Source organism: Microtus pennsylvanicus, chromosome X (genome assembly GCF_037038515.1).
Source record: "Microtus pennsylvanicus isolate mMicPen1 chromosome X, mMicPen1.hap1, whole genome shotgun sequence".
Classification (NCBI taxonomy): Eukaryota; Metazoa; Chordata; class Mammalia; order Rodentia; family Cricetidae; genus Microtus; species Microtus pennsylvanicus.
In genome coordinates, this window is record NC_134601.1 from 69,425,438 (window position 1) to 69,569,616 (window position 144,179).

Sequence of the window (144,179 nt, forward strand, 5' to 3'; positions counted from 1 at the left end):
GGATGATGGAGCATTGTCATCAAACTGGATTCCCTGAACGTGGCTGACAAGGAGGGCTGACTGAGAAGCCAAGGACAATGTCACTGGGTTTTGATCCTACTGCATGTAACAACTTTGTGGGAGCCTAGTCTGTTTGGATGCTCACCTTCCTAGTCCTGGATGGAGGGGGGATGACCTTGGACTTCCCACAGGGCAGGGAACCCTGACTACTCTTTGGACTGGAGATGAAGAGGAAAGGGGATGGGAGGAGTGGGAGTGAAATGGGAGGAGTGGAGGAGGTGGAAATTATTAATTAAATAATAAAAATAAATTAAAAAAGAAGAATTTACCAGCCCTTTGAATTCTCCTGTATTTATTGTTAAGAAAAATCTGGAAAATGGAGAATGGTGACAGTTCTTATGGATATCAACAAGGCTATTCAACCTATGATCCCTCTGCAATCTGGAATTCCTTTGCCCTCTCTGTTACCAAAGGGGTTGCCTTTCGTAGTTACTGATTTAAAGGATTGTTTCTTCACTATACCTTTCCAATAAAAGGATAGAGAAAAGTTTGCCTTCACAGTGCCTACTTATAATAATTCTCAGCCTACGAGGAGGTACCCGTGGACTATCCTCCCACAAAGTATGCTAAATAGCCCCACCTTGTGTCAATATTTTGTAAGTCAACATTGGAAGTAATACACAAGCAATTTCCTAAGTGTATAATTTACCATTACATGAATGATATTTTGCTATCTGATCCAAACAGAAACCTTAGAAAGACTGTTTGAAGACGTAAAGATAATTTTACCTACATGGGGATTGTAGATTACTCCTGAAAAAATACAGAGAGGAGATTCTGTCAATTATCTAGGTTATAAAATAGGTTTACAAAAAAATAAGACACAAAGGCACAAATTAGAAGAGATCAGTTACAGACTCTTAATGACTTTCAAAGATTGTTAGGAGACATCTCCAGCCTATGACAGGATGTTGGGATAACACCTCATCTAATAATTCATTTAACAAAACCTTGGATTGTGATAAAGACTTGAACAGTCACAGAGGATTAACAGCTGAAGCAGAAAAGGAACTGAAAATGGTTGAAGAAAAAATTACAGGAGGCACATGTGGATAGGGTGAATCCAAAGCTTAGTTGTATTCTTGTCATATTGCCTTCCAGAATTTCTCCTACAGGAATCTTAATGCAGAGAGATGATATTATCTTAGAATGGATATTTTTACCACATAAAACAAGTAAACAATTAGAAACTTATGTGAAAAGGGTCTCTGAATTAATTATAAAAGGTAAATTGAGACTTTGTCAACTAGCAGGCATAGACCCAGCAGAAATTATAGTGCCTTTCACTACAGATGAGATAAAAAAAGTTATGGGAAGACAATGAACCATGGCAAAGAGCTTGTGCTAATCTTTGGGGGAGAAATTAATAGCAACTATCACAAAAGCTTAACTTTATAAAGAGAACTTTTTGGATTCTTCATCGAATCATTCATGATGCTTTGATAACTGGAGCCCAAACATTTTATACTGGTGCCAATAAATCAGGGAAGGCAGGTTACAAATCAGAAGAATTGAGTAAGGTGGAACTAAGCCCTTATGATTCTGTTCAAAAGGCAGAATTATATGCCATTCTTATGGTGCTAAGGGATTTTAAAGAACCTCTTAATATAGTTACTGACTTGCAATATGCAGAAAGAGTTATCATGCATATTGAAACCACTAAATTTATACCAGATGATAAAGAACTGACTTCATTGTTTATCCAGGTACAAGACATGATCAGGAACAGGCTTTGCCCTATGTACATAACATACACCCAATCCCATATGGGTCTGCCAGGTCCTGAAGCACACGGTAATGCAGAAATTGATCAATTGTCTATTGGAAGTGTGCTTCAGGCCTCTAAATTTCATAAAACACATCACATCAATAACAAAGGCTTGAATAAAGAGTTTTCTATTACATGGCAACGAGCTAAGGAGATTATAAAGAAATGCCCTACTTGCTCTTTCTATAACCAGACAGCACTGCCTGCAGGGACTAATCCAAAGGGTACTCAAAGGAATGAAATCTGGCAGATGGATGTGTTCCACTTTGCGGAATTTGGCAAATTAAAATATGTACACCACGCCATTGACACCTATTCAGGCTTTCAATAGGCAACTGCCTTAAGCTCATAAAAAGCTGATTCAGTAATCACTCATTTATGTGAAGTCATGGCCATCATGGGTATACCTGCACAAATAAATCTGGATAATGGTCCAGCTTATTTCTCTAGGAAAATGAAACTTTTTTTTTTGCTTATTACAAGATTAAGCATGTTACAGGTATACCATACAATCCTACAGGTCAAGCAGTCATAGAAAGATCAAATCGAACTATAAATGATATGTTAAACAAACAGAAAGTGGTGGAAAATACCCCCAGAAATAGGTTACATAATGCTTTATTAACCTTGAATTTTCTCAGCGCTAATGAGAAAGGGGCAACAGCTGCAGAAAGACATTTGGTAATGGAAAAGTCTGCTGAATTTAACCAACTATTTTATTTCAAGGATGTGCTGACCTCGCAATGGAAGCCTGGAGATGTGCTGCATTGGGGAAGGGGTTTTGCTCTTGTTTCCACAGGAGAAGAAAAATTGTGGATACCATCAAAATTAATAAAGGTTTGGTTTGAAGAGGAGGAACCTCTTGGAAAGGATAAATGACAATTCATCCACAATGATGATAATCATACAGGTGTTAAGAAAAACATATAGGATAGGGGCAGTGTTCTCCTCTTTTTTCTACAGGAAAACACTCACTTCAAAGAATTCAAAGGACCCTGGATGATTGAATACTGACAGATGGAAACTATCTACAACCCAATATGGATCAGCAAGAAAACTGAATAGGTTTAGTAAGTGAAATTATTATAAACATATTTTTAAATATGTATTAATGTGCATTTAATTATAAATATATAGAGCTCGTTTTGGAATTGGACTCTGGCTCAGTCCCTCTCCAATTCCAAGCCTATTGGTAAGAGATATCACAGAGTTTCTGTCTCATGTCAAGAGCCACCCCATGACAGCTGTTATATATTTCTTGTTTAATATTGTTTGTTGCTTATAATTTTATATTTGGTATCCGTTCCTATTGTATATAGTTGTATTGGGTTTGGTTCTATCTTGCTTAGACAATAGGGGGAGATAATGGGGAAGCTCAGCCAATCACATCTGGCTAGGGTGTGGCTGTCTGGGGCAGGGTAGAAAAACCTGGAGATCCCGGTGCACGTTCTCTGTGCGCAGTGGTCGCCCCGCTGGTTTGGACTCCTGACCTTCTCCCGGAGCGTGAGTTTTCCGGTTTTCAATTATTAAATTATATCTGTTGTTTTGAGTTGGTCTGTTTATTTAAGCATACTGGTTGAATATGCCTTCATGTAAACTGGAGTAGAAAGCTTCAATCATTCTACATAAATTCTTATCAGATTTCAGTAACACTATCATTTTATCATTTTTACAGATTTCCAATTTAATATATTTGGATTTTTATGATTCATTAATGAATTCTTCTTTCATAAAATAAATACAAAATTCAAGTCAGTCAAATTTTTAGATAAGTCTTTACATATGCCAGTTTCTAAAATTACCTTGTGTTAGACCAATGTTAAACATTTCAGGAACTGACAAACGCCCATGGATCATAAAGTGAGGAGCATTGCCATAGATATTTTAGTACAACTATGAGTTATATTGAGAAAAAGACATAATATAGAAATTTATAATTTGCAATATTAATGAATCTCTGTATTCATGATCCTTCAATATATGGGGAATGTTCTCTACAAAATGAGAGCTAAGGTACTGAAGTTTTCACTACCAATGAGGAAAAATAGTTACAATACTTGGTCTATTTCTCAAGATTTGTAAGGCTACATATTGTACATTTGGTAGGCTGTTCTTGCACATCTCTTGCTAACCTGTAAAGCTTCCAAATTTAATTTGATGACATGAAATGATGAACTTTGTACCAGCTCCAAGTAAAAGTACAAATGTACTTTATAAACTAAAGGTACTGAAATGATCAGATGTTTGTAGGGCAGAAAGAGGTATTTTCAACCTCTAGCAAACCTCAATGGGATCATAAGCCTATATTTTCATTGGCTGTGGCATATGGGTCTTATTCTTCTTTTCTCTTGACATGAAAATTGTTCCTGGTGAATGAATGAGTAATAGACAACAGTATTACTGATTATCAAATAGAATAGTTTTAAATAAATTTGCACAGTAACATTTAATTATAAAAAGAAGTTGCACATACCTGGCCTAAATAAATCTGTTGAGAATTATAAAAATTAAAGCAGATAATCCAGCAGTCACACTTCTTGGTATTTGGTATGATTGGTATATAAAGTCCACCACAAAACCCTGTGTTTTTGGTCTCTAGATGGTGTTGTTAAGGTTATTTTTGAAACTCTAGGAGTTGGTTTGACACTAACATAAAAAAGAAACTTGAGGTGCGTTCTTAAGAATACCTTCCTTTTCTTCAGTTTCCTCTCAGATTTTTGTCTGAAATGAAGTGCAAAAACTCCTCTGCCTGTGGTTTTGTTTAAGTACTTAAGGCCAAATGTTCTTGGAATGAATGGGAAACAAAATAAATCTGCCTTCCTTATGTTATATTATATTAATCCTTATATTAGATATCTTGGTCATAATAGCACAATCTTAATACTATATTAATCTCTTAGTAGCTGACATCTTTTCGTCATACAACACTTTGCACAATGATGTTATAGCAGCAGTAAATTATGCCATAATAAATAAAAGATGTTCTGAAAAAAGAAAGTCTATGAAGATAGTAAAGGAAATCAGAGATTTTCAGTATTTAAGGAGAGATGAAGAGATGGAACAAGGAATTTAAGGCAAGGAAAATGTACTATATAATGAAATTGTAGTAGATACAAATGATTATTCGTGTGTTCAAAACATACAGAATGTAAAATAACAGTAATTAACCAAATATAATCTATGGTATTTAAATAATAATAAGTCAATGTAGGATCATAAATTCAATAATATGTGCTGTTATCATACAGGATACTTATAGTGTGAAAAGATGCACATATTTAAGATAGAGTTATTTACAAGACATCTTTATGCTCTGCTTAATTTAGTGTGAGTATAAAACTGTTCTAAAATATTACCTATTAAAATTGATAAGTACACATTTTGGATGTTTATGGTATCTCATAGAACTTCTTCCTCAAAGTTACCTAGCACCTTTTAAAAATGAACCTTAAAATATTATGCTAATTGGATAGAGGAGATGGTTACCAGGTCTTCTCCTAGCTGGGAAGCTGCTGGCAGTTTAAAGCTGCTGAAGGAGGGAGAGTCAGTTTTCTTTGGGTGTGTGGCCACCATTAAGTTGCCCATGCTCCAAAGGATGGAACCATACCAATGTGTTTTTACTGGAGTTAGTGGGCAATTTTTAAAAATGAAGAAATGGAGTCAACAGGGGCCATGTTGTAGGAGGGGTCCATGAGGAGTTGTATGGAGGCATTAAGATATATATGATGAAAATAGATTGTATACATAGTTGAAATTTTCAAACACAAATAAATACTTTCAAATCAGTAGAAACATGCTAATTAAACAAAGCTATACCAAGAAGCCACTTATGTTATTATTTTACTTATATGAAATATTTAGACTAGGGAAAACCACACAGACAGAATGCACATCAGTTTTCCAAGGGCATGTAGAAACATTAGTGGTAGATACATGTCATGTAAGGGGAACGAAATTTAATTTAATTGCATGGATTTAGTCTTTTCCTCTCTCTCTCTCTCTCTCTCTCTCTCTCTCTCTCTCTCTCTCTCTTTCTGCATGTTTGTCTGTCTGTCTCTTTCTGCATGTGCATTTATTTAGAGCCTTCTTCTATGACCTGATCAACTACTTTTATTAGTATGAGGAAATCCCTAACAATAACCACCATCATTATAAGAGAGAGAAAAAAAGAAAGAAAAGAAAAATCATGTAGATTTGAGAGGGTAAAAATACATTCCATGTGAAATGATGGTGCAATAATAATGATGAAGAAAATAGAAAACAACAATGATATGCTGTGCATGGTAGACATAACTTTAATCACAGCACTTGGGAGGCAGAGCCAGGACAATCTCTGTGAGTTCAAGGACAGTTTGTTAAACATAATGTGTTCTAGGCTGGCAAGGGCTACAGAGTGAGACCTTGTCTTAAAAATAAAGAGAAGAGGATTATGATAATAACAAAAGGAGGAGAAAATAACAGCAAATGTTTGCTGTGGGCTGGGGACTGAATTAAATGCTTTAAATGTTATTCTTCTAAGAGTCTTTGACATAGCGACTATTATTTTTCTGATTTTGTTAATGAGAAAATTGAGTTACATACAAATGAACCAATTTGCTAGAGGTCATATAACAAGAAAACAGAGAACGAGGACTAAAATCTCATTATCTGAGAGCCAAGATCTTAGCATCTGGAATCTGCAAGGATTTAACATCTATAATTTAAGGATATGAGACAAATTGATGTATATGTCTGTGCTAGTAGTTTGTTTTGGTATATTTGACCCTAGCTGGTATAATCTGGGAAGGAGGAACCTCAATTATAAAACTACTTTCATCATTTGATTTGGGAGGGTCCAGACCATTGTTAGTGTTGCCATGCCTGGCAGGTAGTCATGGGTTGTGTAAAAAAGCAGGTTGGACAAGATATGAGAACAAGTCAGAAAGCACATTTCTTTAATGGTCTTTGACTCAGTTCCTACATTGAGCTCCAGTCTTGACTTTGCTAGATGGGAGATGGTCAGTGATGTTTATGTATAAGCAAAACAACCCCTTTCTCCCACATGTTACTTTTGCTGATGGCTTTCACCACAATAAGAGAACATGAATTAGAACAGTGCAAGAAAACAGTCAAGTAAATGAACTATCTAGTCCTCTTCAGTTATAAACTTGTTGTGGTGGAACTTGCCTGTCATTTTCCATTCTAAAGGCAAGATGATGAATATTTTAAAGTTATTCCTGGGCTATATGGTGAGTATTGAAGCCTTCCTGTGATATACAATTGTTGTAGGTGGGTCATCTGTCTATATGTTATTCTCATTGGTTAATAAAGAAACTGCCTTGGCATTTTGATAGGGCAGAAAATTAGGTGGGTGGAGTAGACAGAACAGAATTCTGGGAGAAAGAAAGCACCGTTGGTCAGATGCCAAGGAGCCAGCTGCCAGGTCAGACATGCTGAATCTTTCCTGACAAGCCACCACCTCGTGGTCCTACACAGATTACCAAATGTGGGTTAATGCAACATGTGAGTATTAGCCAATAAGAGGCTGAAACTAATGGGCCAGGCAGTGTTTAAATGAATACAATTTGTGTGTTGTTATTTTGGCTGTAAAGCTAACCATGTGGGAGCCGGGTGAGACAAAAAGCAGGCCTGCTCACCTCATCACTACAAAGCCTGCTTGCCTCATCATTACATACAATATTTTGCTTCATTTTTTTTAAAAAGAATAGCACATTTGATGTGGGAGAGTCTTTTGTTTTATGTTGATTTCATTGGTTAGATAAAAAAAACTGCCTTGGCCCTTTAATAGGACAGAAAATAAGGTAGGCGGAGTAGACAGAACAGAATGCTGGGAGAAAGAAGCCGAGTCAGGCAGTCGCCATGATTCTCCTCTCCAAGACAGATGCAGGTTAAGACCTTTCCTGGTAAGCTACCACCTCGTGGTGCTACACAGATATTAGAAATGGGTTAATCAAGATGTGAGAGTTAGCCAATAAGAGGCTGGAACTAATGGGCCAGGCAGTGTTTAAAAGAATACCTAAAAATGGTATTCTTCTTCATCAATTAGCAATGAGAATCTTAAAATAATTTTCCTTCTAAATTGATTTATGGAAATTTGTTTAGGCTATAATTAGAGAAATGAAATAGGAATTAAATCAACCTATTTCAGAGTCAGTAAGTTAAAATGAATTCAAATAAAATGAACATGTATTTTCAGTATGCCATATATGATCTCTTTTGGATTAATTATCCATCTGTAGAAATATCTGATGAAGGTAATTGAATTACTTTTATAAATGGTGAACAGATGTTGTAGAGTGTTTTGTTAGTATTCAAGTTAGGTTAGGTGGTGATACAAATAGAAAGGACTCAAGATCTAAGTAACTGAACACATAATTTATTTATTACTCTCAAAAAGTCCATTGCAAGTTCATCAGTTTTCTAGGACAAAATCCTTCTAAAGTGTGACATAAAGGTACAGCTTGAATCCTTCTTGGAAGTTGGCCTTTACTTTCAGTTATGGTGGAAGTTCTAGAAACAGCTGAAATATTATGTTAGAATTCTTTCTGCTCAAGGATGGAATTAACACATCACTTCTGTTCTCAATTCCTCTATTGTAAGCAGTCAGATGGGATCTCCTAACTACAGAGACCTGGGAAGTGAATGCGAGCACAGAGCTATAGGATAAACTATAAATATTTTTGCCATATTCCACAAATAATATAACTTTAAAAACATTTACTGAATACTCTTGAAAAAACTATATATGGATACAAAATACACTTTAAATGCAATAATTTTATAAGCAATATACATATAGATATATTTTAAGAAACAGTGGTATTTATGAAACTCCAAGATGATTTAACATGGCATTACTACACAATACTCCAAGAAGAAATTGAAAGAGTCCAATATTACCACTGCAACATTCTGCAGAGGTGACAAATCATTTATTTACTAGATGTTTTCTACAATGTTTCTTTTGATTCAAAGAATCTGAGATTCAGTCACCTATTTGAAATAAAAAAATACTGAGCCTCTCTCATCATGCCAAAATACTTGTACCATGACATTATTAGTGTAACTTCTGTAATAAGTGTTGTTGAAACATAAACTTATAATTTACACTACTGTGATATATAATGTAAAGTAAATATATTTTAACACATTTTTAACATTAGTGGTGAACATGACTCAACAACAGTCACAAGGCACCAGATCCTTAGTAATATATAGACACAAAAAAATAAATGATATCATCATTACATAAATTTAACTTCTATTACACTTCAGTACTAATGCTTAGGATAAGAAACATTTAATGAACATACATACAAATATTTTGGCAGTTGTTTCTGTAACACAACACACAGCATACTAGAAATCTGGCCCTCAACTTGCTTATAGCAAACCAGCTTCAATATGAAGGCATTACAATTTCTTAAAAACCTTCTTTTTACATACTAAATATTTTGGCACATGTGCAATTTAAGCAGACCAATGAGATAAAAGTAATATCCAAAATTTAAGAAATGAAAAGTTTGAACTTTATATCATAACCATGAATTATATTTAAAAAGATCACCACTTGTCACAAAGAATATCACTGAATAATTATAATGGCAGAATGAAGTATGTAAAACATCATAATGTTTATTAATAAAAACAAAGAAACAAAACCAAAGACAGTTTGCAATTATCCTCCTTCAAAAAAATAACAGTTAATTCAAATCATTTAGTATTCTAATGTGAAATAGCATTTAGTACTAAAGAATGAATAATGCTAAAGCGGAGGTAAATGTCATAGCTTTGGGGACTTTATGCTGTAAACTGCTTTCTTGTTCTCTTGATACAGTACACAACAACATTCAGTGTGTAAGAAATAAATGGCTGTTGCACTGGCAAAAATAGGATGTGTAAGGATTAAAGGCACACTTTTCAGCTAGCTAGAGTAGCAAACAAACCCCCTCCCACTCCCTGACATGAGCCCTTCCCCAATGTAAACAAAAACTTCTTGGAAAAAAAAAATAAACATCAACCAAACATATCTATAAAATTAAATTTTGAACAACAATGCTGTCTTATCTTTAAAATGTCCACTCTAATTGTCAGGATGTTTCTGTACTTTAAAGATAGGCAAAAATTACATACATCTGAAAAAATACATATATTTGACTATACATTAAAGATATGCAAAAATTCCATATGTTTAACACTAGATATGTTTTTGGTTAAAATTATTCATTATTGAAAATATATTAAATGAACTCCAAACATTTTAATACTAGTAAGACAACTGAGTTTTGGTTCCCAGAGGAGTAACTATTAGACATAAAGAGAGACATTAAACAAACAAAACCCTATATAGAAGCTGCAAGCAACAAATACCTTTTCTGGCACAGTGGCATTTCACTGGCAATTTAAAGTCCAGAATAACTTTATTAACACAGGAAATCTCATGCATTTTGGTAAATATGACCTAGATTTTCACAGTTGAAGTTTCTTTAGATTTTGTTTCATTTTAAATACGGAAAGCCTATTTGGTTTTCCTTTATGTTACACTGATTTGTGACTTGAACTAGACTTCTTCTTCTTCCTCTTCTTACTGTGTTTCTTGTGATGTTTCTTCTTTTTTTTCTTCTTTATCTTTTCCATTTTTCTTTCTTGCTCATCGTGTTTTCTTTTCTTTTTTGCCTGCATCTCCTCTTCATAATCTGATTCGAATGAAGATTCTGAAGAGGATGGCTCTTCTTCAGGACAAGCCTTCTTTCTTTTTTTGCTGTAGCTTTTGGTACATTTTTCTTTTTCAGTTTCATCCTTTGTCTTTTTCTTCTTTAGGGGAAGTTCCTTGCTTGGCGATTCTGATTCAGAAGTGGAGCTTTCTGATGATTTGTGGGAATGGTTCTTCTTTCTCTTTCTCTTTTTCCCTTGTTTCTTTGGCTCATCCTCAGAATCTGAAGAACTGCTTGATGAATCGGAGCTTGATGAAGAGGATGTATACCGACAAGATTTCTTCTTTTTCTTTTTCTTTCTTTCTTTTCTTTTGGATGAACTGACATTTCCACCTAATACTTTCTCTCTGCTTTTCTCAAGTTCTTTCTTCCAATTTTGATTCATTTTTTCTTCAAATTCAGCCAATGCCTTGGAGACTTTCTTTTTATTCTCTAATTGTTTCTTTACTTCTTCCCAGGTGGGTCTTGGTCGATTCAGATAATCTTGTATAGTTGGGCCTACAGATTGACTTGTGCCCCTCCATCTGGCCATTGCTATAGGATTCATATATGCCACTCGATTATCACGTTTCCCCATGGCACCAGGTGGTTCTCAGAGCAGACTACCAGTTGGCAAAGAGAAGAATGTTAGGCCCACTTCTCACGATCTTCATCTGCTACTTTACCGAGGAGTCTCCATTCTGTTATAGAAGCAGATCAAACCATTATGGAACACCTTTAAGACATAATGATATATAAGAATAACTGTTACTTTAATAGTCATCATGGAAGAGGAGGGGAAATTGCATAAATATATGGAAGAGCAGGAACACGATGCAGGTTGCCCCTCTGTATTCTGTGAATATGTTTTGTTACCACTGGTTAATACAGAAGCTGCTTCAGCATGTGGCAGGGCAGAATATAGCCAGGTGGTAAAACTAAAGTAAATGCAGGGAGAAAGAATGAGGAATTATGCAGATACCATGTAGTTTTCCAAGAAGCAAGATGTGAAATAACAAAACACAGCCTCATGGTAAAATATAAAATAATAGAAAAGGGTTAATTTAAGATGTAAGAGCTAGATAGGAATATGTATAAACCATTGGTCAAACAGTGTTATAATTAATATAGTTTTTGTATGATTATTTAGGTCTGGGTGACCAGGAAAAACAAGCACAGTCTCTGTTTATAAGAACAGAGCAAAACAGTGCTTTATGAATTTTCTAAAACTGCTACACTAATGAACTCATAGTAGCTGTGGTTGCCTGGAAAAGATCAAGTATTCAATATTTTTCCATAGAGCTGGGACAAGCTCCAATTCTACATCTAACATAGGAGAAATAAACAGTAGATGGATTCTGGAATGAGAAAGCCATCTTTTAAGAATGTGACTCCTGGTAGGTTGACCATGCTTTAGTGGATTACTCCATACCCATGAGCACATGAGCAACACGAATTAAGAGTCAGAGGATTATTTTTTATTTATTTATTTATTTATTAAAGATTTCTGCCTCCTCCCTGCCACCTCCTCCCATTTCCCTCCCCCTCCCCCAGTCAAGTCCCCCTCCCTCATCAGCCCAAAGAGCTAACAGGGTTCCCTGCCCTGTGGGAAGTCCAAGGACCACCCACCTCCATCCAGGTCTAGTAAGGTGAGCAACCAAAGAGGATTATTTTAAAAAGAAAACTCTAAGTTTGTGGGTGGGGGATGGAATGGTTGATCTAGGAGATATTAAAGGGTAAGAAGGGATAACTATGATCAAATTACATTTTCTCATTTATAAACACAGGAATCGATACATGGATTGGCTATGTGAAAGGAACATTCAGAACGAGGTTCCCAGAGACAGTCCTTTTTATTTTGGTACAGTATCTCATTATGATGCCCTTGGTAGCCTGGAAATCCTACCTCAAATGGGTTTGCCTGAAATTCACAGAAATTTGCCTGTCACTGCCTCCAAAGTGCTGGAATAAAAGGTATGTGCCACCATGCTCAATAAGAGTTAGTCATTTATGTACAGAAATCTGTAGAATAAAAACAGTTATTTTGGATGAAGTAATAAAGGACATGTCAAGAAAGGGAAACTGTATGTGAAAAATTACTGGGATTACAAAGCTTACCATAAAATTACTGATGACATAGGCAAAGAGATGTTGATATGAGTGAGAGATATGGTTTCCCAAGCAGTCAGAAGCTTGGGAAGTCCTTCTGACTCTTAAAAATCTTTGTTCTAACTCAAGTGGTGTTGATTCATGCTTTTAATCCCAGCATTCAGGGAGGTAGATCTCTGTTCTAGCCTGGTCTACAGAGTGAGTTCTAGGACAGCCAGAGATATAAAGAGAAACCCAGTCTCAAAAAAAAAATCTTTGTTCTATAATTGAAAAAGAACACTCAAACCCTTTTAAGCAGAAGATAAAGATTATCAGACACATAATAAGTTTTTCCATTACTCACTTTCTTCACTTCTGATCTATTAAACAATCTATACCTACCCAACACAATATGGACTGTATAGACTTAAAGCATTCAACTGCTTTTCTAATTCACAGCCCCAAAGTCCATATACCTTCAAACCAAAAACATGGTCTGGTCTATCACAGGAATACCCAAGTCCCTAGTACCAACTTCTGGTTTAGTCAGGGTTTCTATTATTGTAAAGAGACACTGAAATGGCTATAATTCTTATAAATTAAAACAATTAATTGGGGTGGCTCACTTACAGTTCGAAAGATTAGTCCATTATCATTATGAAGGGAAGCAAGGCAACATGGAGAAAGACATGATGCTAGAGTTGAGAGTCCTTACTTCTTGGTGCAAAAGCAAGAAGGAGTGAACTGTCTTATTGGGCATGGCTTGGACATACATGGGACATCAAAGCTCACCTCCACAGTGACACACTTTCTCTAACAAAACCATACCTACTCCAACAAGGCAGCCTTCCCTAATGGTGTCACTCCCTTTGGGGATCAGTTTTTAAAACCACTATAGTAAGTAACACATAAAAAAAGAAATAATTTCACTTAGAACATCAATTCTCATTACTGTGTAATATTTAGCTTCAGTGATAAGCAAGTACTCTTTACCTTTAAATATTCAAAGAATTTTAAAGAATCTTAAACAAGAATATTAAGTGCAAGAGATGATCAAGGAAATTTACATATAAAAGTATATACTTAACTCTTCTTTTACGATACGAGGATCAACCTCTAATGAAATTCTATTATTAAAAAATAATATAGTTAAGTTCATTTACATGTTTGTGTCCTTTTAATGTCAGTGAATTAATTGATCATGTTTATGATTTTATTTTTAAATTCTGTGTCCTGGAGTTCTTCTAGTTAATTGTCAATGGTGAATATTTCTATGGAACTAGTAATTTTGAAGGTGACATAGTTTCTTGATTTTTTTTTTGTAACATGTGAAGGGACCTGGGAATGTGGACTTCTTTTGTTGGTTATGGGTCTGATATGATTCTAGTCTGCCTTTATTAACTGAAAGTTTGTTTCTGTCAAAGCTTGGTTGATTTTATACTTGACCTGAGGTCCTTTGAATATTTCATGTTTTATTTAACTTGAAAAAATGGGTAACCAAGAAAACATGTGAGTCTGACGATTAACTAGATCCCTCTGGGCTGGACACTTGAGCATATTTACAGGATGTTTAGAACAAAGCTTCTTTAGAGAGTAGCACAAATGATTGTTGGATCACAAAATACCTGACAACACTTAAACATTTCTGAGGATGCAGCAAATAAATTTTAATTTGAAATCAAATGTAATAAAACCATGGTGTTTCTAGACATCCTTGTCTGTGTTATACTTTGTGATTTTACTACAATCTTGGTTTGTAACATACAATATATCTATTTTCTGTTCCACATACCAGCATGCCATGCCAACAAATACTCCCTAGAACACCTCAGATCAGATAAGAGAAAATTATATACACTGTGCGTAGTGGTTACTACTGTACAGCCAAAATTGCCCAAGTTTATAGAAGCATAATGAGTCAACTATCTTAAACATAAACTTCTAATATTTTCATACTATGATTTCTCAACATACATCCAGTCAAAGTTTAAACTGTATTGCTTTTGAATGATCAGGCTTTTTTTTTTGGAGGGGGAAGAGGTTCAAGAGAGAATTTCTCTGTGTGTAGCATCAGCTGTTCTCAAATTCACTCTGTAGAGCAAGCAGGCTTGAACTCATAGAGGTCTGTGTATCCCTGCCTCCCAAATGCTTGGATTAAAGGAATGTGCCACCAAGACCAGGTTAGAATGATTAATTTTAAAAATTGTTGCTTGAGTTGCTCATTTGGGTTACATAAAACAATTATGCAGTGAATTTTTGTCTGGTGATTAAGAGAAATTTTCCAATATTTTAAAAAATGACTCAAAATATATTTCTACTGTGGAATCCATTTTCTGCATTGATAAATATAATATCACAATACCAATGAACACTGAAAAATGTCAATTACATTCTATGTCCTAATATTAAGCAGTCAGATAATATACTGCATTTCCTGCAAAAATAAACATACATATCTCATTAATAAATAGATTTCCTTTCAACTGAATAGATAAAAAATATATACATATAAAAGCTTTTAAAGTATAATTTCCTTATGAATCATGGTTGGTAAAAGTTTCCTTTATATATCTACTTTATACAGCTATATCAGGTCATGTAAAAACAACTGTAAATGCAAAAAAAGGATCACAAGTGGAAAAGTTTTGAAAAAACATAATTTAGAGAAAAGGAAACATAATTAGCTTTATAAAAGTAGGTAAGATAGGGGATAACATTGGAAAAACAAAAAAATACAGAAAAGCAACAGACATGGTACACACCTATAATTCTAGTATATGAGAGGTGGAGACGGGACAATTTAAGAGTTTAAGAGAAGCCTGCGTTATACTGGGAGTTCAAGGCCATGCTGGTATTTCATGAGAACTTGTCACAAAAAGGAAAATATAAATACTTGATTTCATGGTAAGAGAACACTCCCTGAAGGTTTATAAAGGAGGGAAGCAATAAACAGTTCTTCCTACCCAACTATGATACCAAAAGTGGCATTGCATAATAACATTAAAGTTATAGTAATGGCACACATACCTTCTGGGTAGTCTACAGTTCTCTAATTGGAATGTAAAAGTGCTCAAAAAGAGGGAAATTATGTTCAGTACTGGAAACCTAGCCAATTACCCAGGACTATTGGTCATTGATCCTGGAGAAGAACCTAACACTGTCACTTTGTGAAATCAGCATAATCTGAAATATGTTCTAAATATGTTTCATTTTACTCACATATAAGTGCAGAAAACCACAACCAACCAAAATATATAGTTGTAAATCCCAGTGCCAACTATATATCTACAACACAGTTCCTATACATAGGCTCCAGTATCATTGTTGAAGAGACGACAGAAAAATTATAGGAGCCAAAGAATCAGTAAATAGTCTGTGAGTCTATGTCTCCTAGGAATGCCATAAGCTATGGCCATAAATTCTCACTAACATGACTTCCTAAACATAAGTTGAAGAAGGACAATAATAATAGATATTTTAAAGTAAGTTGGAGCAATCCCATGAGGCCCCAAAACAAAACAAGGGACTGCAAGCAATTAAGGAATGCTGAGAAGTAAAGAAATAGTCTTTCCCTGTGAAGAGCTCACCAACTAATTATTCAATATCAAAGGGTAAGTCCTGAAAATATATACATATGAGAGGTAATATTCATAATGAGAATGTTGTGTTTATACATTTAGGAATATATATATATGTGTCTGTGTGTATTACATCATGCTATATTATATAATTATATAACCCTAAATGTATATATAATATGTTATGTGTGTATGTGTAATAATAGTTAAAAAATAAGAAACCATGAATTTATTTATTTATTTATTTATTCATTTATTCATTCATTCATTTATTTATTTATTTATTTTGGTTTTTCGAGACATGGTTTTTCTGTAGCTGTGGTGCCTGGTGCCTGTCCTGGAACTAGCTCTTGTAGACGAGGCTGGCCTCGAACTCCCAGAGATCCGCCTGCCTCTGCCTCCCAAGTGCTGAGATTAAAGGCGTGCACCACCACCGTGAATTTGAGAGAGAGTAAGGGGGAGTGCATGGGAAGGTTTCAAGGAAGGAGAGGGAAGAGGGGATTGATGTAATTACATTATAATGCTCAAATAATTATTAAAATATTTTTTAAAAAAATAAATGGAATCAATCCCACAATTTCTTGTAAGAACTGAGGTGAAAAACATAATATAATGGGGATTGATGGAAGACAAATATATTCTACATATTATATGTATATAAACATTGACCATTGCAACTTGGTTGTGGTGGAACACACCTTTCATCCCAGCAATGGGGGTACAGAGGCAGGCAGATTTCTGTGACTTTGAGGTCACCTTGTTCTACAAAATCTAGTTCCAGGACAGGTACCAAAACTACAGAGAAAACCTGTCTCATAAAAAAGAAACACAAACAAAAACATTGGCCTTTGTTTTTGCTCAATGATATATGTGTTAATTTTGTTTGTTAAGAGAAGGCATCATAGGAATTTTTGGGCCTGCTGATAAAAATTTGAAATAAATACAAAGAAAAATGGAAGGGGCACTGAAATCAAGCAAATATGTAAAATATTTAAGAGATATTTGAACCTACACAATAAATAATCATTTTCTAAATGATAATATACAATTAATAAGGAAAAGTCACACTAACAGTCTCCTGTTCATGTATGACAAGATGTATCATTTTCTTACTAAGGTAAGTTTATTTTTAAACAAATCTAATTATTCCTTGCCTTTCCATACTATTATTCCCTTCTATTCATTTCTCAGATTCACAAACTTTGTATTTGTTCTGAGAACCATGTAGTTTAACCGTGATCACCATTGTTACTACTGCAATATCCATTGTAGCCTGGTAGGGAGTCACCAATGGATGCACAACCAAGGACAAGGACTCCCTTCTTCCATGAGTCTATCAATAGGAAGTAGTTAAATAGTGAGGAATAGGGAAATTGCAGTCCCTCCATCCTTGCCTGACTATTCATGGGAACATTCTAATGTAGAGCTAGTACAATTAAGCAACGCTTAGTTTCTAAAATGTTGGTAAGGTAGTGGCTGTCTAATGCTCAGAGGTGGAAATTTGCAGCCATTTCTATTATCTTCTGGGTATTATGGTCTGTCATCTCCCGTTTCCTCAGTATTCCCTGGGCCTTTGAAAGAATAGTGTAGATGTCCTTTTTAGTTTTGAGCACTCAACAATTAGTTATTGTCTGCACTTTATGTAGGAATAAATCTCTGTCTTTATTACACTCTACCGGAAAAAGCAGGTTCTTTGTGTAAGAATGGTAATTGTGTTCGAGTATAAACATGTTTAGAAGGGAGCCACAACATTTAAACAATGTTCTATAGTTAGATTTGCTATTTCTAATTATGAGATACATAATAGTATTTGTTTGTTGTTTCTTAAGTTTCTTATAATTCTATTGTGATTATCTATTGTGTGATAGAGACTATTTTATATGCCACAAAGAATATACTCTAATAAAATTGTGAAATCACAGATATTAATCAAATGAAAGTATAAATTATAATTATTGTTAGAAATATAAAAGAAATATAAAGGATGTTGAGATAGATACAACGAGCGTCTCAATCCAGAAGAAAAGGTGAAATATGAGAGATATTGGAATATAATGTAAAACCTAACTTGCTACGGGAGGTCCTCCCACTCCTCCAGCCTATCACCACTGAGATACCAGCCCATTGGGGCGTGGTCTCTCTCCCTTTAAAAAAGCGGCCACTTCCCTCTCCTCTCTCTCTTCACTTCCTGCTCCACTGGCGACTAGACTTCCTTCCTGGTTGCGCAGAGGGCTGACAGTGATCTGTAAGTTTTTTCCCCTTTAAATAAATACCACCCTATTAATCATAATTCCAAACTGGTGTGGCATTGTTTATGACTTACGTCTTCACTGTTTAGCCTGAGCTAGGCAGATGAATAAAGGGGCCATAACTATCTGAATAATTAATCTGAAATAATACACATGGTAAGAACCCTCAGGTAAAACAGAAAAGTTGACTAAAGTGCAAACTATTTGTATTATTATAACAAACTAATCATCCCCAGTTCTTCATTTTTGAAAGTGATTGTATGTATGTCATTTGTCAGTGAACATGCTTAGGTAAAACGAGATAAATGCCAGTTAACTAAAAGTGTATATTAATATTTCAAAATATAGCCCCTACTCTACTAAAGATAGTTGTTTTATAGATTTCTAGTTTACAAATTATTATCATGAATTTTCAGTGGTATTTATTACTTGTTCATGAAGTCTCACAAATAAAGTTACTTGAGTCAGCAGCATTTTTTAAAATGGTTGTCAATTGCTCTGAGACTTAGCCTAAAGCATTCATTCTTTTGAAAAGATTTGGCCAATAAAAAATGCTTAATATAATTTTGCTCATTATAGCTCATATAAGTTTAAGTACCCTGCTACTAAACCCTTTTGGAAAACTACTTGAAGGATTTCAGATATCATTGATTCTACTAAACTATAAAATGACAATCATTTAATCATGTATAATAGCAATGTTTCAACATACTCTCTTTTACCATTTCCCATTAGTGGATAAGAGAGAAAAGACAAGATACAATCTAATGTATGGGCCAAATAAGAGATAATGAGGTTTTATTGGCAAATTTAATGATACTTTGAAATTCTTGGGAATCCTTAGCTCTAGAAAGTATGATACATTTTTTACAAAATAAAACTCTAGGATAATCACATCGTATATTGGTTATGTACATGACTGTTCTGAAGGAAGACTTGCTGCTCTTATCTTGAGTCAGATCAGCATATTCAAAAAGCACTATGTTAAATCAATGTTTCTCCAGTGAATTCCCTGTAGTATAGCTCTGCCACTGAATATTAACAGGGGAAACCATACAAAATTGAAAATGCTACTTCTAATTTCTTACCTCTTCCATTATTGTCAAATGTCAAGAGATCTATTTCTGCAGTTGTAAAGGTGGTACAGATTATAGTAGCAATGAAGGATTGCAGGTGGAAGAGATAAAAATATAAAACAATGGCTGAGGAAGGAGTCTGGACATCATTTAGACAGCTGTTAGATAAATGAGTAAAATAACCCTCTGATATTTTTTAGCAAAGGAATACATGGTAAATTTAATAATTGGAAGATAAACCACAGTATACTGTTCAAATGTTTAGATTTTATGTTAACAAAACAATGCCATTTAAAACAGTTAATAAAAATGGCAAATTTTGCTCAAACACAATAGAATATGCCTTCTCAGTACTACATAGGACCTTCTCTAAAATTGACCACATTCTTGGTAACAAAGCAAACCTCAACAGAAACAAAAAAAAAATTGGAATAACCTCCTGTATCTCATTGGATCATCATGATTTAATGTTAGAATTCAACAACTCTAATTGCAAAAAACCTACAAACACATGGAAATTGAACAGTGATCAATTAAATCACCCCTGGGTCAAGGAAGAAATAAAGAAAGAAATTAAAGACTTCCTATAATCCTTTAAAAATGAAAGCACATTTATCCAAACCTATGGGACACTATGAAACCAGTGCTTAGAGGAACATTCATAGTACTAAGTGCCTGCATAAAGAAGTGGAGAATCTCACACTAGCGACTTAACAGCACACTTGAAAGCTCTAGAACAAAAAGAAGCGGACTCAACATGAGGATTAGACAATATGAAATAATCAAATTGAGGGCCAAAATCAATAAAGTAGAACAAAGAAAACAATGCAAAGATTCAATGAAACAAAGAGCTGGTTCTTTGAGAAAATCAACAAGATAGAGGTCAGGTAGGACAATTGTGCAAGCACAAGAAAGTGCATGCAATCTCACAATAAGAAAAAAAATGGCCAAGAAAACCTGTCAGCAGACCAGAAGCATGGTAACTAATGACACATGCTTCTAGCCAATAACAACATGCCAGCAGTGACCACCAGTTTCAAAAGGACCAACCAGAAATGTTTCTGCAGCAGCTCAATTTCCCTAACCCCATAAAACCCTCAACCCGCTTCTGTATTGGAATCTCCCAGAGCCTATGCCATTGCCTCCATGTCATCTCACTTCCTGCCTCTCCTCCCCACCCCTGACCAGGGAAATGAAGATGTTACAAGAGGCAGCAGCAGCAACAAGTCTGCAAAAAGTACAACTGGTGCCCAATGTGGATGTAACTTTTCCTTTGCTCACTTTTTCGGTCCTTCTTACTGTATTTTGGGCACTTTTCTTTTCTGCTTGCTGCCCCAGCTGTTGTTTCTGTCCCAACTCTCCACCAGTGTCTTGAGTCAACCCTTTAGAGTGTTTTCAGTGAGCTGACCCCTAGTTTTGTTTCTAAGCTCTCGGTTAGTTGGGGCTTTTATTTTTTTCTGTCCCTACATTTTCTTTTGCTCCCGTTTATCTTCCTGATTAGGAACTCTGCATTGTGACTTTGTTCATCATGGTAATCCTACATAAGGGCTGACCACCCAGGAGGTATAACCAATAAAGTAGCTTCTGAACAGGTCCTTTACACCTGCAGACACTGTCTGAGCATATGTCTGTGGCCCAACAAACTGCAGAAATCCCTCACTATAACCAACACACTTAGTCTGAGAACATTACTCTCCCCTTCTCTTCTGTGATCGTCCTTATATGGGCTCCCTCAAAGCCTGAGAACAGCTGATGATTTTTGCCTGGGTACTCTCTCTGGGATTTTCTGAAGGCTCTCTTGCTTTAAGGGTAGTCCCAACTGGTATGGGAGGTCCTTCTGTATATGTACTGCTTTTATTGGTTAATGAATAAAGAAATTGCCTTGGCCTGTTGATAGGGCAGAACTTAGGTAGGTGGGGAAAACTAAACTGAATGCTGGGAAAAAGAAGGGCAAAGTCAGAGAGAAGCCATGAAGCTGCTGCCAGAGACAGACACACTGAATCTTTTCTGGTAGGCCACGACCTCATGGTGACACAAAGATTAATGGAGATGGGTTAATTAAGATATAGATTTAGCCAATAAGAAGTTAGAGCTAATGGGCCAAGCAGTGATTTTAATTTCATAGTTTCTATGTGATTATTTTGGTTCTGGGTGGCTGGGATGAACAAGCAGTCCTCCTCCAATGGCCAAGCACTCCTCAGAGTATACACTGTTGGACTTCCTCTCCTAGTCTCTATTCTCAAGTGATCCAGTTACATGACCACCTATTAAAGAACCATTAGGACAGTGACTGGTCTCTTGATTCACAGAAGGACTTTGGCAGTTTGACTGTGATTGAATCCCCATTCCCTTTTGGGATCTGAACATTCAAATGACTACTTCCACTAGCTTGAATCTGGATCTGAGTGTAGGGACCGAGATGCAGTTGTTGCCACTCACCCTGTGTCTTCTGGCCTCTTTCATCTTTGCTGCCCCTCCTCACAAGCTACTCCTGTGGCCCATTATGAATGGTGCCCCTTCCTGAGAGGGGAAGCTTTAACCTGATTTACCCTTGCCCAGTTGTAAACATTTAACTAGAAATTGCACCACATGTACCCCATTGACCCTGTTGGAATTTTTGAATAAGGCAACTGTAAAGCATAGAAGATTGGTTCCCAATGTGATGTAGGTGGGTTTTCTTTCTATGTGTTATTTTATTGGTTAATAAAGAAACTGCCTTGGCCCTTTGATAGGACAGAAAATTTGGTAGGCAGAGTAAACAGAACAGGATGCTGAGTAGAAGGAAGTGAGGTCAGATGCAATGGAGCCAACCGCCAGGTCAGACATGCTGAATCTTTCCCGGTAAGCCATCACCTCGTGGTGCTACACAGATTACTAAATATGGGTTAAAGCAATATGTGAGAATTAGCCAATAAGAAACTGAAACTAATCGGCCAGGCAGTGTTTAAAATAATGCAATTTGTGTGTAGTTATTTTGGGGGCTAAGCTAACCAGGCAGCCGGAAGCCGGGTGGCAGGAACGCAGCCCACTGCTCCTTCTACACCAATGCACTTTGGCAGATAGATGTCACTCATTATGCCCCCATTTGACAAGCTTAAATATAACATGTAATTATTGACACCCATTCCTCTTTTCTTTATGCTTTGGCCCAAATAGAGGAGAAGGCTATACAAGCTATCAAGGCACCAAAGAAAGCCATGTTGGTTGTGGGAGTACCCTGGGCAATAAAAACTGACAATGGTTCAGTTTATACCTCTCAAAGATTTATGGACTTCTTACAGAACTTCAAAATCAAACAATCAACAGGTATTACATATAATCCCAAAGGTCAGGCTATATGGAAAGAATAAAGACCTCCTTAAAGGGATAAATGGACAAAATCTCCTCAAAAAATAAAAAAAAGGATCCTCACCAAGCCTTGGTGGAGGCTGTCTTCAAAAGCAAAATTTCTTGGCCTCTGATGAGAAGGGCCTTAACCCTGTTTATAAACACTGGGCTTCCCTCCCTAGGGAAACTCCACTCCCACTTGTAAGATGGAGGGATCCCTTACCCACCCACCCCTATAGAAATCCTGCTCAGGTCAATAAGCCCATGTTTGGCAATTGGTCGCTCTGTGGAAATGATGCGTGCATAGATTTAAACACCTCCTATTTTTTTGAGGAGGCAATTATCATAATGGAACCATTAAGGGCAATAAATCATTTGAGGACTCAATCCAAACAATACCAAAAACAAATTTTACTTTCAACAGATGCCCATCTATGTCAAGAACCCCTTCTTCCTTTTACCAACCAATGCTAGTACAGCAAATGTAAACTGCACAAGCCTCTGCATGCTGGATGCCCATTGGAATCCTAAAGAAGCTTCTCATGCAGTCTTGGTATGTATTCCTTGCATTCTTATGGATGCCTATTGCCAAAGTTATCTGTTATTATAAGACAGAGCTTATGAGTCCCACTAGAATAAATAGAGACTTTGAAATAACTACAGAAAACACTGCAGCGATCTTGCTTGCAGTAGCTACGACCTCTCTTATTCAAACAGGAACCATGGTCAATGCCTTAAATATGGCCATAGAACAATCAGTTGAAGTGTGCAGCACGAAACAGTTAATTGATGCTCACTTTCATATGGACATTATAAATTTACAGCAGCAAATTAAATTAGATAAAAATATAATACTATTGCATAAGGGCCAATGGTGATCCTCTATTTCAATCCGTTTGCTTAACTCCATATAGAGTTTCTAAGATGTTCTTGGCCTGACAGCAACTAAGATATAACTTATTACTTTTCAGTTTTGGCTGGTTCTCTTTTCATGATCACAATACATATAATCAAAGACCTTTATGGCTCACAGCAAACAATCTATGCCAAAAATTTCAACTAAATAGTCTTTCATCAATATTTCAGATATACCACATTCTTTCTATCCTGGGCCTTTGCACATAGTGTTTCCTTCCACAATCATGACTTTAGAGAAGTCTTTTTATAACCCTGAAAACTGTCAGGCCTCATATATATACTTTGATAGAATTTTATACATTTTATTTTATTGGTTTTTTTTTTTTCATTTTCGAGACAGGGTTTCTCTGTAGCTTTTTTTGGTTCCTGTTCTGGAACTAGCTCTTCTAGACCAGGCTGGCCTCGAACTCACAGAGATCTGCCTGCCTCTTCCTCCCAAGTGTTGGGATTAAAGGGGTGCCCAACCACCGCCCGGCTATACATTTTATTTTAATAGTCACAACATTTAACATTGAGAAGTAGTGTAAACATTCTTACTTTCCTTAACCAGATTATGTTTTCTTTTGTTGTTGAATTTCATTTACATGTTAGTTTATTCATTTATTCCTGTTTTTACATCCTTACTTCTGTTTCCCCTCCCTGCCTTCCTCCAAGTCTCTTTCCTATCACCTCTCTGCTCCCAGCCCTCAATATACTCCTCATTTTTTTATGTTTAGGAAACGGAAGGTTTCTGATGAGCATCAACAAAAAATGGCATATCAATTTGGAGTAAAACTAAGTACCTACCTGATTTTCAAGGCTGCACAAGGCAACCCAGTATGAGGAGCAACTTCAGTTGTTCATTTTAGCAATGACTTGATCACTATTATTCTTCTTTGCTTCATTATCAGCACCAAATAAAAGCACATCATTCCCTCTTATTCAATTACTTACCTAATTTGGAATCTGGATTGTTCACACTTCTTTCACCTCTCCAGATTACTCCTTTTAAATTCTTTTTCAGGTTCTTTCCCATTTAACATACATGAAAGAAATAGGATAGTTTGTTAAAATCCTTCTGGTAATTTGTTAATAAGATCTAAGTTATAGAATGAAAACTTAAAATAACAAAAATTGCAACTAAAATTAATGAAGGGAAAAAGAAACATTCTTTTATTCAGCTAAAACCGCTGAATAAAGTGGATAAGTGTTTTCTCAGTATTAGTCATTTATTCAATTGTGTATGTTCTATGAGAAAAGCAATAGAAATTACTTCCCACTTTCATGTTTTTTACCCATACTTGTTTAGCTATTATATTTCTTCCCCTTGCCTCATGAAATTCCATCATCAATCACATAATTGTGTATATTAAATTTTTAGTGTTTTAAAATTAAGAAACTAATAAAATATTATAGCTATTAAAATATTTTTAATTAACATAAAATAATTATGCATAATAATGGTTTTCATTCTTATATTTTCATGAAATAATTTTATGTATTTTGATTATGAATACAATCAAAATTCATATTCCATTGCACACTCTTGCCCCCTTCTACTCTCTCTTTTTTCCTTCCATTTCTCAAATACTTCCCTTCTATATTCAAGCCATTTTGGTTTTGTTACCCAGACAGTTTATTAAGGGATATTTAAAGGAGTGTGGTTTAAGGGTCATTTATAGAATGGATAACTTACCATGATATACACTACTACAGAAAAATTTTCATTTTCTCCTAGCAACTGTTAACTTCCTACAAGTTCTCAGGGGATGGGGCCTCTTGAGCCCCTCCCCTTCTGGATGGAATGTCAAAAGGCCCAAACTTTTTCTTCTCATGTATAGTCAACTGCTGAGAATTTGAGAATGTCCTGCCATATCATGAGTAGAATGCAGTGGTCCACACTAACACTACCTCCAGAATATTTATTCTGTCTCTCTTTTCTATTGAGTATTTGAGTAGTTGATATAAATTTTAATTTATGGAGTAAATTAACTTTCTATTTTCCATATTGTTCCTAAGTTTTAATGTACATATAATTTATTAACATAAAGATTTCTAGTAATAGTAACACATCTAAGAATGAACCTCAAAATGTGGTTGAAGTATATATGTATCTTTAAGATTCTTTTCTGCCTAAAATATACCTTACAAAAAACTAAATGTAGAAGGGCATATAAAAAGTATTAAGTTGTGCATTAAAAAATTGAAAACATAAAGTCCTATTTTCTTGGCACTATTTTCATTTGAAAAATATGATATTTAAAGAAAATTATAACTAGGTAGCATATAAAAGTATTGTGATTACTATTTTCAAGCATTTAAAATGTATTTTAGTTTTAAAGCCACAAATTCCAATTGCAATGATATATATGACAAACTATTTACAATATAAAATGATGCCCCTTAGGGGTCTCAGTAACTTGTCAGTAATGGAAAAAAAGCCTAATACCGAACAGATTAAAAACAATGGCTTTGAAAATAAATCTACTTTTCAAATAATGTTCACTGAACACCTGTTGTAGAGTCCTGTGGGACACTATAGATCTTAGAGTTCTGCATGATAACAGAAATCTGTAATCCAAGAACACAGTGTGGACACAGGAAGATTACCCACTTGATGGCAGCTTCATTCCCATAACTAGTTCTCTGCCCACCTATGTTATACTGAGAGTTCCAGACAGCAAGGACACTATGTTGAAATCATATTTTAAAAAAAACTAAAACAAAACAAAGTATACATAATGAAACAGACTCTGCATGCTTATAAGCCTGAACGTTATAGTTCCCTCTTCTATTTTCCCCAATCCTGGACTGTCTTTCACATATATACTCAATATAGAAATATATATTTATTTAAGGAAGCTCAACATGATTTATTTATACCACATAAGCTTTAGAGACTGTAATAGAGACCTTGGGAAAAGCTGATTTTTATGTTATTCTTTTCCTGTAGTCTTAGCCACCAAGGAAGCTGAACCAGGAGGAATGTTTAACTTGTGAGGTGGAAACACAAGGAGACCCTGTTAGTAACAAACAGACAAAGAACGTTTCTTTTCAGTTTTAGTGGCAGTAGTAAGACTTGGTAATTTCATAAGAGGTATATCATATCATTTTATCGGATATCATAAAAGAGTAGAAGGTGGGGTGGAGCAGTGTGGACCAAAATTCCACATACTGGAGAAATTCAAGTGTTTAAAGAGCTCAGATACCCAAGGATAATAGAGATACCCATGGTGAGGTGAAGAGTTACAAGAGTAGAAGGAATGCTCCCTATGTGGGGGCAGGGATTTCAGAATCATGTGTGCTACAAAATGTATGACCTAAAGGATTGAGCAGAAGGTTCTTCCCAGAAGTACAGGTTTATAAGGTGTTTGTGTGACATTCTGGAGGACAGATATCTAGGAGAGCAAATATTTCTTGAGATAGAAAATTAATAATATGAGGAGATACCCAGGGGTTAGAGGAAGAGGAAATTTTGAGAGGAGGAATTTCCACAGGAGGGTGTTTAGGGTATTCTGGAGGCAGTGTGATCAAGGATTTCTAGCAGGATGTTTTAAGGGGTCCAGTGCTTCAAAAGTGGAGGTAACAGTATTATGCAAGTGGATGAAACCATTTTCAAGTAGGTAGGTAGGGGAGATAGTGAAGCAGGAGCTGTACATTGTTAAGGATGTGAGGAGGGGAGCATAGGGTTTCAAGAAGTAGGTGATTAAAGAGGTGTTGTATGTCAGAGAGTAATGAAAAAAGCAGGAATCCAAAGGTTACATGGTCAGGTGTTTGTAAAGTGAAATTGGAAAGGTTGGAGTTGCCAGTGATGGATTTTTCTTAGAGAGGTATTAGAAGTCATTAATTGAGTTCCCAGAGATGGTAGACTTTGAGAGTTGAAGAGGTAGTAGTTTTCCCCTAGCAGATCCTTGGCACCATCAATTCTTACTCACTTCTGCCAATAAGTAGGGAAGGTCTGCACATGCACAGCATCTTGGAAGAATTCCATCTAGGATACTATTATCATAGTGTAATTTTTGTTAAAATTTTAAAGAAAACAGAAAATAATATTCTCTCACATCAAATAGTCATTTTATTGATAACAAACAGCCAGGTGTTGCCACATGCATGATCATTCATGTAGACATACTGTGTGCTTCCTTCCATGGAGACACTTAACTACAATCCTATCAATATGTCAGTAGTAACCAGGATTATGAAGGTTAGTTCATGATAGTTAGCATGCTAAACTATGGTAGTATCAGCTTATAAGTAAAAAAAATAGTATAATACTGATGGAATCCTACTATTTTGAACGCCAAAGCATTTGCATTATACTCAAGGTTACCATGAGCTACGTAATGAATTTCAACTCATCATTGGCTGTATGTATAGGTATATGTATGTTTGCATTTGTATACATGAAGAAATAGAGAGGGGAAGAGGTGGGGAGAGGAGAGGAAATGAGAAGAGAGGAAAGGAGGGCAGAGGAGAGAAGAGAGAAGATTCTGGACAGTACCAAAGACAATGAATTAACATGAATAATTCAGCATAATCCACAGTTATTCATTTGATTTTTGTTTTTCATTTCTCTAGTTTTTTTTTGAATGCTTTTTTTTTTAACCAGTATCTTCTTATGCAGGTAGGCCAGCTGTGAACTTGTGAGGAGCCTCCTCTGTCAGCACTTCAAGGTTGGGATTATAGAACTGTCACCAAGTCTGCTCACTGTGATAATTTATTCATCACATTATAGTCAGAAAAATCAACTAAATATGAATACTGTGAATCATGATAAGTTGAAACCATAGATCTTCTACATCTTGTTAACATCATATTAACACTGCTTTTCAGTCTAAGTATTTGTTTTCACTTCCTTTTCCTTCTCATGAGCAAGTTCCATGAAGATCATTAATAAAACAGTCATTTCTTATGGAAGCTCAAAAATCTCATGTATCAGTGAACTTTCAGGGGCATCAATATAGGTCATAAGAAAAGGACGTTTACTTCTACATTCTGTTATTTAAATACTATGTGCATGGTGTTTCTATTACTGAATAGTATATTATAATCATTTTTTAGGTTTAAAAACCTTCATCACTGTTGATCACTGATTAGTGTTCAATTTGTAGATAGACCATTTTATTTAATTGGACTATTAGTGTTACCAAAATTTTTAAATTTGAAAATGTTGTCTTTCTCCTTTGCATTAAACCTAATTTTATAGCTCTATCATTGAAAATTATTTTCATTCCATATGTTCTACCATAATGTTTCTTTTTATTTTCTTTCATCCTTTTTATTTTATCCTTAGATCTCCAAATACCTAGTCAGCTGTACCTAACATTTATCTATTTAAGCCTTGATTTTTATATCTTATGTCAATAGCAATGATGTATCAAGTTTACACATGATAGTGTTAACCTATTTTTATAATAGCTTTTTTGTTTCTCATGTTCTTTTTAAATATTTTTTTAAAATTATGTTCAAAGCTATTCCTAAAGCAACTTTCATGTTTGTTTTATTTCTGTGCCTTCAAAGCAACCACTAAATTGGTAAATATATATGTTATCATTATATTAGTGTTAAGTGTTTATTTAAATGAATGATTTTCATTATTGTATTCAGTATCATGAATGCATGCCTTTTTATGAGCTTAACATTAGAGTAGGTGGTATAAAGGAAGAAATGAATAAATAATAGCTGATCATATCTGTTACGCTTACAAGTCTAGCTATGAAAATTAAAACACATGAGTAAGGTTAAAAAAGACTGCCATTCAAAAATATAATCTATGATTAAGAAAGAATCATAGATTCTAGAATGAAGAAAAAGCTAGTCAGTGACTTAAGTCTTGAATAAAAAGGTGTATGTACTCTTGAATATTAAAATATATCTTGAGCCATTTTAAATAAAAGAAATATACTGAATTACAAGGAATGATATGAGAATTTGGATTTATTCATAAGATTTGAGAGAAAGTTAAACTTACAAATGCTGAGGCCAAAAAATAAATCAGTATGAAAGTCAAATAAAGGAGTCTATACTTCTTAATATAACCAATTACTAAGCACTTATGTGAACTGTGATTTTCATTCATGGTTGATGTATACTTTTTGATAGATTGCTTGACATTAATCTATCTCATTGTATATATTTTCTTATGACAAGAGTCCAGTGGGATCATGACCAGAGGCTTACTTCACTGTAGCAAAATTCCAAGTAATTAAGTTGACAATAAATGACGTTCCAGTTTATTTCAGATTTGACATCATGATTGTTTTATTTATTACAAATTGATGAAGTCCTCTACACAATTGTTTTAGGCATAATATTGACTTCCTTCAATTGAGACACTATCTACCATCTTATTAGTATACTAGGAGAAACTGGTTTATAAAGTCTAATTCACACTAGTTAGCCTGATAAACTATGATAGCATACATTTGACTCTCTATTGTTCAGCTTATAATTTGAGCTAGCACAGATAAAGTAACTATCAAATGGATAAGTAGTGTTTTCATTTTGTATCTCATAATATACATGCAAAATCTTAACCAAAGTCGTGTTGTTTATAATTAAGAAATCCTTATAATTATGGAATATTTTCCACATTTCATTGATAAGGAGATATCATAAGGTTAATTGAGTAGATTTCTAAGACCACACATGTAGCAAGTGTTACATATGAGTATTCTTTACTCTGGAATTTTTTCTGAAAACTTATTTTACTCTGGAATCTTAAGTTCCAAAATTTTACTTACTATGGACTGTGTGGCATGGACAAGATTTAAAATCTAAATCTTCATCCTGTTCTTTATTCTTCAATTTGTTATTGTTCACTGAAAACTCAGTAAAGATTTTCCAGGATCAAACGTATAACACAAAGACAATAATATTTTGGAAAGATTATTGTAGTATTATATAGTTAGGAAGTGAAGAAAGGTAGCTATATGTAACTGGATCAATTAGAAAGAAGAGGTGAATAATAAGGATGGGATGTGACATATCTGGATAATGAAATGGAGGTTGGAACCCATGAGCAACAGATACAGAAATGTTTGGTCATTTGCCATAGCTATCTCTCCAAAATGTGCATCCCGTTAATGGCTTTTCATGGTATTTTATAATATCTTTGCTCTAGGGATTTCAAATTTCAGTCTAGTAAGCACTAATGTTACAGAATTAAACAATATCTCTTAGTAAGCACATTATAAACCTATATGCAAGTGCACATAATTTTCAGCTAAATTAGGAGTATATCAGTTGCAGAAAATTTCTTCAGAACATCATAGAAACCATAAGAAAAAAAAGGATTTCACAAAATTTAGACAGATATTTGTAGATATCAACTGACATATTTCTTACCAGAGTAAAGGAAAACTATTTAGATAAATGGTTATACCATTAATAATCATCATTTTCCAGGCAACAAATGATCTAGAAACAATTTTACATAATAATAATAGCTGTCCAAGGACTATTGAGTTGCCTTAGAGAGTAAGGACATCTATTGCCAAGTTTGACAACCTGAATTTGATCTTCAGAAGCCACATAGTGGAAGGATAGATCTGACTCCTGCAAGTTGTCATCTGACTTTCACACATACACCATGGAAAAAATACACACACACACACACACACACACACACACACACACACACACGCCCAAACTACACACACGTGTGGGTGAGAAGGCAGAAAAAAAAATGGAAAATTAAAAAAAAAGCAGTCCAAGATTCTAGAAAATTGGTGCAGATTTTAAACTCAAGGAATAAGAAATGGAATACTGCCTTTGATAACTTTGTAACTATTTAATGAAATAGTGTGTTACAAAAAAAGTTACAAAGCTTTCAACTAACAATAAGAATAAAGCATGGATTCATTAACAAAAGGTAGCTTTTGTGTGAAACTATTTCAGAAAAGTAGTAACTGGACACTTGTTCAGTTCTTTTTATAAAATGTGACTAAACAAAAACAAAAAAATGTTCAACATTATTCAGTAATGGCTTAACATTTTTCTTAAATACAAATATAATAAAAAAGTTTAAAATTCAAGAAATGTCTCACAACAATAAAGGTTCATGATTTTTCTAATTGTACTAAATTTTATGGATTTAAATACAAAAGCAAATCACTTATATTCCTAATACAGATTATATATATATGAGAACATATTTACAAATTTTATTGCATGCCTTTTTCATATGAAACACTATTTTGTACATCTTTAGTCACTATTAAGAATCACTCTTGCTTATAAGTTAACAAAAAATTTCTTTAGGTCTTTGTTGCATTTTCATCATGACCAAAATTCTTAATTTCTTTTGTACTAAAATGCATTAAATTCCTCCAAAAGTATCTTTTAAAATATCAAGAAATTTGTAGGCACTATTTTCAATAATTCATGAAAATGGAGATTGAAATATAGATGATGTCTCACTTGCAAAGGTTATAACAAAAATTCAAAATTCATTTCAACTAATTTATTTCTAATTATTTCAAATTTTTATAAAATTCTATATTATTGGAAACTATAAATACATAATTTCTCACTTTTATAAGCTCCCAATGACTGTTGTCATGAACTCCCCTGCTCTGTCTCTATTAAATTCATGTTATCAATTTCTTCATTTGCCTTTCATTATGTATATTTTCAATATTCATATATCTCTAATACATATATATTAATAAACATGCAAATATAACATAAATAATCTACATAATGTTATCTTAATGCATATGATATAATCTGAGGGCTGACTACTTGGTCTTAGATAAGAAGAAATACCTTAAATATCTACTCCATTTAAAATAACTTCACACAACTATTCTCTAAAATAGCTAGATTAAAAGAACTAACAAAACTGAATACTTACATAAGGGACTTTCTTAACAATATTAGATATTGAAACATATTAGAGAATTTTTCTTTGAAATTATCTTATGGCTATACAGCAATTAACAAACTGAATGAGGTATTAATATTTAGAAATTGGTTGTTAAAAAACTCTATAAACCTGACAAATCTAGTGCACTAATGTGATTTTTTTGTGTGCCAGTAATACAATTTTAAATTTGGCAAGTTAAGTGGACAATTTATATATAAATTGTGATGTGATTAAATGATAAAATAGTTTATTAGTAATATTTACGTTCTTTTGAAAATAAACTGTGTGTGAGAATAAAGACTAATACATGAGGCAATGGCTTGTTCTTTTTCTGGGGTAGTTGAAATGTATTAGAAAATAACATAGGTGAGTAGATATGAAAAGTTACCTATGTGGTTCTGTTATAGTATTTACAATACATACACATACATACATACATACACACACACACACATACAAATTTAATATGCTCTTAGAGTAAAATATCTAAAGGAAAGGAATACTGAGCAATTATTACTATAATAATACAAAGTTAGAAAGGACTGATTGAAAGCTCTCAGTGTTTTAAGAGTTTAGTATGTATTTTATCAATCCCATCCCAATATGACTACAGAGAATTGGATACTATTAAAATTACGCTATCAAAAATGTGAAACTTTGGCATAAGATATTGTAAACATAGTGAAGTATAAAATTAGATGGGGCTTCAGGCATGGCTAAACGGATAAGAGCAAATGGCTTTTCTTACAGAATATGTGGGCTAAATTTCAAATGCTCACATGTTATAACTCCAGTTACAATTTTCTGTTCCAGCCTCTGCAGGCACTATACACATGTGGTGCACACATATACATGCAAAGTAAACATTTATACACATAAAACAAATATTGTTTAGAAGAACACATAGAATTAGAGAATATATGAGATGTAGTTTTAGCTTCATTAACCAGAGTGCTCAACCATTTAAACTGTTGTGTAATTTTCTCCATAGCTAATTTTTACTCCAATTTAAATAGAAAATAGGGACACTCTCATAATTTCAGATAATGAAATAGTAATAATTAAACTTTCTGGCTGCTTGAAATTAAAGAACACTTCATAAACATATATTAGTTATACAAGAAGCATATTCAATATAATGATTAAAAATTGTTTATCACTATCTTAAGACATTCATTTAAGAAGTAGATTTAGAGAGCTTTATTACTGTTTCATGTTTCTTTTTCAACACTCAATATTTTTTTTTATGAGACCTGAATCAGTTACTGCTTTTTGAGACAACTGTCTTATTTGGTACTTGTATTCAATCATGGTGTCCTTACTCTTCTTCCTTCATTACTGAGATAGAAAACAGTAAAGTATAAAGTATCTTCACATTGAGTGCATTAATACTGTTTTACTGAAGCATTGCTATTCTTTACATGCAAGAATATAATTTAAGAGAAAAATGCCTACCAGAGGACATAATGAGTGATCCAAAGATACCCACTGTCATCTAATAAAAGTATAATTTTCAGATAGAAGGAAAGTTTTACGTATTCCTTAATTTGAAAGAGGTGGCACATTTGTACAACATATCAAATACAGATCAATTAATTCCATTAGCCTTAATGCTGGATCATGCATATTTAACTGAGATGGGAATCTCTAAATATACCTGCAAAAGGCATAATAGACAACACTTACTGGTTTTTAACTTACATAAACTACCAACATTTTTAATTAATTTATTTTATGTGTATTTTATTTATCCCTAACCCTAAACTCCATGTATTTCTATGTACCACATGTATGCCTGATGCCCACAGAAGTCACAAGAGAGTATAAGATACCTTGGAACTGGAGTTACAGTTGTTGTGAAGCACCATTGTTCTGACAATGGAACTCAGGTTCTCTGATAAAGCAACAAGTGTTTTTAACCATTGAGCCATTTCTCCAGACTTCATCATTATTTTCTTTTTTATATAGTTACCACATGGTACAATGTATGTATGTATATATATACATATATATATGTATGTATGTATATATAATGAATAAGAAAATAAATTTACTGAGAAATGTGACTTATCCATGGCCATAAAAGCAATAATGTGGTAAGAATTAAATTCTGTTACTTTGTCTGTACAGCTGTGCTAATGAGACACTCACAGGGATATGGATCATATATAATTCATCTTTCTAAATAAAAATGTGCACAGGAAGAAGAAATTTAATTTCATATAGCAACTAGTATCAACAAATTGTAGATACTAGATTATATTTAACTGTGTGAATCTCAAAATGGTTTCACACATTTTATAGGTAATTTCAATTACTCAAAGTAAAGGATCCTTCTGTTCCGACTGATAATTATGTTGAAAAGTTTCTGGGGTATTTTTCACTTAATTTTGAATAAAGTACTTTGGCATCAACTTTGGATATAATTAGAATTAAAGAATCCCATCTTTTTCTCAAGGTAACTTGGCTTTTATATTCCTTGTTAGTTCACTATAAAACTTTTGTGTAAATCAGAGAAACTTGAGGACTGGGATTCCTAAAGCTGATGATTCTATAAGAATATAAAAGGTAAGAATGAAATACAAGAGTCGCCATGACTAACCTAAATTTTAGTTGTAGTTCTAGAAGTACATTTTTGTTCATTAAATGTAATGCTTTAATACAACATATAATGTCAGATTGTCTGTTTTTATATCTAGGTTCTTTTAATAATAAAAATGTATGACTTTGAGAAGTTAGAATATAAAGGACCTGCTTATTGTGTTAACTAAAATGTTACAGTTCAAGAAATACATTCAATCAAACACTACAGTAAAAATGATTAAGTTGCATATTATTATTCATTCACAGCTATGACCATTTTCTACATAATGCTGAGGATAAGTATTCACTATTAGAGCACATGAAAGTGGTATTTATTCTGTGATCTACTTCTAAACAAAAATCCTAGTAACACTTATCTATTGTATACATAATAACAAACATAAGTACAGTAACCCTCAAATTTTGTAGTGACGAATACCCAGAAACATCTATAATGCACATTAAAAGTATATCTAGTAAATATAAGATTCAATTCTTTATCTCTCAAATACTTTTCACTTCCAAGGAGAACAACTGAGAACTAATTAACTGAGAAGTTATTAACAGAAAAATAAATGAAACCAAATATATTGGCTGAATATTTAAGCTTACTTCACACACACACACACACACACACACACACACACACACACACACACTTCATTGAATTTTACACTGCTGGATGTGGTAGCACATGCCTTTAATCCCAAAACTTGGGAGCCAAAGGGAGGTGGATCTCTTTAAGGTTGAGGCCAGCTTGGTCTATGTAGAGAGTTTCAGGACAGCCAGAGCTATATAGACAGCTTTGGCTGTCCTGCAACTCTTTTAGACACCTTGTTGAAAAGAGAGAGACAGAGACAGAGAGAGAGACAGAGAGAGGGAGGGAGGGAGGACGGAAAAAAGGAGAGAGAGACCGAAAGGAAGGAAGGAAGGAAGGAAGGAAGGAAGGAAGGAAGGAAGGAAGGAAGGAAGGAAGGAAGGAAGGAAGGAAGAAAGGAAAAAAGAAAGAAAAAAGGCAAACAGAGCACATAGCATACAGACAAATTTTAAAAGAGAGGTTATGAATATCAAAAACAGGGTGATAGAGAGATGATTCAGGGCTTAAGAACTGTGCCTGCTCTTCCAGAGGTCCTGAGTTCAATTCCCAGCAAACACATAGTTGCTTGCAACCATCTATAATGAGATCTGGTGCCCTTTTCTGACCTGCAAAGATATATGCAGGCAGAACATAGCACACATAATAAATAAATAAACCTTTACAAAATTAAATAACTAAATAAACAAATATCAAGAACAGAAGCTATTGTTTCACAATTTTAGTGCTATTGTAATTTATATGTAATTGCAAATAAACTTAATGTTACATATTTATAATGGAATAAAAATATACAGAGCCATGAGATAAAGTAAATTTGTCTTAGATAAGACAAAATGTGTAGCTTAGGAGCCAGAAATTCTTCATGATGAATGGGGACAGATTATAATGTTCAAAATTAAATTAATATTTTATTATTATTTTATTTGCATGTGTATGGGTTTTTTTTGCTTCCATGTATGTCTGTACACCATATGTGTGCTTGGTGTCTGCGGAGATTAGAAGAGAACACAGACCCTGAGGACTGCTGTTGCAGACTGTTGTGAGCATTTATGTGGTGTTGGGAATCAACCTTGGGTCCTCTAGAAGAACAGTCAGTGCACTTAAACTCTAAACCATCTCTTCATCATTAGATATTTCATTGAACATGTGATTTGAGGTGGGTGTTGAAATGAAAGAGGACATTCTACAGGTAAATATTAGACAGGCTAACTGTTTAATGACCTTATAACTATCTGGATCAAATAATGTTATAAATAACAAGAGGTTACCCAACATACATTGTGTTTTGACCCTCAGGCAAATTACAGTTTGAAAGGTTTTGTCTATATATAGATTTCTGGATTAGAAATTAGACAACAATTAGAACATATACAGAAGAAATTGATAGCGGTGTTTGAAATCATAACAAGAAAGGTTCTGTCTACAAATTAATGATAACAAAATACAAAGCAGCAAGGACTATTCAATCTCTATGTAATGATCCATAGGTAGTCCTCTTTTAAAGATTAAGAAGAGATGCAGGAAAGTGAACCGAACTGCCCAGTATCTAGAAGAGTTAGTAATGTAAGAGAACAGAAGCAAAGTCTGGGATTTAATTGACTTCAGAGTCTACCTATGAAAAATGACTTTAAGAAAAGAAAATATTATTATTATTACAAATCTCTCCATTTTAACTCAAAGAAAAGACTGTGTTCTCTCTCTCTCTCTCTCTCTCTCTCTCTCTCTCTCTCTCTCTCTCTCTCTGTGTGTGTGTGTGTGTGTATATATATATATATATATATATATATATATATGAAAATGAACAATTTTGAACAGTAAATGAATATGAATTTATTTCAATCTGCAAGGATATCTGTACAACCATGAGACTATTTTTCCCTTAACATAGTAATATAATGAAATTAAGTGTTTCTTTTTTTTTTTTTTTTTTTTGGTTTTTCGAGACAGGGTTTTCCTATGGCTTTGGAGCCTGTCCTGGAACTAGCTCTGTAGACCATGCTGGTCTTGAACTCACAGAGATCCACCTGCCTCTGCCTCCCGAGTGCTGGGATTAAAGGTGTGTATCCCTTTTATGATTTTACATTATTTTTATTATCACATTTATTTTTTAACAAGAAAACAAACTATATTTTTTCATTATACATACCGATCGAAGTTCTCACTCCCTCCCCTCCTCCTATTCCCTTCAAATACCCTGCCACCCCACCCCCACCCAGTCCTCAAGAGGATAATACACATTGTCCTATGGAAGGTCCAAGGCTCTCCCTACTATATCTAGGCTGAGCAAGGTATCCATGCAAAGAATGTAGCTTCCAAAAACTCCAGGACAAGCAGTAGGGATAAATGCTTGTGCAACTGCCAGTGGATGGAGAACAAAGGGTAACCTTTAACAATGTTAAAGTGAGTAAATTAATAAGCCATTACAGAAATGAGTATGTTCAAGAAATGAAATCAGTATGTTAGGAAAACAGCTGGTGTCTGTATTCACTATATCATTATTTGAAATAGGCAAGGTAGAATATTAATCTAAGTGACCATAAACTTGAGGAAAGAAAATTTGGAATGCATAAAAAGTTAAGTCTATTTAGCATTAAAAAATAATAGAAATCTTGTAATTTGTGACAACAAAGATGAGCATGTAGGACATTATCTTTAGTGAAGTTAACAGAAACATACACAGAAACCCGGCCCAGAAATGTGTACAGATGATCTAGCAGTTTATGATCTAGCTAGTGTAAAATGCATATGTAAAAATATATACATACATATGTATCATCTTACCTGCTACATATATATAATTGTACTTTAAAATTCTTTTAAATTATCATTATATCAATAATCTTGATATTGATATATAAAAACCTGTCTATACACCACATTCACTTCATTTGTATACTTTATAAAGAAATAAGAATGAAGTACAATATTATAATGAAAATTATTTTGTGAAATAGCAAACTATAATTTTACTATTAGTTTTCAATCATAGATTATATTATCTTAAATTTATTTGCATTTCAATTGTAGTAAACAAAGGCCTCTGGATTAAGAAAGCAAAGGTATTATTTACACTGCTGAAAACCGCAAAATACTATTTCTATAGTTATGCTGTATATATGTATCCACTGGCAACTCCATAAACCAACCTGTCTTTCATGTTTATTTGTTCTCTAGGTTTACGATATTGCTGTCTGTTTCTGTCTCTCAAACATTTGAAGAACAAATGAAAGGTCAATTATGAAATTTTGCAGTTTAATTCTCTCCATTGTAATGAAATTCTGTTATCCCACACTGGCTCTTATTCTCTCCTGAATGTATCTAATAAATGTATGCCTATCAATTGGGGGATTAACACCAGTAGAAACCATAACACAATGGTTCATCATAGAAGCACATATATTCAGACAAATAATGTTTGACAATTGTGCACATTCATATAAATGGAGAAAGGAAAGTTTCCTGAATTTGAACCAGTTATGTATATCTTTATGAAAAATATTAAAATGATTTCAATCCATATATTTTTGTCACACATCAAAACATCAGCCTTAGTATCACGCTTAAAAGCATTAAATTTATAGAAAAAAATGATAAAGAATAGTATCTGTGACTTTGGATGACACATGGTGTTTGGAAGAAATATTACCTGGACTTCATTTTAATTGTAAAAAGTGCTTCTCCTTTCTGAAAACTATTAAAGGCATTGTTGAGAGAAGATAAAATAAGGTCACACTGTATTTGCTAACCTTTTAGTTGATGAAGGACTCACGTAGACATTATAGAAGATCACTCAAAGAATAATAGCAATGTAAGTAACACTTATTTTTAAATAGGGAAAATATGAGTACACACTTCACAGAACATATGTGATTGGCAAATCAGCATATGAAAAGATGCCCAACATCAGTAGTCATTAGCAAAATGCAAATAAGAACCACAAGACTATGCTACCACATACCTATCAAGATGTTATATTTAAAAACCTTGAACACAGAAAATAATTTTACTGTTGGTAGAGTTGAAAATAACCTATTTGAGAAATATATTTCTTATGAAGGCAAAAATATACCTACCATTTGATCCAGCCATTCCAATCCTAGGAATATTTTCTAAAAGAAACAAAAATATATATCCTTGTTCATATAGATACTTGTTCACAAAGGAATCATAGCAACTTTATTCACTCACTTAAACTTACACAGATGAATAAGAATAAATTAGTGTTCTTACACAAAATATATCACTACTCAGTAAAAAAATAGAAAAAGCACTCTTGATACATACAAAGTGGATACATTTTGAAATATTTGTGCTAGAGAATAAATAAGGCAAAAAGAGATGAATTTTCAATGATAATGTTGATTTACAATAGCAAAAAAATGAAAATTAGTGTATAGGACCCTAAAATATATTAATTGTTATAAAACAACAGAGGGAGGAATCATAGATATGTACATGTGTGAGAAAAATTTTAGTATGACAAAAAAAATCTACTATCTGAGTGTCAGAGATGATGTCAATTGTATATAGATTTATTAAAGTTTGTTGTGTACATTGTATTTTAATAGTTTTTTAAAATAGGGAATGGGATACTAGTTTAGTCAGCTAACACTGTCAGGATGATTTTTCATCCCAAAATGACACAATAATAAAAAAAAAATAAACTGGTCTCTGTAGCAAGGCTCAGTGTGTAAAAATGTTTGCCATGCTAACCTGGACACATGATAGAATGAGAGAACCAACTCCTCAAATTTGTCTTCTAACTTTCATATGCACTTCCAGGTAGTACACACACACACACACACACACACACACACACACACACACACACACACACACTAATACACACATGTGTACACGTTCACACACATACAATTTACACAATTTTAATTTAAAAGCTTAAAAGTAATAAGCTGCTTATGCATTGTCTTATAGATATTTGTAATTGAACAAACACTGACACACTTGCCATTGTGTGTGTGTGTGTGTGTGTGTGTGTGTGTGTGTGTGAGAGAGAGAGAGAGAGAGAGAGAGAGAGAGAGAGAGAACAATACAAGGGTCTATGCATATATTCTTATCAGGAAAGTTATAAACAGTTCTCAAAGAGTTATGTACAACCTGTGTAACTAACAATTTCTGTGATAAACATTATCTACTCTAAAGAATGTAATTTAGTATTAGATAAACAATAACAAGATAAAAGAACAGACAGAGCACTCATTGTGTAAGCAGTTTATACATTATCTTCTGATGAAAATTAGGCACATAATGTTTTGGAACTAAAGCATGTATATATAGTAGAAAATATATGGTGTATTTAAACTGCTTACATGAATTACATGAAGAAATGTGTGTATGAATTTAATTATATCAAATAAATAATACATCAAAATGTTATATAATACCTAAGGAAGAAAGTACATGAAAGAGTACTATGATTAGAAACTGTCATCTAATTTCAAAACTCAAAGATTATAGAAAAAAATCATAAAATCATAAAATTCATAAATATTATTTTGTATGACTTTTTATATGTTTCTTTCCCATCAAAGAATTTACAAAATATGTATGTGAATAGGAATTCATAATTTAAAATTATAAAAATCTTCTAAATACATACTTTATACTTAACCCTATAAAAGAGATTTATATGGCATTTATAGCAATGATATTTTCTAAAATATTCATGGTTTCATTAGTTTAATGCCCAAGTCACTTTACCTTTTAGGTTCAACATGGATTAATTTTTTTTAACTCAGTTGGGAAGAAGCAGATATTAAATTATTGCTAAATGAAAAATAAACTATGAAAAGATATTCAATCTTACTACTAATCTAAGAAATGATGTTTATAGCATTGAAAAATCATTACAAAATATTACTTGAATGAGAATAGTAGTAATCTCTGGAAATACCTTGAGTTACATCTGATTTATTATTTGTATTTAATATACCAACTTATTTCAATCAACATGTAATTTCAAAAAATACAAATTGACCTTAAAAGTCCCATAGCATTGAAACAAATCTGGGATACACAGAAAATTTGAGGCCATCATGGGATTCATAGTGTGACGAGATAAAAACAACAACAAAAATTTGCCCTCTTGCATTATTTTCTGAAAATTGTGTTCAATAAAAAAAGAACAGAATGTAGAAATTGATCCAATTGACTCAGCTTACATGGTACATAAACATATTCAATAGGTACAGATGAAAAGATTACTAAATAAGTATTTCAAAAAGTAATAGGTAGCTACCAATATAAAAATTTAAATATCTATGGTTATATTTACAAGTCAGTGATAAAGTGCCCTAGCATGTGTGATTCTCGTATTCCAGACCCACTTCAGGAAAATAAACCAATCTAGATCTTAACTCAAAACTGACTCAGAAATATTAATCTCTGATGGTACAGAAGTTAACATGTAAATCACACTATTAAATTACTATAAAATATTAAAATATAAGTATCTTTATTTTAGAAATGTCTATTACTGTAACTATAGATAAATGGAAGTACAATATTTATCATGCAGGCCATTGTATTGAATTATTATTTACATGGTGTGTGTTATCAATAAAATTACAAAACAAAAAGTAAAAGGTAAGCATTCATTACTAATATACCTGTCACAGGAAAGACACAGGTATAATTGGTTGAATACTAAAATGGATGAACTCTAATACCTTTTATATTTTAATAATCTTCATGGACATTTGCAACTGGTACAAAATGATTAAATAACCATAAGAATTAGTTCATATTCCAATATCTAGGAATACATACTATGTTAATGTTCTGAAGTATATACTAATTCATACTACAGATACTCAGGATATATACATATATTGTACCCACAAAATGACTCTGATTAAATAGTTCAAGACAATTATAGTGAAATATAGATCTATTTAAAAATAAATAATTGATTATTTCCTATGAAAATATAGCCATAAATCAGCAAATTACTAACCATCATATGATGTCACACAGATAAAAGAATATACATAAAGAAACTAGTGTATACAAGCATAAGAAAACTTCTGGAAGGAAATGCATCAACATATTAAAATGGTTATCATTTGGTTGTTATAATTAAAGGTTCACTATCATCATAATATTCTATACTGAATATTAATCTTTAAAATGCACATATAATTTGACAGCTACAGATAAATACAAGTTTATTTTCAAACCAATTTCTTAACTTAAAAATAAGTGACTAAATGAAAAACACAAACTCTGTAATGAAAAGTACGGCACAAAAACTTGTCACCATTTGAAATTAATAATGGAGTATATTTTTTATTTTAACATAACACTTATAGACTACGATCAAGTTTGGAGAGCACATTTTGTTAAGTAGGTTATTTTCTTATACGTATGCCAAGCCAGCTCTGTGAAATTTTATTTAAGATGTGCAATTCTGATCATTCATAAAAAAGGGTGCTAATACGTCCTTACCTTTCAACGGAAAGTGAACACTGGTCTTTTTGGTTGTAGCAGAACTGAATCCTGTAAATAAAAATAGCAAATATCTGTTTTTAAACTGCATTTAGCAAAAGTTTGTTTACATATTGCTGGACTTGTAAATCATCCTTTTAATATGGATACAATTCCAAATTAGAAGGAAATTGGTGCCAGATGACTTCTTAAACGCTTACAGATGATGCACTTACGTTATAACAACCCCCACCTCCCATCCTGCTGTTCGTGGAATTGAAACCTGCTGCACAAAAGTCTGAAACAAATCCTCTGCTTTAAAAAAAATACCACCTTACATTTTAACCCCCTTTGTTTTATCTAAATTTTTACGGCAAGCATTGGAAAGGACTACGTGGCAATTTAGTAATAAATGCCAGCTTTAAAACAGAAATACGATTTAAAAAAAAAAAAATGGTGTGACTGACTCACGGCAACATGGGTTCGCAAACCTTGTAGATGGATATAAACCAGATAAACCAGGCTTGCCAAACATCACAGACAGCACTTATTAAATCTGCTACGTGGAACGCAATATGCCTGCTGTCTGGCCCCTCCCCCCTCTGCCAATAAACGACTCCCCCCTTTTCCAGTGTGAAAACACATGCTCATAGAATATTTGTTTGCGTGTCCCTCCCCCCAATCATCCAGTCACACTATGCAATGACGCCACTTAGAGGTGTTTTTTTTTTTTTTCTTTACATTAAGGGTTCGCGGTGTGGAGGCCTTGTCCAACCAAACGGGAATTCTGGGCTGCTGAGCTAAAGGGATTCGTTTTTTTTCCGTTGCTAGGAACTATCGCTGGAATTTTTACCTCATGTCTACGACTTTTTTTAATTTTTTTTTCTCTCCCTTTGAATTAAAAACCACATAAGGAGAGAATTTTGTCAGGAGAGACCCGGTCGGGGGTGGCGGTGGGGGTGGAGGTGGGGGGGGATTGTTCCTTAGTCACCGAGGAGTATCTGGGAAGGTGGGAGGAGCCAGGAGAAAGAGCGGTGGCCTTAGGCCATTCGTTGGCCGTAACCCTAGTCAATCAAACCTGTTCAGCAAATGAGGAGCGACTACAGACATCCGGGGAACGAAATTAACAGGAGGGGTGTCAGCAAAGGGAGGGGCTCTCCATCCTAACCCAGAAGCCCATTCTGCATTCGGTACTGCGCCATTCGACTGCAGCACGTCTCGGCCCCGGTTTATTGCGGCTGAACAGTCCTTGTCGCCAAGGTTCTCGGCCGGCTTCTGCTGCCGCGGCTTCCTGCGTGCCGCCTCCGTGGCCCCGCCCCGGCCGCGCCACCGCCGCTGTCACTGCAGTCCTTGTCGCTGCCGGTAACCTGTCGCTTGTCTCCGCCGCTGCCGCCGCCGCCGCCGCCGCCGCCGCCGCCGCCCGGGCCTTCGCAGCCGCCTTCAGAGCGTCCGTGAGTCATTTCTGCCCATCTCTGGGTGTGCGATCTCTGTTGTCACCACTTTAAAGAGGTGTGCGGGACTAGCAGCATGGCAGAAGCGGATCCTAAAATGATCACAGAACCTGCCGCCCATGGGGTTGCTGAAGAGGTGATGGCTAGCTCAGCTAGTGATTCTGGGGAAGAATCTGACAGCAATAGCTCTAGCAGTACCTCTAGTTGCAGCAGCAGCAGCAGCAACAGCAGCAGCAGCAGCAGCAGCAGCAGTAGCAGCAGCGGCAGCAGTAGCAGTAGTAGCAGCAGCAGTGGCAGTCAAGTATACCGAAAGAAGAGGGTACCTGAGCCTTCCAGAAGGGCCCAGCGGCATCCCTCCGGGAAATATTTTGTGGATAAGCTGCCTCAGGCAGTGAGAAATCGGGTGCAGGCACTCCGAAATATTCAGAATGAGTGTGACAAGGTAGACACCTTGTTTTTAAGGGCAATTCATGATCTTGAAAGAAAATATGCTGAGCTCAATAAGCCTCTTTATGATAAGCGTTTTCAGATCATAAATGCAGAATATGAGCCTACAGAAGAAGAATGTGAGTGGAATTCAGACGAAGAGTTCAGTGGTGATGAGGAAATGCAGGATGACACACCTAATGAAATGCCACCCTTAGAGGGTGAGGAAGAAGAAGAAGGCTGTAAAGAAAAAACTGAAGTAAAGGAAGAAGAAAAGGATGTTCCAAAAGAGGTTCCTGCGGCAAAAGTTGAAGAAAACAAAGCTCCTGAAGAAATTCCTGAGGTGAAAACTGAAGAAAAAGAAATTCCAAAAGAAGTACCTGAAGAAGAAGTCCAAGAAAAGGAAGCCACTGAAGAAATTCTTGAGGTAAAGGCTGACGAAAAGGAAGCCTCTGAAGAAATTCCTGAGGTAAAGTTTGAAGAAAAGGAAGCCTCTGAAGAAATTCCTGAGGTAAAGTTTGAAGAAAAGGAAGCCTCTGAAGAAATTCCTGAGGTAAAGTTTGAAGAAAAGGCAGACTCTACAGATTATATAGAGATAACTCCTGAAGAAAAAGAAGACCCCAAAGAAGTTCCCCAGGCAAATGCAGAAAATAAGGATCAGCCTACAGAAGAATCTAAAGCAAGGGCTCCAGTAAGAGAGGCTCAAAAAAGAGTTCCTGAGACAAGGCCTGAAGAAGGAGGTAATGTTAAAAGGGCTCGAAAGAGAAAACCTAAGAGAGAAGATCCTAAAGGCATTCCTGACTACTGGCTGACTGTTTTAAAGAATGTTGATAAGCTTGGGCCTATGATTCAGAAATATGATGAGCCCATTTTGAAGTTCTTATCTGATGTTAGCCTGAAGTTCTCAAATCCTGGCCAGCCTATAAGTTACACTTTTGAATTTCACTTCTTGCCTAACCCATACTTCAGAAATGAGTTCCTGGTGAAAACATACATAATAAGGTCGAAACCAGATCACTATGACCCTTTCTTTGCTTGGGGATGGGAAATTGAAGAGTGCAAAGGCTGCAAAATAGATTGGAGACGAGGAAAAGATGTTACAGTGAAAACTACCCGGAGTCGCCCAGCTGCCACTGGAGAAACTGAAGTCCAGCCAAGAGTGGTTCGTAATGCATCCTTCTTCAATTTCTTTAATCCTCCTGAGATTCCTTTGATTGGGAAGCTGGAACCAAGAGAAGATGCTATACTTGATGAGGACTTTGAAATTGGTCAAATTTTGCATGATAATGTTATCTTGAAATCAATCTTTTATTTCACAGGAGAAATCAATGATCCCTATTACCATGATGTCAGGGATTATGGAAACAGGAAGTACTACAAGTGAAAAAGGCAACCTGAAAGATTTTTCAAGAACATTAAAAAGTCAAGCAAGCAGAAGTGAAACAGATTTACCTAACCTTGTAAAAGACAAAACTTGCCCTATAATCTGAACACTATTGCTTCTTATAGTCTGGTGTTTTCCTTTTTCCTGGTACTGTCTTAAAATAGTGTCTTATGCATCTGTTATTCTACCTTGCCTGTTGTAATATTCTTCAAAATAGGTAAACTACTGTTAATTTTCCAAAGCATGTTTTGTTTGGTGCTACAGTGTTGGTTTTGTGAACTCGTTTTGTCATGTTCCTATTAGATTGTATCTGTGCAAATCATCAAACTTGTTAGACAAATTCTTGCCTGAAAAAGCAAAACTTTAAATGTCAATGTATATGTGTTTTCTCTTTCTTTTTTTCAGCACAGAAGATTAAGGACTTAAATCTGCTTGCACTAGCTGTGCCTTCATTACTTTGCCATAGAAATGTAGTAATAATACTAACGAAAACATTCTATTGTGAAATGTAATTGCTTGAAAAAATATATTTAAAAATATCTGTCAGTACCAAATTAGTTTCTTTATGTGACATATTGTTCTATGAGAAAAAGTATTATTTATGATTAAGGTGTTGAATATAGTATTTTAAAAAGTTGCATCATTGTATACTGTGTAATTGAAAACTAATGAAACCATATTTTTATTTTAATGTGTTCTACTTTGCCTTTCGTTACATTATTTGATAATTTTTCATGTTCTTTTATTGCACCCTAAAATAAATGTCAAATAAATGCCATGCTATGAAACCTTGCCATTTCTCTTAATTATAAAATTTGTTTATCATAAAAAGTATAGGATACTGAGCTTTTAACTGTTTAATAAACATATGATTATTAACATTGTGATATATTTCCTAGATCATAATTCTTCAACTGGAAGATATCAATGGAGATATTGGAGAGGAATGGGACAAGAGAAGGAGGAGATCATGGCAGGAAGAAGAGAAAAGTGGAAGTAGATAAGGGAGAGAAAAAGGGTGAGAAAGAAGTAATTGGGAGGAAGAGGGGAAAGAGATATGTGTGTAGGGAAGGGGAAGGGAATGAAGTAGGGGAGGGAACAGTTGGGAGGAGATGAGGGAGAGTATCTCACCCAGAAAGATATGAGTTAATGGTTTCAGATGCCCAGTACCTGCTCTGTCGTTGATCTGGAGGAGGTCACCACTATCATGACTTTTGTTTTTTTTTTCATAGGTGAAATCATTTTTCATCTGTACATCACAGCTGGTCTCAAGGTAATCACATCCTGGAATTTGGGGTTGAGTCTAGCAAGAGGACTAGGTTCCTTAAGTTCAGATTTATCAAAGTGCTCTGTACTGGGTATAAAGAGTATAGGGATGTAATAAACAAAGGATGTAATAAATTACCTTATTTCACATTTCTGTTTCTCCATACAGATGTTTTCCTTCAAGATGATAGGAAATGTCTGATGGAAAGAAGACAGGATTATAGAATTTCTGGAAATTTGAGCATAGAATTTGGTAATAATCATCCTAGACCCTACCATGTTTCTATGTGTTTACTTTTTCATTATGAAAAATACAGAGAAAAAAGTGCTAAACTTTAGTAAGAGTTTTAAAAAAGATGTTCCATTCCAGGTAGAAGTTTGTAAGGTTCTGTTATAAAGGCTGCCTAGCAGCTATAAAATGTATCTACTTTGGCAATCAGTATACCCCTAGAAGGCATATTATATAGCTCAGTATCTTTCTTTTATTCTTGCTTAATAACAATTTTCTATCCCATGTACGTAAAAAGGAAAATATGTGTAACCCATAACATGTATATATTACTAATCAAATATACTTAGGTCTTTAAGTTATGATATAAATATCAAGAAACATATTTTTTTTTTAATTTTCACAGTACTGTTAGGCAGCCAAGAATGCCCCTTTTAATCGAGATTTTTGCACTTGTCAAGAGTTCTTAGAACATGGGTGACCTATCCTCAGATGAGCACCCAAGAGGTATTTATAATCAGCACGTAGGTCAGTTATGGGTCTTTACACTAACTGTTATGCAATGCAGAAAGAAGCTATTCTGACCAAAGTTGAAAGCAGCATAAGTCTATGGGAATAGAAAATATTTATAATGCAGTTTGTCAGCTTGCCAAGTTAGCGTGTGCGTATGGACAGCACTAATAAAACTTGGGGTTATTAAAATCAAAAATCAGAAAAGCAGTCTTGAAGATGGGAGGAGGATGGGGAGAAGAGATTGGGGAGAATTGGAGAGTGGTAGTAATAGATGGCTATGGTTAAAACATGTATCAATATATAAAACTTTCAAATAATATAAAAATGATTTTTAAAAAAGAATTTATAGGACACTTATTTATATGGTAGAACCAAAATGAAGACTAATAAACAAATGTAATATGCCTTGTTCTGTGGCTTCATAGGTTGCCACAGTGACTATATTGTGTAACTGCTAGGTAACACCTATGGCTGAACCTTTAAAAATTTACCTGGAATTAACATCCTTCTTAGAAAACTCATTAAAGTATAGCACTTTTTCTCTGTGTTTTTCACATTGAAAAAGTAAACACACAGAAACAGATTAGAGTATAATATGACTGGCTTGTAAATGGTGTTTTGTTCTCCCAGTTATTGACTCAAACACAAAGGCGAATTACACTGAATAGGTATAAGAGAAATTGCCAGGAGTTTCCTACTACTTCTGTAACTTGTAAGTATAGAGATTGTGGAAGGGATGAAAAGGTGTGTAACAGTAACATTAAGATTCCTGAAACACAAGCTGTCTCCAGGATGCTTTCTCTCCTTGGGAAGATTATGAACAGCAGAAAATCCTATTAGCCTGCAACATCCATTAGGTTGCATTTATCTTTTGCAACTCATAAGCCAATGGATGTTATAAAAATAAATCTCCCGAGAATGAAGCCACTGTGAGAAACAATGAGCAAAGTCTTCCATGCCTTTCTTATGTTCTTTGTTCTTTTTTGCTGTGATTCAAAGCTGAAATCAAGTGCCCAATTAGATGCTGCCAAACTGAACAAGAGAGTGGTGGCCTCTGCCACTTCATCCTTTAACTCTTTCTCAGCAGTTAATGTCATCTGCTTTATGATGGCGGAGCATCTAATCCACCTTGGTCAATCTAAACATTTGCTGTTTTCTTTAACAGGCCAGGATGAGATGACGAGAGACTGGCTACAGTAGCAGCAGCAGCAAAGTTTGCTAAAGAAGTCATACAAGAGCACTTAGAAGTTGTATGCAGAAGGGTCAGGAATTCAACGTTATACTTGGCCACAGCAAGTTATGGAGACTAGCCTGGGGAACTTGCAAACGTGTCTCCAAAATAAATGGGGACTGGAGATGAGGTTAAGAACATTTGCCGCTGTTTCAGAGGATGTGGGTTCTGTTCCCATCAACCATATGCCTCTTCACAAACTTATTTTTAGTTCCAAGGGGTTCTGTGCTTTCTTCTGGCCTTTGGAACCAAGAATGCATGATGTGCACATACATAAATGCAGTCAAATACTATACTCATGAATTTATTTTAAATCTTTAAAATAATTAAAAATAATTAGTAAATAATGATTGAAGAATTGAGCTAAGTGAAAAAAATATTAGCACAATCCATAGTAATGCCCAACAGGACTCACACTGGCTATATGGGTATATTTTCACTTAAGATGCTGTGGGGCATGCATTGGGAAAATAAAATTGGAGTTGAATTTACTCAAGAATTATAGGAGCTGGGAAATACATATATGTATTTATATAAATATACATGAATATATATATATGTATATACACACACACAGTCTCATTTGAGCTGTTTAAAACCACCATATATAATGGTACAATATTAATTATAATTTATTAACTATTAAACAATTATAAATAATATAAGTACTGGGTGGGGTTTGCTGTTATGACAGATTAAAAAACTAAATATCCTGAAATTGATGGGGATTTAGATTTTGAGAGGATTAGTAAATTTGAGAAACCAGTGGCAAAAATTAAAAACATTATTAGTACAGAAATTGTTCAACTACACATTTATGTTGCATCTGAATGTAAACAGAGACTGCTCATTCATTTTCAGGCTGCCCAGACCCAAATAATCACACAAACTATATTGATTACAACTGTGTTTTGCTGCTAATAGCTTAGGTGTATTCCTAGATAGTCACGAAGGAGGCAGACACTGGAAAATTAACCAGTAGGCCACAACCTTGTGGTGATACATAGATCAATAAAAATGGGTTAATTTAAGATGTAAAAGTTAGTTAATAAAAAGCCTGAGCTAATAGATCAAGCTGTGTTTTAATTAATATAGTTTTTTGTGATTATTTGGGTGTGGGCGGCCAGGAAACAAAAAAGCAGTCTCTGTTTGCATCTGAACTTATATATTTCAAAACAAATGTGTAGCAGATCTAAACAAATGTTATAATGATCTTTGATCTTCAAAATATTCATAAATTGAGAATTACAAGAGTATCAGGAGACCCGAAGGAAATGAAGATTACCTTTCTAAAAACCAAGATTTTAAATGGGATGTTCAACATAAAATTAGTTTCATGTTTCTGCTCTTGAAATTTTAAGAGAACTGTGTGATGATTTATTTTCCTTGGATTTCCTTTTACTGCCTAAGCTAATACATAGCTGCAATCTAAATTATACTCTAACATGCCCCTGAGCCAGACAGTTCATGTGTTTCATTTGCTGAAAACAGCAAATACAGAAGTTTAACAAAACTTGTTAAAGTGTACTATAAATGTTGAAAGGATCTTTTCCAGATATCAGTTGCTAAGTAATGTATTTGTTATCTGAATCAATTATGACCAGTTGGAGCCAGTTAGAGTTCCTTGTCAAACTTAAAGATTTCTGTGAAGTAGCTCATTCCTTACCTATATGTTGCTTTCTGCTTTTCAATGAAGATAGAGTGACATTTTCTGCTAGGAACAGACACCACTCACTCAAAGCCACACAGACTAACATAAGGACAGACAGGAACAAACAGATTCAGAAGACAGCCTTCAAGGAGGCATAGATTCATAGTCATGCAGACAGGATGAAAGACACAAAGTGTGAAGTATAGAATCCAATTTGGATTCATTCTTGGTGACTAGGAGCTAATCATTATTAGTACATATAATCTACTCACTTATTTGTAAGTCACTTCAATAAGTAGTAAAATATGGAGTTAAGTATGTTGACTGGCATAATGGAATCTGAAATTACCTGGCAAGAGTGAGAAGGAAGCATTAAACATGCAACAAACCTGCTTAACAGTTTATGAGAAGAGATATGTACAGGCCTGGTGATGTCGATGTGCAGAAAGAAAGAGCTGAAGATGGCGTGTCCAACTTTTAAAGGCTGTCTAGTGCATGTGCACAGGGGGAAGACAGCTACGTCATATGCAGGTGACAGAGCTCATGCATGCACGCAAGGGCTTATGTAGCTGAGTCATATGAAGGTGATGTAACCATGTCACACGTGGGTCACACATGGCCTTTTAAGGTCCTCGTGGTGGCTAGGTATTTTTGCCTGAGGGCTTGTCCAAACATGCATGGCACTGGAATCCAGAAATACCAACCATGCTGGTTGGCTAAAATCATAACATTCCACCCTTTTGTTTATTATAAAAATTTGGGGAGTCTGGGGGTCTTTAATAGGTGGGAATGGGGTGTCATCAGGTCTCTTATGACTGCTTCTTGCTGATTTTGTGGGCATTGTCAGGTCTCTTGAGACTGCTTTTTGCTGATTTTGTGGGAATTGGAGAGTTGAGGTGCTTAACTTAGTCCTGGGGTGGCTGATTACTTTCATGTTTTTTCCAGGCTCTGTGGAACTGGCTAGCTAGCACCTTGGACCTCACAATATTATGGAAAAGCAGAAAGTTATTTCTGGAAAAATTTTAGATCCTGGTGATTGAGGGAGGAGCGTCCCAAGTTGCAAGGTTTTTTTCAGGGGGTGGGGTGGAGGAAGGAGTTTCCCAGGGGTTCCCAAGAACAGAATTAATAAGGAAAGAATTAAATAATACTTATTCTTGGTGAGTCTGCTCCGTGTAGATAGGTCCAATTGGCTCCCTGGCATTTATGAAAAATGTTTGAAAATAAATATATTTTAGACATATAAAAGCTTATGATTGCCAGGCAGTGGTGGCGCATGCCTTTAATCCCAGCACTCAGGAAGCAGTGGCAGGCGGATCTCTGTGAGTTCGAGGCCAGCCTGGTCTACAAGAGCTAGTTCCAGGACAGGAACCAAAAAAGCTATGGGGAAACCCTGTCTCGAAAATTAAAAAAAAAAAAAAACCTTAAGATTATGATAGTATAGTATTAGAGTAGAAAATGGTGAGGAAGCTTCTCTTAAATGAGAGTGCTTGCTTGCCCCTAGCAAGCAGAGCAGACCCGAGAAATTGCTGCTACTAAGAAAACATGCTTTACTCTATTTTTTCCCAAGCTTTCTTGGGCTTTCTGTGGTTGCAGTTATCCATGTTGGGTGCCATTCTTTAACAGACTGGCTTCTTAGGGTTCTGTCCTTTCAATCCCCCAGCCATTTTAGTCCCGGAGAAAATCATACAGAGGTCTCCATAAGATTATAAACTGACTGGCCCATTAGCTCAGGCATCTTCCTAGCTCTTGTAGCTTATATTAACCCATTATTCTTATCTATGTTAGCCACATGGCTCTAACTTTTTCAGCTGGGAAGGTCACATCCTGCTTCTTCAGTGATCTGGGCAGAGCTGGGGAAGGAATGGGCTTCCTCCCCAGAATTCTCCTGTTCACATCACCCTGCCTCTGCTTCCTGTCTGGTAGACCCACTTATACTTCCTGCCTGGCCAATCAGCGTTTATTTAAAACATGATTGACAGAATACAGGCAATTCTCCCACACCAGTTCCCTGTAATAACAACTGAGTGGTTAACTGGAAATTTAAGTATGACATTGGAGATATAGAGAAGTTGGTAAAGCAGATAGGAGAAAGAGGAAGAAGGAGAGTATATGGAGTTTTTGGTACAGGAGAGTTGAGTATGATAATGAGACTTTTACTCTTCTGGTACTGGAGAAAAAGTGGCTGATTGTGGTATCCTCTGGAACTTAAGGGAGCAGGGCCCTGCTGAGTTACCATATATAAAGAGCTTTCTTGAGCTTTAAGAGTAAAAGGTTTAAGATGAGACAGGTAGATCCAATGAGAGAGTCCCTTGAGCTTGGCAGCTGTGCGAGTTACAAGAATTACTTTAAAGGGGTCCTACCATTTAGGGGAAAGGGGTGAGAGCTGTTGGTCTGAGGGGGGCGAATTAGTACCTGGTCTATTTTATTCAGTGGTGGGCATGGATTTGCAGATGGTTGAGGTAAAGAGTAGTCGGTAAAATCCCATAATAGTGAGCGAAGATGGGATAACAGTGGAGTAAGTAGGTGATTTGCTAGGGGAGAGGATTTAGGTGAAAGGATGGGGATTAAAACTGGCTGGCGATACATGAGTTAAGGGCAAGATGGAAAAGGAGCTATTTGGAAGAACTCTAAGCCTAAGAAGGGCCAGAGTGAAAATATTTACCCACTCAAGTTGAAGCTCCTGTGACATCTTAGCAAGAACATTTTTTAAGAAACTCTTAGTTCATTCTACTTTCCCTGAAGACTGAGGATGATATGGGATATGAAAATGCCAGGGGATGTTAAGAGCTTTGATAAAGTTTGAGATATCTAGGAGGTAAACTCTGGGCCAGTATCTGACTGAAGAGATGTTGGGATTCCAAACTGGGGAATAATTTCTTAGAGAAGAACATCGGAAATTGTCTGGACCCTATTGTTAGTGGTGGGGAAAACTTCAATACACCCAGGCATGATTTACACCAAAACCAGGAGATATTTAACTCATTTGACTGTGGACATATAAGTAAAATCAGGCTGCTAGTCAGTTCCTAGAAGAAAAAGGAAGCTATAATATTTGGTCTTGGGATCTGACTTTTGACAGATTTTACAAGAAGCAGTGATAGCTTTTAAGAACTCTTAAGCCATCAGGAATGGATTGGAGGTGAGCCTTGACAAAATGAAACAGAGCTTTGCTGTTAGGATGAATGAGCTGATGTAGGTAGGACTGAATTTGCCAAGTGTCAGGAGGTGTCTGTGAGAATGTGGTCTGTACTGTATGAACCCCATGAGGTGACTGAGGTAAGTTTGGGCTCTGGAATGCTGCTGTTCTAGCTGCTTGGTCAGGCTGGTTATTTCCTTTGGAAATAATAGAACTGTCGGTTTGATGAGACAGACAGTGAATAATTCCTATAGCTTTGGGAGATGGGAGGCTTTTAACATGTCCATAATGTAACCTGAGTTAGTATGGATCCTGCTCTCATCATAAGGAGCCTACACTCCATAGCTGTGTGGAACAGGGTGATAAGAAAGGCATATTTGGAGTCTGTGTTAACATCTAAAGATTATCCCTTTGCTAACTGGAAGGGATGGGTAAAAGCTATAAATTCAGCCTGTTGATTAATGGTATGGGCAGAGAGTCCCTGTTCTTCCACCACCACAGTATCTGACACTATGGCATAGTCTACTTTATGGATCCCCTCCCATAAAAAGGAGCTGCCATCTATGTACCAGGCATAAGTGGCCTGCAACAGTTTGCTCTCCTGTATATGTGAAAGGTAAGGCAGTAGATCCTTTAAGGTTTCTGTGCAGGAATGAGATGGGGAATAGTTAATGTTAGGTTGAGGTAGGAGATTTGAGATATTAATGGGTGGGCAGCATTGGAAAGTGAGTTTGGCATCTTCTACTAGTGCCACCTGGAAGGAAAGAACTCCGGAAGGGGGTAAAGAGTGTAAGCTTTTGTAACTTAAGAGAAGGGACAGATTGTGGTGGGAGAAAACAGTGATAGGTGACCCAAAGTTTTGTTTCTTTAACTCATGAATAAGAAGAACAGCAGCCACTAAAGCATGTTTGCAGGTACCCAGCCCTGAGTGGTGAAGTCCAGCTTCTTTAATAGATATGCCACAGGTGCAAAGGAAGGTCCTAGCTGATGTCCTAGGACATCAAGGGCATGTCCCTCCTTCTTTGTTACATAGAGGGAGAAAGGACACGTTAAATCTGGGATATAAAGAAATGGAGCCTGTATAAGTGCCTGCTGGAGTCTCTGGAAGGGTTTAGTAATGGCATAGGGAAGGGGCTCATGCAGAAAACTGAGAGCTGCCTCGTACAAGGGGGGAATGAGGAGAGAAAAACGGGATCCAGGAACGCAGGAAGCCAGCTATTCCTAGGAACAATAAAACCGCTTTTGTAGAAGAAACTGTAAGGGACTGAAATAGCTTTTTTTCTGTCTAGGGTAGTAGCCTTTTGGGTTGGAGGTAATAATTAATCCCAAGTAAATGACCTGAGAGGTAGACAGTTGAATATTAGAAGGTGAGACTCTATAGCCCTTTTTGGACAGGAAATTTAAAAGAGTGGAAGTATAAGTTTTGCTAATCTGCAAAGTAAAATATCATCTACATACTACATGAGTTTAGACTTAGGGAGAGACAGTAAGAGTAGATCAGAAGCTAAAACCTGATCAAATAGGTGTGGGCTATCCCAGAATCTTTGGGGAAGGACAGTCCAGGTGAACTGTGTGGAGAGATGACTTTTAGTGTCAGTCTAGGTGAAGGCAAAGATGTTTTGAGATTGAGAGCTGAGAGGAATAGAGAAAAAACAAACATCCTTGAGATCTAGAACTGAGAAGTTGGAGGTTCCTGGAGGGATTGTGGAAAGAAGTGTGTAAGGGTTAGACACTACAGGATGAAGAAGGACCACTGTGGTCTTGAACCAGGTGATAGGTGCTGTTAGGTTTCTTAACAACAAGTATAGGGGTGTTAAAAGGTGTTAAGTAACTTTTTACTTAGAAGGTCAGAGATAATAGGCTTAAGTCCCCTAAGAATCTGGAGAGAGAGGGGGGTACTGAGCTTGGGTAATGTACTTAGTAGGATCTTGTATTTGAACAATGATGGGGGAATGGTGTTTAGCAACAGAGGGGTTTTGGATGTCCCAGACTTGGAGGTCCACCTGAGGCCAGTAGAGGAAAAGACACATTGGAGCTGGGAAGTTTGGAGGCTAGAAGGAGAAGGACAGGAGCTGCTGGTAAGAATCTGGGAAGGAGCAAACGAGATGAAAACTTCTCCTTTTGCTAAAAAATCTCTTCCTGTAAGAGGTACTGTGTAGGTTAGCATGACTAAAAATAAATGAGTGAGACAAATACTCCTAAAAATAGTTCAGTGGTGGGGTCTGCTGAGGTAGATAAGACTGTCCCCCTACCCTGACAACATGGAAACTAGAAAGAGAGGTATGCCCCCCAGAATTCTCTCAGTACTGAATATGTGGCTACAGTGTCCAAGAGAAAGGAGATCGACTCTCCTGATACTGTGATGTTTACTCGTGGCTCCCTGTTACAGATGATGGTTGTGGTTGGGTCAAAGGAGCCCAGGCAGCCTGACTTGTCCATGGCCAGACCTAGAAGTTCAACTTGGGAATTTTCTGGGTTTAATGTCTCTCTATGTGCACGACGACAATCGACTGCCCAATATGCATGAAGACAATCAACTGCCCAATGTCCTTCCCTATGACGTCTTGGACAAGGTCTCATGGAGCCAAGATGAAGATTAGGGCATTCTCAGGCCTAGTGGCCATTTTTTCCACATTTGAAACATGGGCCTGGTGGTTCTTAAGCCCCAAGGGGCAAGGGAGCAGCAGGGACAGAATGAATTGGGCAGTCTGTCACCTCGGCTCATTGGGGGGTCATGGCTAGCATGTGACAGTGATGATTACAGGCTTTGTAATTCCTTGCATTGTACATTTTAAAAGTAAACTCTAAGGCCTGTGGAGTCAAGGGGCCTTTCTTGAAACATCTAAGAATAGCCTTAATTTTATGGTAGCACTGAGGGAAAAAAATGAGTCATGAGTAACTGTCTGCTTTCCGTAGCTTCTGGATCTAAGTCAGTATATTGTAACAGAGCTTTAGTGAGGCATTCCAAAAATGAAGAAGTCATTTCCTTCATATCCTGAACAACCTCTGAGAGCTTATTATATATAGTTTACTGAATTGAGGGCAGCCTTACAGGGAGAAGTGCCAGAAGACAAGTCATAAACTGGTCCCTAGATAATATTCTGCCTGGGGTGTTATAATCCCAGTGTGGTCCTTCTCATGGACCTCCTCTGCCCCCAGGTGGCATGTTGCATGAGTTTGGTGGACTTCATCTGCATGTAGTCTGGCCTGCTCCCAAAATTGCCTGCACACTTTAGGAAATAGATTATTTGATGAAATCATATAAATATTATGAAAGGTGAGATTATAAGACTGGGTATTGGAATTGCTTTATGAAAGAGGTAAAATTATACATGTAAGACCCAAGTTTTTGTTTTATATGGGAGAGTCCTGAGAGGGAGAAGGGGGCGTGTACCCTAACCAATCTATCTATGCTGGCTACTTCTTGCAACAGGAGAACTGCAGCCAGCTTGGCTTGGCTCCCAACTGGGGAACTGTAGATGGCTTGGCTTGGTCAGAGTTGGTTTCTATAGCAGCATGTGGGCACGTAAGAGGAGGGAGAAAGGTGGGTGCTAGAGCCAGGTGACTATTGCAGCCTGGCACCAAAGAGGAGGAATGATCCAGTGGGGCTGATTGAATATTAATGGGGGGCGAGAGAGCTAAAAAGGGCAACAGAGCCTGCATGGTGCCAGTGCAAAAACAGAGAGGTAGCAAGGAAGGCAGCAAACCAGAGGGAGGGGAAGAAGTGGAAGTATCTGTTGAGGTTAGAAAGGTGTGGATTCCTTAGTGGGGTTCAGAGTGGGAGCTGAACAGGTAGCTGGCCACTGAGGTTGGAAAGGTGGGGTTTGTTAACTGAGACAAGAGAATAAGTGGAGTGTTCTTACAGCTCAGTGGCAAAGACAGAAACGTGAGCAGGTGAACAACTTGCAAGGACAGAGGGCTTAGATTTAGAGCTTAGATAGTAAAAGGCTTGGATATAAGGAAATACCTTCCATCTGCCTGTGCACTGACAGTAGTTAGAAAGCTGTAGAATATTGGGATTAAAGGTGCCATTAGTCAGCCACTTTAAATTGTTATCTAAATGGTGATGAGGCCATTTTTTCAAGCAAAGATGAACAAGTTTGGCAATCTGCAAATAGGACACTAAGGCCTGGGGTTTCAGAGCCCAGAAAGGAAGTTAGGTTGATGGTCTTCGATGGCTTGTTACCTATAGCTGAAAAATTGAATACACGCAAGAATAGTGACACCACACATCTTATAGGAGGATATCTCCTTTCTATAGGTGGGATGTGAAATAGCGACTCCACAAAGTCTATAGGAAGATGTCTCTTTTCTACAGGCTGAGTGATGAAGACTGATTGGCTCTAGTCTGAGCAACTCAGAAGCCAGAGAGACTAGAGGATTCTCCAAGCAGTCTATCACAGTATGGACTTCTTACAAGTGGTCCAAAAGAAAATAAAAGAAAGGAAAAAGAAAAAGAAAAATCTGAGGGACCCTGGGCCCCAAAGTAAATGCACTTCCCAGTGTGTGTAGTGCTAGTGTGGGTGGACTACCTTGGGTTGTCTGATCATGTTTTTGAATATGGGAAACAACCAGAGATGAATGTCGGCAAAGGGCTCAACTGTAGCCAGGAAAGCCATGTTTGGAAGCCTTCCCTCTGTTTCTAGGAACAACAAAAGATTTCTGGGAACTTAGAAGTCAATTCCTGGGGTTCAGAGAAATGTTTAAGCTGACCAGAATGGGGAAACTCACCAAGTGAAGCCAGGGATGTGTGTTGATGTCATGCTCAGACAGATGGAACACATGGTTTTTGTGGAACAATTACTTGGTTCTGGATTCCAAAACCAGAAGAGGGGCAGGAGGGCCTACTGAGTCTCACAGCACCAATAAAATTACCTGGCACAAATAAAAAGGAAGCACAAAAAATGTAGCGGCGTAAATGAATGCAGACAGATTGTAATAATATGTACAGCTTTAATGGGGAAATAGACTTACAGAACCACAGGTTCCCGCGGAGAACAGGAAAGCAGAAGGGGCGGCGGGCTGATGCTCACCAGATTTATATGTAAACATTAGCCCGAGGCGAACATGCCCCATAAGGGGGCTGGGCTATCCCTACATCTCCCCCTTTTGTCTAAATAAGACAGAACAAAACCAAATACAACTATATACAATAATAACAAATAATAAATATAACAAACAATATTGAGAACAAAACTTTTGCTAAACATTCTATCTCAAGGAGTCTAAATAATGTAGAGAGTAACTACAATTATATAATCTTCAACTCCGTCCAAGATCTGAGAAGGGAATAAATATTACTTAACAAACGAGAGATATCCAAAATGTGCAACAAATGACAGAGACAAATGACAACCTGGGCAATCACCCAAAGTCTTGTTTGTAATGATGAGTCAACCAACTTTGGCTAAGGCCTAACATAACTGACCTACCATTATTAAAGGCAAGGAACTTTCTTAGAACTATCCTACCCTGTCTTGGCAGGATAAGACAATCCTGTTTCATTCACTTATGGATATTCTGTATCTTTGTCAGTAGTTGAGGTATGGCCTTTTCTTAACCCAAAGGCCAGTCCTGCCAAGAAGACAAGCTCCCAGTGGAGTGTATTTGGTGCTCAACATTTTCTCGGGAGTAGAGTGGTGTCGCCAGGACTGATTGTGTTTCGTTGGCACAGAGTTCTAGGTTAGATTAAGAAGATTCTAGGTTAGATTAAAGGCCATTTTATACAGCTCTTCAAGAGGCTGAAGATTATACTATGTATACTAAATATAATCTCTATGTATCTAAAAAACCTGATTAACCTAAAAATAAATATGACAAACATATAATTCTCAATACCTGTCTAACTTGAAGACTAAGGGAATAAACAACTGTGCAGTATATGAAGACAATGATCTTCAACTGTAAACAATGTCATTACATATCAAATGTAAACAATGTTATTATATAAATAGTATCAGAGGTAGAAATGTAAATTCTAATATGGTAGATGTATCAATACAATATAGACAAAGTTATAAGCATACTCTTATACAAAAATAGAGGTAGGAACACTCACATTCAATATTCAATATATCAACATACAATAAACAGTACCAATACAATTTTCTAAAAACAATAATTCACAAATACCAATCATCCCATCAAACCAGTTATTCCCCCCTTTTTGGAAAATACCCCTAATTCCATAAAATATCTCCCCATCCCCTCAACCCTAAATCAACCACTAAATGATGTCTCTAACCCTGAGGGCAAACTCGGTTGGGAGAGGGGACGTCGTCCTCTAAGATTGCTTCTAGCTGACATGAGGGAGACGTTCTTCTTAGGGGGTCCTGTGAAAGCAAATGATGGTAAAATTCTCAAATTAACCTTTGACCTAAGAAAATTGTAACTAGTCTCTGAGCGTTTTGAGAAGGTCCGGCCAGAGTGTTGTCAAAAATGTGTACCATTCGAAATTGTCTCGTGCAGTTGGTACCAAAAAAACAGGTCTAATATTAGCACTTAAAAAAATATTCATGACATCATAAAAACCAGATTGAGTTGATGTAGTGGGGCCCCATCTTCATCCTGAAAACTTTAAAGATTACTGTAGGAAAATTTGTTGCTTGTTATGGGAAATTTAAACATTAACAACAAGGACACAGATATGAAGAAAAGCAAAGAAAGTTTATCAAGTACATAATTATTCTTATTCTGTCCCATTTCATGGCTCCTGACCTGAGACAAACTCTGAGATATCTCTTATCAACAGGCTTGGGATGGAAGAGGGACTGAGCCATAGTCCAACTTCAAAACCAGCTCTACATATTTATAAAGAAATGTTTAATAAGACATATATAAAAAATTAATTATTACAGAACATGTCCATCCATCAGTAATTAAATATTCAGGATCCCTTAATTTCTTTAAAGATGGGTATTTTCCTGTGGAGATGAGAAAAGAACCTGCCCCCAACCTATCTGTATTTCTTACCATGAGTATGCTCGCCATCCTTGTGAATGAATTGTTATTTATCTTTTCCAAGTGGCTTCTCTTCTTCAAACCGAACCTTTATTAATTTTGATGGTATCCACAAATTTTCCTCACCTGTGGAGACAAGAGCAAAACCCCTTCCCCAACGCAGCACATCTCCTGACTTCCATTGTGAGGTCAGCACATCCTTGAAATAAACTGTTTGATTTAGGTCAGTAGACTTTTCCCTTATCTAATGTCTTTCTGCAGCCGCTGTTCCCTTCCCATTAGCGTTGAGAAAATTCAAGGTTAACAAGGCATTATGTAGCCTATTTCTGGGGGTGTTTCCCACCCCTTTCTGTTTGTTCAACATATCCTTTATAGTTCGATTTGATCTTTCTATGACTGCTTGACCTGTAGGATTGTATGGTATACCTGTAACATGCTTGATATTGTAATAATCAAAAAACCGTTTCATTTTCCTAGAGACATAACCAGGACCATTATCTGTCTTTATTTGTGTAGGTATACCCATGATAGCCATGACTTCTAATAAATGAGTGATTACTGAATCAGATTTTTCTGAACTTAAAGCAGTTGCCCACTAAAAGCCTGAATAAGTGTCAATGGTGTGATGAACATATTTTAATTTGCCAAATTCTGCAAAGTGAAACACATCCATCTGCCAGATTTCATTCCTTTGGGTGCCCTTTGGATTAGCCCCTGCAGGGAGTGGAGTTTGATTATAGAAAGAGCAAGTAGGGCATATCTTTATAATCGCCTTAGCTTGTTGCCATGTAATAGAAAGCTCTTTCTTCAAACCTTTGCTATTGATATGATGTTTTTTTATGAAATTCAGAGGCTTGTAGCACACTACCAATCAATAATCGATCAATTTCTGCATTACCTTGTGCTAGAGGACCTGGCAGACCCATATGGGATTGGATGTGTATTATCCACATAGGACAAAGCCTGTTCCTGGTCATATCTTGTACCTGGTTAAACAATGAGGTTAGTTCTGTATAATCAGGTATTGTAGTAATATGGGTGGCGGGGCTGTGTCCCCAACACCCCAGCCGCCTGCTCGGCTAGCTTATGCCCGACATAACAACACACAAACTGTATTCATTTAATCACTGCTTGGCCCTTTAGCTCTAGCCTTTACTGGCTAATTCTGATATCCCGATCAACCCATCTCTAATAATCTGTGAGCACTGGTCTTAACGGGAAGATTCTAGCCTAAGTCCATCCTGGGTCAGAGCTGGGGCATGGCGTCTCTTAGAGGCATCTGCTCCGGAGAGGAGAGCTGTCAAGTCTGAGCTCACTTCCTCTTCCTCCCAGCGTTCTGTTCTGTTTACTCCTCCCACCTATCTTCTAACCAATGAGGGCCAAGCAGCTTCTTTTTATTTAACCAATGCCCTTCCTCCATCAAGGTATAAATTCAGAAGTTTCAATATGTAAAATAACTCTTTCTGCATATTGTGAATCAGTAACTATATTAATAGGTTCTTTAAAATCCCTTAGCACCATAAGAATGAATATAATTCTGCCTTCTGGACAGAATCCTAAGGACTTTGTTCCACCTTACCCAAGTCTTCTGATTTGGAACCTGCCTTCCCTGATTTATTGGCATCAGTATAAAATGTACGGGCTCCAGTTATTGGAGCATCACAGACAATTCGAAGAAGGATCTAAGAAGTTTTCTTTATGAAGTTAATCCTCTTGCTTTTTGGATAGTTGTTATTAATATCTCCCAAAAAATTAGCACAAGCTCTTTGCCATGGTTCATTATCTTCCCATAATTTCTTTAGTTCATTAGCAGTGAAAGGCACTATAATTTCTGCTGGGTCTATGCCTGCTAGTTGACGTAGTCTGAACTTGCCTTTTATAATTAACTCAGAGACTTTTTCCACATAAGTCTTCATTTTCTTACTTGGTTTATGTGGTAAAAAGATCCATTCCAAGATAATATCATCTCTCTGTATTAAAATTCCTGTAGGAGAAATTTTTGATGGTAGTATGACGAGAATACAATCGAGCTCTGGATTCACATCTGTCCACATGTGCCTGTTGTAATTTTTCCTCCATCATTGTCAGTTCCTTTTAAGCTTCAGCTGTTAATTCTCTGGGACTGTTTAAATCTTTATCACCATCCAAGGTTTTGTTCAAATGAATTATTAAATCAGGTGTTATCCCAATAGCTGTTCGTAGACTGGAAATGTCTCCTAACAGTCTTTGAAAGTCATTAATAGTCCGTAGGCGATCTCTCCTAATTTGTGCTTTTTGTGTCTTAATTTTTTGCAAACCTATTTTATAACCTAAATAATTAACAGAATCTCCCTTCTGAATCTTTTCAGGAGCAATTTGCAATCTCCATTTAGGTAAAAGTATCTTTATTTCTTCAAACAGTCTTTTCAAGGTATCCATGTTTGAATCGGATAACAAAATGTCGTCCATGTAAAGATTTACTATCGATTTGGGAAATTTCTTGCATCTTATTTGCAATGGTTGATTAACAAAATATTGGCACAGGGAGGGGCTATTTAACATACCCTGGGAGGACCGCCCAGTCATACCTCCTCGAAGGTTGAGAATTGTTATAAGTAGGCACTGTGAAGGCAAATTTTTCTCTAACTTCTTTTTGTAAAGGTATAGTGAAAAAAAAAACAGTCCTTTAAATCAATAACTATGAGAGGCCATCCTTTTGGTAATAAAGAGGGCAAAGGAATTCCAGATTGCAGAGGTTCCATAGGTTGAATAACCTTGTTGATAGCCCTGTGATCTGTCACCATTCTCCATTTACCTTATTTTTTTCTTAACCACAAATACAGGAGAATTCCAAGGGCTGGTAGATTCTTCTATATGTCCAGAATCTAATTGCTCTTGTACCAGCTGTTCTAAAGCCTGTAACTTTTCCTCAGCTAAAGGCCATTGCTTTGTCCATATTGGTTTCTCAGTCAACCATTTTAGAGGCAAGGCTGTTGGTATCTCTGAAGGGACATCAATTGCTTGTTCTTATATAGCCCGAATGGCCGGTTTTCTCCGTTTGTAATACCTTTTAGTATTATTTTCAGAAATATATGCTCTAGAATTAGCAGGAATGTTAATTTCGGTATTCCATTGTTGTAATATGTCACGACCCCATAAATTCACTGCAATATTGGCTACATATGGCCTTAATTTTCCTATTTGTCCCTCTGGCCCTATGTATTTAACCCATCTTGTGCTCTGCCTTACTCCTGCAGGACACAGCTCTGTTTAATATGTCGGCCGGGGCCGAGTGGCGTTGCCAATCTGCCCAGCTGCTACTGTACCATGGCCTGGGCAGAGACAGGAGTGGGTGAAGGGGAAGCGAGCTGGGAGCGTGCTGTGAAAGATAGTGTGCTATGTGATTGAGTCCAGTCACGCTTCCTGGTAGCTACCTTGCTTGCAAAGTCTGGGAAAGATCGAGCTTGCGACCCCCCCCCCATGCTGGGGCGGAGGCAAAATAGCCCGACTTTGGTGCGCCAAAACATAGGCAGCTTAATAACCAGGCTAGCTTAATATGAAGTAGCAAATTTTAATGAAGGGATATCTTACAACATCAGCGATCCAGCAATGAGCAGGAAATACAAACAAAAAGAGCAGCAATGGGGCTCATGCTTGCCTGATTTATATGTAAACATTAGCCCTACACGAACATACCCCCTAATGGGCTGGGCTTATCCCTACACTCTCCATCCCCCAATCAAGTCCCCCTCCCTCATCAGCCCAAAGAGCAATCAGGGTTCCCTGCCCTGTGGGAAGTTCAAGCACCTCCCACCTCCATCCAGGTCTAGTAAGGTGAGCATCCATGTATTTCTTAATTATATAATATATTTTTAAAATCAACCACGCAATCAGAATTCCTTAATCAAGATCAAAAATATACATATAACAAAATTAACCTTAAGTTTGTATCAATAAACAAAAATGCATATCAATTCAAATCTGTATTGCATATTTATATTATATCCTCCTTTATACGTAAACAAATTTTACTTACAGTATTTGGGAATATAAGTGTAGTTTTCTCCATATTGCTTCTTGCTGATTGTTGGGCATAGTAATTTTGGGGGGTGTTCATGACAACCTTCAGGGTGTCTTGTTCCATCAAACCACACCAGTCTGGAAGCAGTTCATAAGTTCCCATCCTGTGTGGAAACAAGAGAAGAAGCTCTTTTCCTTAGACCCAAATTTGGAACTCATGATACCTTTCTAATACACATGCTGGTTTAGCTTAGCAGACCATACAATGAAATGTCTTTCTGTACTTAGCTCATTCACAGTAAAAAAAATTCAAAGATATCACAATAATATACATAATTCAGACTCTCTGTGAATTTTTCATTTTCATGTGGCTTATTTTTATTTTCTCCTTTTAGTCTATGACTCTCTGTACTCTATCTCTTTAAAGACTTTACCCCTTTTTAAAGAATTAAGTTTATTTTATGAAACGCTACACTTTTTTCATCTTTTTTTCCAAGCCTACATACATTTATAAAATACATGACTCATCTGGATTTGTCTTTATTGCATATCTTTAATTCTTTACTATCCAAGAGCACTTTTAAAAATGCTAAGCATTTCTTATAACTTAAGCTGTGCCATTACTATCGTATATACAGTACTATCTGCTTGCCTGCCCAGTCCAGCATGGTGGAGCTGCTTGTGCCTCTGAGAGCCATGTATACCACCCCATTTTCAAGCACATAGCCTGTCCATGTTGACATCAAGCAAGCCACAGCATGCCGCTCACAAAACCCATCCTAATACTCCATCTCCCAAAAGGGACAGCATGGCCCAGAAAGCTGGCATTTCAAAAATGGCATGACTTTTCTGCTATTGCTGAGTCAGGAAAACCTCTCTTAAAGGAGCTATGATATGCTGTCAGTAAACAGCAACAAGCTTTGTTAATGTCTTTTTATGTCTTGAATTAAGCTCTCTCAGGTTTTTAAATGGATTTTAGTTTGCCACGTTGGTGCCAATTTGTTGGAGGAAGGTGCTTGTGTGATCCTGGCTGTTTATACCCAAAATAATCACACAGCAACCATATAAATTCAAACACTGCTTGGCCCTTTAGTTCTAGCTTCTTATTGACTAATTCTTACATATTAATTTAACCTACTTCTATTAATCTGTGTATTGTCACATGGCAGTGGCTTATTGGGTAATGTTCCCAGTGTCTGTCTCAGGCAGAGAATACATTGCTTCTCTCTGACTCCACCCTTCTTTTTCCCAGCATTCAGTTCTGTCTTTCCCTGCCTACCTAAGTTTTGCCTTTCTATAGGTCCAAAGCAGTTTCTTTATTCATTAATGGTAATTACAGCATACAGAGGGAAATCCTACAGCAAACATTAGGCAGGTGTGACTACCATTCATAATTCACTTACAATAATTCTTAACTTGGAGAAATTAAATGAAATTTTCTTTCGTATCTTAATGTTGGATTTGACTGTCTGAGCCCTAAGAATGTCTTCTCATTTATATATTATAGTTTACATTATATTGGTCAATAACTATGTGCTTTTTTGGGATCCTTGAGAAGCTGGGTCTGTATGTGAGGCTGGACCCTTTTTTGCATATCAGACCCAAGCAATACTGGTTCTAAGTGTCCTTCAAGACACATTTTGTTTGTTTCTTTGTTTGTTTTTGTTTTTGTTTTGTTTTTGTGGGAATGAGTTAATTCCCCTAATTCTGTTACAGACAGGAACAGAAGAGCAGGGCAGTTCATGAGAAACAACAATACGTATTTAGAATAACTACAAGGTAAACTATTTCCAAAGGAGGTTACTATTGTTTATCCCATGACATAAGAAAGCCTACAGTGGGAATAGTAAGTTGAGTTCAGTTAGGGTTAGTTCATTTATGGAGAAAAATTTCAATTAGGAACTCCAGCTCACTATCTCTATTTCTCCAGTTGAATCCTACTGAATATTGTGAGCACAGGGTTGATGATGTCACTTCTATCTGCTATTATTTTCAAACCTAACCTTTGGCTTGCCCCAGACTCTCTTTGGGGGATAACATGTGACTACCTTAATAGGAATTTTTCAGTGAGTTTCTTCCAATGTTTGTAAGCCTCTGATTTGATGATTATGGCAATGATACCATTATGTCATTATTGGGGACCCCCCAAGAAAACATTCTTTCTGAGATTCTCTTTATTAGTCAAAGGCTCTAGCTGACAGATTTGATTTTCAGAGATTCCCTAATTAGTTTCTGCTGGATATTATATGGATCTCATCTGATACTGTACTGTATTACTGGTTCTTTTTGTTTAATTGTTTTACTCTTATTTGCAGGATAGTTAATAAACTTGCTTATTCAAAACCAAAGCCACTATTACTGTAGGTCATTCTCTGTGCAGAACATACATGTATCAGAGTCATAATCATAGAAATTATGATAGTAATGAAACTTATTCCTTCCTTTACTAGTGAACAAAATATTCCAGCTAAACATTATATTAGAATTTCCATTTAGAATACTAAGTGATACATTAAATATTGTTAAATAAGTGAGTATTTTAAAGAAAATACAAAACAACCAGCAAAAAGAGACAATTTTGTTCAATTGTGGGAAATAAGCTAGAAGTTCAGCACAACTGAGTGCATGCACAGACACACACACACACACACACACACACAGATGTAGAACTACAGATATTGTACGTATAAGAGTCACTAAAAATAATCTCTCTCAAAAAGCAATTGTAGCTTGAGATTACATGAGAATTATAAGACAGGAGAGATGAGGGGTATAGGAGGGAAGATAAATTGTGGCTTGGATGTAATAAAATTAAAAAAAATAATTAAAAAGAGAGTTATGAGACAGGATTAACAGGCTACACATGGTTATGCAGACTTTTACCCCCAGCACTAGGGAGAAAGATAAAGGTGGAACTCAGCACTAGTGAGGCAGATATAGGTGGAAATCTATGAGTTCAAGGATAGTTGGACCTACACCAAAAGTTCTATGCCAGCCAAGAATACAGGGTGAGACTCTGTCTCAAGTAAGAAGATGAACAAAATAAGAACAAAAATAAAAATAAGAGTTTTCTGAAAGTAGGTATATTAGTCAGGGTTCTAATGTCACCTAACTTATGAAATGAACCCCCCACCTCTCTCCAGACATCATATGTGTGTGTGCATTTATATGTGTGTGTGTGTGTGGAGGTAATTTATTTGATTGATTTATATGCTGTAGTCCAACAATAGCTAGCTATAAGTGGAAAGTCCAAGTATCTACAGTTGTTCAGTCCTACTAGGCCATGTATCTCAGCTGGTCTACTCTAAATTCTGTATTCCTAAAGAAATAGACTTCAATGCCAGTGAAGAAATGGATGTAGCCGGGCGGTAGTGGCGCACGCCTTTAATCCCAGCACTCGGGAGGCAGAGGCAGGTGGATCTCTGGGAGTTCAAGGCCAGTCTGGTCTACAAGAGCTAGTTCTGGGACAGGCACCAAAGCTACAGAGAAACCCTGTCTCGAAAAACAAACAAACAAAAAAAAACCCCAAAACAAAAACAAACAAACAAACAAAAATAAAAAAGAAATGGATGTGCAGGGCAAGCAGGAGAAAAACTGACACGCCCATTTCCTTCTTCCCTTGCCCACCCATAAGGTGTGGTCCACATTAAATATGTCCCTTCTAACCTCAAGGTCTCTATTTCATGTGTGTGCCATCCAGCCTCATGATCTGGATTAAAGGTATGTTGTCATCTTGCCTCAAGGTTCAGATAAAAAATGTGCCTTCATTTCTGAATTATAGCTTATTCCAGATATAGTGAAGAATAGCCATAACAATCCATCCTTTGTCAGCTTGACACACAACCCTACTTCTGTATGTCATGATTAATTTATAAGTGAAAGGCAATAATCCGGTCACAATTTACACCTCAAAATAATATAAATATCCCATGTACAGTTGAAAATGCATTATATATTTAACTAGATTATATTTACAACATAATAGAACTATCTCTCATATAATTTCAAACACATTATAAATTTAGAATAGTGGCAATGCCCTTTGGGGGACATTCTTTTAATATCTCAAACTTACATATAATAACCACTGATGTTCTCTTAATTTATGTTCCAGCATATGATAAGGAAATTGAAAGAAAACACACATATCTATACAAATACATTTTTAACAAAATACAATAGAAGCACTTATGTTAGTTATAGTCCTCAGTTCAGCAACTGATCACAGGGCCTTACATGGTATTTAGAACTACCTCTCTCTACTATCCATTCTGTATTTCCTCTGCCATCTGGAAGAACTTTAGCAGGTCTTGGTTCTTTTCCTGGAGTAAGACCTTCATTCCTCATGGATCCATGACCTTTGTCACACTGCCTGGATTAAGGTACTGTAGTTCCCCCATTAACTTTAAACCCGGAGCATAGTACAATCAAGAAATGCCCTAAAAGATCACCTATATTCTGGATGCAATCTCTCTTATCTCTATTTTGAAGAGGCAATCCAAATTCCTCATCGTAATCTGGATTTATCTCCCCTTCTAACATGGTTATTCCTTTTTTGGCCTGTTTGTATAAGGGCCTTAGAAGTTCAGAATGACCAGGGGTTTTACTGAGTTTCTAGTTCAATGGAAAGTTTGTTTCTGGCTCCTGGACTAAATAATCCCCTCTCTGGAACCAAAACTCATAAGGCAGAAGAACTTATGATGTGGGAACAGGAAGCAAAAATTTCCCTAGTGAGTCACTAAGAATTATAATGAGTTACACAATTCTCTTTTACACAACTTGATTCCAGGATCTCTGAATCCTGGCTACAGGAGAAAATGTACCACATATTGGACACTGATCCAGAGGATATATTAGCCTTCCATGCTGCTATCATCAATTTGCATTGTTATTGTGTTTTCAAAAGGCCATTCTATCTTTCTATCAGGCCAGCTGCTTCAGGGTGGAGGGGGAAATGGTAAGACTAATGGATGTCATGATTATGGGTCCACTGTTGCCCTTCTGTGGCTGTAAATTGAGTTCGCTGTTTAGAAGTAAAATTATGTAGAATGTCTTGTCAGTATATCAGGCATTATGTAAGTCCACAGATGGTGGTCTTGGAGCAGCATTACTTGCAGGAAAGGCAAATCCATAACCAGGATAACTATCTGCCCAAATAAGGATAATGTATTGTCTTTTCCATGGAGGAAATGGTTCGGTGTGATCAATCTGTCACAGTTTGCTGACTGGTTAAACATGGGGAATGGTGCCATATCTGGGGCTTACTGTTGTTCTCTGCTATTGCCAAATTTGACAGTCTTCAGCAGTTGTAGTCAGGTCAGTCTCGGTGAGTAGACATCCATGTTACTGAACCCATCTGTCAATAACAGGAATGACTGGGGAAAGTTGCTGACTGTCCACAGAACAGATCACCCTATTTTCTTGATTATTGAGTGTTTCTTTAACTGAAGTCACCTTTTGGTGAGCACTTATATGGGACACAAGTGTCTCTACATCTTTTGCCCATTTGGAGAATTCTAACCACATATATTTCTCCCTCGTTGTCTTCCTCATCAATTTTCCAATCATGTTCCTTCCAAGTACTCCTTCCAGTCAGCCCATTGGCTACAGCTCAATGATCACTGAGCAATCACACATATGTCCATTTCACCTTCCAAACAAACTATTACCATGCGTACTGCCTGAGGTTCTGCCCAGTATGAAGATTTCCCTTCAACAGTATCTTTCCGGGTTGTTCAAGGAAGGGGTTGTGGTGCTGTAACTGTTCACTTATAGGTGATGCCAGTATAATATGTAGAACCATTAATGAATCAAAACATATTCTTCTCTTCCTCAGTCAACCAAACACGGAGAACACACCATGATGCTGTAGGTGAATGCTTGACAGCAGACAGCATTGAAGCAGGACTGGAAAACATAGGCATTTGGGCAACCACTTTGTGTAGCTCACTGTGTCTGCAGGACCTGATCAGGCCCAATGTCTTATATCACTTCCACTTGATAATAGATTGATGCTGTGAACAATCTACTTTATGACTTGGTGGGTTTGATAACACCAAGTTCATAATCAGCAATTCAGGTTGCATGTTTACTAGCTGGGCCATTGTTCAGTTTCTTCTAGGCCTCAATAGCAGAACAAGAGGTGGCTTTCAAAGGGAGAATAGATATCTGCAGATAATAGCAAGACCTTACTCCAAAATCCCAAGGATATCTTCTTGTCTCAGGGTCTTTAATGCTGTGAAGAGACTCGATGACCATAGCAACACTTATAAAGGAAAATCATTTAATTGGTGTGGTTTGTTTATAGTTTCAGAGGTTCAGTCCATTATTATCATGGTGGGGAGCAAGGCAGCATATAGACAGACATGGTAGTGAAAAAGCAACTGGGAGTTCAGCATTGACTGAGATGTTAAACAGTCTCCTGAGCATAGAAAACCTCAAATCTTGCTCCCACAGTGACACATTTCCCCCAACAAGGCCATACTCACTCCAGCAATGCCATAACTTTTAATAGTGATACTTCCTATGCAGTTATGGAGACCGATTATATTTAAACTACTAAAGTAGGTATAGATAAGAGGTGGGGGTAATATGAATAAAATATATAATATTGGTTGTATTAATCATGTTGTTTCCAAAGAATCAGAATACATAAGAAATATTATAGCAAGCTTTCTTTTTATTTATTTATTTATTGAAAAGAAAAAAAAATTCCTCCTCCTCCCAGCCTCCCATTTCCCTCACCCTCCTCCCGCCCCTCTCTCCCTCCCCCCACTTTTCTACTCCTCCCTCTCCAGTCCGAAGAGCAGTCGGGATTCCCTGCCCCGTGGAAAATCCAAGATTCTCCCCCCTCCATCGAGGTCTAGGAAAGTGAACATCCAAAATGGTTAGGCTCCCACAAAGCCAGATCATGTGTTAGGATCAAAACCCCGTGCCATTGTCCTTGGCTTCTCATCAGCCCTCATTGTCTGACATTCAGAGAGTCCAGGTTTATCCCTTTCTTTTTCAGTCACAGACCAGCTGGCCTTGGTGAGCTCCCAATAGATCAGCCCCATTGTCTCAGTGGGTGGGTGCACCCCTCGTGGTCCTGATTTCCTTGCTCATGTTCTCCCTTCTTTTGCTCCTCATTGGAACCTTGGGAGCTCAGTCTGGTGCTCCAGTGTGGGTCTCTGTCTCTATTTCCATCCATCGCCAGATGAAGGTTCTATGATGAGATGCAAGGTATTCATCAGTATGGTTATAGGATAGGGTCATTTCAGGTTCCCTATCCTCAGCTGCCCAAGGAACTAACTGGGGACATCGCCCGGGGCACCTGGGAGCCACTTTAGGTTCGAGACTCCTGCCAACCCTAAGGTGGCTCCCTTAACTAAGATATGTGCTTCCCTGCTCCCCTTTCCAACCCTCCTATATCCCAATCATCCCGTTTCCGCAAGTTCCCCCCATCCTCCTTTTCTCACTTTTCTCCCCCCCTCTCCCCTTACCCCCATCCCACCCCACCTCCAAGATCCCAGTTTTTTGCCCGGCTATCTTGTCTACTTCCCATAGCCAGGAGGATAACTATATGTTTCTCTTTGGGTTCACCTTCTTATTTAGCTTATTTAGGATCACAAATTACAGACTCAGTGACCCTTATTTATAGCTAGAAACCAATTATGAGTGAGTACATCCCATGTTCATCTTTTTGGGTCTGGGTTACCTCACTCAGAATAGTGTTTTCTATTTCCATTCATTTGCATGCAAAATTCGAGAAGTCATTATTTTTTACCGCTGAATCGTACTCTAATGTGTATATATTCCACACTATCTTCATCCATTCTTCCATTGAAGGACATCTAGGTTGTTTCCAGTTTCTGGCTATTACAAATAATGCTGCTATGAACATAGTTGAACAAATGCTTTTGACATATGATAGGGCATCTCTTGGGTATATTCCCAAGAGTGGTATTGCTGGGTCCAGGGGTAGGTTGATCCCGAATTTCCTGAGAAACCGCCACACTGATTTCCAAAGTGGTTGCACAAGTTTGCATTCCCACCAGCAATGGATGAGGTTAGCCCTTCCTCCAGAGCCTCTCCAGCAAAGGCTATCATTGGTGTTTTTGATTTTAGCCATTCTGAAAGGTGTAAGATGATTAAAGCATTGAACAAAGAAATTGAAGAGAATACCAGAAAATGGAAGGACCTCCCTTGCTCTTGGATTGGGAGGATCTACATAGTAAAAATGGCAATTCTTCCAAAGGCAATTTATAGATTCAATGCAATCCCCATCAAGGTCCCATCAAAATTCTTCACAGACCTTGAGTGGACAATAATCAACTATATATGGAAAAACAAAAAACCCAGGATAGCCAAAACAATCATAAACAATAAAGGAACTTCTGGAGGCATTACCATCCCTGACTTCAAACTCTATTACAGAGCTACAGTAATGAAAACAGCGTGGTACTGGCATAAAAACAGAGAAGTCGACCAATGGAATCGTATAGAAGACCCAGTTTTTAACCCACAAACCTCTGAACACCTCATTTTCGATAAATGAGCTAAAAGTATACAATGGAAGAAAGAAAGCATCTTCAACAAATGGTGCTTGCACAACTGGATGTTAACCTGTAGAACAATGAAATAGACCCATATCTATCACCATGCACAAAACTCAAGTCCAAATGAATCAAAGACCTCAATATCAATTTGAACACTCTGAACCTGATAGAAGAGAAAGTGGGAAGTACCCTACAACATATGGGCACAGGAGATCGCTTCCTATGTATAAAACCAGCAGCACAGACATTAAGGGCAACATTGAATAAATGGGACCTACTGAAACCGAGTAGCTTCTGTAAAGCAAAGGACACTGTCACTAAGACAAAAAGGCAACCTAGGTGGAGAAGATCTTCACCAACTCCGCAACAGACAAAGGTCTGATCTCCAAAATATATAGAGAACCCAAGAAACTAGACTTTAACATGCTAATTAACCCAATTAAAAAATGGGTCACTGAACTGAACAGAGAATTCTCAACAGAAGAAGTTCAAATGGCCAAAAAACACTTAAGGTCATGCTCAACCTCCTTAGCGACCAGGGAAATGCAAATCAAAACAACTTTGAGATATCATCTTCACATGAGTTTCATAAGTATGACATATAGAAGATTGATTCTAATAATGTAGTGTGGTTCCAGAGAGTCTTGAGCAATACTGTAAAGAGTACCCCCTTTTAATAGATAAAAAATTTGGCATTTATTTATTCTACAGATCAAAAATAACTTTGTTATGCATGAGGTGCCTTCTAGAGGCTTCTAAAGGAAATTATTCAACCCTTACATGGAAAAAATGAGTCAGTGAACTGAAAATTGCCAGTGATTTGAGAATAGATGAGGCAGAGACTAGAGTTAGTAGTTTTGAAAGATGACAGTAGATCCAAAGTATAAGGATATAAGGAACTATGACTAAAATATTGAGCTACGAAATCTCTTTGTTGACTAGAAGCCTAATTCCTGCTTTATCACAGCAGGGATTACCAATAAAGAAGGAAAATAATGTGTTAAGTGGAGAGAGGAAGTTGGATTTGATGATCAGAGATCAAATAAATATCGACGTTAAATGTTCTATTGCCTGGTAAAAGTTTTGACAATTCACCAACTTCACAAATCTTTCCTCTTAATTGCTGGAAATAGAATGTTTTAGTACACTATAGTTCTTGTTTTGTTTTGTTCCCCCTCCCAAGGATTTCTATCCTTTGTCTCTATAATTCCTGTGAGAGAAAGGATCATGAGGTTTCTGAAAATCCCATCTTTGTAAAGCAGCTTTTCCACTCCCTGGAAAACCTGGTACCTTTAAAACAGATACTGAAACAAGACAAACACCCAGGTTTATCTAATGCCAGCTGGCCTTGACAATGTTAACATAAGTCAAAAAGTTGACCCATAGCAAGACATTTATTAATCTGTTTAAAAAATAGAAACTATCTGCAATTTATATCAGGGCTAAAATTTCAAGTTTCAACACACCATTTGAAATTCTCATTATTCAAAATCAGCACTGGTGTTAAATCAGCCATGTACAGTTAGTTTGCAAGCTTAAACAAGATGCCTAGGTGATTACAGTACATATCAGTCTGGAGATTCCTTAGCTTTATCTGGATTCAGGAAGACTCATAAGAATGAAATAATCCTTACAATGATGTAGTAGTTGGGTCACTGAAGGAGTTGTATGTTGAAGGAGAGGTTGCTTGTTTGTTTCCAGCCACCAGGATAGCGTAGACCCAAAATAATTACAAAGAAACTGTATTAATTAAATCACTGCTTGGTCTATTAGCTCTAGCTTCTTATTGGATAACTCTTACATATTAATTTAATCCATTTCTATTAAACTGTGTATTGCCATGTGGCTGTGGCTTACCAGCTAAAGTTCCAGCATCTGTCTCCAGTGGGGCTACATGGCATCTCTCTTACCCTGCCTCCTTTCTCCCAGAATTGACTATAGTTTTCCCCACCTAGCTCTGTTCTTTTTTCCTATCACAGGCCAAGACAACGTTTTTTATTCATTAACCAATAAAAGCAACACATAGACAGAAGGACTTCCCACACTAGTTGCATCCTTAAGCATGAAACTTTCTACCAGAAAAAGTATGAAACCTGTAGCAGATTACTGAATGAAAACTGTCAGTGAGAAACATAATCACTACCGAACAGTCAGTCTCTTGAGAACTGTTTTTCGACATATCTTCCATAGAAACATTTCCCATCACCTTGATAACTATCAGGGAAATTTGTGTGAGAATTATGGTGGTAGGTTTGATTGGGACTTTTTTCTTTTTCTTTACATGAGTCACCTTTGAAATTTAATCTTTATAATATTCTTTGAACAGAGTAAAGTATCATTGACTGAGAAGGATATTTACTTGTTTTCTACATTAAAATATAGTAACTGAGCACATTTATAACACTGCACCTAAATTATATATTCAGGAAATATATGTACCTGTTAGAGAAAAACATCACTTAGGTTCTTTTCAAAGTAAGTGAATTGTGTACTATTGCAAGGGCTACTGAGGTTGCTTCTTAAGCAATCTCACATTACTCAAACTTGATTTTCTAAAGAACTGATGAAGATGGGTCTATATTGCCTTCTTCCAGTCATAAATCCCATGGTATAAGTGTCTGTCCCTGATTTAAAATTCATGTTTTGCAAATTTTAATTATCTAAGTTTAATTTTCCGAAGTAATGATGACTTATGATTGAAATATTGACAAGCCATATGGCAATTCTCTCTGTAAGAACCATAGAACAAAGTTGACAAGTGAAACACAATTATTTTACTGTACAATGTCTAATTGTGACTGGGTTTTGCCTGGAGCTTTGCCCTGTAGGGTGTTGTGAGTTGATAGATATCTTTATACCTTTGATTCAAATCCTTTTCCTCAAATAGACAGTATTGTTTTTTTTTTTAAAAAATACCCACTCAGGTAATAAATTTGATTTTTTTCTGAATTACGTTGTCATCAGTGGTGATAGTACTCTTAGAACATATTGTGATTGCTGAATTAAAGAAGTGTTTTAGGGTTATATAGGTGTACCTTCATTCTGCATAATCTAGCTCCATCTCATCACTTTCTGGATAATTAGTAACTTTGGTACCTAATACTGATGGCATGATATTTACTATGGTAAAAAGCAACAACAGTGTTGACTGAGGTTTCTGTCCTGCCTGGTCCTGTGGCCATTTAGTCCCAAGGAAACACACAGAGGTCTTCATTAATTATAAACTGATTAGCCTATTAGTTCAAGCTTCTTATTCACTCTTACAACTTATATTAGCCCATAATTCTTGTCTGTGTTAGCCATGTAACTTGGTACCTCTTTTCAGTGAGGCAGTCACATCTTGCTTGCTCTGTGTCTGACTTCCTCTGTCTGGGTGATGACTGCATACTAAAACTTTCCTCTTCCCAGAATTCTCATTGCCCTTCCTCTACTTCCTGCCTGGTCACCGTGCCTATAATTCCTGCCTGGCTACTGGCCAATCAGCATTTATTAAAAATAAAAGTGATATGGTACAGACCATTGTCCCACAACATAACAGAATCACACCATATACCATATTATAATACTTGAATTTACTTCCAACCCACAGGAAAGCTACTGAGTATCTCTAGTGTATTTCATCCTTTTCTGTTCTAAAGCATAAGCACTTATTTTAAATCCCGAGTTACAGTGCAGAAATGCTGACAGATACAAAGCAAATGGACAGATACAGGTTACCTCAGAGAAGGAGTTACAAGGCACAAAGGCCTGGTATATTTTGTCAGAAAATAATATTAAGCAATAATCACAATTTCTTTCTCTCTCCTTTTTTAAAGACTTCATGGAATTTCAAAAAAACTTATAGAAATAATTAAAATGAGACTACACGAACATCTTGCTATAAAGGATTACATTTTTAGAACACAGCAAAAATTGAGATAGTCATAGATCCACTGTAAATATATTTATTCATTTGTAGATGGTAAATATTTTATGAAGACTTTAGAATTGATGATAGCATTAGGCTATAATATCTTTTATTTTTTTGTATTTTTCACAATGGTGTTTTTATTCAAGTTTCTGATGAACTTTGTTGAACTCAATGCATTGTTTTTGTATAAGAGAAATCTAGGATGGACTAAATTGTGCTTCTACTGAATGATGGTTTATTTTTCAAGGGTATTCATGTAACTGTATATACAATTTTTCTCATATATACTAGAAAGCTTAGAGTCTATAATGTATTCAAAGTTTTCATATTGAATAGGGTTTCATGGCACTTTTTTCTTACTAACATGACACTCTTATTTCTTTCTTAATTGCTTCCTTTTCTCCTTTATTTTATATTCTCCCTTACCTTTACTTTATTTTTCTTGTTCACATGGTATTTCTGAACTTCTTATTTGTCTTATTTCTTTTTGAAAAATGAGGAAGGAGAAAAAGAGAAGGAAGTAAAGATGAGAAAGAAGAAAATAACTTGCCCAATCAACACATTTTTTTTCTCTTCAGGTTGAATTCAAATTTCTGAGAGGAAGACAATACAGCTATATCAGTGAAAAGTGAATAATAAATCATATATAACACTGAGCCTCTGGGGCACTGTTGTCAAATCTAATATTAACATACTAGTAAACTGTAAGCTCTTCAAGTAGAAAAAAATCTCTTGGAAAGTATTTCTTATTCTAGAGATAAAAGAGACTGTCTTGTCTCCTCTGTTCTTTCACTCTGTGTTATATATTTAATTATTCAGATTTCTCAACTAATTGTAACTGTTTTCCTCAGACTCAGAAAAATAGCAAATAAGAAGAAAACAGGTTTGTTTCTATCCTCTATTCCCTAAAATTAAGCTGCTATCATAATATTATCTTGCATTTATTACCTTCAACTCATTGTTCATGCTACCCCTTTGGTTTTCTATATGGTGATTTCTCTCCTTAAAATACACTAATTTTTCACCCAACAGATTAGCAAACTCTTAATTTTTCTAGACTATTCTTAAATTATCCTTTTCAAGGCATTCTTTTTGAACCAGCTCCAGTCTGGTTGGATGCTTGCCTGAGGACTGCCTAGTCATTTGTACATATTGAATCTAATTATACATCTTTTTGAAGAATTTTGTTTCACTTGAGGGGACAAGACTATCTTCTTTATTCATTAATGTCTATAGAACCTTTATTCATATCTTTTTGCAAGATGTATCTAATCAAATGAGTTGAAGGATTGTCTGAAAAAAAAATGTTCAGCAGTCTAAACAAGCAGAAACTCAGATGGCCTTAACACGTTAAGAAAACAGTAGATTCTTTGACAATTTTATGATTTGACTAATTTTGAAATAGGCAAAGCCAGAATGTCATATATCTGTCTATATGTTTTATTTAGTGACTGTATAGTTGGAAAATTTCTATGATATAACCCAGCTGTTAGGTAACCTTACAAGGGCATTCTTCTGTGGGTGTCAGCTCTCCCACAGAGTATCTGCTTTTGTTCTATATTCACTAAGCCCCAAAATCACTAGGTAATTTTCCCTCCAGTTACATACATTGAACAGCCCATGTAATTGTTTTCATCCCTGTGGAGGCCGTTAAACCCTTCAGTTGTTAAGGACGCAACCCAATTATAGTTAGAGCTACTACATCTTTTAGATAAAATCAGTAATGCTGATACTAAGGCACTGGATGTCTGAATTCTGCACTGGGTTGTAGAAGAATTTCTCATTTTACTCAATATTGTGTTATAAGATCCATTTCTGAAATGCAAATGTCATAAAATGCCTGGATGTGACAAGTATATTTTTAATGGGAATCTAAAAGTCTAAATTTCTCATGCAAATGGACTAATAGAAATTCTGATTTCCTCTTCTTAGTGAATTTCTGGAAAATTCTTATTATTTACTATGGTCACATAATTGTACACTGAGAAAATAATTTTTCTTGAACATGTGGCAGAGCAAATTATTGCACAGGAGGGGGATAAGTGAAATTGTCTGCCAGTGGAGTAAATAGTAGAGGGACAGAGAACTGGATATTAGGTTGATTAGCAGAATTGTGCCCTAAATCATGCCTTGTTAGAGGTAGGGAGTCTACTCAATGTGTTTAAGTGGAAACAGATGACTTGAATTAAGCAACACTACACACCTAATGTTTTTGTGATGATGAGCTCTTTTCTCTCAAATTATGTAATTACAGCTGTAAAACTGTACTGAAACTAAAGCATTTTCTTTCTTATCTGTTATAATCTATTTAAAGGGAAATAGTGATGATTTTTAGAGATAGTTATAAAAGTACTAATAAATATGTTCTCCCAAACATATTCAACTAATTATGTAATACATAAAATTCAAAACTTCAGTTTAAAAAGCAAGTCATTCTTTACTCGGTAAATATTTGTGTATATAAGAGCTTACACAAACTTTTGAGGTATTTTATCTTACCTTTCCCTTTCCTTGAATAAAATATATTAGACATGACTTTTGTAAAGTTACTATCTACTTGGTACTGCATGGACAGCCACAGGATAAACTTGATTTAAATACTGTCATTTTGATTTTTTTGAAGTGGCATTGTTCTAGCCCTTTATTGAGACATATGCTTCCAAAGTAATGGCATTATTAGTGAAGACAGTGTCAAATTGCATATATTTGGTTTGTAATATCACTATCTTCCTAAATTATTAATAGAACACTTTTGGCATTTCATAGTTCATAGATACAAGAGAAAGTGAAAGGATGATTTGATATCTGTTTCATAATTTCCAAAATAAATTTAATATGAATAATTTTACCTAGTTTTTGCATTATTTTTTGGAGAAAGGGGATGAGTGTTTTCAAATAGATATACTATAAAAACATTTATAAATGTTAAGATGCAAGTATTTGTTGATAGTAATTAGAACTTAGAGTGAGGCAAATAGAACACATAATATTCATACTTCAAAGAAATAGTAAATTCATGAGTGTCTTCCAGATTAGCATTAAATAAGTAGTTACCATATAATAGTAAATAAATAAATAATCTGGCAATAGAATGTAGTCTCAAAAATATGCTGAATAATTATAAAGAGATATTTTTTTTGTCTTGAAAGAAGACTGGTTAATAAACTGAGAGGAGAAGAGACTAGGTAAGCTAAATAACAATTCAGGCACTCGTTAAATAAATTTTTATTGTGTTCCTGCCAGATAAAGTCATGGATTGCTCAGAAATCTGGGAATTCAACAAAGAAGATAACTGTTTTTAACATGCAAGGTGAATGTTTCTGAGGAATTTTTTTCTTGATTCTTTTTTTAGTTCTTTATTAGTGAATTATATTTATATTTAAATTATATTCTACTACAATCATGAATCAGTGCCTTGCACAGTGGTCATCAAAGAAGCTTCCTCCTGCAGCAGATAGGAACAAATAGAGAGACACACAGCCAAACATTATGCACAGAGAGGGACCCTGGAACACATGGCTTTATAGGAGACATCTCCATCAAACTACTCCACTTAGAGTTCAGGGTACTCAACAGAAAAGGAGGCAGAAAGAGTGTAAGAGCCAGAAAGGATGGAGGATACCAAGAAAAAGAGGTCCTATAAATCAACATGATCAAAGTTCATATAAACTCACAGGGACTGAAACAGCATAAACAAGGCCCACATAGGTTTGTACCAGGTACTCTGAGCATATATCTTAATGTTTTTATTTGATTTCTGAGGGCATGAACATGTAGGTCTCTGAATCCTGTGCCTTTCCTTGGGATCTTCTTCTATTTGTTTATTTTGTCCAACTCTGGTGGCTTAGTTTTTGTTTGACATTATTATATTTTATTGTTATCCTCTAGAAGCCTGTTTGTTTTCTAATGAGAGACAGAAAGGAAGTTGGTATAGATGGGAAAAGTATGGGGAGGAATTGGGAAGAGTAAAGGCAGGGGAATCATTATTATGTGTGAAAAAAATCTATTTTCAGTAAAAGAAAAAAATAAATCAGTATTAATTTGTATGTAAAAGGATCAAAGTCTCCTAGTCATTCCATAAAATAATTTGATATCATGCTAATTATCTTGAATCAAGATAACAAAATGGTAACTAGAGAGGATCTTCCATACATTGTCAAATACAACAAATTGTTTTCAATACATAGCTCTCAATCCTGGCTTTATACTGTTAAACAGAGAAATACACTGTAGTTTAGTGAAATGCTGAAAATAGAATTTAACATGCTGATACACATATCTACATATGAGCATGAGCTTCATGGAACTGTATGAGGATGAAAAGCAAACTATGAAAATGTTTAGGTGCAACACAATAAAGTAATATGGTGTGTTATTGAAAAATGTCCTTTCTGGTGAAGTGCTGTTAGAGATGGATAGGTATGTGCATGTGTGTCCACATGCCAGGAATGGACTTTGTTGGAAAATACTGTACGAATAGTGAAAACATATTTGTGAAGATTTAAAAATTATTAGCATGGGGATTGAGAGATATCTTGGTGCTTAAAAGCACTTGTTATTCTTACAGATGAACTGAGTTCAGTTACCAGTACCCAAATAGCAACTTAGGTAACTCCAGTTTCAGCAGGTTCAACACTCTCTTTTGTCTTCTACAGATACTTCACACACAGTACATCTGAGCATGCAAGAAAAATACTCATATATTAAAGAAAAAATAAATATTAAAACAAAAGAGATAAACATTAGCTGTTTGAAGAACAAAGAAAAGTGAGCAAATAAGTTATTAAAGAACATAAATTGTCTTATCAGCATCGTAACAAATTGAACTTGATAGCCATGTTCTGAGAATCTGAAATTGCTATAAAATGTAAAATTATTTTGAGCTTCATGTGACATATTAAAGTTTTAGATTTTGGAATATATTGGACTTTGTTGCGTTTTAGATTTCTGATTTTTATATTATGAATGGTCAACTGGTAATGTATAAAAATATTCTAAAAACATAAATCTCTAAAATTTGAATTTAGATAATTCTATTACATGAATGTTATATTCCTCTTAATTCTGAAATTTGGAGTGTTGGTGCCTTGGTATAGCCTCCTCCGAAAATTTTGACTTTGAATAGGGTCATCTTTTTTATATTGCTTGATATTAGGGTTTAGCATGGAGTGACCTTGACATGAAAAATATATCTAGATAATATATACTTAAGACAGTATTCACAAGTATGTAACATTCTTCAAACAACCTTGTTTTGTCCAACAATGTTGTAAAAAATTAATATTTTAAAAATAGAAATTTGATTTTACTCAATTTCTAGCTTTCTGTTTCTCTTTAGCTCTCTGAAAATAATGTTTTGCCTGAGTAAATTAGACATAATATCTATGCTGTATCCTCCAGACACTACCTACACAGAGATAATTTTTATTTTACTGAAAAAACAGGAGGATATCTGTACACAAATGAAAGCTGTTGAAGAGATATTCACTAAATGCAGGCATTAGAGGGGTAGCCTGGATCTGTGATTATGGGAAAATATGGATTACATTAATAGATGATTAATCTTTATTTTGTGTTTTTTTGTGTGTCTAGGTGAATATTTGCTCTGTTATGTGTTTTTTGGTATCTACAGAGGTCAGAGGAGGGCATCAGATTTTCTGAAACTGGAATAACACTAGTCTTTGTCTGATTTGTGTGCTAGGAACCAAACTCAGAAACTCTGGAAGAGCCACAAAGTCTTTTCATGACTGAGCCATTTATCTGGCTATGCAGTATAAATTTTGAATTGAAAAGTATCATTTTTATAGAAGAGTTGGATGTGATGTACAGAAAAATTGCAGAGAACTGCTAAAATGCTTTTTAAAAATAATAACAGAAACTTTGCTTATTAATGTTAACATGTAGAAGGGTAAAAAGTAGTGCTCACCAATTTCAGAGATAAGAATTCTGATCTATTTATATATTTATGTAAAGCTATTGAAAAACTACTCAAGAAGGCCAAAAGTATATTTTATCCAACAAACTTGCAAATTATAGGACATAGTTAATGAATAAGGCATTTATATAATAAGATACTAGGAGAGGTACAATACCATATTGCGTGTTCTTCAGAATGTTTTCAAGATTTGACTGATCAGCCAAATTAGGGAACTTGTCTCTCCCCCATTTAAAATCTATCCCCTATGTACTATTTGTAAAGCTTTTATACCTCTTATTATGCAGTCTAATTTCCTTATAATTTTATTTGGATATCTCCTTTTGAAACACTTGGCCTTTCAGTTAGCATAGCCACAGACTAAGAAAGTAAGAGAACAAGTTAAATATGCCAAAAAGGGGATGAAAAACACAAAACTGTGTGTAACTGAGTTGAACTGTACATGATTCACGTCTGGGGTGAACCTGGAAGGTTATAAAATTTAGCAGTTTTAAAAACAGCAGGTGTAGCTTTGGAATAGTCACTATTTCCTGCTAACCTCATACAATCTATAAGTTTAATTTCTACAAGACTGTCATGGTTAGCAAATAATTCTCCTCCTAATCTTTTCTAAACATTTTTAAAATTTTCCAATTCATTAAATAATGGAGAGAGACCTTATATCAAAAGTTCTCTAGGGAGCCAGGCGGTTGCAGCACCTGGGAGGCAGAGGCAGGCCTATCTTGTAAGTTCAAGGCCAGCCTGGTCTACAAAAGCTAATTCCAGGACAGGCTTTAAAAAAAAGAAAAGAAAATTCTTCAGGGATAAGTCAAAACATATAAATATATTTGAAGGTGTTAAATTAATTACTAAGATGTTTTTCACACCTCAATACGTGATAAGTAAATCAAATATTATTATGAAATATGGACTTGTGCTTGACTGGTTTGACATTTTTTTGTTGTTTAAACATTCTGCCTTTCAAAACTCAAATAATGTCTTTGCAACGAAGGTTCTGGCAAAAACTTCAGTTACATCAACTTTGGGTAATGAATTATGAGTCCTTAGAAGATAATGATTAGAAGTAAGACGATGGGATATGATTAGAAACAGTATTGTTGATCTTGAACACTTTCTTTTCACAGATGCTTTATTAACTCTAAGACATTAAGAATGTTTCCAGGCAAACCAAAAAGGTTGGCATAGGAATAAAAACTTAGTGCTTTATAAGCATATTTCTGCTGAATGCTAGATAGAAATTTATTGATGTTTTGAACCCTGGAAGCTTTTTGGTTATTCTTTTTTTATTTTAATTAATTTATTTATTTATTAAAAATTTCCACCACCTCCCCTCCTCGCATTTTCCTCCCACTCCCCCCAACTTTGCCTCTGCCTCCCTCTCCAGTCCTAAGTGCAGTCAAGGTTTTCTGCCCTGTGGGCAGTCCAAGGTCCTCCTCCCTCCATCCAGGTCTAGGAAGGTGAGCATCCAAACAGACTAGTCTCCCACAAGGCCAGTTCATGCAGCAGTAGAATCAAAACCCAGTAACATTGTCCTTGGCTTCGCAGTCAGCTCTCCTTGTCAGCCACATTCAGAGAGTCCAGTTTGATCACATGCTCCATCAGTCCCAGTCCAGCTAGCCTTGGTGCGCTCCCATTGGATCACTTCCATTGTCTCAGTGGGTGGGCGCACCCCTCGTGGTCCTGACTTCCTTGTTCATGTTCTCCCTCCTTCTGCTCCTCATTTGGACCTTGAGAACTCAGTCCAGTGTTCCAATGTGGGTCTCTGTCTCTATTTTCATCCATCGGCAGATGAAAGTTCTATGGTGATATGCAAGATATTTATCAGTGTGGCTATAGGATAAGGCCAGTTCTGCTGCCCATGGAAATAGTTGGGGAAATCCCCTTGGCCACCTGGTGCCACACCAACTCCAGTGTCGTCTGTGTGACATGACATATGTCATTATGCCAGACGGGAGCTACGTGTCCCATGGGACTAGGCTTCCTGTAGGTCAATGGCAAACAGCCCGGTATTGACCGCCCTTGGGGCATAGATGGGTTTCTCAAGTAGCTGGCTATGCGGAACATGGGCTTGCACAATCTCTTTTATAATAATGATATTCTTATATCTATAAGACAAGGATTATCTTTTCAGGAACAGGTCTGGGAAAGAAGCACAGTATGGGAATGTATAAGACTACAGCCTAAATTTTGTCATACACGGGGTGTATGATGAGCAAGGGAATAGATGGGTTAATGTTGATGGACAAAGACTGTTATACTTTGAACTTGCTATATCCCAACCTCCATAGTGTCTGCTGCATCAGAAGGTACTAAAAAGTATATTTCAGCAGATGCAAAAAACTGATTAGGTATATTTGGTCACTAGATGAGATAAATAAAGGGTTAGGAAGAGAAAGGGCCATGATAGCGATAACGAGACAGAAACTTTCTTCTTTTTTTAAAATTTATTTATTTATTAAGGATTTCTGCCTCCTCCCTGTCACCGCCTCCCTTTTCCCTTCCCCTCCCCTGATCAAGTCTCCCTCCCTCATCAGCTCGAAGAGCAATCAGGGTTCCCTGACCTGTGGGAAGTCCAAGGACCACCCACCTCCATCCATGTCTAGTAAGGTGAGCATCCAAACTGCCTAGGCTCCCCCAAAGCCAGTACATGCAGTAGGATCAAAAACCCATTGCCATTGTTCTTGAGTTCTCAGTAGTCCTCATTGTCCGCTATGTTCAGCAAGTCTGGTTTTATCCCATGCTTTTTCAGACCCAGGCCAGCTGGCCTTGGTGAGTTCCCGATAGAACATCCCCATTGTCTCAGTGTGTGGGTGTACCCCTCGCAGAGACAGAAACTTTCTATTCATAAGATGAAACCACTTGTCTGAGGTTTACATTTCCAAGGACAAGGTTTCCTCTTCTAAGGATGCTTTATGTCTAACACCTGTTCCTGATAATATACTTTTCTTAAATATAACTGATGTGACTAAAAGGAGCTTTCATACTGTGCCAATCAATGATACATGACCTTCTGATTTGTTCTTTGTTTGAATACTGTATAATGAAAACATGAATTCAGTAAAATAGCAGCAGATTCCAACCACTCTCTTGTGTGTTGTGTCTGTCTGTCACTCGCCTAACGTGTGCCTTCCTGTTACCAAGACCCTGCTTCTCCCACGGTCTGAGTGGCTCCCCTGAGCCAGTCCGTGGCAACCTGGGAAACCCTCTAGAGCCAAGAATCTAGCCAACCCTAAAATGTCGTCCTTGGTTAGGATAAATTCTTCCCTGCTCCTGTATGCACCCTTCCTCCATCTCAATTATCCCATTCCCCCAAGCTCTCCCCAATCCTCACCTTCTCCCTTCTCTCTCCTCATATCTCCTGCCACCCAATCCACCCCCACCCCCTGGCTCCCAACTTTTGCCCAGCGTTCTTGTCAAATTCCAATATCAAGGAGGATAACTATATGTTTTTCTTTGGGTTCACCTTCTTATTTAGCTTCTCTAAGATCACGAATTCTGGGCTCAATATCCTTTGTTGATGGCTAGAATCTGCTTATGAGTGAGTACATACCATATTCTTCTTTTTGGGTCTGGGTTATCTCACTCAGGATAGTGTTTTCTATTTCCATCCACTTGTATGCAAAGTTCAAGATGTCATTTTTTTTTTTACCGCTGGGTAGAACTCTAAAGTATATATGTGCCACACCTTCTTAATCAATTATTCTATTGAGGGGCACTGTTTCCAGGTTCTGGCTATTACAAATAGGGCTGCTATGAACATAGTTGAACAAATGCTTTTGTATTTGATTGGGCATCTCTTGGGTGTATTCTCAAGAGTGGAATTGCTGGATCTTGAGGTTGGTCAGATTTATATTGAGGTCTTTAATCCATTTGGACTTGAGTTTTGTACATGGTGATAGATATGGATCTATTTTCATTCTTCTACATGTTGAAATGCAGTTATACCAACACCATTTGTTAAAGATGCTTTCTTTCTTCCATTCTATACTTTTAGCTCCTTTGTCAAAAATCAGGTGTTCATAGGTTTGTGGGTTAATATCCAGGTCTTTGATTTGACTCCGTTGGTCAACATCTCTGTTTTTGTGCCAACACCAAGCTGTTTTCATTACTGTAGCTCTGTAATAGAGTTTGAAGTCAGGTATGGTAATGCCTCCAGAATTACTTTTATTGTATAGGACTCTTTTGGCTATCCTGGGTTTTTGTTTTTCCATATAAAGTTGATTATTTTTCTCTCAAGGTCTGTGAAGAATTTTGTTGGGATTTTGATGGGGATTGCATTGAATCTATAGATTGCTTTTGGGAGAATTGCCATTTTTCCTATGTTGATCCTCCCAATCCAAGAGCAAGGGAGATCCTTCCATTTTCTGATATCTTCTTCAAAGACTTAAAGTTCTTGTCAAATAGATCTTTCACTTCATTTGTTACAGTTACCCCAGGATATTTTATGCTATTTGTGACTATTGTGAAAGGTGATGCTTCTCTGATTTCCCTCTCTGCTTCTTTATCCTTTGTGTATAGGAGGGCAACTGATTTTTTGGAGTTGATCTTGTATCCTGCCACATTACTAAATGTGTTTATCAGCTGTAGGAGTTCTTTGGTAGAGTTTTTGGGATCGCTTATGTACACTATCATGTCATCTGCCAATAATGAAAGTTTAAATTCTTCCTTTCCAATTCGAATCCCCTTGTCTCCTTATGTTGTCTTATTGCTATGGCTAGAACTTCAAGCACTATATTGAAGAGGTATGTACAGAGAGGACAGCCTTTTCTTGTCCTTGATATAGTGTAATTGCTTTGAGTTTCTCTCCATTTAATTTGATGTTAGCTTTCATCTTGCTGAATATTAATTTTATTATATTTAGGTATGAACATTATATCCCGAATCTCTCCAAGACTTTTATCATATAGGGGTGTTGAATTTTGTCAAATGCTTTCTTAGCATCTAATGAAATGATCATATGTTTTTTTTCTTGCAGTTTATTTAAATGATGGATTACATTGATAGATTTTCATATATTGAACCAGCCCTGCATCTCTGGGATTAAGCCTACTTGATCATAATGGATAATTTTTTAATGAGTTTTTGGATTCGGTTTGCTAGTATTTTATTGAGAATTTCTGCATTGATGTTCATGAGTGAGACTGGCCTGTAATTCTCTTTCTTGGTTGGGTCTTTGTGTGGTTTTAGTATCAGGGTAACTATAGCTTCATAAAAGGAATTTGGCAATGACTCTTCTGTTTCTATATTATGAAATACATTAAGGAGTATAGGTATTAGGTCTTCTTGGAAGTTCTGGTAGAGTTCTGCATTAAAACCGTCTGGTCCTGGGCTTTTTTTGGTTGGGAGGTTTTTGATAACAGCTTCTAATTCTTCACAAATTACAGGTCTATTTAAATCATTCACCTTGTCTTGATTTAACTTTGGTATATGGTACTTATCTAAAAAATGTCCATTTCTTTTACATTTTCCAATTTTTTGACATATAGGCTTTTGTAGTAAAATCTAATGATTCTCTGATTTTCTTCTGAGTCTGTGGTTATGTCCCCCTTTCATTTCTGATCTTATTAATTTGCATATTCTCTCTCTGCCGTTTGATTAGTTTGTATAGGGGTTTGTCAATCTTATTCATTTTCTCCAAGAACCAGCTTTTTGTTTAACTGATTCCTTGGATTGTTTTCTGTGTTTCTATTCAGCCCTCAGTTTGACTATTTCCAGTGTTCTAGTCCTCCTGTTGAGTCTGCTTGTTTTTTTTTTTTCTAGAGCTTTCAGCTGTGCTATTAAGACTCTAATGTGTGTTTTCTCCATGTTTTTAATGTGGGCACTTAGTGCTATGAACTTTCCTTTTAGCGCTGCTTTCATAGTATCCCATAGGTTTGAGCATGTTGTGTCTTTATTTTCGTTAAATTTAAAGAAGTCTTTAATTTCTTTCTTTATTTTTTCCTTGACCCAGGGTGGTTCAATAGTTGACTGTTCAGTTTCCATGAGTTTGTAGGCTTTCTAGGGTTAGAACTGTTGTTGAATTCTAAGTTTATTACATGGTGATCTGATAGTGCACAGGTGGTTACTACAATTTCTTTGTATCTATGGATGTTTGCTTTGTTACCAATTATGTAATCAATTTGGGAAGGTTCCATGAGATGCTGAGAAGAAAGTATATTCTTTTCTGTTTAGGTGGAATGTTCTATAGATATCTGTTAAGTCCATTTGTTTCATTACATCTGTTAGTTCTCTTATTTCTCTGTTAAGTTTCTGTCTCGTTGACCTGTCCATTGTTGAGAGTAATGTATTGAAATCTCTACTATTAAAGTGTAGCATTTGATGTATGCTTTGAGTTCTAATAATGTTTCTTTTATTTATGTGGGTTCTTTTATATTAGGGGTGTAGATATTCAGGATTGAGACTCCTCTTGATGAATTGTTCCTGTTATGTGAATAAAGTGTTCTCCATCTCTTCTGATTGATTTTAGTTTGATGTCAATTTTGTTAGATATTAGTATAGCCACACCCACTTGTTTATTTGGACCATTTGATTGGAAAGCCTTTTCCCAACCCTTTACTCTGAGGTAGTGTCTGTCTTTGAGTTAGAGCTATGTTTCTTGTAAACAGCAGAATGTTGGATCCTGTTTTCTTATCCATTCTCTTAACCTGTGGCTTTTTATAAGTGAATTGAGTCCATTGATATTGTTATATTCATGACCAGTGGTTGCTAACTTCAGTTATTTTTCCTGGTGATAGTGTTTGTGTGTTTCCCTTCTTTGAGTTGTGCTGGTGGAGTGTTGTTTGATGTTTGCATTATTATGGGTGTTTTTGGCTTCCTTGCTTTGTGGTTTTCCTTCTAGTATTTTCTCTAAGGCTGGGGTTGTGGCTAAGTATTGTTTAAATCTGATTTTGTCTTGGAATATCTTATTTCTCCATCGATGGTGAATGAAAGCTTTGCTGGATATAGTAGGCTGGGCTTGCATCCATGGTCTCTTAGTGTCTGCAGCACATCTATCTAAGACCTTCTGGCTATCATGGTTTTCATTGAGAAGTCAGGTGTAATTCTGATAGGTTTACCTTTATATGTTACTTGACCTTTTTCCCTTGCAGCTGTTAATATTTGCTCTTTATTCTGTATCTTTTGTGTTTTGATTATTATAGGGCAAGGGGATTTTTTTTTGATCCAGTCTATTTGTTGTTCTATACGCTTCTTTTTACCTTCATAGGAATATCCTTCTTTAAGTTGGGAAAGTTTTCTTCTATAATTTTGTTGAATATATTTCTGGGCCTTTGAGCTGTAATTTTTCTTCTATCCCTATTATTCTTAGGTTTGGTCTTTTCATGGTGTCCCAGATTTCCTGGATGTTTTGTGTTAAGAATTTGTTGGATTTGTTATTTTCTTTAATTAATGAGTTTATTTCCTCTATAGTATCTTTGGTGTCTGAGATTCTTTCTTCTATCTCTTGTATTCTGTTGGTTATCCTTGTCTCTGTAGTTCCTGATCGATTTCCCTGATTTTCCATATCCAGCCTTCCCTCTGTTTGTTTTCTTCATTGCCTCCATTTAATTTTTCAAGTCTTGAACTGTTTCCATTACCTGTTTGATTGTTTTGTCATGGTTTTCTTGGGTATCTTTGAGAGATTTATTCAATTCTTCTACCTTTTTATTTGTCTTCTCTACTTCTTTACAGCAGTTTTTCACATCTTGTTTAAGGTACTATATCATTTTCATAATGTTATGTTTATAGTCGATTTTTTCTACTTCTTTTGGAATAGGGTGTTCAAGTCTTCTTGTTGTGTGATCCCTGGAATCTGGTGTTGTCATGTTGCCTTTCAGGTTGTTGGACGAATTCTTGCATGGACTCCTGCCTATCTCTTCCTTCAAATTCAGCCAGTAGAGTCTTGGTGTCTTGGCCCAATCTATGCTGTGACTGACTCTGGGTGAATCTCCTCATTTCAGGAGCAGGAACTGTTCCCCTTTGGGTTGATAGCCTCAGTGCAGGAGTAGGCACTTTTCCTGGGCCAAGGACCTTGCAGCTAATAGGGCAGGCTTGGGGTAGGTGGGCAGGGGTGTGTGGAACAAAGAAGCCCCCGCAGCAGGAGTTGAGGGGCCCCAATGCTCTTTTCCCAGATGTTCCGCCTTGCTCCGGGATGGCACCCACTCACCAGTCTGAAAAGTTGTCCTCAACACAGGGACAGGACTCTTGGAGTTCAAAGGACCTGGCAGACAAAAGGGCGAACTTTGGGGGGTGAGATTTTGTGGAGCCAAGAAACACTGGCAGCAGGAACTGGAGGTTCCATGCACTCCCCTCTGGCTGGGCGGGTATACACTCACCCCTCTGGGTGGGTAGCCTCAGTGCAGGAGCAGGAACTTTTCCTGGGTCAAGGACCTGGCAGACAGCAGGACAGGTTTGGGGGGGGGGGTCAGGGATATGTGGAACAAAGAAGCCCCTGCAGCAAGAGCTGAAGGGGCCTAGTGCTCCATTCCCACATGATCTGCCCCACCCTGGAATGGAACCCATTCACAGGTCTGAAAGGTTGTCCTCAAAACAGGGACAGGACTCTTGGAGGTCTACGGACACTGCAGACAAAAGAGCAAACTTGGGCTAGATCTTTTTCTAAAATAATCGTGTAACATATCTTCTTAAAAGGTATCTCTTATTGCTTTCACAGTCAATTTCAGGCTCTCTTAAAATGACAAATGAAGTTTAACATCAGCTTCTAATCTCCTCTGTATGTGTGTTTCAGTCACATTCAATTATTCCATTTTTTTTTAAAAAATAAACCATAATTTTCTTGTTATGATTCATTTTACTTTTACTTTAGCTTGGCATATTTTATTTCTGCTCCTCTTTTTTCTTATCCAAATCCTGATTGTCCTTTGAGTATCCACTTAAATGCCTATCCCTCCTGGGAATGCTGGCAGATGTCTCTCAAACTGCTCCTCCGTAGGATTTCCTCCTTTACCTCACACAATATGAAAGCATAGCATATTGACTGTTGTCAACCTGGTATGGATTTGTGCATCTTCTCTGCCAGCCAGTGAAGGAATGACCTTGGGGAGGTTGCATTGTAATAAGAATATTCTGCTTGTATTTTTGTAGCACAATTAGTATAAACCCAGAGACAGAAACTGGGGTTCAACCTAAAGGTCAGAAAAACAAATCAACCAGTTTTTACCTCTACCTCAGTATAAAATGGCTATCCTGCTTCCTGAAATCTCAGAATGAGACTGTGTCTTTGAGCTGTCTCCTCTCATCTTATATATATATATTTTTTTTCTAGTGCTGGGATTAAAGGTGTGTACCACTACTGCACAGTTTCTGTGGCAAAATAGTGTGGCTACAACTGCCTGGTTTGTAAAAGTGATTGATGAGGCTGTTTTACTCTCTGAAATTCAGCCAAACTTTATTAAAATACAAATGAAATAAGACTACATATTGATAAGATCATGTCCTTTTAGTATAGCATTTTGTTATGGTTTCTAATAAATGCTAGTTATCATCAATATCTTGCTTACAGAGACTATTTTACTCAATTCCTGAATAAGGTACTACAATTTCAAGTTTGTGAAACTTTTATCTCTATAATATTCACCTATTTAAAATTTATTTTTTCATACAATGTATTTTGATCATATTTTCTCCCCCAGATTATTACCCAAACGACTTTGTGTTCTTTCTCTCTTTCAAAAAACCCAAACTCTCCAAAACCACAAAAACAAAAATCAAAGTGAACAATAAAAGACCAGTAAGACAAAAAAAAATCAATGAAAGGACCTCTATTCATGGTGGCAAATATATACTCTGATTTTCCTAATGCAACAGCTACTTTTATTCAATTCTAATTGAAACTGAACTAACATAACAAAAAATTTTCAACAGCTTGAGCTTACATTTATTTCTTAATATTTTTGAAGGCTCAGATCATTGCATCTCCTAATTATAGAGATTTTATTTACATGCAGAACACATACATTTTCTTATGCATGAAAATCAAGAGACTATGCCAAGTGCTCATCTTGGTCAGTATACTAGGTTGCCTGTGTATTACAGAGTAATTTTTGTGCTTAAGAAATTCCACAGAGGCTCAATTTATCTAGTCTTTGGAGACCATCTGCTTGATTAACATGCATGGGGGAGTAGTTAATAGAGCAAAAAATATTTTTCATACTATTTTAGATGGAACTGTATTCCTTTTATACAGTGCACTCTTTTGCCAAATGGTTAGCAAATGTCCTCAGAGTAACTATAACGGAAAAATATTATAAAGCCTTGTGTTCAGCCCTGAGAAGATCACATATAATTTCTTTGTTTATCAATCTGAGATTTCTTTTATGGCTATAGACATATGCTTTGATATTGAGGAACTAGAGACATGCATATCATTGCTACCTTTTATATATCAATAACTTTGATATTTGATAGTAATACATTTGTAATACATTATAAATGAAATAGGATTAGTAGGATGGGATAAGGATGAGGTTATTAAAGGACTGTTCCTTAATTTTTCCTAAATCTAGTAAATACTCTTTATTTTAGTTTTGATACAATGTTAAATGCAAATCGAAATAAATCTGATGTGTAAAAAGCCCTCTGTTAAGGACATACAAAGTCGGTTCTATCTAAAACTTTGATTTCAGCATAAAAAAAAATAAGTGAAACTCTTAATTTAGCCATGCGTAAGTACCCATTGGTGGCATTTTTTTCTGTTATTTCTCTTCAAACCTATCATACATTAGAGTCCTTGTGAGAGAAAGCAAACTTTTAGATGTACAGATTTATACCAATCAGACGCAAAGGTAGATACCAGCTTTAAAGCTGGATACAAAGTAAGAGAGTCATTCCTGCAGAAATGAACATTATAGACAGTCCAAGAATAAAACCTTTGTAGTGATTAGCTAACATCTTCTCAATCTACTTCCACATATGTGTAAACCTTGTGAAATATGGCTCTTTTTAACATACTTCCTTGATATTATTTTTTGTTATTGTTCATTAAATGTATAGTTGTCCTTAAGACAACTTTTTTATTACTGTAAAACAGAATGTTCCAATACAGAAGGCTGAATGATTTGGTTTAATCTTGAAATCCACTACCAAAAACACCTCCATTAAATAATTTGAAGAAAAATATTGAGGAAATTTGTCAACAATTTTTTTTTGCTTTCTATGAAAATAATGATGGGGGGAAACATAGGTCACAGTTCCATTCATTAAAATTTTACTACTAAAGTGAACTGAGCTTTAGATATATTTCTACCTTTGTTTCTATGTTTTAAAATGGGCCGTTTTTCTGATTTACCATTAGGTGGCAATATAAGATAAGGAAAATGATCTGCAACCAAACCGGCAAAACAGGCTTTTGCAAAATAACCTAGGTAAGGGAAATTTAGAAATAAAAATGTGAAATCTGCATTTAATATTATTGTTGTAGTTAGGTAAGGTAAAGCCATAGCTTTTCTGGAAAATATTCTAAGATATGATGATACTTTGATGTTCAAAAATTAGTAATGATACTAGCTACTGGGTTCTGAAGTTCCTCTATTGTAATTTTAATTTAAATTTATACCAAAGTTTAAGTTATTTAGTGTTTTATGTGGAATTTCAGCAATTTAGATGTTGCTAAGCTTCTGAAAATAGAAGAACAATGAACACACACACACACACACACACACACACACACGTACTAAGATGACCTTGGCAGCTTTGACCTCCAAAGAAATGACTTATAAACTAAAAAATGTAGGCAGGGAAGGTGTTGCTTAACTAAACATTTCAATAGGAGACATTTTCCTTCATTTATAACTTGGGCACATGTAGTTAGAGTTTATTCCCTTTATATTTTGCTTTATTCCTCTTTATCCATGAATTTGTTATTTGTTTGTAAGTGTCCAATAAACAATTAGCTTTTAGGATGAATTTCAAGCTATTTAACAGAAATAGGAAATAAATAAGTGTACATATTACATATATTTTAAGTTCATTTTGGGCTCACATTTTTTATTTTAGCAATAATGCCAATTAATTGAATATAATCCTAACAAAATATAATTCATGCTGGGGATGCAGGCAGCTAGCTCTCAACAATGAATGCCTAAAAAGTTTTAAAAAATGTTAAATTGTTTTAACCTCTTTTTTTCCTCTTCATACTATTTTTCTAAATACCACAAAGGGAATAGAAAACAAGAAAGAAAGGAAACAGCTATTTAAAAAGTCATTTCAAGAACAGATGACTTTCTTACAGTCATGAGATCACAGAATCAAAACTACAAAGTAACATTTAAGATAAGGTTTCTTTTTTAATACAACTTAACATTTTTTAAAACTTTTTAGGCTTCTAAAAAGAGACTCAGTGCAATATTTGTGTGTGTGTGTGTGTGTGTGTGTATGTAGACACTGTTCAAAATGAGATTTTCATCTAGTTTTGGAAAGATATGTGAGAATGTTGGGTACTCCTATGGTTTTACATTCCAAATATTTGGGCACTAGGTCTTGGGAGATTACTCCCTAGAAAAATTGAATTGAGGTGAATTAGGGTGCCTAGTTGATTCTTTACATCTTAAGGCAGTAATTCTCAGAGGTACCACTTTTATCTAGGAGCCAGAAAGAAAATAGAAGATTCACCTGTTTAAATGATTCTCCTTTGCCTATTCTTTCTCTACCTGTCCAAACACAAGTAACTCATTGAAGGTAGCTATTGATTTTTGGTATATTTTTCTCTTATGGTTTTTGAAAAGTACTTTGTTCTTACCATCTAACACTGCAAAAGATAAGAACAACCTGGTAAATATCTGATTAATTAATGTAGGTATAAATGATAAAGTATATCTAATTCCCAAGCATGTATGTATTTTTTGCAAAGAGCTGTTGATATACAAGTGTTCACTTGCTAGCTGTGTTAGAAACCAAAAGAAACATAATTAGCACTCAATGTGAATGGGTAAAATGCTGTTCTGGGACAAAATGTAAACAGGCAAAATTGATTTTTTCTACTCTGCTATCAGTGCCCATTATCTTCCATGTAAGAAATCAATGATAAAATGAGAAAGTGCAAGGGTTATTCTCATCATATAAAGTTGTATTTGATTCTAATCCTAGATTGATAATTTAATACACAATGCCTGGGTAATTTACAAAGTTCAGTTCCATTACTAATAAAATAAGAATATTGATATCTAGATGTTTGACTTGATTTTTCTTTCTTCCTTCCCCTTCCTTCTCTCTCACTCACTCAATCTCTCTCTCATCTATCTCACTCCTATCTCTTTGTCTCTCTCGTGCCACTCTCTTTCCTTTCTTCCTTTTTGCTATTGGGTTTCTTTCCAGTGCTTAGAATCAGAGAACCTTAGACTTTTTTTTTTTGGTTACATTTTCTTTTTTTTTTAATTTTTTTTATTGAAAAAAGGAAAAAAGTTGCCACCTCCTCCCAGCCTCCCATTTCCCTCCCCCTCCTCCAACCCTTCTCCCCTCCCCCCACTCCTCTCCCCCTCCCTCTCCAGTCAAAAGAGCAGTCAGGGTTCCCTGCCCTATGGAAAGTCCAAGGTCCTCCCCCCTCCGTCCATGTCTAGGAAGGTGAATATTCAAACTGGCTAGGCTCCCACAAAGCCAGAACATGAAGTAGGATCAAAATCTCGTGCCATTGTCCTTGGTTTCTCATCAGCCCTCATTGTTCGCCATGTTCAGAGAGTCCGGTTTTATCCCATGCTTTTTAGGTCACAGTCCAGCTGGCCTTGGTGAGCTCCCAGTAGATCAGCCCCACTGTCTCAGTGGGTGGGTGCACCCCCCACAGTCCTGACTTCCTTGCTCATGTTCTCCCTCCTTCTGCTCCTCATTGGAACCTTGGGAGCTCAGTCCAGTGCTCCAGTGTGGGTCTCTGTCTCTATCTCCATCCATCACCAGATAAAGGTTCTATAGTGATATGCAAGATATTCGTCAGTATTGCTATAGGATAGGGTCATTTCAGGTTCCCAATCCTCAGCTGCCCAAAGAACTAACTGGGGACGCCACCTTGGGCTCCTGGGAGCCACTCTAGGTTGAAGTCTCTTGCCAACCCTAAGGTGGCTCCCTTAACTAAGAATTGTGCTTCCGTACTCCCCTATCCAACCTTCCTTTATGCCAATCATCCTGTTTCCCCAAGTTCCCCCAATCCTCCCCTTCTCACTTTTCTCTCCCCATCTCCCCTTACCCCCTTCACACCCCACCCCCAAGATCCCAATTTTCTCCCCGGCAATTTTGTCTACTTCCCATAGCCAAGAGGATAACTATATGTTTTTCCTTGGGTTCACCTTCTTATTTAGCTTCTTTAGGTTCACCAATTATAGACTCCGTGACCTTTATTTATGGCTAGAAACCAATTATGAGTGAGTACATCCCATGTTCATCTTTTGGAGTCTGGGTTATCTCACTCAGGATAGTGTTTTCTATTTCCATCCATTTGCATGCAAAATTCGAGAAGTCATTGTTTTTTACCGCAGCATAGTACTCTAATGTGTAGATATTCCACACTTCATCCCTTCTTCCATTCAAGAGCATGTAAGTTGTTTCCAGGTTCTGGCTATTACAAATAATGCTTCTATGAACATAGTTGAACAAATACTTTTTTTCATATGATAGGGCATCTCTTGGGTATATTCCCAAGAGTGGTATTGCTAGGTCCAGGGGTAGGTTGATCCCGAATTTCCTGAGAAACCGAAACACTGATTTCCAAAGTGCTTGCACAAAATTGTATTACCACCAGCAATAGATGAGTGTACCCCTTCCTCCACAACCTCTCCAGCAAAGGCTATCATTGGTGTTTTTGATTTTAGCCATTCTGTCAGGTGTAAGATGATATCTCAGAGTTGTTTGATTTGCATTTCCCTGATCGCTAAGGATGTTGAGCATGACCTTAAGTGTCTTTTGGCCATTTGAACTTCTTCTGTTGAGAATTCTCTGTTCAAGTTCAGTGCCCCATTTTTTAATTGGGTTAATTAGCATTTTAAAGTCTAGGTTTTGAGTTCTCTATATATTTTGGATATCAGACCTTTGTCTGTGCGGGATGGTGAAGATCTTCTCCCAGTCAGTAGGTTGCCTTTTTGTCTTAGTGACAGTGTCCTTTGCATTACAGAAGCTTCACAGTTTTAAGGTCCCATTTATTCAATGGTGCCCTTAATGTCTGTGCTGCTGGGTTTATACATAGGAAGCGATTTCCTGAGCCCATCTGTTGTAGGGTATTTTCCACTCTCTCTTCTATCAGGTTCAGTGTGTTCAGAATGATATTGAGGTCTTTGATCCATTTGGACTTGAGTTTTGTGCATGGTGATAGATATGGGTCTATTTCATTGTTTTACAGGTTGACATCCAGTTGTGCCAGCGCCATTTGTTGAAGATGCTTTCTTTCTTCCGTTGTATACTTTTAGCTCCTTTATCAAAAATGAGGTGATCATAGGTTTGTGGGTTAAAATTCAGGTCTTCTATACGATTCCATTGGTCGACTTCTCTGTTTTTATGCCAGTACCACGCTGTTTTCATTACTGTAGCTCTGTAATAGAGTTTGAAGTCAGGGATGGTAATGCCTCCAGACAATCCTTTATTGTATAGGATTGTTTTGGTTATCCTGGGTTTTTTGTTTTTCCATATAAAGGTGATTATTGTCCTCTCAAGATCTGTGAAGAATTTTGACGGGACCTTGATGGGGATTGCATTGAATCTATAAATTGCCTTTAGTAGAATTGTCATTTTTACTATGTTGATCCTCCCAATCCAAGAGCAAGGGAGGTCCTTCCATTTTCTGATATCCTCTACAATTTCTTTCTTCAAAGACTTAAAGTTCTTCTCAAATAGATCTTTCACTTCCTTGGTTAGAGTTACCCCAAGATATTTTATGCTGCTTGTGGCTATCGTGAAAAGTGAAGCTTCTCTGATTTCCCTCTCTGCTTCCATATCCTTTGTGTATAAGAGGGCGACTGATTTTTTGGAGTTGCTCTTGTATCCTGCCATATTATTAAAGGTGTTTATCAGCTGTAAAAGTTCTTTGGTGGAGTTTTGGGGGTCGCTTATGTACACTATCATATCATCTGCAAATAATGAAAGTTTAACTTCTTCCTTTCCAATTTGGATCCCCTTGATACCCTTATGTTGTCTTATTGCTATTGCTAGAACTTCAAGCACTATATTGAAGAGGTATGGCGAAAGTGGACAGCCTTGTCGTGTTCCTGATTTTAGTGGGATGGGTTTGAGTTTCTCTCCGTTTAATTTGATTTTAGCTGTCGCCTTGCTCTAAATAGCTTTTATTATATTTAGGTATGACCCTTGTATCCCTAATCTCTCTAAGACCTTTATCATAAAGGGATGCTGAATTTTGTCAAATGCTTTTTCAGCATCTAATGAAATGATCATATGTTATTTTTTTCTTTCAGTTTATTTATATGATGGATTACATTGATAGATTTTCATATATTGAACCAGCCCTGCATCTCTGGGATGAAGCCTATTTGATCATATTGGATAATTTTCTAATGTGTTCTTAGATACGGTTTGCCAGTATTTTGTTGAGGATTTTTGCGTCGATGTTCATGAGTGAGATTGGCCTGTAATTCTCTTTTCTGGTAGAGTCTTTCTGTGGTTTCGGTATCAGAGTAACTGTAGCTTCATAAAAGGAATTTGGCAATGACTCTTTTGTTTCTATATTGTGAAATACATTGAGGAGTATAGGTATTAGGTCTTCTTAGAAGTTCTGGTAGAATTCCGCATTGAAACCATCTGGTCCTGGCCTTTTTGTAGGGGGATTTTTGATAACAGCTTCTAATTCTTCGTGACTAACAGGTCTATTTAGATTGTTCACCTGGTCCTGGTTTTAACTTTGGTATATGGTATTTATCTAAAAAAGTGTCCATATCTTATACATTTTCCAGTTTTGTGGCACACAGGCTTTTGTAGTAAGATCTAATGACTCTCTGAATTTCCTCTGTGTCTGTGGTTATGCCCCCCTTTTCATTTCTGATCTTATTAATCTGCATATTCTCTCTCTGCCATTTGATTAGTTGTATAGGGGTTTCTCAATCTTGTTGATTTTCTCCAGGAACCAGCTTTTTGTTTCATTGATTCTTTGGATTGTTTTCTGTGTTTCTATTTTGTTGATTTCAGCCCTCATTTTTATTATTTCCAGTCTTCTACTCCTCCTAGGTGAGTCTGCTTCTTTTTTTTTAGAGCTTTCAGGTGGGCTGTTAAGTCTCCAATATGTGCCTTCTCTGTTTTCTTGGGCACTTAGTGCTATGAACATTCCTCTTAGGACTGATTTCATAGTGTCCCATAGGTTTGAGTATGTTGAGTCTTTATTTTCATTGAATTCAAGGAAGACTTTAATTTCTTTCTTTATTTCTTCCTTAATCCAGGTATGGTTCAGTAGTTGACTGTTCATTTTCCGTGAGTTTGTAGGCTATCTGGGGGTAGAATTGTTGTTGAATTCTAACTTTAATCCATGGTGATCTGATAAGACACAGGTTGTTACTAATATTTTTTTGTAGCTATGGAAGTTTGCTTTGCTACTGAGTATGTGGTCAATTTTTGAGAATTTTCGATGATCTGCAGCGAAGAAAGTATATTCTTTCCTATTGGGGTGGAATATTTTATAGATGTCTGTTAAGTCGAATTGATTCATTACCTCCATTAATTTTCTAATTTCTCTGTTAGGTTTCTCTCTGATTGACCTGTCTATTGGTGAGAGAGGAGTGTTAAAGTCTCCTACTATTAGTGTGTGCGCTTTGATGGCTGCCTTGAGTTATAGTAATGTTTCTTTTACGTACGTGGGTGCTTTTATATTAGGGGCATGGATATTCAGGACTGAGACTTCTTCCTGATGAATTGTTCCTGTTATGAGTCTAAAATGTCCGTCTCCATCTCTTCTCACTGATTTAAGTTTGAAGTCAACTTTGTTAGAAATTAGTATGGCCACACCTGCTTGTTTCTTAGGTCCATTTGCTTGATAAGCCTTTTCCTAGCCCTTTACTCTGAGTAGGTGCCTCAGAGTAGGTCTTTGCAGTTGAGGTATCTTTCTTGTAAACAGCAGAATGTTGGATCCTGTTTTCATATCCAATCTCTTACCCTGTGCCTTTTTATAGGTGAGTTGAGTCCATTGACATTAAGTGATATCAATGACCAATGGTTGTTAACTCCGGTCACTTTTTTAGTAGTTGAGTTTGTGTGTTTCTCATCTTTGAGTTGTGTTGGTGAAGGGTCTCTAGATGTTTGAGTTATTGTGGTCATTGTTGGACTCCTTGTTTAGTTTCCTTCTATTACTTTCTGTAAGGCTGGATTTGTGGCTACATATTGTTTCAATTTGTTTTTATCCTGGAAAATTTTGTTTTCTCCATTTATAGTGAACGAAAGCATGGCTGGGTATATTAGTCTGGGCTTGCATCCATGGTCTCTTAGTTTCTGCAAAACATCTATCCAGAACCTTCTGGCTTTCATGGTTTTCATAGAGAAGTCAGGTGTCAGTCTGCTAGGTTTACCTTTATAAGTATCTTGGCCTCTTTCCTTTCTGGCTCTTAATATACTTTCTTTATTCTGTATGCTTTGTGTTTTGATTATTATATGGCGAGGGGATTTTTTTTTGATCCAGCCTATTTGGTGTTCTGACTGCTTCTTGAACCTTCATAGGTACATCCTTCCTCAGGTTGTGAAAGTTTTCTTCTATAATTTTATTAAATATATTTTCTGGACCATTGAGCTGCACTTCTTCTCCTTCTTCTACTCCATTATTCTTAGGTTTGGTCTTTTTATTGTGTCCCAGATTTCCTGAATGTTTTGTGAAGAGAGCTTGTTGGACTTTCTGTTTTCTTTGATCAGTGTGTTTATTTTCTCTATGGTATCTTCATAATCTGAGATTCTTTTTTCTATCTTTTGTATTCTGCTGGTTATGCTTGTTTCTGTAGTCTCTATTCGTTTATCTAGATTTTTCATGTCCAGCCGGCCCTCTGTTTGTGTTTGCTTCTTTGCCTCCATTTCAGTTTTCATGTTCTGAACTGATTCCATTATCTTTTTCATTGATTTTCCTTGGTTTCCTAGGGTATCGTTCACTGATTTATTCAATTTTTCAAAATTTTTGTTATACTTCTCATCCATTTCTATAAGGGCATTTTTTACATGCTGTTTAAGGGTGTCAATCACTTTCATAAAGTCAATTTTTTCTACTTCTTCTTGATTAAGGTCTTCCTGTCCTCCTGTTGTGAGGTCGCTGTGTTCTGGTTGTTTCATGTTTTTCTTCAGATTGTTGGGTGAATTCTTGCATTTGCACCTGCCCATCTCTTCCTCCGAATGCTTCCCTATGTATCTTCTTTTACAGGTCAGGTCTTCGTGCCTACTGATGTACCTTCCCAGTGATGGCACTCCCCAGTCATGGCTCTCCTGGTGCTCAAGTGATGTCTCTCCTAGTAAGGAGATCAGCTCCCTGGGCTGTTTGGGTAGCTTGTAAACAAAGTGCCTACCTTGCTTGCTGCAGTCAGGCTGTTGAAACAAATGAGCTCCTGCCCGCTAGGTTGCCCTTGGGATTTGGCCCCAGAGCCCCAAGAGGGAAGGGAGGCAAAAAGGGTGGAGGGTTCTTGATGCAAGCTGGGTGGGGTAGGAAGAGAGAGGCAGTATGCTGGGAGTATAGGCCCAGCAGGAAGTCCAGGAAGTATAGGGAGGATGAGGAAAGTCTGAGTTCCCTGTCCTTGGCTGCTGCCATGGGTCCCAAACTCACCCCAAAGATGGCTCTCCTGGTGCCGAGATCAGATTTTTCAAACCTTAGACTTTGTAAGAGAGCTTCCTACCTCTGATCCCTGGATACCTTTATCTAAATGTACAGTTCTTGAAAGACTGAAATATTCTTCAAGGTTCCCATACAATTCTCATACAATTGCTCAATAAATTTTACTTCATTTCCAAAATTACTAATACTCTCTGTCAAAAAAAATTTCATAAGGTATGCACAAATGTATTCGTGTGTATGATTGTGTACATGTGTTTTATCACTAATGATAGTGTCATTACTATCAATATATAGCTGGGGAGCTAGAGGCTTAATGAGATTAACTGACTTGAATAGACAATAAAAAACAAATGATGAAAGGGGAGGAATTTAAAACTTGACATTCCGACTATATGCTTTTAATTATCCAATTAAAGATTTTAACTATCAATGGTTATTCTTCTAAATATGAATGATGACACATTGCAAGAAAAATATTCTATAATTTTCGCTTGATTTTCCTGTGTGTGTACGTGTGTGTGTGTGTATTTTTGCATGCGTGATAGCAGTATTTCACAGATTTAAATTTATCTTCAGAAGTCTTTCCCTTCTCATGTTGTTAAGGAACTATAAACATAGCCTGGATTATTGAAAGAGAAAACTAATTTAGAATATCATTAATGTTTTCTGGCTTGACTCTGTTGCCAGCATCTTTTAGCCCAGTAATGTAATGTATATTACTTGTATAAGTTTAATGAGGATAGACTTAAGTAAACTAAAATTACATCACATTTGTTTACTGAAGTGTAAGGCACTCATTAGGCAAACCAAATATGTTGAAAGATGCAAAGTTTGGGACTGAAAATATATGTGAGTCAGCACTTTCTAAGATGAGGATTGCTTTAGAAAGAAATATTAAGCATCAAATCTCAAACACAATTTTAAATGATCGTAGAAAAACAGAGTGTATCTAAACAGACATGATTATTTAATGATTAACATTTGTGTAGACTTTTAAATTTAAAAATGTATGAACAGAATACTTGTTTCCAAATGAGCAAATAAATAGCTCAAATTCTGGAGACATACATAAGTTTTTACATTATAATTTCATTATCATATATAATGCATCCAGAAGTATGAATTTTAGTAAGAAAGCCTAGTTATAAAATAGTAGAAGCAACTGTTTGCATATTTCACGAGGTAGTTGTACATATAAAGAAACATAGATATCCTAAAGCACAATATAATTTCTGTTAATTGTATTAAGTAAGGTAGAATGTTTGAGAGGTGACATACTTTTCTTTATTACATTCTAGATCAATTAATGTATTTTTGCTACTTAAAAGTAACAAATTCTAGTCAAAAAAGTTTTACAAAAATAGTTCAGAAAATTTCTCTTCAAGAGCGTTAGTCAGTTAATAACTATTCTACTCTTTTATCTTTCTCCCTGTAATTTATCTTTTTTTCAATTTGTTCCAAAATTCCAACACTGAAGACAGCTCCCAGTGCACTTTACCTTCTCCCTATTGCCCAGAAGACAGAAGGATCATCAGTGGATTCAATATAGTCACTGTTTCCCAGAGTGTAAGGTCATCCACTTTTGTGCCTGAAAGAATAGACAATGATTAAATGATCTTAACAGCAGTTGTTCTCTCACTTCAGGTAAAGATTTTGTGTTGCTGATGGCCTCTTAGAGAAATATCATATTTAAGGAAATGATAAAATATTTTCACAACCTAGAAGATGTAAAAATTCCCTGAAGAACATGTTACTTTATTTTTCTCTTGTTTTCAATACCACATTATCAATATTGATTAAAATAGCCCATGTATGAAGCCATCTTAGGGGGCCATGTATCCAATACATCTATTTCTTCCCTTATCAAAAGCTAATTACTAGATTACAAATGACAAAAAGACACAATATTGATGGAGGAAGGTCATTGGCTAATAAAGGAACTGCCTTGGCCCATTTTATTGGTTAGAACATAGGTAGGTGGAGTAAACAGAACAGAATACTGGGAGGAAGAGGACGTGAGCTCAGACTCCACAGCTCTCCTCTAGGGAGCAGATGCCTCAGAGAGACACCATGCTCCTCGCTCCAGGGAAGATGCATGCATGAAGCTCCGACCCAGTATGGACTTAGGCTGGAATCTTCCCGGTAAGCGCACCTAGCTGTGCTACATAGAATATTAGAAATGGGCTAGTCCAGGTGTGAGAGTTAGCCGAGAAGAGGCTAGACAGAAATGGGCCAAGCAGTGATTAAAAGAATACAGTGTCTGTGTAATTATTTAGGGGCATAAGCTAGCCGAGTAGGCGGCCGGGGTGCTGGGAATGCAGCCCCGCCGCTCATATTACTACACAATATATCACAATATATTACAAAGATTCATGAGTACAGGAGGAAAAGGTATATTTAAGGAAAATCACTGCTTGAAGAGAAGACATAAAATTGTGAAATTTTGAAATACTATTTTGTCTTTTCCCTAGCTCTTCTCTTGGAGAGCATTTTCTTCTAATCAAAAATGCTCCATTACTATAGATCAGCTTTTTCAATATACACAGTTTTAATAACAACAGCTGTGAAACAATATTTTATCCCAAAATACAATTATTATGGACTGTTACTTGTATTAAATTTATTATTTTATATTTACATATGTGGACAGATTTATGCTTGTAGTTTAGGTTTCTTTTTAACCTTTTTATATATTTTAGTCCAAACTAGAATTTTGCTTTTACATCTTTGGGCTAGAAAAAAGACTTAGAAATTTGCTGACCACATAGTATAACTTGAGCCTTTAGAGTCAAACCATGTCTTGAAGAGAAGCAAGAGAGGTTATACACATGTAAAAAATTCTATAATTCTAGAATCTTAGTATCACTTAAGGATATACTTATTCCTCTGTTCTGAATCTTTCTGGATATATCTGCTTACTTCCTTGAACAGATAGTATATTTCTTGTGCTTCCCAAATAATCAAGACCTTTCAATTCTATAAGTTCTTTCCTTTTTATTTTCTTGGTTAAAGACAGAAATGTCTTCAATTAGTCGAGGCTGTTCATTAAATACTACCTATCATCTTATCCATGGAAACCAAGAAGAGGAAGATTATCAGTTCTTAGTGAAAATTGGGGATAGGATTCAGAGAAGAACGATGGCAGATTTAACTGTAAAGATATAAAACAATGTTATTAAACTGACTTCAGTTATACACAGTTCTTGTTAAAACAGAGTTATCCCATTTCCAAATTCTCTGCATTTTCTCTGTAGATTATTTCACCAACACATTCTTAACACCTCTAACTAACTCTTAGTGTTTTTGCCCCAGGGACATTGCCAACATTGCTACTTATTATCTTATTGGTAAACAACTGCTTCACTTGCCCTACCTTTATGTTTTAGAGGAAGTTTCTTATGCTCTGCCCATTTAGAGAGAGAGGCATATCTTAATGTTGTTGCTCTGAACCTACTAATTAGTGCCTAACTATAGAATTTGTTATTAACAAACCCATCAGATTAAATGAACTAATGCTACATTTTTATACTTTATCACTAAAAATGGTGATATGGTTCTCAACCTAATTCTCCTTTATTCTGTTTTTCAGTTTTTTTCAGAAACTGATGAGCTAAAACCACCCAAATATCAAATATGAATGCTGAAATACTGGACTAACCTGTCGAATGAATACACTTGTTCATTGCACAATTGAAAAAAAGTAATGTTAAAGTCTAGAAAAGAATCAGAAAAATATGTCATATATATGCTTCAAATTCATTCAATGCTTTATATTAAAAGTGAAAATCATATTAGATACTTCACATCCCAGGAATCATTGACCCAGGAAACCTTATAACTCTATATTTATAGTCTTTAGATAAAATGGATAAAAATCATTCTACTGGTGATAATATTTGGTTTATAATGAAGATAACTTCAAAAAGTAACATTGTAACACTTAAAAATACATACACACACACATACCTGCAAAGTTTTATTTTAAGGTTTTTATTTTAAAGTTAAACTAATATCAAAGCAATTTTTAATGAAGTGATGGAAAATTAAATAATCCCCTGGAAATACTCAAATTTCTGAAAGATTGTAATGCAATCTTAAAATAATGATAAATATGTATCTTATATGAATGAAAAATTTATTCAGTGTAGAAACATGTTTTAAACAGAATTTGATAGTATTATAAATTGTCAAAAACTGATATTGACCCATTCAGCAGTTACCCTTGCAGAAATGGGAGAATATGTAGAGAAATCAGAAGATAAAGTTTGCCATATAAATTGTCATTCATGAAAAGAAAGCCTTTTTATTAAATCTTAGTTAAAACACATTTTACTCACCCATAAAGATACCTCTCTTAAGATTTTTTTAAAGAATATAGTTGATTCTAATACATAATTTTATGCCAGAGAATTTACCTACTGTGGCTCATTTAAGGCTTTTGAAATCATAATAAAATAACTTTTGAAATAAATACTTTTTTATTTTAGTGCTGGCTTAGTTGCCTTTGAATGATACCTCATTAAGAATAGCAATATGCACATAACACTGTCTTGAGTTACAGCTTAAGCATAGTATATGTCTGCTTCACCATATATAAACTTCTGTAATTATCTTTCAAATGTTACCTATCATATGCTAAACTGTCATATAGAGAACATTGAATAAGGAATCAAAGGAACTTGACTCTAGTCGTGGTTATTTTATTTTTGAACTATATGGTCTCAAGACAACCACAGATTTTGAGCTTCCATTTTCACACATACAAAATATGGCATGAGCTTTTTAATATTCTTTTTCCTTTTGAACATACTAATTATAATATCTACTATGGGTATTATAATAAAAACAATAAAATCAAAGAGATAAAATAGTGTGATTTAATTATTGATAAATATAGCCCATAGAAATTGGGGGACACATATCTTTCACTGATTAGATTAATTTAGTGGAATTAAAACTGGATCTTTATGATAAATGCAATTGTCCTATATATGCATATTTACATGCAAAAGATTTCATAACCTTAGCATTTGTAGGATGCTCAACAAATGTTAAATATTGACACTACTTATTTAAAATTTTTATTGTTAACCTTTTATCTGCACTTTGTTCAAATGGAAATGAAAACATCCTGTTGGTGGCAGCAATAATTTAATTTTACATTTCATAGACATAAATCGAGGATATGATTTATAGTCAATTAAGTCGAAACAAGTTACCAGTATTTTAAAAGATTTTTCCAACACCAATATCTTGAAATAAAATTTAGTCTACTAGTGTTTGAAATGTGTCAAAGGTGTTACATTTTTACCAAGGTTTGTCTATGTCTTGTAGCTCCAGAGTATAAAATACCAGTGACATTTCCAGTGCTGCATGAATACTAAAATACTTTTATTTATATCCAGTATTGATTGTCTCCTTTGTATTTGTCCATAAATAGCTGGATAGTTTACAGAGATTAGTTTAGCAATCAAAAATCACATTCTAGTGGGGACAGTACCGAGCAGCCAGCATAAGGGAAATTGTTTGAATTTATAAGCTATTTCAAATCTCCTTTGACCTTTTCTCCTGCATTATTTTATATTGATTATATTGTTTTAGCTATAAAATATCTCTTATTTCTATATTTGTGGAGAGAATTACATACTTGTATTATCTACGAGTTGGTTTTGTATTATGAATTATGTATTCTGTATTATGGACCTAAACTAAGGATATGCAAATTGTATGCTTTGTTCTTCAACAGATTGAATCACAAATCTACAGAAATACAGCACAGTGTCAATTTCTACAATTATAGAATCACTGATCATGGCTCTTACTATCCAGTCTGTAGCTCTGAAAGCAATTCAATTTAGGGGACAGTGATAAATATGAGACCTCATCCTAACTGATGAATCAGTCTATATTTGTACAATTTCTTCCATGCCATTTATATTCATATTAAAATATAGAAGGAAGCCCCAGGAGACAGATCAGCTAGTAAAGACCCTTGTTGCCAGGCCTAAAGACCTGATGCCAATCCTCAGGACACATGGGTTGGAAGGGGAGAACCGATTGCCAAAATTTTTCCCTTGGCTTCCACTCTTGTGCTATGGCATGTGTATGTGGATGAGCACACACACACACACACACACACACACACACACACACACACACACACACACTAAACAAACATCTGAATTAATTTATTAATGTAGCAAAATTGAAAAACTTTTGACTAAGAAATACATTTGTACACACATGGTTTTCATGTAACCTTACCACTTAATATTGGAGCATCATGTACAACCACAATATCTGCAGGATAGCATGGACTTGAACACCTAGAACTTAGCCCCAGAGACAGTATTTATAGGTTTTTCCTCTTAAAAGACTCCTGTACACAACCAAGGTCAAATACAGCAAATATACCAACTTACCACTTTTAATTGGTGAATACTAGATATAATGAGATGCTAAGTATATTAGGAAAACATCTATTGTAATCATTAATATTTAAGGTACAGTGAGCAGCACAGGTTTGTAGTTGTGCAGTGAATTAGGAAGGAATTTTTCATTATGAAAGTGTCATGAGTCAGTCTTTTAATGTGTCTGCAACTTTAACTTGGGTTTCAGGTGTCAAAGTATCAATAAAATAATTGGAAATCCTACCACATACAAAACCTGTGTTTTTACCTCAAATATTTCTCCCTGTACTTTGATGTGAGTTTCAGGAAAATATCTAGCTGTAAATATATTATGCTTCTGGAAGTAATGTAGGTTATCAGTTGCTTTTCTCTTTCTCTTTGTCTGGACTATCAATATTTAAAAGATATAACCTATTTCTTCTTGGAAAAGTATCATCAAAGAAAAAGAGCTATTTTGATAGCAGAGACTGAGAGATTTCTTTAAACTATTTATGCATGTAGAAGATTCTGTCAAAAAGAATATAAAAATCCTCACAAAGTGAAATAAGAAGAAATATGAAAAGTGATAGAATGGGAGAAATGAGTATATTTTCTCTTTCATTGTACCTTTAGGAAACTTTTGTAAAATATAACAGCCATTAGGAGCTATAACAAAAGTCCAGACCATTCCAGCTTCCTGTCACCAACCTCCATCACAGATTTATGGAGATCTTACTTTAGCAGCTGTAAATGTAGAAACTCATCTCTGCTTCCTTTTCTTATTTGTATCTCTCAGCAGTGTCTTAACACCTAAACTAGTCAATTTTGCATTTTTTAATCAAGTTCTCTAAGCTACTCAAACAAATTTCCATAAGACTAGTTCCTTAAAAATTAAAATTTATTAGGCACGGAGAGATGGCTCAGTGGTGAAGAGTTACTGTCTGTCCTTGCAGAATACCTGTGTTGGATTCCTAGTACATATAGTGATTGCAATTCCAGGTCACACACATGACAGAATGGCATACATGCAGGCAAAGCACACACATAAAAATTTAATTTAACCCTTCATAGTTTTGAAGGCAGAAATCCAAACTTACCACCACTGAGTTGAAATTAAGGTATAGAAAGTTACTAACCATTGTTCTTGTGCAGGGTCTAGACAAAAATATATTTTCCTTCTTTCATGATGGTAGTTGCTGGCAAATCTGTGACCTGGTTTGCATCATCACACAAATGTCTGTTCTGATTTTGTATTGCCTTTTCCTCTGTGTGTATTTTCCCCTACTCTCATTTTCATGAGGTAGTTCTGTTTATATTTAGGTTCAATGTAGAAAACTTAGTATATGGTATCTCAACACATTTAACATTATCATAGTTGAAAACAACTCTTTGACTCTATAAAGTAATATTTATATTTTTAAGAATTTATTTAACCAATAAAAAGGACTTCTATGTATAGGGAAAAATTCATGAGCTTTATGTTACAATCATACATATGCAGAAAACATGGTTCTTAGGTAAAACATATCTTTGGATAAGTCTGTTTCAATGTAGGATTTATGTTTCCAGTCTGGTCTTTTGTGTCTAAATGTCCCCATCTTCTGGAATTGTTAATTTAATTCTGGTTCTATCAGTATTCTATGTCAAAATCTTTTCTTTTTCAACAATGTACCTGGTCTAGCTTCCAAAATTTATTCTATGATTTGCTGGTGTCACTAAAAATAAAGCCATGATCTATTAGAAATTCCACTATACAATGACTTCCCAAATATTAAAGCAGTTGCATCTAGCCAGTGTCCACAGTTCTTGAATATAAGGCTGATGACTCCAAACCTTTGTAAAATCGCTAACATATCTTTATCATGAAGAATTTATATGGCAGGCTTGGTATAACAATTGGATTTTTTCTTTTATCATTCTCACATAAAACTTTTCAGACAAATAATTAATAGATATTATCCTTATTTTAGCTGTGATATGTTACTCTCAGAAAATAAATACTCTTAGAACTATATGAACAGAGTAACATCACTTTAGGTAGATTTAGCCTATGGATATAAAAGTTACTATCTCCAGATGTTTCAATTGCCTTGATCAGTATTATGTTTATAGACAAGGAAAATGGCTCAAGAGAGAAAAATGGTTTGCTGACAAGTCTGACAACATGAGTTTTATTGCAGGGACCAATATGGTAGAAAAAAGGAACTGACTCTTACAAGTTGTCCTCTAGCCTTATGCACAACATGGTGTACATACACACACACACACACACACACACACACACACACACACACCACATGATATAATATAAAAATAGCTTTTACATGCTAAGAGAATAGAACTTTTCCTGAACTTCACAGAACTAATAACACACTTTGATGTTTGATGTCACTCAAGACTTATACTGTCTACTCAGCTTATTTGTTTGAACTGCCTTTAAGAGAACAATGTAACAATCAATCTTACTTGCTTTGAATTTCCCATGTAATCAACTTTTACAACCTAAGCTAACACATAGCTGTAATCTTACATTAGTACTCTTCCATGCTCTTAACCCAGACTATCACATTTGTATCATTTGCCAAGAAGAGCTACAATAGAGGTTGAAAGTAATCTAATAAAATGAACATTAACTATAAATATTTAACACAGAATTTATGGATATTGGTTGATAAAAAGTGATGTTTATAGTATTCTTTCTTATCTGGGTCACTTGTAGCTAGTGCTTTATTTTCTTGTAAAACTCAGATAAAAATTTTTGTACAGCATCTCATTCCTTTTCCATGTGATACTATTTGGGCTAGTCATAATAGCAGATCAAAACCCTTTGTGAAATTCAGAACCCCACAGTCTCACAATAAAAGGACATATAGAGACACCCAGATACAGATACAAACATACAAAGTGACAGACTCATGAGACAGCCTTCAGTTTCGCACAGAGTAATATTCATATAAAAGAAAGTGTAACACACACATACACACAAATTGATAAGTATATGTAATAAAAATTAATACTATGTTTGTAGTGCTTACCCAGGGCCAATATCAAAATATTCACTTACAAGTCATTTGCTGACTCATTTTTAAAAATCTACTTGCTCAATGACTAAAGATGATTGTCTTTTGTGAGAGGAACATTCTGGCTGAATTCTCCCTGAATTCTGATTTTACAAGAGTAGTATAATGTGGTAATATTCATGATCACTACCATGGCTCAAATTGTTGTAAAGAAAACTGCTTGTCTGACAATAAGAGCAACAATGGATAAATAGGACCTCCTAAAACTGAGAAACTTCTGTAAAGCAAAGGACACTGTCATTAAGACAAAAAGGGAACCTACTGATTGAGAGAAGATCTTCACCAACCCCGCAACTGACAAAGGTCTGATCTCCAAAATATATAAAAAACTCAAGAAACTAGACTTTAAAATGCTAATTAACCCAATTAAAAATGGGGCCCTGAACTGAACAGAGAATTCTCAACAGAAGAAGTTCAAATGGCCAATAAACACTTAAGGTCATGCTCAACCTCCTTAGCAACCATGGAAATGCAAATCAAGACAACTTTGAGATATCATCTTAAACCTGTCAGAATGGCTAAAATCAAAGACACCAATGATAGCCTTTGCTGGAGATGATGTGGAGTAATGGGAACACTCATCCATTGCTGGTGGGAATGCAAACTTGTGCAACCACTTTGGAAATCAGTGTGGCAGTTTCTCAGGAAATTCAGGATCAACCTCCCCCAGGATCCAGCAATACCACTATTGGGAATATACTCAAGAGATGCCCTATCATACTACAAAAGCATTTGTTCAGCTATGTTCATAGCAGCAATATTTGTAATAGCCAGAACCTGGAAACAACCTAGGTGCTCCTCAATGGAAGAATGAATAAAGAAAGTGTGGAATATACACGCATTAGCGTACTACTCAGTGGTAAAAAACAAAGACACCTTGAATTTTGCATGCAAATGGATGGAAATAGAAAACACTATCCTGAGTGAGGTAACCCAGAACCAAAAAGATGAATATGGTTATGTACTCATTGATCAGTGGAATCTAGCCATAATTAAAGGACATTGAGCCTATAATTCGTGATCCTAGAGAAGCTAAATAAGAAGTTGAACCCAAAGAAAATCATATAGTTATCCTCCTGGATATTGGAAGTAGACAAGATTGCCAGGCAAAAATTGGGAGATTGGGGGTAGGGGTGGGAGTAAGGGGAGATGAGGAGAGAGAAGTGAGAAAGAGAGGATGGGGAGAGCTTGGGGGAATGGGATGGTTGGGATGGAGGAAGGGTGGATATGGGAGCAGGAAAGTATATATCTTAATTAAGGGAGGCATTTTAGGGTTGGCAAGAGACTGGACTCTAGATGGGTTCCCAGGTGTCCAAGGAAATGTCCCAGCTTGTTCCTTGGGCAGCTGAGGAGAGGGCGCCTGAACTGGCCCTATCCTATAGCCACACTGATGAATATCTTGCATATCACCATAGAATCTTCATCTGGCGATGGATGGAGATAGAGACAGAGACCCACATTGTAGCACTGGACTGAGCTCCAAGGTCCAAATGAGGAGCAGAAGGAGGGAGAACATCAGCAAGGAAGTCAGGACCGTGAGGGGTGTGCCCACCCACTGTGACGTTTGGGATGATCTAATGGGAGCTCACCAAGGCCAGCTGGACAATGTCACTGAGTTTTGATTCTACTGCATTTACTGGCTTTGTGGGAGCCTAGTCTGTTTGGATGTTCACCTTCCTGGACCGAGATGGAGGGGGGAGACCTGAGACTTTCCACAGGGCGGGGAACCCTGACTGCTCTTTGGACTGGAAAGGGAAATGGATGGAGAGTGGGGGGAGGGGAAGGGAAATGGGAGGACATGGAAAATTTTTTTATTTTTTTAAATTTATTTATTTATTAAAGATTTCTGTCTCTTCCCCGCCACCGCCTCCCATTGCCCTCCCCCTCCCCCAAACAAGTCCCCCTCCCTTGTCAGCCCAATGAGCAATCAGGGTTCCCACGGTGGAAATTTTTAATAAAAAAAAACAAAAAGAAAACTGCTTGTTAAAGATTACAGATCTTGATTTAATTTTGTTTATCAAAACATTCTAAATATTTTAAATTTGATTTCACTTTAAGACATGGTTTTAATATAATTCTCATTCATATTGTCTACATCTCATTCTATGGAATTACTCCCATGTTTGAGACAGTGTGAAAGAAGCTGTGATGTTAAAGATTCACCTTATTCTTATTCACTGGTTATTTCTTTTAGAAAAATCACTACTTCATTCTACAAATGTAGAAATATATATGCTTTTGTCTACTAATAAGTATCCAATGGAGAGTGTGTATGTAGCCAAATGCAATTATATAAGTTGTATCTGAAAGCATAAATAAGAAATATATAAGGAAAGAATAAATATTTCTAAATATAATGGAATTTGTATTTATTGTAACAGAATACTGGTGTCTAGTGGCGTAAAACAACATTTTGAAATTACTGAATAACTAAAAAGTCATTTGTTTTCCCACAAATGCAGCCAGGTTCAGTACCCAGTTTATAGGACAAAATTTGAAATCATAGTAAAGTCTTATATTAAAACAAAAAGGCAAGAAACATTGCAATATAAAAAAGATAGTGATTGAACATGTCATACTTATTTTCCCTTGTGACAATTCCTAGTTGAAGTTACATGGGGTTGGACTATTTGGAGAGAATGTTTATATCTTTCTAAGCTTCTTAACTCTTTATTATTATTATTATTATTATTATTATTATTATTATTTTACTTTAAAAAATACCATTCCAAATTCCCACTCCCTATCAACCTCTCACTCCTTCCACATACCTTTCCCTTACCCCCTCCAATCTTAAGAAAGGGCAAGGCACCCTTCCCTGTGGGTGCCCCCCCACTACATCGAGATTGAGCAAAATATACATCCAAAGAGAATAGAATCCCCAAAAGCCAGTACATGCAGTAGAGACAAATCCCAGTGTCATTGTCATTGGTCTCTCTGTCTGCCCCAACTGTCATCCACATTTAGAGGGACTAGTTTGATCCCATGCTCGTTCATTCCCACTCTAGTTGGAGTTGTTGAGTTCCCATTAGCTCAGGCAAATTGTCTCAGCTGGTAAACCCCTCATGGTCTTGACTTTCTTGCTCATACTCTCCCTCCTTCTGCTCTTCAACTGGACCTTGGGATTTCAGTGCAGTGCTCCAATGTGGATCTCTTTCTCTCTGTTTCCATCTGTTGTTAGAGAGCTTGAGGGAATGGGATAGTTGAGATGGAGGAAGGACAGATATGAGAGCAAGGAGATATGTGATTGAGGGTGTGATTTGGGGGTTAGCAAGAAACCTGGATCCTTTTCCTAAATTTATGGAGTTTATTCCACAAAACTGAGTAACACAGGACAAACTGCTAATTATCACTGCCATATATCAGGTTAACTCTCTGTGTGTCAGAAGGTTATGTCCTGAATGGAATGGCTCTTTGACCTGAATATAGTGCCATGAAAGGATGAATAGAGGACAGATATACAGGCACAGACACAGAAAATCTGGGGTCAAGTGGACCATGCACACTCTGATGGAGTGGTATTTAATAAATAGCAATATCAAATTTTATTGTGTCTATTATTTACAGCATAGGGTACTGTATGTTATTATGGTCTCTTTGAATTGTTTAAATACTGAGGAAGGAGCAACAGCTGCTAAAAGATATTTGCTTATAAATGCTGCAGAATTAATCCATGATAGTTACTTTGAAAATACCTTTGTCCTCAAAATTGAAGTCAAAAGGTATGTTACTTTGGAGAAAAGATTTTGCTTTTGTTTCCACAGAAAATGAGAGGCTATGGATTTATTCAGAGTTAAGAAAAATCCAGTTTGATCAAGGAAGACCACCTGAGAAGTCTCCAGTAGGAACAGATGGCCCGGATGTCTGAGTTCTTCCTCCAGAACAGGTTCAAGACTGCTGCCTGAGATGATCAAGACTCACAGGATACTTCAGTGAGGACTTGATGATAACTCTAAATTTTCTTTAGGTCCCCATAAGATTATCAGTGCCCTCAACCAGCTGGAAGTAGCCTGGAATACTATGCCCACATTCCCAAAAAATGGACTATGGATATTTTCCTTTTTTTTTTAGAGGGGGAAGTAGTGCAGGAGAATTGTCTGTATTCTGTCAATCATGTTTTAAATAAACGCTGATTGGCCAGGCAGAAAATATAGGTGGGAAAACCAGACAGGAAATAGAAATGATGTAATGAGAACAGGAGAATTCTGGGAAGGAGGAAGTTGATTCCTCCCATTCCTGTCCAGACCACTGAAGCAGCAGGATGTGATCTGCCCTACTGGAAAAAGGTACTGAGCCACATGGCTAACATACATCAGAAAATGGGTTAATCAAGATATAAGAGTTAGCCAGTGAGAGGCTAGAGCTAATGGGCCAATCAGCTTATAATTTATGGAGACCTATGTGTAATTTTCTTTGGGGCTAAACATTTGTGGGGACCTGGTGGGAGGACAAAAAAGACAAACAAGCAGCCCCCCTTATGTTACAGTTAGCTATTCTCAGTAGGTCTCTTTAAGTCACCAGTCTCTGACTATAAACATCCTGGAGGGAACTGGGGTTACTAATTTTTGAATGTGCTGCCCAAATTCTCACTTAGAATAAAGGAAGGTTTTGAAAAATTTCCATGGGTCTGAGGCATCAATTATTTACATGGTTGTGCCCGTGTCAACAACACACATTTATTCAGGAATTCCTCTACTCTCCACACCAGAACTTTACTTTACTGATTTTATTTGGTTACAGTTTCTTGAAATGTGATATATATGTTTCCTATCCAATTATATATATTATACTGTCATTTAATTGTACACTAATGACTCAGACATTATTCCAAAATGTAGGTCTTTAGAAGGAACTGTGGGCAGGCCTGCTTTTTGTCCTGCCTGGCTCCTTCATGGCTAGCTTATGCCCTGAAATAACAACACACAGATTGTATTCTTTTAAACACTGCCTGGCCCATTAGCTCTAGCCTCTTACTGGCTAACTCTCACATCTTGATTAACCTAATTCTATTAATGTGTGTAGCACCACAAAGTGGTGGCTTACTGGGAAAGATTCTAGCCTACATCCATCTCAGGTCGAAGAATCATGGTGACTGCCTGAATCTGCTTTTTTTTCCTCCCAGCATTCTGTTCTGTTTATTCTGCCTTCCTAATTTTCTGTCCTATCAAAGGGCCAAGGCAGTTTCTTTATTAACCAATGAAAGTAACACATAGACAGATGATCCTCCTCCATCATAGGTTTGCTTATAATCTAGGTGCTAAGACCTAAGCAGTCTTCTGGTACTTGTTTTTGTAAAAATTCTGTAATGTGAGCTTTCATTTGAATTTCTTCCTCAATTCTCTGTATTGAAGTTAAGGAGATGAGTAGTTTGGGTAACATGATATGGCTCTCTTTATATACATTTAGTTATAGGATTGTGTATGAAAACTGAGCACTTTTCTAATTCTACATAAAACTATATTATTTACCATTCCCATCATTTCCTTCTGAATTGGCTGCATGATCCAGAACATTAACTTTGTATTTTTCCTTTTCAAAACACATTATGGACTTCATGAACATTTATGTATATTTTTATTAGCAGCATTAACTCATAATTTAAGCAAATTAGCAAACTGAATTAAAAATATTAAAATCATAACCCACTAGAGGATATAAGTTATGAGTGACTTATTTGTCACAATCACCCTTATCAGGTAATAGTACTCCTGTTGATCAATTCCATACTTATGCATTTTGTTGTCTTCAATTATATTTTACTGATAACAGAATTCCAGATAAAGAAATATTTTCACTTTTAAAATAAAATTAAATTCTTGCATTATCCTTATAAAATGCAGTTATTTTTTCCAAGAAATGTCACCTTTCCTATGCATCATATTCTGAATACCATGCAATTTTCAAAGAACCAATGAGGTAATTTTCATTAATGAAGCATGAGGAGACTGAGTTAAAGAGATAATAAACATATAGCCCTTACATATATACTATATGTTTGCCTATAAGAATTTATCTTCTTTGAAAAATTTATATTGGCACTTCAAAATGAAAAGTACAGAGAACTCCATCATTATCAGTATAAAAAGCTGTCACTTGTTAATGTGTTAAATATAAGTTACCTGTTGTCTGAAATTTTGGTTTAATAAGAGGTAACCTCCAGAATATTATATTTTAATAAATACACCAGATGGTTCTGCTACATGTGATCCTGTGGTGACACACTGAGAAGCAGTATCTGGACTGACTGTAACCACAACTGCACAATGGAATCATCTGAGAAGATTTAAGAAATCCCAGAGCCTGAGCCTCATCCCAGACCAATGAAATAAAATCTTTGAGTGTGAGGCATGGGTATTGTGACTTTTGAACCTGTCTAGGTGATTTTGAAGTATAGCTATGATTGAGAACTGAGAGTACAAAAGCAGAGTTTATTTTTCCTTTGGTCTGAAGGACACAAAAGATAATGGGGAAAATGTGGGGGTGAAGGAGAAAAGGAAAGCAACTATTTCTGACTTCCACTGCTTTGGTTCATGTTTTGTCATCAGAGGTCAAGTGATATTTTCAAAAAATCGAGGATGATTACACTTCCCAAATTTTCTTTCCTGAGATTTACAGAAATAAGCTGTCAAAAATCTATTCCCCAATTGCTCTCAGGTGATTTCATATTGCTATGTTGTGCAGCTGCATAATAGCTCTCACAACCTAAGTGTAATGATGGACTTGGTTCCCAGCCCATGCAAGCATTCTTTTCATTGCAGAACCACTTTGCTATTACAAAGAAGGTTTAAAATCTTGTACTTACTTGTCAGTAGGCAGGAGGACCATACAGATGTTACTACTCTTAAATTGCCTACTTGCTGTTTCTCTTTATATTTTGTACTCTGGTTTTATGAATTGAGTTTGCCTGTTTCCACATTGACTGGTATTTGTTTTGAAGCCTGTGTATGAAAAAAAAAATGTTTCCCCATTATCTGTTGTATGCTTAGATAGTATGCTTAAATTGAATACAATGTCTGCCTATAACAGATATTCAAAAATACTGATGTGCCTAAAATTTGTAAGTCCTAATCTCCATTTGCTGTTACACTTACCAGAAGTTGAACAATAACTTCCTTGAATTTTTTTAATCTAATATCAGTTTTTAAAAGCATTCTTAAAACCTAGCCCCATGTTGCCCACTGAATTATCATGGTCTTTTCATAATAGCTTCAGTAGATCTCTATCACATGTGAGTCATTTCACTTCTAGGCAGCTCCCGCTTCAGGACAGTATGTGACAGAATTTATAGCTTATTTTTATCTGTGAAAAAATTGTATGTAAATATTGTTTGTGTATGTGCATCTGCATGTAGAGTTGTGAATGTAATTAGAAATGATTCATTGACAGGAACTAAGGAAAGTCAGAGTTATCAAGTATTGCCAAAATTGTTCTTTTTTCTTAGTGTTGCAAATATGTAATATATAGAGGCGATTTTCAGAAGATGAGACTTTTTTCTTGGAAAAATTATATTCTTTTGCAGCATCATAAATTTCTTTCTTTTTTATGTCAGCTATACATATCCTTCTAATGCTCCATTTCACTTTGAAATGTCAAAGTTATCCTTCTGAAAAGTCACACAATTAGGTCAAATATATTGCCTAATAATTTTTTTTACCATCTCTATGAGCACTGAAATAAGTATGAGGTTTTTAAGAACCATTCATACAGCATATGGCCTTACCATTTTAATTTTAATATACAGAGTTTAAAGGATTTGAAATATACAGAGTTTAAATGATTTAAAAAGTCAAGCACTACTGATTGTTGAAGACACTGAGGGGAAAAGATAATTGAATATTAAAACACCCAGAGTTAGACTAAACCAATCACAAGCTATTTCTGTAAGAGTCTGCTGTATCTTCTGTAAAATGTTTTATTATGCTATTTTATTTGCAGAGTTACTTTATTAAATAAGTTTCATGAGCCTTGAATACATAGCCCTACTCTACCTTACAAACACAGAATAAGTGGCCTTATATAGTGATATTTCATTTGTACTTTAATGAATAAAGCTTGCCTGAAAATCAGAGAATAAAACAGTTGCCCTGGTTAACCTTACAGACCAAAGTGGTGACACACAACTTTAATCTCAGAAGCCATATTAGTTTGCCATAAAAACCAGTCCTAGAGAGAAATATAAAATAGGATGAGACAGCTATCAAACATAGTCTCAGTCTGAGGATTCCTGGAGGCAGGATTGCCATTTTGGACTGAGGTAGAGGTAAGAGCTAGTGGCTGGCTGTTTGGTTTTAATGACCTACAGGTTGAATCCCAATATATTTCTCTAGATTTTTATTAGTCATGCTGCAGTCTTATTTGAACAAATAAGCATTCAGATATTCAATTATTGATAACACACATTATTTGTCCAGTTTCAAAACTAATTAATAAGGAGCACTGTCAATAGAAGATGGATATTAAACCATCATAATTATTTAATTTATTTTGAAGCACTGATTTAGCATTACCCCTTTTCAGTAATGAAACTGCTTACCTGAAGTTAAATTTGGTTCTCCAGAGCATACCAATTATTAAGACATGCTGTCTCAAACTAGTCAAATGTGAAAGCTGGATGAATGCTTATATTTTTCAGAATCTTGGCCCACTACAATAATATAAACAAAACCTATGTGTAAAATTCAGCTCCTAAGTATCTTGCTTTACCTCAATAGAATGGAGTAAGTGATAGGTAAGAGGCATGAAGGTCAAAATTTCTTCAGGGAAACCAGTACTAAGGAGTAATACTCCTAAAATTTAGAGCTTTACCCTCTTACTAATGTATTAAAAATGATAGATTGAGGCTACAGTCAATCTGTTCTTTTTTTTTTTTTTTTTTGCAAAATAATGCTCTGTGAAAAGAAGCCATTTTGGCCATTTTGTATTTTCCTTGATAGACATACAAAACATTTTGTGCCTATGCAGATATGTTCTTGAGGTTATCTTTTTGTTCAAATTAATGTCTCTTGCCTAAATTCTTCTCAGCTGAATCTTTTCCATGCCTATTATTCATGATTACTCAGTTTACTCAAGAGAGCTATTTTATGGAAATGTAGTTTGTTCTTCTAAAACTCATGTGATCAGTCCCACAGGAATATGGAAATTTTGCATGGCAAAGAGAAGCATAATGACCTATGTGTGCATTATCACAGAAGAGGATATAAATGGGCAAACAAATGCAGATTGAACTCACTGGAACTTTCAATGTAAGTTGATTTTGATGAAATGGAAAGGAAAGGGAATTATAGTATTCAAAGGTAATCTATCACTTTTGGCATTTGCACACTAGGGTGTAATTTGATTTGATTTTGACATTATAACATTAACAGTAATAATGAAAATATTAAATAAATTTTCAGAAGCTACCTTATCATACATACATTGTACCATCCTGATTATACATACATTATTTTATGCTATCAGCAGCTATATATTATATATACTACAATTGATTTTCTGGTGTAAATTGGAACTTTTGCTCACAGTATATTTATGTCTTTTATAAGGTTTGTAGTCTAAGTGGAATTACTGGCAACTCATTTAAATCTTTCTTCTATCAATGTCTCCTCAATATGTATTATCTGGCTTTTTGTTACTATGACTAAGGTTTTCTTGGCTCATGGAGTCACAGTTTTCACTCAAATGACTGTTAAACCTCATCACCGATGGCCATACAAAAGCATCATGACAGTGCAGTATGTTGTGCAACAAGCATATTCACCTCATTGCAACTGGGACGCAAAGGGAAATAGAGAGATGAAGGGGTAAGGGTCATAATAGCATATTTAAGGATCTTTCCACAAACTTTCTTTCATTAATTCTCACCTCTGAAGTGCTCTGTCACTGTATCCCAACAGTGGCATAGCTATTTGATCAAACACTTAAAACATTGACCTTTTAACCAAACTAAAGTCACGATTTTCTGTCTTCTTAAGTTAAGATACTGATTTGCAATCTGTGTTTTAAAAACCAGAATGTTTAGATATAATTTGTTCATAAGTTTATTTCCTTCAGGTCTTTATTCATATTTATCTGAAACTTAACAAAATTGGACCTACAATTTGAGTACAGTCAAAATTTCCAAGCTTCTCATATACTGGTGAATTATGATATTCATCTCACTCTGTTCCAGTAGATTAGTCACCCTGGTGTACCTCTGCAATGGAGAAATGGAATTTAATTTTGTAAAGTGACATATATATATATATATATATATATATATATATATATATATATATATGGGCCTTACCTCCAGGGTCCTGTGCTGCTTGAGTTTCTGTCATGTCTTCCTTCATTGATAAACAATGATATGGAAGTAAAAGACAAATAAACCCTTTTGCCCCCAAGTGACTTTGGTCATGGTGTTTCTTCATCGTCATTGTAACACTAACTAAGATACACTGATTATTATTTGAATGATATTTATCGTTAAGTGCTAAGTAATATAAATAATATCTATAATAATAGAATACCATAAAATATTTTGAAATACGTGTGTGTTACCTTCTGTTATATCATGTTAAACAAAAATGTTTCCTTAAATAGCAATGAATTTTTTTTCTGGTGAAGCATTCAAAATACTTCATATAGTTTTTTGAGATACAAAATACAAAATTGTACTTATAGTCACTTATGACTCAATACCACATTATCAAATTAAATTCTGTAACAGATACATTTTCTATAGCTTGAAAGCAATTTACTATACACATTGAAATCCTGCACAGGTTATGCTTTATATGGTAGTTGGATAGTTAATACAGAAAGAAAAGCATACTGACTCTGGCTTTGAATCAGAGGAGGAGCACAGTATGTAACCAACCAGGTGACATATTTTGTTAGTGACACAGTTACATAACTGGCTTCATCCATTTGAATTTCCTCAAGAGTTGACTGGCAGCTACCACATAGCTCGGGTATTTATCATTGCTGGCTTGCAGAAGCATCTGGGTCAAATCCATAATTACAGAGAATGGGGACTAAGGTTGTTTAGGGCCATTGGTTATTGAATTTGAGTGCCAGAAATGTGAAGGCTAAATAGATTGGAACGTACAAATTAGAAAGACATTCAAGTGTACTGTGACTTCTGCTTTTGCTGTTGTACTTTAGGGAGGCAAAATTGTTCCGGTATTTCTGCTCCAAACCCATACCCACACTTATTATAGATATTAGTTTATGACTGGTACTACTGATATTCCTTTTAGTACTTTAATTTCAAAATGAGATTTAAAATTTGAATGACATTTGAAGAGCAGTGTATGCTAAAGCGATTTGCTATTATGCAGGCTAAAGCATTAAAAACTTTATTCTTTTGGTAGATGTTAATAGTTCTATTACAGTAGAACATTTATTCCTTTAATTTCTTGTAAATTTAAATTTTATGATGTTTGCTTCTCCAAGATTATATAATCCATTTTTATTACTGAAAAGAATCACAATTATGCAAATGATAATATCCAAGGAGACAAGCAGCAATTAACTGTGAAAGACAGGCTGTTACTGTAAGAATTGTATTTGCACTGAATAGAATTGGACTTTTCTTAAAAATAAACCTTTAATAAGAAAATTTAGATTTTAAAGGCAAGCAGTTCGTTGAGACACGTTTGTACTCTTGCCATAATAGTTTTGCATTTTAATGTTTATACTTTTCTTTTACTCTAGTATGCTTTTAGCTCCTGCCTTATAAAAAAAAATAACTCCTCCAGCAAGTGAGAAATATGCTCAGAAAAGATCTCACTCAGGATTATGTACCTTTTATCTAACTACTCATTCTCATTATTGTGAAAACTGGGCAATAATAAACATTTTAAAGAGATTTTAAACTAACTTAATGTGTTTCACTTTTACTTATGGCGCTTCTAAAATTAAAACTAGTTTCAATTTTGGTTTATTACCATATATTGAGTCAGAAATTCCTATAGTACTACTCTTTGGTAGTATATTGGACACAGAAGGAAGGGCTTTTTCTGCTTTAAGTGGTGAGTGAAACTTCAATTACTGCCTTTCTTCAGCTACCTTTCCCATTTTTTAGACCCAAACAGTAAATTAAGGTGGTATAGCACACTCCATAAAGAAAGTATTATTTTAGAATGTGACAAACAGAACTTCAAATACTTGTCTTTCTATTTATTATATACATTGGGGCAAATTACATAACCTTTGGAATTTTAGTTTCTCACGACTTTCTGAAATTTGACTGAGTATCACATGTGTATCAGGCTCATGGGAAATGTTTCTAATTATATCTGCTAGTGTTATTAGGAGCCATATTACTGACTCGTAGGAATTCTGTTGAACCACATTTAGAAATGCTATTCTGGGAGCGTTCCTTCGTGAAAGCAGTAATGTGCGTAAGAACCACACTTAGCATTCAGACTGAACTTAATAAATATATTTGCTTGCATTAAGTGGTAATTTCTCACATTCTGTTACAGAGAAGGAGACAAGAAAGGGTATACTTAAGAGACCTATCGTCAGCTAAGAGGTGATGGTGCATGACTTAATCGAAGCACTCTGGAGGCAGAGACGGGGATATCTCTCAAGTTATAGGACAGCGAAGGCTCTTCAGAGAGCAGGGCTATTCAGGAAAACTCTATATTGAAAACCAAAACAGAATAAAAATTAACAATAAAAAAGAAAATCATTCACCAATTGGGTTGAGTCACCCCCAGTGGTCACAGCATATTTTGATAAGGACAGAGAACTCATAAGGATCTAACTAGCATTCTTTAATTGACAATTCTTTCTTTCTTTGAAGCTACATGGTTTAAATGAAGGAATTACAGATGTAGGCAATATGGCTACATTTTAAGTGGAGAGGTCTCGGGTGTTTTTGGAACACCGAAATGGAAGAAACCAGTTGAAGAATTTCAGTCTTATTTGTTTTCTTGAGATCAGTGTGTTATTGGGTTCCAGTTATAACATCAAACATGAATAAATTGTAGGAATTAAAGATTTAAAAGGTAGCATCAGCAATTCCAAACCATCACTACTGCCACCACTAAAACCAACAAAAAAAAATGTTCTCCGTTACACACACGAATTTTAGTTAACCACCATAGATCTAAAGGGGAAAACAAATAATGGAGAAGGGGTATAACAAACTGTGGGGCCCAGGAACATATTATAGAACAAAGCATATCAGATGGAAACTGCTACATGAGGTTTGCTTTCTTATTCATCATCTTTTTTCCTTAATTATGATCTTCATATTTTTCTGTTTTAATTTCAGTGTCTAATCTGCTGCTATCGTACTTCTGTTTATGTGCAAGTCACTAATGTCTATTCTTTAGTGTTCTTTATATAGAGGGCATGAAGTATATAAGGTTGTTTATACTCATGGCAGAAGTTTAAGAAAGAGAATAGTTGAGATTAGAAAGCAAGCATATGTGTGTTTTTAGAGTGTGATATTAGGGAGATGACAGTGAGTAACTCTTCTCTCCTCTATGATATCTTCCTCATTTGCCAAATCTGAAATCTGTACGGTTGGACCACTGGTGTGTGAGTGTGTGTGTGTGTGTGGAGAGAGAGAGAGAGAGAGAGAGAGAGAGAGAGAGAGAGAGAGAGAATCAGAGAGACAGTTCAATAATGACAGAATTCACCCCTATTGGGAAAGAAATGAAACTGAAGAAATTCGAGCTTGGAATGTCTTTTTTATTTATTTTTATATTATTATTACAAATTTTCACCTCCTCCTCTCCTCCCATTTTCCTCCCACTTCCCTCATTCCCCCTCCCTCTGGAGTCCAAAGAGCAGTCAGGGTTCTCTGCCCTGTGGGAAGTCCATGGTCCTCCCCTCTCCATCCAGGTCTAGGAAGGTGAGCATCCAAACAGACTAGGTTCCCACAATGTCAGTACATGCAGTAGAATCAAAACCTAGTGCCATTGTCCTGGGCTTCTCAGTCAGCTCTCCTTGTCAGCCACATCCAGAGAGTCCGGTTTGATCACATGCTCCATCAGTCCCAGTCCAGCTGACCTTGGTGAGTTCCCATTAGATCAGCCCCACTGTCACAGTGGGTGGGCGCACTCCTGGAGGTCCTGACTTCTTTGCTCATGTGCTCTCTCCTTCTGCTCCTCATTTGGACCTTGGGAGCTCAGTCCAGTACTCCAGTGTGGGTCTCTGTCTCTATCTCCATCCATTGTCAGATGAAGGTTCTATGGTGATATGGAAGATATTCATCAGTGTGGCTCCAGGATAGGGCCAGTTCAGGCGCCCTCACCTCTGCTGCTCAAGGAAGAAGCTGAGGCATCTCCTTGGACCCCTGGGAACCCCTCTAGAGTCCAGTCTCTTGCCAATTCTAAAGTGGCTCTCTTAATTAAGATATATACTTCCTTGCTCCCATAGCCGCTCTTCTCCATCCCAACTGTTCCATTCCCCCAAGCTCTCCCCATCCTCCCCTTCTCACTTCTCCCTCCTCATCTCCCCTTACCCCTACCTCACCCCTACCCCCAAGCTCCCAATTTTTGCCTGGCAATCTTGACTACTTCCAATATCCAGGAGGATAACTACATATTTTTCTTTGGATTCACTTTCCTATTTAGCTTCTCTAGGATCATGAATTATAGGCTCAAAGTTCTTTATTTATGGCTAGAATCCACTAACGAGTGAGTACATACCATATTCATCTTTTTGCATCTGGGTTACCTCACTCAGGATGCGTTTAGAATTTACACTTACTTTATCCATTCTTCCATTGAGGGGCATCTAGGTTGTTTCCAGGTTCTGGCTATTACAAATAATGCTGCTATGAACATAGTTGAACAAATGCTTTAAAGAATGTTTCCTCTTACACTTCTGTTCCTTCTTGGTCCTGGCAGGAGCTCTAACTTTAGAATCACACACAGATTTAATTAGTTTTTCTTCCAAATTAAAAAAAAATATATTCAAATCAAACCAGATCGTCAAGCTCATTGATCTTCCCCAGACAACTACTATCATGAAAAACATTCTGTAGTCTGAACAAAAAGAAGCAACATAAGTGCTCCAGGGCTTTTCACCCTTATCCACATGCAGTCCTGATGTGGGAGTTTCATATATCAATCTGTTGATTTCATTGGTTAAGTAATAAAGAAACTGCTTGGCTGGCCCTCATAGGTTAAAACATAGGTGGGAGGAGTAAACAGAACAGAATGCTGGGAGGAAGAGGAAGTGAGCTCAGACTCCACAGCTCTCCTCTTGGGGGCAGACGCCTCTGAGAGACGCCATGCCCAACTCCTGGGCAGACACACGCGATGAAGCTCCGACCCAGGATGGACGTAGGCTAGAATCTTCCCGGTAAGACCGGTGCTCACAGATTATTAGAGATGGGTTGATCGGGATATCAGAATTAGCCAGTAAGGGCTAGAGCTAAAGGGCCAAGCAGTGTTTAAAAGAATACAGTTTCCGTGTAATTATTTCGGGTAAAGCTAGCCGTGGGGGTGGCCGGGTGCCGGGGATGCAGCCCCGCCGCTCTTATTACAACACAATCCTAGATATGTGCTTTTCTAAAAGATCAATTCATTCATCGAGGAAGCTGTTAATAGCTCTGGAGTAGCTACTTGATAGAACATCTGTGTTTTCAATGCAGAAGCAATGGAGAAAGACTTGGTAGGGAAAGTTGTATCCTTTTCATACAGATCAGAGACAGAACCTCAAGGAATTAATATTTTTTGACTGATCATCCTCTTAATATTTACAGAAGACTGTCTTTTGTCTCTCTCTCAGCTCAGGTGTCTGACAGTCTCAAACTTTTCTAAAGTATTTGTTTTCATAGCTGAGAATGCACTCTTATGGTCTGGGAAATGTGCATAAGATATAGTATGTTTTTTTTTTTTAGTTATCTTCACACATACCTCATCGCAAAAGGTGGTTATTACTAGAGACATCTAACTACATTTGTTTCTGTTGTAGTTTATTTATTCATGTCTAAGGCTAATTGTAGTAAAGATATATCATGTTTTAGGTAGCACTTGTTATCTTTAATAGCAACTCTTTGAGGCTTAAATACAAACTCCCATGCGGTCAGGAAACATTTAGTATGCTAGTTATGTATTTTAGGTATATACATTTTGGAGTGAGACAGACTTAGTTTCAGGGCCTATCTTAGTCACTGGGTCTGAAGACTGTTATTTCATCTGTAAAACAGATTGATTAAAACAACGGTTTCATATTCCAATTTATGAATTTTTTGTAATTAAAATTTTAGACAATTAGAGATACCCATGCCCTTGTGATAAGTACATTTGGCTAATGATAGTATCATGCAAAATATATGGTAATCTAGAAAGACAGTGTCATATTATAATTTCATCAAAAACACATGTTCGGGCATTAAGGAATCTTTTACCACAATCAAGGTATAAATATTCACATTACCACAAGTTTCTCTCATGCTGATGCTTTATAGCTATTCCAGGTTCCTCCTTTCTTTGCATCTCTACCATAGGTAAACAATAATCTACTCACCATTTCTATGCATTTCTCATCTGAGAATAGTGAGTTAAATACAATTATGCACTGTATGTTCTTTTGACTTTTGCTTTCTACACTTAGCATATTTTCCCATCTATTAACCAAAGTTACTGAGTTTATCCACTTCATTTTTGATCTACTTTATACTATTCTTGTATACAAATGTATAACAATCTTTTAAACCACTTAGCTTTTGATGAAAAGCAATGCTATTCCCAGTTTTACAAATTAGAAATAAAGTTTTATAAAACTTTTTGTATGGTGTTTGTTTGGAAAGTATGTAATTCTCTTGCATGATTATCTAAGAATAAAATAGTTGAGTAAGGTGCCAATTGTTTATTCTGAGTGAATTTTCCATTTTATTTTCTGATGAACAATGTATGGGTAATGTTGATTTTTTTATATTGTCATCATAATTTTTTTCCTAGCAACAAACTTTGGGAGAATTAACATGAATGTTAAATGTTTCAAATATGATCATCTTGATATATTTATTTAGATTTTTATAGTTAGACTTTTAAAAATTTTTATCATAAGGGTCTTGTAGTTATTGCTTGCTTTATACCCAAGTGTTCTATTTTCTATGAAGTGACCGTAAGATGTACTGTGTACTATTTTTGAGACAAAATGATTTTGTAAAGTGCAGGTAGGCCTGTTATTTACTTTGTAACCCTGGGTGACTTCAATTATTTTATCCTTCTATTTTCACCTTCCAAATAGTGGGTTTTCAGGTTCATATCACCATGCCTGACCTTAAAAGCAAAACACTCTCAAAATTTTCTTTTTAATTTCACTGATGTTTTTGACTCCATTGATTCTTTCACTTTTATCTGGTTTGTTAATTTCTTTTTGGATGTTTTCACTCTGTAATTTATCTGAGCTCAATTTGGAAATTATTCTGTCTGGAAACTCTAAAATCACCATTCTTGTGATTTTTCATGGAACTATTCATTAAAACTCCAATAACTACTCAATTTGTACTATTCATCTAAGGCATATTTATATATGGAAACACTAATATAACTTTAAAATCTATCTGATGGTGGTATGTTTGGCTCATTGTAAATTCAAAATAATTAACATCAACTTAAACCTCAGTATTTTTCTTCAATCCGTACTTTTGATTTTTTTCCATTACTAAATCTTTTCATTTTCATTCCAAATTTTTGTCATTTTTCTCAATTCTACTCAAATTTGCTTGATGCTTTTTCAACATCTAACAGAAAGAATGGGGATACCATGTTGCAATTTGAAGTCTCTCTCTTGCATCCATTTTCAAATCTTTTTTTTTTTCAATACAGGGTTACTCTGTGTAGGATGGGAGTCTTTCCTGGAACTTTCTCTATAGACCAGACTGAACTTGAACTCATAGAGTTCAGCCTATCTCTGCCTCTTGAGTGCTGGAAATAATGGAGTGTGCCAGCCATCTCCCTACTAAAACAGTTTTGTTAAAAAAAAATCCTCTGTCATTCTTCTTTCCCATCTCTTCTGCAAGCTTCATAATTTCCTTCTGATTTACAGTTTCCTTTCTATCTATAAGCATACTAAACTTTCTCCTACTCCTAACCAACCATTATTCAACCTTCTCCTATCACAGTAAACAGCCTTACATTTTGATTTCTGATTTTATCAAAGGTTGATATTTATCAAGTACCTCTGTTTTCAAACTTCACACTCTCTACATACAGAGGATCTCAACCTTCCTAATGCCACCATCCTTCCTCATACTGTGGTGACTTCCAAGAATATGTATTTCATTGTACTTCATAACAGTAATTTTGATATTTTTTGAATACACAAAATATCTTATATGTTACCCAAAAGAAAGCACCACCCAAGAATAGAAGAGCATGAAAACATCATTTTGTTTTTGACCTCCATATTCCTCATTAAATAGTCCTAGCATGAATTACTACTTGCTTTGTAAATGTTCCTTTCCTTTCTGTTATTGACTTATTGGAATGCTGTAATGTACTTAACATTGTTATTACAATGATCAGTCCTAAAATATCACCAATTTTACTGAAAAACAGTGCTCAATATTTTATTGTGATATAATACAGAGTTTCAGTCATAAACATTATTGAAATATAGTTTGTGTCTAGAAATATATCTCCTAATCAAGCATAGATTTCTTTTTTTCTCTTTTTTTATTGAGAAAAGGAAGAAAAAAAAAACAAGTTTCCACCTCCTCCCAGCCTCCCATTTCCCTCCCCCTCCTCCCACCCTTCTCCCCCTCCTCCCACTCCTCTCCCCCTCCCTCATCAGTCCAAAGAGCAGTCAGGGTTCCCTGCCCTGTGGTAAGTCCTAGGTCCTCCCCCATCTGTCCATATCTAGGAAGGTGAACATCCAAACTGGCTAGGCTCCCACAAAGCCAGCACATTACGTAGGATCAAAACCCCGTGTCATTGTCCTTGGCGTCTCATCAGCCCTCATTGTTCGCCATATTCAGAGAGTCCAGTTTTATCCCATGCTTTTTCAGACACAGTCCAGCTGGCCTTGGTGAGCTCCCAGTAGATCATCTCCACTGTCTCAGTGGGTGGGTGCACCCCTCGTGGTCCTGACTTCTTTGCTCATGTTCTCCCTCCTTCTGCTGCTCATTGGGACCTTGGGAGCTCAGTCCAGTGCTCCAGTGTGGGTCTCTGTCTCTATCTCCATCCATCACCAGATGAAGGTTCTATGGTGATATGCAAGATATTCGTCAGTATTGCTATAGGATAGGGTCATTTCAGGTTCCCTATCCTCAGCTGCCCAAGGAACTAACTGGGGACCTCGGCTCGGGCTCCTGGGAGCCACTCTAGGTTAAAGTCTCTTGCCAACCCTAAGGTGGCTCCCTTAACTAAGAATTGTGCTTCCGTGCTCCCCTATCCAACCTTCCTTTATCCCAATCCTCCTTTTCCCCCTAGTTCCCCCCATCCTCCCCTTCTCCCTTTTCTCTCCCCGTCTCCCCTTACCCCCATCCCACCCCACCCCCAAGATCTCAATTTTCTCCCCGGCAATTTTGTCTACTTCCCATAGCCAAGAGGATAACTATATGTTTTTCCTTTGGTTCACCTTCTTACTTAGTTTCTTTAGGATCACCAATTGTAGATTTCGTGACCCTTATTTATGGCTAGAAACCAATTATGAGTGAGTACAACCCATATTCATCTTTTTGGGTCTGGGTTACCTCATTCAGAATAGTGTTTTCTATTTCCATCCATTTGTATGCAAAATTCGAGAAGTCATTGTTTTTTTACCGCAGCGTAGTATTCTAATGTGTAGATATTCCACACTTTCTTCATCCATTCTTCCATTGAGGGGCGTCTAGGTTGTTTCCAGGTTCTGACTATTACAAATAATACTGCTATGCACATGGTTGAACAAATGCTCTTGTCATATGATAGGGCATCTCTTGGTATATTCCCAGGAGTGGTATTGCTGGGTCCAGGGTAGGTTGATCCCGAATTTCCTGAGAAACCGAAACACTGATTTCCAAAGTGGTTGCACAAGATTGCATTACCACCAGCAATGGATGAGGGTACCCCTTCCTCCACAGCCTCTCCAGCAAAGGCTATCATTGGAGTTTTTTATTTTAGCCATTCTGACAGGTATAAGATGATATCTCAAAGTTGTTTTGATTTGCATTTCCCTGATCGCTAAGGAGGTTGAGCATGACCTTAAGTGTCTTTTGGCCATTTGAAATTCCTCTGCTGAGAATTCTCTGTTCAGTTCAGTGCCCCATTTTTTAATTGGGTTAATTAGCATTTTAAAGTCTAGTTTCCTGAGTTCTCTATATATTTTGGAGATCAGACCTTTGTCTGTTGCGGGGTTGGTGAAGATCTTCTCCCAGTCAGTAGGTTGCCTTTTTGTCTTGGTGACAGTGTCCTTTGCTATACAGAACCTTCTCAGTTTTAGTAGGTCCCATTTATTCAATGTTGCCCTTAATGTCTGTGCTGCTGGGGTTACACATAGGAAGCGATCTCCTGTGCCCATCTGTTGTAGGGTACTTCCCACTTTCTCTTCTATTAGGTTCAATGTGTTCTGACTGATAGTGAGGTCTTTAATCCATTTGGACTTGAGTTTTGTGCATGGTGATAGATATGGGTCTATTTTCATTCTTCTACAGGTTGACATCCAATTATGCCAGCACCATTTGTTGAAGATGCTTTCTTTCCTCCATTGTATACTTTTGGCTCCTTTATCAAAAATGAGGTGTTCATAGGTTTGTGGGTTGATTTGCACAAATAGATGTATACTTATAATTTCCACAAAAATACAGTTATACAAAATTTCTATCACTTTAGTCTACCTCATCTCATTCAGGCAACCCTCTACTGGCCACAATCTCTAACTCCAGAAAACCGTTGACCTTTTCATCACTTTAGATCATTTTCATCCTTTAAATTATGTAACGTAAAACAAATCATATAACATTTACTCTTGGTTTTTTTCTGTTTTAAATTTTATTTTACAGTGTTTTAAAAATACACGTTATCCCTTAACTTGATTTTCTCTAGCATCTCCCAGTTACTCAGCTACCCTTCCCCAAACCCCTATCTTGTCCCCACTCCCAAGTTTAGATTATTTTACTTTGAGTATATATATATATATTTGAGTATATATATATATACATATATATATATATATACATATACATATATATATATATATATAGTCACACAATATGCCTTTCTACAAACATATTAAAATAGAACCTGGCTGGTCCATTTTCCTTTTCTGTATGTATATGATTTCAAAGCTATGTAATCCCATCATCAGCAGTTTTTGAGACAGGGCCTCACAATATAACTCAAACAAGACTTGAACTTGTGATTTTCCTGTCCCCATCTCCCAAGTTCAAAAATAATAGACACAAACATCTATGTCTGCCATTGACTTCTTTTAATTATTATTTTATAAAATTATTTTTAGTGGTTCGGATAGCAGTAACTCATTTCTTTTGCTGCTGAACAATGTTTTGTTGAAGGAATATATCCTACTTTCCTTAACTATTTGTTTCTATTTAAGATTTATTGTTTTTAGTTATGCATATTTAATTGTTGTAATAGGAGCGGCAGGCCGCATCCTGCCACCCGGCTAGCTTTACCAGAAATAATTACATGGAAACTGTATTCTTTTAAACACTGCCTGGCCCATTAGTTCCAGCCTCTTATTGCCTCACTCTCACATCTCGATTAACCCATTTTTAATAATCTGTGTAGCCCCACGAGGTGTGGCTTACCAAGAAAGATCTTAACTTAACCTGTGTCTGTGTTGGGTGGGAGAATCATGGCGACTGCCTGACTCAGCTTCTTTCTCCCAGCATTCTGTTCTGTCCACTCTGCCCACCCAATTCTCCATCCTATTAAAGGGCCAAGGCAGCTTCTTTATTAATCAATGAAAGTAACCCTCCTCCATCATTTAATAAAGCAAGAATGCAGATTTAATTATATACTTCTAGTTCCCCTATTTTAATTATTCTTTCCTTTTATTATTATGGTCTCCTCTCATCTGTTTAACATCAAGTGCTGGTAGTCTCTAGGGTTATATTTAGAGCAAACTCAAAGTGATTCTCATTCTATAAATTCTTTTTAAACAATATTTTTTAAATTATTTGAGAATTTCTTATATATTGTTTTGACCATTTTCACCATTACTATTTCCCTCCATATCCACTTTTAGTCTCTTCTTTCCACTAATCCAATATGAGTTTTCCTTTCCACATGGAGTCCAGTTTATGTTGCCCTACTATACTTGAGAGTGGGGCCTTCTCTGGACTGTGATGTACAGAGTTTCACATCATTAAAGAAAGCTCACCCTCCCAGTAGCTATCAACTTGCCAATAGAATTACAGCTACTGCTGAAATTTCAGGCCAGCATCCCAGATTGATGTGTGGATTTTTGTCTGTTATTCTCTTCATCTTGAGCAGTTACAAGTTTCTGTATTAATTATCATATAATGCAAGAAGTTTCTTCTCTGATCAAAGTTTAGAGATGAATTGTTCTATGAGTAAAGCAATAAGATCTTAAGAGTAGCTTTAGTACTAAATCTGTTTAGCAGAAAAAAAGAAAAACAGGTTCTCTTCTAGGGCCTATGATCTATCTAGCTACAGGTTCTTGGTCCTGTTGGCAGGTTTCAGATCATGGAGGCAGACTTAGGTCAGTTTGGATAGTGATTTGTTACATGTATAACATTCATACCAATACCACTATTGTACCTATGGGCTTATTTGTAAGACCAACCAGTATTGTGGTTTATATGGTTCTACTTGAGATTGGTGATGACTTTTCTTTTCCTGTAGCATGTATATCACCTTCCAACACTATAAATTCTATATAGTGGGGGTGAAACTTCCCAGTGACTACGAGTTTGATTTTTTTTTATGTTCTGTGCATCTAGTCTATGTTGGATTTAGCAATAATATCTTATTATCATGCTCTGGAGAGAAACCAAGTACATCCATAATAGAAAGTATTGATTTTAGGTATATGGGGCCTCTCTGTCCAACAACTTTGCTTATGTTTTTAGTTGTTAGCCTATATATGCATGGTAGTGATCTATCTATCTATCTATCTATCTATCTATCTATCTATCTATCTATCTATCTATCTATCTATCTATCTATCTATCTATCTCTATCTCTATCTATCTGTCTATCTATGTATGTATGTATATATATCTATATCTATCTATCTATCTATCATCTATCTATCTATCTATCTATCTATCTATCTATCTATCTATCTATCTACCTATATATATATGAGAGAGAGAGAGAGAGAGAGAGAGAGAGAGAGAGAGAGAGAGAGAGAGAGAGGTATGTGTAGGAAGTTTCTGCAGTAGTAGTTTTTCATATGCCTTTTTAAAAGGTCTTTCCTATTAATTATATCTCTCCATACTTCCTCCTTTAACCCAGCTTCGCATCTCCATGCCATTTCAACCTTTCATGTTTCTTTATTCCCTTTTAACCTTGTATAGCATTGTTTTCTTTCTTCCTTATCCCAAAAGCTCTCCTCCTCATGGCCCCTTACTAACTTCCTGACATAAAAGAAACAAAACCCTAAAAGACACAAAGTCAAAAAATATAATACACATGCCAAAGACCAGTAAGCTTTGAAATGAATAGGACATTTCATTTAGAACTGAGTGTTCGAAGGCTTCTCACTCTCTGAAAACTGTACAGCTTTGGGTCTCTGTATTATTTCCTAAACACTGCAGGCCGAAGCATCAATGAGGATGACTGAATAAAACACTGATTATGATGATAGCACAATGCTGTTAATTGTCATTTTATTGCTATCTTTTTTTAATAAATAATAGCTTTCTTTATCCCCTATGCTTATTCCCTTTCCAGTTTTATTACCATAAAACTTATGGATTTGGCCTTACCTCCAATCAAAGATTGATTGGATACTTCTACAATGTTTCTAGAACTTTTACTCTTGATTTTTCTTATCCAACTATATCAAGTGTATTCTATTCCTGTTTCTTTTTTTCGACTTAATATTCTCTTTGTGGATAGTAATTCCTCCTCCCATCTCTAAAACCAATATTCTTTCTCCGAATTGATGTAATTTGTTCATGAGAATTTCCTTTGATATTTATGACTTACTTCTAGAGATTTCATATCAAGTTTCATTTCTTTTTGAACCTTGTGGAGATTTTTGACTCTTTATAAAATTTTATTTTAATATATTGAATTGTTTTAATTATTTCATTCAATTGTTTTTATATAAACTTCATTAAGGGATTGGCTTATAGCCTTTTTGAGTTCATTAAACATATTAATAAATGCTGATTAGAAATCATTGTCCTTTGCCTTTGCTGCCTTTGCTTTTTTATTTTTTTGGATTTTCGAGACAGGGTTTCTATGTGGCTTTGGAGTCTGTCTTGGAACTAGCTCTGTAGACCAGGCTTGTCTCAAACTCACAGAGATCTGCCTGCCTCTGCCTCCCAAGTGCTGGGATTAAAGGCGTGCGCCACCACCACCCGGCTGTCCTCTGCCTTTGCTAACTTGCATTTCTCAATAGACAATATAGTGGGCATACTAATTTCTGATGAAGACAAACTGTTTTGGTTATTCAAATAATTTTTCTTTAGGTTGTGGGACCTATACATCTATCACTAGGTTATTTTTGGCATTTTTTGGATGTGGACATTTGATTTCACCTTTAATGAGTAGTTGTATTCTTGTTTGATGTTACTACAGTTTTTCATGTTATGAAACAGATGAATAATGTTTATTTTTTCAGTCTTGTGGTCACTATGTGTTGGTGTGTGAGTGGGGTGTCAGAAATACTCTCACCTGAGCTAAAAATTGGTGTAACTTCTGAGCCTAGTGCTTTCTGAATGCTTCGAGGACTCTCTTTTATAATCTTTTAAGTTTGTAGGGGTAATTATGAGTTCTTCAGATGGTCTTTGTGTCGCAGAGTAGTGGGAGCTAGGGTCACATAAGAATAGAAAGTGCTCCTTCATGGCAGAGCACAGGACATCACAAGCCATTCATGAGGATGTGTGTTTGATAAAGCCCTTATCTGGAGTCATGGGAGAAAATACTTTGTGGACCCTGTTCATCTAAATGATTAGGTGGCAGAGTGATTCTAGTAGTACCTACCTATCTATATTTATTTCATCTATATCTATCTCTATCTATCTATCTATCTATCTATCTATCTATCATCTATCTATCTATCTATCTATCTATCTATCTATCTATCTATCTATCTATCATCTGTGTAAATATCTGATGATTAAACATGAAAATATGAAGAACTATACAGACAATTTAACATGAAGGCTTTTATATTTGGGATACCATGGAAAATTATGCTTAGGCAAATTTATTTAACTCAAATTTAAAGAAGAGTCAAAAGATTTACAGGCTAATGTGATGGGATCTGGAGTCCAGCTAATGTAAAGTCAGTATATAGACCTGAAATTATGTCAGTTATTTTCTACTTCAAGATACCTTACTGTGTTTATAGTATTAAGTTTGGTGCATACAATTCTACTGATTTCTAAACCAACTTGTTTTTTATCTAATATTACTTATTTCTGTATTTTTTAACTTAATATTGCTAATGGATCTGTTTCCAAACTAGGTTTGAGGACTCTAAATGTAACATTCTAAGTTCACTTTTTTTTTCTGTGCCACAAAGAACAGCATAGTGCCCATTACTAATAAGTACCTAAAACTGACTGTTTATAGGAGCAAGAGATATATTCCTTTTCTTGGGAGTTAGATATAACAAAAGTGATGCCTCTGAAATAAATCAGCTTCCTAAGCTGTATATAAATTTTAGTGGCATTGTTGGTTTATGTATTGTAGGTGAAAATATTAATCCGCTTGTCATTGGGTAGATTTATATATTTTACTCCCAGCAGTACAATGTACTTTCTTTCAATAGAGTGAGAACAATGTTCTTTAAAGGTTTTTCTTTCTGTTTCTTGGAGTAATCCTTGTTCTTTCCACAAATCTTTATTTTCTTCTTTATTCTAACATTATTTAACTTCTATTTAATTCAAAGATTACACTGGATTATTTGAAATATGTTGATATGTTATAGTCTTCATCCCACAAATTATTTCAGTTCTGCTACCTTTAATACTTTTTGATGTTACCACTGCCATTCATTTGTTGCATGATTAAATTAAAATATTTAAATAATATCTCCTATTGAATATTTACTTGGAATTAGAGTAAATTCAAGACATAATAAAATAATAAAAATATTTTAGAAAGTCATTCAAGTGATTTGATTGATATAGGTAACTGTTCTGTTTTGTTTATACTTAATTTATAAGCAACATGTAGAAGTCCCAAAGACTTAGAGTTCCATAGACAAGAACTTCCACTTTGGGCTAGCTTCTTATCTGTTATATGATAATGATTATACAAATTCCTTGAAAATTTCTGAGTTATGAAGTGAAAACAATGATGTCTGCCTTTGAGAAAGTTTTGAAAGTGAAATGTGGTAATATAAAACTATTTACCTCCCTTCCTGTCTATCATCTGTATCAAGTATTAGGAAAATAGTGAGAATTCAGTAATTGTTAGTGCCCAAATTCAAAGCTTATTTATCTTCATCCCACTATGAGTTTATATTCTCATTTTTAAAAATATTTTGGTTTTATTGTAGCAAGGATATTTCTTTAAAATTTATAATAGCAGGCTATAAAATTTGAAAATGCCAAAAATATTCCAGAATATGCACTTTTCAGTGGGAAAATAAGCACTTTACAAGCATGAATCAAAGTGATGCTAAACTCCTCAGCCTCAGATAACATCTTTGAGTGCTGTGACGGGACATTCTGTGCTTGGTGCTTAAATATAAGAGAAAAATTTTTGCCAACATGAACTCATTGGTGTCTACCTAATTTAGCTTGAAAAAGAGTATGTCACTGTGTAAACATATTCTGTACAACTTAGTCTATTAGATGTGTTCATTCCAAAGATGGAAGATGGCAAGCTTGTCAGTCTTGTCAGTTTATATGCCTTGGAAGAGAAAAGTGGAACCATTTATTTGATGGGTCTAGGGAAAAAAAATCTTGAAATCTTGAAGTCGCAAAATTTAGGTTCTTTATTGCTTGCTCACTTGAAATAGATTTAAAAATGAAGGGATGATATCTTCTGACATGGAAGCTCATCTAATAGCTAATCAATGAGTATAGGTTCTTGACTATGATTTAGTAAGAAAGAGATAATTTATGTTGTGCTTAGCTTGCAGTACTTCTTTATTTCCCCTTCACATTCTACCATGTTTTCCTCCCATGTTATATCCCAATCATCCAAATGTGCTTCCAGGATAAAATGAGTGCCTATTATAGAGATATCATTGTCAGCTTAAGTAAATTGATTAATTCTTCTTGGGATTTTTTTAAATTAAATCTTATATTGATATTTATTTTATTTAAAAATATCAAATAAAGAGTTATGTCCAACACTCTTCAGGGACTTGGGATTGTGGATACTGTCCATGCTGTTATGGAGTTTATGGTATGAAAAGGGATACAAACATTCCTAACCTCATGATGTATATATATAGGCATATATTTTTTAATAATTCAGTGAGAAATAAAAGTAAAGTACTATGTTAGAAAATTTAACACAAATTTAGGTATTAGAGGCCCTTGAATACAACTCTCAGGCATATTCACCTAAACTGAAACTTGAAGATAAGTTAGGAAATTATGAGGCTAAAATTGTAGCATGTGAAATTATAGGTGATGGGCTGAATGCTAAAGGCAGAAGGAATAGAAGATAAACAATCCATAGAAAGAAAGACATTTCTGTAGCTATATATTCTTTTCTATTATACACTCTGTCTTATTCTATTCATATATCTTTTTTCTCAGTAGAGTATATTAGGACTTTTTTTTCTTAGTAGATACTATTTACAACTAGGTTTTTCTGTCACCCTGTTTTTCTGTGGGGTCTTTATGCAGAATACAATATGAAAAATATGATATCCTTTTCCCTTGTATATATCTATGTAATGGGATTTATTTTTCTCCCATGTTGTACAGAGGGGGGAACCAAAGTTCAGCAAAAATAACTAACTTTTACAAAGTAAAACTAATTTATATTTAGTAAAATGCTAATTATTTCTTCCATAATGTCTGGTGCAAACTGGGATTTAATTTACAGTCAAATTTCATCACCATATCTGTACATAATAACAAATTAGTTTTTTAGTAGCTAACATTTTATTGGTGAAGCAGTGACTAAGCTAATACATTTTAAGGTAATGTTGACCTTACCGCCGAAATATATAATTTTGGTGCTTCCATGTGTACAGCTATGATTCCATGTGACAATACTTCAAATATATCAGTAAATGTCGTAGTAAAAATCTTTTTTGATTTTGTCCTCTTACAATATTTTTTCAGCCATCCATGGACTAAGTTTCCTTATGGAAGCTCTGAGATTCTTATAGGAGGTTGTGACATTTTTCAAGTACAGACACATAACAAAGTGACATACTCTCTGACTATTGTCTTGACTTTCAAGTGGTGCTATTCCGTGTGTACTCAACTACATTTTCATTTTTTATGCTTCTGTTGCCAGAATCATCTGCCAAGGGACATGGGAGTGATTACAGGTGACAGGATGCTTTCTAACCTCCTCTTGATTATGGACACTGAGTGGTCATAAAACTCCTCTGCAGCTTTTCTCAGCTATGGACTGACAACATAGGTTGGGTTGACTCTGTGGCAGAAAAAGAGGGCTCATTAAATGTTCAGAGACAATTATTGTGGCATAAAATGCAATAATCATAAGATGTCAGGTGATTGAGACTCAGCTAAGGATCAGAGATTTGATACAAAAGTGCTATCAGCAACTCCTTAGGTCAGAATTATAAAAGAGCCCTAAAGGGATCTTTTCAATGTCACAGTAAACTTTTACAGGTTATCTGAAAGCCAGAAGTTATGAACTAACTGTCTGTAAGACAGATCTGTCAAAGGTTTGTTTTGTCTGGCCTTTAAAATAACGTAAAATGAGTCAAACTGGCACCTAATAGAAAAGGAGGAAATGGTTGCATGAACATCTGGTTATCTTGTTTTACTTATAGAAACATAAGAATTGACAAAATGGGACCTGTATTCTCTAAAAGCAATGATAATTGGAGCTCAGTAGTGGCTGCTCCATTTATATCAAGCTGGGCCTTTCTGATTTAATTTGTAGTCCCAAAATTCTCTATTATTTCTTTCATTTTAATTCAGCATATCAGCTGCCATAAGATTACTGCTTGGAGTTCTACTGTTCTGATACATGGTACATTTATAATATGTAAGTATATTGCCAATCTAGTCCTTTTAGGCATTTGATTTTGTTATCACCTTATCTAAGCCAGATCAGACTGTATGAGGTATAAGGAGGCTATGAGAATTCTTTCATAGCTCAGATTTTCTCAGAGATTAACAATGAAAAATCTGGGATCTTGTTAAATGTCATAGTTTCTACTACATTGAATCATGCTTTTGTGCATTAGGAGCTCATGGTGGTCTTTTGGCTGGGAGAGTGTGTGTATTCTTTCTGCAGTGATTCCTTCTTTCCCCTTATTCCTTCAGGTGGAAAATAAAACACTTCTCAGTTATTCATCTTTCTAGTTTGTATAGATGTGCCTATTATCTTCAAATAATTTACTATCCATGAAAACCAATTTGTTTCTTTTCTCAATAATGCTTGTTACTTATGGGAGAATCAGTCATTGCAAAAATTTAGGTAGGTTTCATTTAATGTAAGTGCCTACCATAATCTACATGAGATTGGATTTGTGTTTCTATGTGTAGTTCTCTTCTGCAATCAAATTCTTATAGATTTGATTTTGACTAGTATTCTGCTGTTGCTCCCTCACATAAGTGCAAAGTAAATTTCCCTTATTATTCCTCTGAATAATGGTTCAAAAAATAAGGGGCACTGTTTCAAATATATATTTTTTATGTATAAATTTGTATTTTACCTGTTCTGAAATAAACAGTAGTATGGTGTAGGAGGTCTTTCTGTATTTGTGTTGCTTCCATTGGTTATTAAAGAAACTGCCTTGGCCTAGTTGATAGGGTGGAACTCAGGTAGGTGGGGAAGACAGAACAGAATTCTGGGAAGAAGGGCAGAATGGCAGACACCATGGTTCTGCTGCCCAAGAGAGATGCTGGTTAGACTCATGCCAGTAAGCCAGAGTCAAGTGGTGATACAGATTACTAGAAATGGATTAAATCAAGATGTGAGAGTTAGCCAATAAGAGGCTAGAGATAATGGGCCAGGCAGTAATTTAATTAATACAATTTCTGTGTGGTTATTTCAGGTGTAAGCTAGGTGGGTGGGATGGAGCAAAAGGGCCCTGTTCTCTCTTCAACAGTAGTATCTTATACAATTCACATCCCATGTGTATTTTGATGGTTTACTCCTTAATTGTTAATTGTTTCCAGTTCAGTATGTAGATTCAGTAAAGAGAGATAGCAGGAGAAATTGTAATTCTTTGGATTATAAAATTCATCTGTATACCCAAAACAGATTTACTAGTAATAGCCAATATTTGTTACAAAGTTTTGGATATTGAGATCTGATTAAGTCTTAAGTATCAATTTGTTTTATACCAATAAAAAATACAAATTTTAAATTTTTAGAATTGCTTTTCAACTTTGGGATCAATAAAGGCTTTAGTTTTAGAGCTCTAATCACCAGGCTTGTATTACCCTTGTTAACAATTTGGATATTGAAAACATAGATTGTATTTAATCACTCTTAGTATTTCTTAGGAAAATGAGAAACAGCTGATATTTAGTTACCACAATTATATTTTCTCATTTCTGTGAATAACAAAGATTGTAGTTCTGAAACTTTATATGTATTTTAGATAGTTTATAATAACAAAAGAAAATATATTTGTAGGGGGTGTTTGGAAATCTACTGCATTTTGCTAATATTGGTTAAAAGGAAAGAGGATTACATTCTATTTCACTTAAATACAATGGCTACATCATCAACACAGTGCTTGTACATACGAAGTATATGCTAACCAATGAGTCAGTAAACTCAAATTATGTTAGCCAATTCACAGAAGATTACACACAGTGAATATTGATATTAAACTGCAATTTTAAAATTGTGCACTACTAAACAAATGATTAATTAGCCATATATTTAGAATGATGGAATTTTGGTTAATAG

General features: G+C 35.8%; 2 protein-coding genes and 1 long non-coding RNA gene across 7 annotated transcripts; 2 read left to right on the forward strand and 1 right to left on the reverse strand.

Moving 5' to 3' along the window:
• Window positions 1-8,184: 8,184 nt before the first annotated feature.
• On the reverse strand, window positions 8,185-44,141 carry Fam133a (family with sequence similarity 133 member A). Of its 5 annotated transcripts, none has more exons than XM_075957974.1 (5): window positions 44,086-44,141; window positions 43,254-43,304; window positions 39,860-39,895; window positions 24,691-24,763; window positions 8,185-11,222 (listed from the first exon to the last, which is right to left on the reverse strand). In XM_075957974.1, exon 5 carries the CDS (start codon window positions 11,117-11,119, stop codon window positions 10,367-10,369), a length of 753 nt encoding a protein of 250 aa, XP_075814089.1. In that variant the 5' UTR covers window positions 11,120-11,222; window positions 24,691-24,763; window positions 39,860-39,895; window positions 43,254-43,304; window positions 44,086-44,141; the 3' UTR covers window positions 8,185-10,366. The 5 variants fall into 5 exon arrangements, with proteins under 5 accessions (XP_075814089.1, XP_075814090.1, XP_075814088.1 ...); XM_075957975.1 differs by lacking the exon at window positions 44,086-44,141 and adding an exon at window positions 43,974-43,995; XM_075957973.1 differs by lacking the exon at window positions 44,086-44,141 and adding an exon at window positions 43,724-43,827.
• A 215-nt stretch (window positions 44,142-44,356) lies between these two features.
• On the forward strand, window positions 44,357-51,780 carry LOC142840938 (uncharacterized). Its single transcript, XR_012908985.1, has 4 exons — window positions 44,357-44,683; window positions 47,393-47,511; window positions 47,726-47,766; window positions 49,667-51,780. It is a non-coding gene; the product is annotated as an uncharacterized LOC142840938 (long non-coding RNA).
• On the forward strand, window positions 44,683-47,372 carry Nap1l3 (nucleosome assembly protein 1 like 3). Its single transcript, XM_075957604.1, has one exon. It carries the CDS (start codon window positions 44,760-44,762, stop codon window positions 46,491-46,493), a length of 1,734 nt encoding a protein of 577 aa, XP_075813719.1. The 5' UTR covers window positions 44,683-44,759; the 3' UTR covers window positions 46,494-47,372.
• Window positions 51,781-144,179: the final 92,399 nt, after the last annotated feature.

What these genes read in the sequence shown, in the direction of transcription:
- Fam133a (XM_075957974.1), bottom strand. Translation starts at nt 11,119, where the DNA reads ATGGGGAAACGTGATAATCGAGTGGCATATATGAATCCTATAGCAATG.
- Nap1l3 (XM_075957604.1), top strand. Translation starts at nt 44,760, where the DNA reads ATGGCAGAAGCGGATCCTAAAATGATCACAGAACCTGCCGCCCATGGG.